Below are 143067 nucleotides of genomic sequence, written 5' to 3'. Positions count from 1 at the left end.
TCATCTCTGTGTTTTTAACTACATGCTTGTTAATGAAATGTCATTTTAATACAGAAATGAACATTTTTTTCTGAAAAAAAATGTAAAAAGGAAAGAAGCTGAGGAGTATTTAGAGGGAGAAATACTGTGTTAGAGTTTTAAACCAGTAGGATTCAATAAAACTGTTAAGTGTATGTGTGTACCCAAACTCATGGGTTTTGTGCAAAGAAAAGGTTCAAGTCAAAACTTCTCTCCAGCCCAGCAGATGCTTTGTTAATAGGAGGGGTGTTCTGCATGCCTGGCTGGAAGTTATGAAAGGGACTCACAGGGCACAGGATGGAAACTGGAGGGAGGTTTCTCAACAGCCCATTGAGAGCAGTGACCCAACACAGGCTGGAGAAGGATGCAAACAGGTGACAACAATACAGCTGAGGATTAGGATCTTTTGGCCCTTGTGTTTCCTGTAGGTGAATACAAGAACTGAGCAGCTCTGCTCAGTGCTAGCCACCTGTTTACTCAGCATTGCGGAGGGCAGCCAGCTTTTCATCATTCATGAGATAACCAAAAATGTGGCCAACACCTAACTGTGTGCTAATGCCATGCTGCTAGGGTGCAGCACAGGACTCCTCCCACAAAAGGGTCACTGCTGGTAATGATGCCCCATGTTCCCATGTGAAATGTTCCTCCATCCCTCCCTGCAGTCTCTCAGCTCCAGGTCACAGATCACTCCATGTGTTCTTAGTTCAGGGTGGACATTTCCTTCTGCTTTTCTAATCACTGTCTCTCTGCCCAACACGGTTTCTAAGGACTTCCTCTTTGTCAACAGTGGTCTGTTCATCACCACATTGTGAGAAGGTATGAGTGGGGTTACCTTGTCTTTTTGAAAGCCACTGCCTCCTTGTGCTTTCTGCTCAGGAGAGATGAAATTCCCTTCCTGGACTGAAAGCCAAAGCTTCAGGGGAAAGGGCTGCTCTGGTTTTACCCATGCCAGCCGTGCTGCTGGCAGTAAAGAAGCAAGAGGTATCATTATATACTAAAAAACTCTCTGGCTTGTATTTGTACATTCATCCATGGGGGCTTTCATTCCTTTATTGTATTTATAGGTCCCCAGGCCTGGGAATAATGGTTTAAATGAGGGAAATGGTAACAGTTGAAGCTAAATCCCAACACCTGCTTTCATAATCTGTAGCTGTCATCCCTTTTCAGCTGTTTTCCCATCTCCTTTACAATAAGCCTGCCCATTGTAATCAACAGGCAAATTCTCATTGGCTTCATTGGCCAGGTCCAATCTCCCTAGAAAAGCTCGGGGTTAGGAAATCTGCACCACTGACCATAGAGGCATGGATAGAACACGAATATCTGTGCATGGTTGTTGGGCATCAGTGCACAGTGTTTGCATTCTTCTCTTTTTTTGTTTGACTGCAGGTGGAGGCGTGGCAAACATATTTTGAAAGAGGGCCATGTGAAATTTAATATTTTACTTGAGCCTCTTATATCCATAGAAGAGAATGACCTTTTAACTATGTCTCTCGTCTAGTTTCATTCTCATGGTTCATGAATCACACCAAAAGCTTTGATTGACCAAGTGTGAAAATTACACCATAAGGTCATCTGTCCCTTTGAAAAAGCAGCTGTTCCATTTTTTCTGTCTAATTGAGTTTGTCCTGCTGAGAAGAACACAAAGTTTCTTTCATATTTCAAAGTGATGAGTTCTTTGCATAATTTCAGTGAATTTGGAGTAGGAGAGGGACTGCTTCTGCTTATTGCTACTTCATTCTCAGAGGAAATGTAGGAGGTTGATTTCATTATCGATGAAATGTAACTCGCACAGGCTGCTTAATGGCATTCCTGCACCAGTGTGATGTGTGGTGATGAGGGCCTTCTAGATTTCACCTATTGCTGTCAGGTTGGCATTAGCTTGGACTGCTGCAGAGGCTATGTTTGAATTCCCCTGGAGTAAAGAGCACCTGTGAAAGAGACAATGCTCCCATTCCTCTTCGGCTGACTAAATGGCAAAATGGTGCCTCATTATCACATTTCCCTGCAGTACTGTTCAAGGGAGAATGGAGGACAAAGAAATATAAACAGACTCAAAACAAAAACATAACCAAAAAAAAGAAAAGAAAATCCACCCCCTTCAAAAATCAAAGAGCTGCTGGAAGGCTCTCTCCTTCCCTGTTACTGTTAAGTACAGCCCTGAGCATCCAGCTTCTAGCAGGAAATAATCAAAGCTGAATCACAGTAACTTCTTACTGCTCAGCCTATACTTAAGCAAGCTCACGGGTGCAAGTGGTTTCAAGGCAAGGCTAAGACTGTGACTCAAGCCATTTTGAGATAAGGAAGCAAAACTGTTTCTCCTAGAGTCATAAAAGCAAGACAAGGTCAAAACCATGAAACCTTTATTTAGCTCATTAAATGAAAGAAATATAGGCTGTGTAAAACACAGTCTGCAGTTTCTTTACAAAAGCGAAGTTTTCTTGTGCTGAAGCTGATCAGCCTCAGTTCCAGTGATTTTATGCAGGGTTTCAGCCAGCTTTGTGGACTAGAAAGTGAACATCCTCCTGAGTAGAAAAGTACAGGTTTATGTCTATGTGTGAAATAGCATTGTGCCTTTCCAGAAAAAGTCCTGTTGCTATTCAGAGAAATGTTTCCACAGTCAGTACAGTCACTATTCTGATCAGCACAGTGGTTTATCAGCAAGGACATGAGGGAGATCACTGGGGAGCCAGCCTTACCATAAGGAGGGGCAACGGGTATTTACCAAGGGTCCCTCTAGCCTTATTCTGCCTCCAGTAGTGTTCAGGTCCAAAAAGCAAAAAGTCCTGGGAAGAAGCTTAAGCAACTGGATAAATGATCTTTTCCTTGTGATATCACTCATTTACTTTTTCCTCTTTTCTTTTCTTTTCTTTTCTTTTCTTTTCTTTTCTTTTCTTTTCTTTTCTTTTCTTTTCTTTTCTTTTCTTTTCTTTTCTTTTCTTTTCTTTTCTTTTCATAATTCCTTTACAGCCACATTTTTTCTATTAGCAACTTTTTGTGAAAATAATTTAGCTCCTGATCCCTCCCTTGCTGCTTATTCCAGCATATGTCCCAACTGCAGTGAGGAGACAGCTCAGGGCCCAAGCTACACAGAGACCATCAGAAATGAAGAGCACCAGATCCTGTTATGCTTTTATGTTGTCATAATAAACCTGTACCGTTTTATTATTGTTCTTATCTTAGATTTTTCATCTGTATTCAGTTGTAATGCAAGTGGAAAGCTGAATCAGGGATGTGGAATAGGCTACTAATTTCACCTTGATGCCTTTAGCCACAACATCACTATTGAATTCTCTAGAAGTTTAATAGAAGGACTGAATGCTGCTGGAATATTTTTTCCTAAAATAATGTGAACTTTCTTCCAAGGTCACCACATTCTTGGTGGTGACAAGCTTTGATGCTCATTAATAGCTAAAACAAGCCCAAGCTTTAATCAAAGGTGCATTAACTCACATCCTGTTGTTTGGCTCTATGATTGCAAAACTAAAATGACTGAGCACAATGTGGCAACATACATGCTTTAGTAAGCACTGCTGCCAACTGTTCTTGGCACAAAATGAGTTGACTCATCTTGAAAATAGGCCTCTGTTCCTTGAAACAGGGGCAGAATGCAAATGCCTGCCATGCTGACCATCAGCCACATCATTACCAGTGCTACTTGTGGAGCACCAACGCACACTCTCAGAAGGGATCTGCAAAAGATGTGTCCTGTTAAACTGCTCTATGGCAGTAAGATGAAATCACTTGATTGATCAGATAAACCTGGAGACTACGAGTAAACCTAATGCAGACTATGAGTGTTTTGGGAGGTCTGTCTGTGTAAACAATCTGTCTGAGCTGAGGTCCTTCTTTCTGGAAAGTAAAATACTGTGTACTCATTTCATTGCTTCCTTGGGGATGTGCACTCCATTATCCTAACCTTGAAACTAACAGGTGTCAGGAGACAGAAAGCATGTAAAGGAGAAGAGCAGTTTGTGAGGAAGGATTACTAATGAATGGTGTTCTCCTGAAAAGGCTTGCTCTAGACATTGGATACATTGCTTTTCATTTCTTTGTAATCTTAGCTAAGTTATACTATGTGAGAGAATAGATTTACATTTTCCCACTCGGTTTTATGCAAAGGGGATGGCAACTATTCAATTTTTGACTGATTTTCCTTCATTATTTCATGTCACAAGAGGCTACAAATGTAAGATGATAATGTGGAAGGTCTGTAACTGCACCTGTGCTAAGAGCTGGATCTGGCACACATTATCTCCCCAGGCATGGAAGTCCTGTAAAGCTATTCTGGAGCTGTACAACATCCCTTTCTTCAACACCTTAATACGTGTAATTGTTCTGAATAATACAATCCTAACTGAGAAGCAAGAGAGCTAGAAATGACCCTCTGTTGTTCTGTAGACTTGCACCCAAATCCCTGTCTTAAACATCAGAAGAGATGTGATCTTCATTCTAGCCAGATCCTGCTGTCACTCCGTGAAAAATCTGCTTAAGAATAATGACTGTACTAATCATATATAAATTTCTAGTAGATTAGAGACATTAAAGAAAGGGGGGGGGGAAAGGGAAAAAAAAAAGAAGAAAAGGAAAAAATTAAAAAGAAAATGAAAGAGGGAAAAAAAAAAGAAGAAAAAGAAAGAAAAGAAAAAAGAAAGAAGAAAAAAGAAGAAAGAAGAAAAAAAAAGAAAAAGAAAAAGAAAAAAAAATAGGGAAAAAGGACCAGGTAAGGGTCCAAATGTAATTTGGTTAAAATGAGAATTGCCTTTCTCACCCTAGACCCTTCTTGGATCCAGGGCAGCCTTTTTCCACAACCTGGACTAAGATGACTCAGTAAACCTTTGCTAACCTTTCCTCCCGTTCCCCCTCTGCTCCATCATCCCAGTAGGTGGAAGTCTTAGAATCACAGGCTTGGTGCAAACAGTTTTTCACATAAAAGATCTGAGGCTGGGAAGTGGCAAATAGCTGGGCACTCATCCCACTGCCTGGAGCAGTGTTGTGCTGCAGATATCAGATAACGAGTGACTGCCTTTAAAGGTACTAGGTTCCTAGACAGTTTTTGGTTAGTGCTCCTTATTCAGCTGGCAGTACAGGGAGAGACTCTTGGATGAGTCTCACAGGAGTTGGAGTGTTACTCACCCCTGCTCTTTCTGGCAAATCTGGTCGTTGGGCCTTTGAGCTCATTGTTTGCACTGCAATGTGTTTTTGAACCCGTATGTGGAACTTTTGAACGATGACATGGGCAGGCTGAGCTTAGTAGGTCAGGAGAATCTTTTCAGACTTCCCTTTCTCCCAGGTAAAAGTAACAGCAGCAGCAAACAAGAAAATGGATGGAGAACAAAAAAGAGGACGGCAGGCACTGGGATGCCTTTATGGCAATTTATAGAAATTTGTGGCAATTTACACAAAAAGTTCGTAGCTAGTGAGGTTGAGCATGATTTTTTTAAAAAAACTGAATGCTGTACTCTGTTTTTCCACTCATGGCATACCAATGCCTGGAGATTTGGTAAGAGTAGGCTCTGCAGCACTGACCCAGGACAGGCAAATATTGCTTGTTTAATAAAGTCTTGAACATGGGTACTTATCCTGCATGCCATCACACACATTCTGGGCAGTGTGAGCATAGTTATATAAACTCCTGGAGAATTTTCTCTAATTCAGGCAAGAGTCCAAGCAGCTTTAAACCAGGTCCACAGAATGGCCCACCTCAGCCTCCTTGTCTAGGCCAGTGCCAGTCTGGCCCCTCCAGGCCTCCCACCAGAAATGCACACCAAGGCTTGTATGGGTCTCCTGGAGAGGGCTCCTGCACTGTGGTTGGGTGATTTCTGAAGGGTGCAGAATGCTCTGTCCCTGGCAAAAGTGCAGAGTCAACCTGCTGGTGCAGAAGTGTTTGAGGAGGGCAAGTGCAGCTTCCTGGATGACTCAGAGGTGTTGATACACCATGGTGGCATGTTAGGATTGATCTCCATAGCTGCTTTCCCTGTCTTCCTTCAGAGGGGCATGTCCCTGAAGCAGGGGTGACAGGAAGGCTCATGAGTCAGCTCCTAAACCACCAGAGCCCTCGGTGCAGTGTGTTGTGGAAGTGCCGTTGACCTGGGGTCACGCTGTGAAGCTCCACTGTAAACTGCAGCTGCGTAGGAGGTGATTCACTTCCCTTTCTTCTCTTTCTGATGAAACTTTCAGGAACGATTTTTGTGTCTTTCCTTCATATTCCATTGCTTTTGGGTCAACCTGAAATCAGGAATCAAATGCTCCTGCAGAGGCAGAACAGGATACTCCAGTACACCTGCTTGAGCAAAGGTGTTTCTTTTCCTTGTTCTAATTGTCCTTGTGTCAGTCTGGCTGCTGGGTTATGACCCAAAATGGGCCTGGTGGATGAGCTTCAAAGGACTTCTCTGTGCATTAGAGAGAGTCCTTCTATTAAATAGAAACAGATGTCCAATCCATTCTTTGACATTTCAGTCTAAGACTTGTTTTTGTTGGGCATTTCTCTGGGCCTTGGGGGATGGACATAGCAAAGAGAAGTGGCCTGATTCTCTCCAAACACAATAAATTTCCAGAAACTGTGGTGTAGCGGTGAGAACAAAACAGTTTTTCTTTAAACTTGATTTTACTTTTTTATTTGAGGTACTCAAAGACCTCAGCTGACAAAAACCACTTCACAAGTACATAGTGGAAAACCATCTCTCATACAAAGAATTTCAAGCTGATGGTCAGTTGGAGCATTAATACTTCATACTGATGAATTTCTGCAGGGGGAAGGAACCAAAACCACACAGAGGAAGGAATTAGCTTATTTCATATGAGCTACCTAGTTTGGGTAGTCAAAGAAATTAGCTCTTTTTGATCGTGATTTACCTTACTTTTAGATCAATCTTGAAAACCAGTGTCTGTGCCTCTCCACTGACAGGAGGAAAGCCTGCTTGACTTGCACAGGCCAGGTCAAATGGCCTAATTTTTAGGTGGATAAATTCAAGTGAAATGAAACAGCCTTTTTTTCATTTTCACTGCAACAGGGCTAAGAGCTCTAATTGAAGACTCTCAGAGAACAATATGTACTCTTGCACTGTTAGCACTTGGTTCCTTTAGTAGCCTTTGTATCATGTTCAGATCCTTCCAAGAGAACACTTTTTGTCCTCTCCATCAAAAGCAACATCAGAAAATTTTAATCATGTCAGTAAGGCTTTGACACAGTCTTACATCACAGGCCACTGAAATACTGTTGAGATGAATCTGTGGTAAGATGGGCACCAGCATACCTTAGAAAAGTGAAGTCAGATGGTAGTCACCAGTAGTTTGCTGTCTAATTGAAGACTACATTATGTGAGATTTGACAAGCGGCCATCCATCCTAGGGATGATGAAATAGACTATATTTATTTAGTCAGGGGCTGAGGGTCTGGAAGGGACTGGCCAGATGAATGAGATTTCAAGGGATTATGACAAATCAGAGCACTAGTTTTAAATATCCAGTGTGGAGCCAAGTGAGGTCACAGGCTTAGGAAGAATCAGTTGCAGGTATGGAAATGAACATGTAAGAATCAATTCTGATGAAATACATGTGAGGGAGTTGATAATGCATCAAAACCTGAATTAAGTGCCATCCTGATGAGAAAAAACTAAATCAAATCATCAGGTGAGGACACTTAAATGGGAAGTGTTTAATGTAAACCAGCTAATACAGCTGTTCACTTCACTTAAAGAGGGGTGGAAGGAGCCTAAAGGAAAGTAACAAAGATACTCCAGAAAATATAACCCATTTAAAAAACAAATTGAAAGAGCAGGCACTGCACATCCCAGATGAGGAAAATCTGAAGAAAATGTAGGCTGCAGTCTTCAAATATGTGAAAGATCATCATAAAGATGGTGGTGATTGATTTCCTGCCCTACCCATATTCTACCTTGGGTGAACAAGGAGCAAGAAGATGAGCTTACAGTAGAGGAAATAGAGCACAGATGTTTGAGCTGCAGAGTACTTCAAGAGACCTAGGAGCTTTAATCACTGGCAATTCTTAAGAATGAGATCTTTCCAACCTTATATCCTAGGAATCTGTGATATCATCCACTTCATGGTGAACAAGCACAAATGACCAAGTGCCTGGAATAATTTTCAGAAAAGAGCAATTTTTCAGCAAAGGTAACTCTTCTTGCTGGTTGCTCTAATCTTTGCCAGAACTGACATCTCTATCCCTTCCACTCAAACATTTCTCTAGTTGCCAGAAAGAGTGATTTGCCCTAGCTTGAAGCCTGCATTTTAACTTAGAGAGGTCAAACACTGCTCATACTGTCCATGTGCAAATGGTGGCCTTTGAGACTTTTTGGCAGAGCACTTGGCAGGCAGTGCAGACCCTCTCCATCTTGGGGCTCAAGCTCTCCAGAATCATTTCATCATCTCTTAAGCAAAATAAAAGCAATTCTGGGGGTGGGGCTGAGGAGTGGTTGTTAAAATCTCTCTTTCCTCAGTGTAAGCAGCATCTTTATGAGGACAGCGAAGTACTACCAGCTGGAGAATTAATTTAGAAATTTCCTTTTATGGAAGAAGTCTTTTTCTAACACTACCAAAGAGAAGCTTTTAAAGAACAGCTCTAATTTGAAAAGCTTACTGTTTCCTTTTAGGCTGTAGATTCAGTCTAAATAAAGAGCATCTTCCCATTGCAGTGCAGACATTTTCAAGTGCACTGACAGCAACAGGGGGATTTTGGTTATCAGTGAATCTGTCTGTGTTTTATTCGCCTAACAAAATAATTTTGTTGTTCAACATTAAACATCCGTATCAGATGGGAGTAATCTAATTCTCCTCACTGGGGACAGATCCATCTGTGCCGGTGGATGGAGGAAAGGGGGGAGGGAGAAACAGGGTGAGCTGTGTAATTGAATGGCCACAGCTACTCCGTGCAGCTGAGGGGGCTGTGCAGGATGCAGCAGTGATGCTAATGCAAGGAGGGGAGACTCCAACCACCTTCACTCCCTCCCTCCTCAGTACATCTATACCTGGCTGGGAGCCTTCAGGAAACCCACCTGCTACTCACATGTGGAAATGCTGCTTGTTCTGTGCAGTCCTGTGCTGATGTAGGAATCCTGTTTCTAAAGACAACACACTAGATTTTTGGTTTGGATTCTCATTTTGCCAAGAATGGGTGGATTGCTTTTGATTTTTCTACAGGTCACTTATGCCTGACTGTCTCAGCCTGCATTTTGCCTTTATTTGCCATTAGGCTAGTGTTTTCACAACCTTTGCTGGTTTGGGACCTACTGACAAATCTAAGATGTGTCTATCTCCCAGAACTCCAAGTGACATCAGCTGTGACTGAGTGGAACAGAAACTGGGGCTAATCCACACAAGAAGCTTACAGACTATGTCAGGTCTTATCCTTGCTGTATCCTTAAGATCCTGTATCTCTCCAGCCCTAGGTGATGCTGTTGTCTCCTTCCTAATTCATGGAAGACCTGGATTCAGACAGCCAAAACATTTCCTTTGGATTGATCTGGAATGATTTCTTGTGGGCTGGCACAGACACAGCTTTCTGCTATGCCTTAGCCTGATGTTGTAGACATTTTCAACTAAAGCAACAACCTGTTTCAGAGGAGTTCTAGTCATTTAATCCATGCAGAAGATCACTGTCCAATTTCCATTGTCCTAAGGAGGGTTTTTTTGCTCTTTTCACTCTGTCAACAAACCATGAACTTGTCAAATTCCACTGCTTCACTGTAATTACAACATGGGCATGAGAAATTATTCACAGAGTCAAAGGCAGAGATGTGGCTCCATAAATACATTTGTCAAACTGACCTCAAGCTGGCAGACAGGCAGTACCACTGCCAAAAAATATTTAGCAGGTGCAAGCATGCCAGCCACTTCTGGTATGCAGCATGTTTCTTTAGCTAAAGTAGATGGCTCTATGTGCTGTTTCAATATCTGTGGACAATTCTCTCATGTGCTTCTATTTTTTTGCCGTGGTATTTTGACTGATGCTAAGCAGAGCTGCACTGGACAGTCAAGCACCTCACAAACCAATTCTCTCTTCTCTTTTTCACTTGCTCCCCAACTGCAAAGTTGGTACTTTTTTTTTTTTCCCATGTGTTTGGAATCCACTCTAACTTCAGAGAATTGAACATTTGATGTAAGGAGGACTGAGCGCATGTTAAAAGGCAGAGTACCAGCAAGAGAGCAAATAGACCCACTGGACAGACCCAGTGGAGGCAGGGATGGGGAGAAAAAAAAAGCAATGAAGAGTCAGGACAAGAAATAGATGAAACAGAATTGATTGCAGCAATACATTCTCTACAATGTAAAACAAAAATCACTCTTGATAGTGGGGGGAAAGCTTGATAAAATGGCCACAGGGAAAAAATAAAAAAGGAAATAACATTAAGACAAGTCAACAAGAAGCTTAAAGCCATGTATATGAGACTTGCTTATCAGTATTCTTTATATATCAATACATTTATTTAAGCAGGTTGGTTGTGCTTCACTCTTTTTTCAACCTGGAAAGAGAAGGACAGAGGGCTATTAAAACGCAAGACAGGCTAAGAAATGGGTGTGGAGCCTGCAGAGCACAGGCTTTGAGCATATTCCAGCCTCTGGAGGCTTCACACACATATAATGAGATAATGAGATGCATGTGAAAGGTTTTGTTTTGATTTGTTTTGGTTTGGGTTTTTGCTGTTAATACCAGTGATTTGCTTTGTCTTCTTGCAAGCCCAAGGGATTTTTGACACCCATATGCCAGGTTTGTGGCTAGTGTGAAGACGATAAGGGGCAGGAAACCCAGGAAACAATGGCAGAGAGCCAGACATAGAGCCAAAGCACAGGAAGTAGCATTAGAAGCCGTAAAAGTGGGATGTGACTGTAGATAGCACCACATCCAGCTTGTCTGAATCCAAACCAAGCTCATCTGAAATGTTCACAAAATGCTTCCTAGCACTTTAATGCCTGGAGTCGCTAAGGCTGAAATTCACTGGGCACTTTAACATGGTATAAGATTACTTGCTTTCTAAAAGAAACTGATACTGTGCTTTTTGGCAGGTGAAGTTTCCTTTCTCACATGGAGCTAGCAGGAACAGAAAAGTGGGAACAGAAGAGGAATATTTGGAAAACATGAAAAGGACTTTGTTCAAATCCTGATCCAATTCTGACCAGTTTGTGAATGAGACATTCACTTCTACGTGTCTCTCATCTAATAAAATTGGAGCATAATGCCTGGCTTGACAATTTTTAAAAATTTTTTATTATAATATTGGTTGAAAGAAGCTCTGCTTGCACTTTCCCTTGGTGAAAAAAGGACAAGACTGACATGCAGCCTTGTGACACTGGATCTAAACCCAGAGTCAACGGTCCTCACAGAAATAAACTGAAAGCATGAATGAATAAACAGGATTGAAACAAACTAGGGAATAATGGAAGAGCAGAGTTCCTGTCGTCACTTAGGCCAGACTGCAGAAGCCTGGCTAATGTCAGCTCTTCGCTCCTGACTGCACCTTGCTCACCTTCTCCCCCTGCTGCAGCAGTAAAACCATCTTGGAAGCCTAGAGTACAGCACATTATGGGGACATCTGTCAGAAACTGCCCCCAAGCTGTTGTGGATGAATGCCAGATGGGTAAGGTTGGTCACAGTCAATAAAAATGAGTAGAAGGTAATTTAATCATTCCATGAAAAGAAGTGCAGAACAAAGCTTTCCTTCCTGCACATGGGGTCTGTAAAAAGCCTTTAGAGCCAGGCATCCCCATTCCCCGCTGCAGCATGTAGACTCAGGGGCAAGATTCCCCTTCTCCCCCTTCCACCTTCAGGCTCATTCCTGTCAGTCTGTCATTCCTTCTGTTCAGCAGCCCGGCGCTGATGGAGTTAGGAGGGGGCGAGCACCCAGCCTTGGGAGTGGGGAGCTGCACATCAGTGCTCACAAGAGAACCTGAAATTTGGCTTCCCATTTCCTGCCCAAATCCCCTCACCAGCAAGATGCTGTACAGAACTTGACCATGAGTCCTTCTGCCCATAGCTTGCTGGGAGGAAAACCAGAAACACTCCTGGTGTCTTAGGCAGAGAAGCTCATTGGGGGGATTTTTACAGGCTGCTGTTGTTATACTCAGATACCTGTAACCCACCTAACTGACATGCAAGTGCTTTTTCAATCCTTTTCTTGTTATCTGTGTGGCTTTGATAACATCAGTGGGTTTATGCCCACCTAACTTTTCCTTTTATGAACACATAAGATGCAGAAGACATTTTTACAGAGTGCAATTAATGTCATCCATGCCAGAAACTGCAGTGGCATAATTACTGTAATAAAAACCCCATACTTGTTTCTAATTTTAATATTGCCTAATCTCTGTCTGTAAAATTGCATATGGTGATGTTTGGAGCACATATCACTTTTTAAAAATTATGCTGGTGTTCACCATTAACATTTATAATTTCTTTCTACACAATCACTATTCTTTCATCTTACTCTGAAGGCTGCCTAAGAGCTACACATTCCTTTGTCAACATTTCTGGAGCAAATGTGCTCCTCTATTTCTAAAGACCATGGCAATGCCTGCTTCAGAAAGTTTGTATGTGGAATCTGGTGAATATTTCACAGATGTGGAGCAGGACCTCCCTATCAGCCATCGGATCTGACCAGATGAAATTTATAACATCTGCTGTTCCCAGTCAGGCACAGATTTCTGTTATTCCAGCTGTTGCTGAGCATGCATTAAGCACTTCCAATTAGTTCAACCTCCTCCTAATGTTACAGCAGCTTGTTTTTTTGCTGCCAGAGAAATATTTTTCAGACCTAAAAGATTTATTTGTAGCTGTGATGTTGATACACCCTGTAATGGGCTTTCAGATTTTAGGCCAAAATACCAGAAGCCCCAACTGTCAATAACAGTAACAGATTGCATGGCATCACCCTTCTCCAGAATACAGCGTGCTATAAATGGGTAGTGAATTCCCTCTTCTGCACTTAGGAAGAATGAATAATGGAAAGGATTAAGCCTGGAAACAGCCTGCTGTAAATGAAGACAGAGAGACCCAAAACTTTTGCCCTGGGATTTACTAGACAATGCTGCTTAATATCAGCTACTTTTAGCTGATGTATGTTTTTCTTCAGCTCCATGGAGTTCCTGCTGTTGTTCGTTGCTGCAGCACACATGCAGGGCTCATTTTACTGTGGTACTTCAGTTCGGAGGGCTGTGGAGTGGGTTTAAAGCAAAAACAAGGGCTGGTACAGACCTTTCAGCAATGTTCCCCATCTCTAATTCAGTGTGACACTCCCTCCCAGTGCTTCACAGCATCACATCTCCCAGAGGTTTTGCTGGTTAGGACCTGTGGCCAGAGGCACTGTGAAAACTGTGCCTTTGATTTAGAGGGACATGAAGACTTTTAATAAGGTCATTTTTTCTTGTTAGTGTCTCTGTCAAGAGAATGAGGCATCATATTTTAATGGCCAATATATTTTGTTAATTATGGCATTTCATTATTTTTCCCTGACCTTGTCAACAGCCAACATTTTGATCATGTATATACATTAAATGCATTAATGCCTCTCTTTCTAATAATCCAAACTGTCAAGCAGGGGTTCAATAGTCAGGCAGCGACTCTGTGGAATAATGAAAAGATCAAAGCAGTGCCATGAACCTCCCCAGTCTGTGCAGCATACAAGGCAATCACTTTGCAGTATTTCATTTCTGTGACAACAGCTGGAGGAGGGCACCAGCCACCTCTCTGCATAGAGACCTGCACAAAGAGCAGCAGAGTAAGCTTAAGCAGTTGTCACTGGCACTGTGGCAAACAAAAGCAGCCAGCAGTAAGTGGCACAAGGTCAGAGGATATGGCCTTCTGTGCATTGTCAGGGAAATGGGAACACTCTCCCTGATGTGGGAGAATGGAGTTCTGTGCAGCGAGCTTCTTACAACACAGCTGCACATCTAAAATAATTTTTCTTCAATTAATTACTTTGTGTCCTTTTTGTCCTTTTCCCTCCCTGTGTCCAGATCCTCTTCTCTTTTTTCAAAACCTGAAGCAAAGAAAATCCCTGAAAAGTCTCAAAAATTATTGTCCTTTGTTTAGTAGTACTTCCCTGAAAGTGCACTGATTTGTTCACTTTTTGCCTGAGAATATTTTCTCCTGATATTCTTCTTCATTTTCCTTTGTTTTTATTTTGTCTCTTATGCTGGGGAAATCAGTGCCACTTTGATAAAGTGTGGAGTTGTGGTGGGTTGTCAATAATTCATCATTTGATCCTTTGGTCAGTGTGGCTCATTATCTGTGTGGGAGAGGTAGTATCTTCTTCCTTGTGTGAGTTTCTTGTGGGAAAAAAGCCAAACACATCTAGCATCTGTTTTGTTTTCCTTCCCAGTTTTTGGGATTATAAATAGCTATTTGCACATGTTTTTTCTGCATTTTTTTACTAAGTACAAACAGGCAAACACATAGACCTGACTGTTGGTCTCACTCACTGCAGTCTTACTGGACTAATTGAAAATGAAGATATGGAATGATAATGTTAAGGTTATAATTAAGCCAGAATCTATAAATCAATGGATTCAAATTATCCAGCCAGTAAATTCATCATGCATGTAATAAAATCATATTGTGGAGTTAACACTAGAAGCAATGGGGCTGTATTAGTTTGTCTTCAGAGGGTTTATGGTGGATTCAGCTTCCTTCCAGTGTCAGCCCACCAGCAGTGATGGCTTCTATGGTGGATGCCCTGAGTCTACTGACAGAGAAGAACCATTGACATGAAAAACCCAAAGCAACACAGCACCAGTTTCAGTTCAGTTTGCAACCATTTCCTTAGAGCCTGGTCAAGGGATGGTGCCTGGTTGGTGAAAGTCCTGCATGGCTTTGCACAGTCAACAATTCCACTTCCACTGTCTCTGTTAAGGTATTTTTGCTCCAGTTTCTCCATTACCATAGAACAATACAAATTTTCCCCTGCAACGAAGCAATCAATCCTTGTAGTAGCTTTTGTACAATGGTACCTTTTAATCCAGAAGCTAATGACTAGCATGATGGCACCTAGGTGTTTATTTCTGGGAACAAATCCTCTTGTAATGCACACACACTTGCACACTTAATGAAGGTATCTCTTCATTAAACAAAGGCAAAGGGATGAGTCTGTGTTCCTTCTGCTCAGAGGCTCAAGGTTTGTGAGCTCTCCCATGGCAGTCACTGACTGCTGTCTGGAACTGGGAGACAGAGGCTCTGCTGAGTTGAATTCCACAAAGAACTGGCTACACCAGAGGACACTGATAACTATTTCTCTTCTGCTCCGCCTTTGCTTTTATAGGGATTGACTCTTGTTACATTGAGCCCATTTTTAGAGATGCTTCCAATCTTCAGTGCTCTGCCCTTTGTGTAAGTCATGCCTGCTTACAGGTTCTTCTCAGATGTTACTCATCGTTGTGGTCCTCTCTCCTCATCTCACCTGAAGTCAAAAGCAGAGATTTCCTGGCTGGTGGAGCACTGCAGTGACTGCACCAGCGTAAGTCCCCAGTGTTAGTGTGGCCTCTCCATCTAAGGTGGCTCTGCCACTGCCCCATGGCTGGGATTAGTGGAACAGCAGCAGCTCCATGGAAACAGAAGAGCCAGCAGCAGGCAGGTATGGGGCTGAGGCCTCACGGGGAGGTGATGAGGAGTAAGGGGTTGTGTGTGGGCATGAGTGGGTAGCAGATCAAAAGCAGAGTCTGGAGGAGGTTTATCCTGCCCATGTTTCAGTGGCCAGGTCATGATCTGGACTGAGCAGCTTCCAGGAGACAGAGAAATGTGAGTGGAGCTAGAGAAAGTCCCTCCTAGCCTGCTTCTAATTCTGAGGTTGTGGTGGAAGTTCTGTCCAGGAATGCAGGGAAGAAGCTCTTCTGGGGCTATCAGAGCCTTCACAGCACCTCTCCACACAGGATAAACAGCCTTTTGTCCAAAATCCTGCACCACCTGTCCTGTCCCTCAGTATGCTCTGAGTCACATTTTATACCCAGTGACTATGCTTTAGTTCCCTCTATTATTAGTTTGGTTTATTTTGGTTTGAACCATGATGCAGAAGTCATATTTGCCTTGGGAGTGTCCTCTTTCCACCCCATCATCACCACTCCCCCAACAGCTGTTTCTAATCTCCTTGTTTTGTTTTTAATCTCCTTTTGGGGGTAGAGTGATACTATTTACCACCCTCTCAACAAGGGAGCTATTGCCAGTGCAGGGTTAAGTGTTACTTGCATTCAACATGAGGAGGAGCTATGCAGAGCCAAATACAGGCTTGGGAGAGGCAAAAATCATTCCAGCCCAGCATATGAGTCAGGTTATTGCGAGGGAAAGTGGCACTTTGTTGATGACAACAGCACATGAGCAGTACTGTAGAAACACAGCTAAAGTATCCCCTTGAGTGTACTGGTAAAAATCTGGGGGACTGTAAGCAAAAGTAACAACTTCAATAAGCAAAAATGCCAAGTCCTGCAGATTGGGAGAAATAACATCCCCATGCACCAATATGTGCTGATGGTGGGCCAGCTGGAAAGCTGCTTTTCTGAGAAGAACCCTGGGGTCCTGCTGAATGGCAGGAACACTCAGCTTGTCCTCACAGCAAAAAAAAAAGCCCGTCTTACGCTGGACTGCATTAGGAGAGAAGCGATCCTTCCCCTTTGCTTAGTGGTGGTGAAGCCTCTCCTGGAATGTTTTGTCCAGTTCAGGGCTCCCCAGTACAAGAGAGGCATGGTCATACTGGAGACAGTCCAGTGGAGGGCCACTAAGATCACTGTTATCCTGGAACACCTCTCCTGTGAGGAGAGGCTGTGAGAGCTGGAACTGTTCAGCTTAGAGAAGAGGAAGCTCGGGAAAGGAGATCTCATCAATGTGAACCTGATGCAGCTGATGAGAGAGAATGAAGGGAGACAAACTCTTAGTAGTGCCCAAGGACAGGGGAAGAGGCAATGGCACAAATTATAAAGGAAATGCCATTTGAACAAAAGAAAACACTTTTTTACAGTGAAGGTGGTCAACACTGACACAGTTTATCCATGGGAGTTGTGGAGTCTCTATCCTTGCAAAATTTCAAAACCCAACTGGACATTCCCTGAAGCAGACCAGTGGTTTCTGCATGGTTAGAGGGGCTCAGACCCAGATGACTTCCAGAGGCCCCTTCCAACTTCAACCTCTCTCTGATGCTATGATTCTACCTGCTTGCCAGAAGGGGCTTTTGGCACAGGCCACAGAAGGAGGTTTCACTGTTTTAGAAAAATTATTTCTGTCCTTATGTTCCTGAAATCACTTTCTTCATTTATGCTTTTTCTAATTTTGGCATCTAATTTTGGCTGTTAGAAAGGTGCCTAAAGGTCTCCACTGATAGAGGCAAAAAAATACATATCTCATTTCTCAGACAAGATAACGAAAATGCCAGGCTCTGAGGGCATGCTTGGAAAATGTGAGGCCAGAAAGCACTATTGCAAAAGTTACACAGAGTATACCTGCCTGACAGCTAGAACATCCACTCTGCAGAGCTTATTCAGGCAAGGACCATATCCAAATCAGCAGCATTTTGCCAGAAAAAGGAGTAGATCCTTGTAGTCATTTTCCAGCATAGTCTGACATTAAAGCTTCTTCAGATAATCTGGGTTGCGATGTCACTAGACATTTTGAACCAAAAAGTGATTTTCATGCAATAAAATCCCATTGACTTGGATGACTCAGGGAAGAAAAACCCCAAACTTGTTTCAGGGGCTTTAAATTCTTTTTCAGCCTGAAAGAACATAAACATTGATGTTTGCTCTACTTAAAGAATGTGCAGTAAATCTACATTGAAAATGTCATTTCTCCTTACCCAGATGAAACACAGCAAGCAGCAAAAGCAACTTCAATTGTGTGTGCTGGCGTTCCCTTCACCCTCTACACAACTTAGTTACTTGATTTGCAGAAGAAATTACACATAAGTAAATGTAAAAGCAAAAATTTTGACAACAGGTACAGAGCTTGGTTTTAGAAAGAAAAGTGGGAAGAGATGGCAGAGGCACGGAGAGGAAGGATGGGAGGGGGAATGAAAGAGATGGAAGGGAGGGAGTGGAGTAACAGTTGGATTTTTTTAAAGCAACAAAATAAGGGCTTTAACGCTAACCTAAGAATTCGTTTAGTGCAGGTAATTTCCACTACACAGAACATGGTTTTGAAGATGTGGTAAGGTTGCAGTAGTGATATTCAAGTGGTACATTCATGCCATCTAAAGTGCCAAACATCTCCTCCTCCAGCTGATGGGACAGAGCATAAAATCTGCCACCACCACCAGTTCTGCTTGTATTCATATAAACTAAAAGCAGGGAAAAATTTAAAACAGAATGACCTGAACCTCAGAAGAACAGGAAAATAGAAGAAGTCTTAAATAAGTAGTAGAATAAGCTAAGGCAGATTCACAGTCAAAATTAATCTTGTTCTGTGATGAAAAAATTGTCACTAGAAAAGACAGCCTATGGCTACTACTGGATCTTGTCCAGGGTTTATTTCCAAATGTGTCAAATCGATCAGCTCATACATTTAGTAAAGCCTTTGAATTAAAAAACAATCAATATTTCAGTTTCTTCTCAAAGTTAAACAGTGTACTCTACTGATAAAGAAAAATAAATGTGTACATTAGATATGTCTGGTCTGTCTGAGGTTGGGGAAAATGTAAAATTTTCTATGCTAGAGTCATTAAGGAGGGATATTTTTAAATTAAATGTTAATATAGTTACTCTTTTAGAGGAATATTTCTTCTAGGGGAATAATCTCCTCTGGCACCCTTATTCTGTCTCTTAGAATAGAAGAAAAATGGGTATATGTACAAGCTAACAGCTTTGTTAGTCAGTGTAAACATCCAGAAATCTGAATATTTACCAGACTCTCCTAAAACTGGGAAGAGGGACAAGAATCTCTAGAAGAAATATTTTCCAGACTCTGTAATTAAATCACCCTTTTTGACAAGAGCTGTGGCTATTACTTGCTGCTGTGTAGAAAGAAGCTCATCGCGTCCCTGATACCAAGGCTTGCTGTCAGAGATGTGAATGCACCATTTATTAAAGAAGGTAAAGCCAGAGAAAAGAGGTTGAGCTAAATCAGCAACACTTCTCCTGGAGTCTGATTTATGTTAGTGACTGGAAGCTCCTGCTGCTTGTGTCAAACCTCTTGCCACACTGCCTTTGCAAGATGCAGGATTTGTTTCCAGATGGACAGGATGATTTCAGGGAGGTGGGTCAGAGGTCAGCTGTGCTTCAAGCCATGAGGGACAGGAAATCCTCTTTTTCAGTGTGTGCAATGCATTTGCTCCTGTTTTCTAAAAGTTATAAAGTATGAATAATCACAGTACCTCTATTAAAAGAAGCTCAAAGACAGCACACTGTGATCCATTAATTCCACTGTCTGTAGCTATATTAAATCAGCAGGCATCCCCCCTGTTTGCCCCTGTGGCTGGTGACATGCAGCCTCCGCTGCAGTGGTTGCTAATGGTGACTGCTGTAGCTCAGGAAGATCAAGGCACCTCGAAGAGCTCTTTCACTGCTGCACCCGCTCACCTGCTTCAGGGCTCACAGTCTACTAGATACTGGCTTTGAGGTCATTGGGAGAAATATTTGCTTTTCTTTTTTTGTTCTATCAAGATTATCTTCTGGCTCTTCCAAATGATCATCGTGTCTTATGGTGGAAAGAACAAAATAAACCTGTGGCTCCAAGCAACCGTGGAGTGATCTGTATTTTTCAAGGGTGATTTAATAAGGGGTAGGAGCTAAAAATAACATGCAAACCCCTCATTTCTGAGGCACAGGGAAAGGCTGATGGTGGTGTTCCAGGGCAGTCCTACTTGCATGGGAAAAAGGTTTTTACTCAGTCCTGTCACTAGTTCCTTGCTTGATTATTGTCCTGTATCCAGAGCTGCTATGAGACTAATTCTCATAAAATTGCTTTGGGTCCTAAAACTTATTCCAGAACTATAAGGTAATATTGTTCTGTGTGATATTAATGAAAGAAGCACATGGATTTTGCATCCAGCAGCACAAATGCCTTACTGTGTTTGACTTAGCACACCCTCAGCTCTGTGTTAATTATTTTAGTGGGTTTCTAAATGCTAATAATAAAAAAAAATTCTCTCATCACTTTTTTTGCGGTTGCAGGGCAAAATTCAAGATACACTTTAACTCAGCCTTCCCTTCTGTCACACAGACAGACAGGCATAGCCAGAGCCTATAGTGTTTGCTATTAATTGAAGGTGTTATGTTGCACAGTGTTGGCACTGTCTAAGAACCAGTACAGGTGTGCTCTATTGGCAGGAGAGATTTTTCTTACTTTGCAGCAAAGACATTTACACTGGGGCATATGGAAGGATTTAAGAGGGTTACGTGCCCAAATCCCACTGCAGCTTAGGTGGAATTGGGGGCCTTGCTGCCTCTGGTTCAGCTGCATAAAATCGTACATGCATGAATGCACTTCACTGATGTCACCAGCCATAATGTGTCCCCAGATCAGTGACAACGCTTGAAATAGTGGGTTGACCTCTTCCTGATCCAGAGCCTTTTTGCTCTGGTGAATTCTTCTGATGCACTCAGCCTGACATAAATCATCTGTAGGGCCTTTGCACTGCTTCTTTCCACTTTTTTTTTTTTTTTTGGTGTGCACATGTGTGAGGGAGGAGGAGAGACAAAGAGACTGAAGGATTCAGGAAGAGCAGGGAATGCTTGGGAGAAGGATAGACCAGACAAAAAGGAACTCTGCAGGGCAGATCTGGGAAGGCCAGGGCAAAGCATGATTTCAGAGCCAGGTAAATGAATATTTTATGAAAGCAGTGGTCCTTCCTCTGCAGGGCTATGGATATCATAACATGTTAGGTACAGTTTGCTATCCATACACTGGCAGGCTCCTGGGTAAGAGAGCAACACTCTTAACTGTGCTTCATAAGTTATAGGAGGCTTCAGAGAGTGAATGAAGAATATTTTCAAACTGATACCATCTGAAGTATGTGTCCAGCTGATGGTAATTTATGCATCTTCTACCTCAAATTGCTTAACACATTGTAAAGGAAAGGCAGAAGTGGAAGGCCAAAGTGTGGAGGGAATGTGATTAAGGGAGGTGAAGTGTTGTGTCCATGAGGTTGTGTGATGCCCCTTTCTCTGCCAGGACCTTCATGCCAAATTAATGTTCTCAGGCTCGTGTTCAGCTATAACAGAGCTAAACAGTGCCTGGGGCATTCCATCAGTCTCTAGAGATTACAAATACTGTACCTTCAGTGTGGCTTTGCATCTTCTTCGGCCTTCACATGCTCACTTCTGCATGCACAGCACTTGTTTATCTATTGCTTTGCAGGTTGAACGTCATCTGAGGAGCTGCCTGAGGGCTCAGACCTCTAAACATACCCCCAAGCTACATTTGCCCTTGTACAACCTTATTCATGAACTTACTCTTGGCAGAGCTTTTAACTACATCTTATATGGACTCGTATATATGTGTAAAATTGAATTACAAAAAATTCACAGTTTTCAGACGAATTCACATCAGCCTGGAATGCCTCTCAGTCAGTATCTGAGGTTAAACACTCCTTTCTAATTGCAGGGGCTAATTCCAGCAGGAGAGCAACCGTCCCTCCCCAGAGGACTCCAACTCCTGCTTCTTATTCTCTTTCCCCAAATTAGGATACTTCACCTAGATCCCATTACAAACTATCAGGCATGCCCAGAGCACGGCAAGAAGCTGGGGATGGAACTGGTACTCCAAGTGCTTGTGGGGAGGGATGTCCCTACTTGCTGTCCACAGAGCTCCTGGAGAAGTCCAAAATGTTGGTCTGTCCCTAACAGTACTTTTAATTGGACACAACAGGAGTGCTGATGCCTTGCAAAGCAGGCTGGTGGCCAAACACCTCCAAGGGCAGAGACCTGGTGTCTAAGTGGCCCTCAGACCAGTGGGGACCACAGCTCTGCAACTGGACAACTGTGGCTTCACTGGGTGATATGTTAAGAATGGGACAGTGGGAATAGGAAGGACACCACAGGGGAAAGACTCCAGTGATCTCTGTTTACAACCTGCTTTATGTAATCTGTGCTTTATAGTATATTCTTGACATCAAATACAGCCTGACTAAGAAGCTACACAAGAACTCTACAAGCACAGATCAACACCTATGCTTCTGCTTCATACTTTACTGTTTGTGTATAATAATGACATGACTGATCCTGAGTGCTAAGCCAGACAGTTTAGACCAGCTGTACTAAATCTCTCCTGGTTTTTTATTGCTCTTCCCTGGCCTTTTGCCCCGATATGCAAAATCTCTCTATCGGGACAGTTACAGACACTGGAATAGATTCTGTTACCTGTGCCAACCCACACCCCAACTGCTTATTCATTCTCTCTGCCACAAACAGTGTTTTTGCATTACAAAGTAGACCTTTCATTTGAAAATGTGTAGTCTTCCACATCTGCAGATGTAGAAGGTATATCTTCATGAATAATTCAAGCCAACAATGAGGCTGAAGGGAATACACTATAGTAATGTGTATAAGCATAGAGCCCTGAGGCACCCTGAACTTCATTTTTGGTATCAGAAAAGAAAAGCATCAACTTATTTGACTTTGATTTGATATTAAGGGAACATTTTATTTGTTCAAATACTTTGGCAATTCAAAATTTGCAGGAGAAAAGTGCTTCGCTGTGTTAAGGACTTTGAGCATAAGCCTCCCCAGGTGCACAGAGCTAATGCCATGCTCTCACACTGCTGAGAGGGATTTCTGAGACTCAGCACCAGGAGAAATGGCTGGATGCAAACACTCCTGGCTGGATGGATGTTTGTATCCTTAACAGAGGGTGCTGGTTGTTCAGAAGACTTCCTTTTGAAGAATATTTTGGCCTCACAAACATGTGCTGTGTTCAATAACGGTGAAGTTGCACTTTTCCAGATGAATATTTCCAAAACCACATTCTAATTCTTGTTTGCTGTCACAGAATCACAGAATAGGTAAGGTTGAGAGGGACTACTGGAAGTCACCTGGTTCCATCACCCTGCTAAAGCAGGGTCCCCTATGGCACACTGCTCAGGGCTGTGTCCAGATGGCTTTTGAGTATCTCCAGGGAAGCAGACTCCACAGCCTCTCTGGGCAACCTGTGCTGGTGCTTCGTCACCCACACAATAAAGAAGTTGTTCCACATGTTCAGATGGAAGTCCCTGGAACTTCAGGTGGGACTTTTAAAGCTACAGGTCATTCTAACTCCTTTTGCTGAGCTGTCAGACTGACATGTACACCCCTGCTCTTCTTGTTTGCAGGAAGACACACCAGATGACTGTCATGACTGCCATGGCTAGAGGGAAAACAAGAATATATCCCATCTTAGAGAGCTTTTTTAGCCACTGTGATTCTGCAATTTTGTGCAGAGAAAGCTTTTTTGTTGATTACAAATCCTTCAGTTCACTTCCTAATACACTTGCCATTTGTTGGAGTTTTGCCTTTTGTGTTCCATATTTTGTGCTATTTTGGAAACCTTTTTACACTCTAAACCATAAGAAATGCTTTGAAAGCCAGTTATTTTTGCAGAAATGTAGGTCTTGCAGCTCTTTCCTCCCAACCTTCTGATTTTGCAGCATCACCAGTTTGGGTATGTTAAGCATTTTCTCACCTCTTAAACACACGTAAGATTTGCATGTTGTGTGCCATAGTTTGGTAAAATTAGGCTACTGTTTTTTGTAGGTGTCTGCTTAGGTGATCTCACAAGCATCTGAAAGCAGACTTTCCAATTTCCCTTGGGTTTATTTGTCCTGACCACCAAGACTTCTCATCAGGAAGCAGAAGACTGGCACAGAGCTCATGTTGTCTCATTTTGAACAATTTGTAAATACTGCAGGACAAAATTCAAGAGATAAAAATTTTATTTTTCTTTATTAGCATGAGTCTAGCTTACCATTTTTTTATTTGCTTGCTACTCCCTCAAATATGAATTATAAAACATTTTAGCAATGCAGAAATATTCATTTTCTCCAGGGCCAGAACATTGAAATCAATGAGCAGAACAGTAGAAATCATGCCTTCATGAGCATAATACATCACCATGTAAACAGCTTGGAGAATACTTTTCAGTTTTGACACTAAATTTAACCATGTCTTATCAAGAGAGTAATATCTAGAAAATCCTATTTACATAACATAAAAATCAGTCATTACTCAAAATTGTGCATGAATGCTTGCATCAGAAATCACTTGCTTCTCTAGACACAATATCCGACTGCATATTTACACAGTTAAATTGGATTTCTTACCCTTCTTGTTGAACTGAGTGTTTGTTTAGATACTTACAAACATACCTAAAACTGTGTACACAGCCAGTCCGTGGAAACCATGCAAGCCTCCCTCTGCTTCTTCATGTCAGTCATGTTTCCCAACTCTTATTTCTCAGTGTAATCTGAAATTGTGTTATTGTAGGCAGGTGGCTGCCTTTAACACCCACTGCTTGTAGCACGGTACTCCTGGCACAATTTGAGTCATTAGGAAGATAACAGCACATTTAAACATTTAAAGAATAACACCTGCTGAGAGATTAGGAGTGCTAGCAAATTATTTCCTGAGAGATTACGAGTGCTAGGGAATTATTTCCCTCCTCAAAGATAACTACAGAAAGAAGTAGAAGGGGCTGGTTTTCCCTGGCTGATCTACCCTTAAAGAAAAGTCTTCCAGGACTGGAGAGTATTGAGTCTGCTTTGTCTGGCACTTTTCTGCTGAGGACAGCATTTCCAGTGGCCTGGGAGAAGCAGCTGGTCCCAGGCAGGACCAAGCTCAGGATAACCAGTCTTGACATGCTGAGCACAATTGCAATTTGTTAAGATGAGGCTCAGTGTAGCTCTTTCATGTCGCCCAAGAAGAATGACATCTTTGGAGAACCTACGTTAAGAACCTAAACAAGTGTGTGATCTTCAAGGACGCAGGTTGTCTGCCACTCAGATTAAATTTAGACAGTATTAGGCAAGACTCACCATGTCTGAAAATTAAATCTGAGCTCAAAGAAGTCCTTTAGGGAACTGAAAGGAGGTTCCCTGGCTTAGAAATGTCATCTTCTCCTCCCTAATGGTGATTTATGGAGTCGTTTCCATGAACCCACCAAAATGAAAGACTTCTAACCAGAACAATCATATTTTTTGTTTGCAAGTGATTTTTTGGCTTTTTATTTTAAAGCCTTTTTCCTTACATCCATCCACAGTATCAAATTGAAGTCCACCGTTATTGGACAGCAACTCCAAAATCTGCAAGGTGGTATGAGCTGTGTAACAGGTCCAAACCTTGCTGATGTCCCTTTGTATGGAGCACAGGGCGTCTGAAGCTGGGGAGAGTCCCTTCCCCTGCTGAGTCCTCACACGGTGTTGGCTTATGGGAATGGAGTGCACTGGGAAGCAAGGGGAGATCAGACTGCTCCACAGATGTGCCTCTGCATTTCTTGGCTGAGCCAGTGGGCAGCAAGGGGATGTACTCAGTTCAGCCAGCAAACATAACACCTCCAGAGACTTTCCACTATCTTTTCCCAATGTAATATATATATGCACTTTGAGGCTTTTGCGGACACACATGTATAAGAACTCCTTTAAGAAAGTATACATGTTATTTGTCTGGCTCCCTGGACTGCAGTAGCAATTAGGTCATGCTAAGTTTCATTGCTTATCTCTGAGTTGTGGGAAGGTGCAGTAGAAGCCAGATATTACTTGCATGCAGGGATTAAAGACATGACCCCAAACGAACCCCATTTACTTGCTCAGCAACTCAAATGTCATCAGTCTTAAAAATCAATGAACATTGAATTATGAATAGTCTTCATAAGGAAAGTTTGAGAAATATTGATGTGACTGTTGAGCAGTTGGTTCCACAATATTAATATGAGTTGTGAATCTAATTAGAGTTACACACTCAGCAGAATATGGACAAAGACAAGGTTAAAGTATCACCTTCTGCCTTTCAGAAAGAATTGAGTGGCTTGCTTGAAATGTCATATTTGATATTCCCTAAGTAGGTTAAAAATGCAATTACAAAATAAAGTAAAAAATCCAAAGCTAAAAACCTGTTTGCAAAGTAGGTGCCCTTTTCTTGTCCACAAGGACAAAATTTATATGACTAAATTTGATCTATCTTTTCTTTTGACAACCTCCATGTGCTCCCATCAATGAAAGTAACTTGTTTTTCCTCTCTCTATTCAGACTTCATCTCTTCCCCAATTATATTTTCTTTTTCTTTCAGTCCTGAGTGCATTTTTACTTTCCTAGTCTTTCAATATCTCTATCATGACCACATGTATATAGCCCCTCTGTTAAAGAATACATAGCATGCCTCTCTACCCCCTTCTAATAGAGTAGAAGAGTTTCTTGTTTGAAACATTTTTCAACAAAATAGTAAATGAAGAGTAATTGTTGTACTTGGTCCTTTCTGTTGCTGGTGGACAGTGGGAGAGGCTTTTCCTGGGAGGCACAATTACTGGCACAACATAGCACAAGTCTTACCAGCTGTGGTGTGGCCCTGCTGCCTTGGGAGGACAAAGATGTAAGCATTCACTGTACATGTCCCAGCCCATGAATACCTAAGGTTGTTACAGCAAATGGGATAGGAGGAAATTGAATTATAAATGGTGACTTGTTTTCTTACCGTTGCCCACAATAAACATATTTACAATTCAGTGGTGTAAGAAATTATGGATGCTCAAGAAAAGCCTGTTTGCATCTCAAGCATGGTGAACAATGGGTGAAATTCAGCCCCATGTTGAACTCCTTTAGAATCAATGGAGTTTCTTCTTCTTTGGGCTATAATTAAAGGCCAGTTGTCTCATCTTTACCTCCAGATTGCTGCTGTGGAGCAGCCGCAGTGGGTGCGCTGTCAGCTTGGTGGCTGTGCTGATGCTGCTTTGCCTCAAGGGGCACATCAAGCAGCACCCATGGAATCAGGGAGGGACATTCCTGGGACCCCAAATAGCATTTTTCTGCATGGTACCTGCTCCCTCCAAGGGCTCACCTTCAGTTGAACCAAGAAGATGCCAAATATCACCTGAAGGTTCATGCACGTGGAAGCCAAGTCCTGTTTTCTGCAGTGCCTTTGCAGAGCTGGTTTGTTTGGAGCCAGGTTGTGTTTGTGGCCTTCAGGGACCAGAGGGATAAAAAGTCCCTTCTCTGGATCAAACTGTCATCTATGCTGCTTTCAGTGCTGAAGCTCCCTCTGCTCTGGCTGCTTCAGCCCAGGGGCTGAGCTCTGTCAGAGCTACAAATCACGGTGCAGCCATTGTAGGGATGTCCTGCTTCTCTTCACAGGAATACCCAGACGGGCACACATCCTAACACTGTCTAAAGTTCCTGCAGTTCTACTGTTAGGGCCCCATCCTCATGCTCCATCACACTGGAGGTACTGCATCCCCCTGAAGGATTGTGGTTCCAGCTGATACCCAGTTGGCAATGCTCAGATATTTTCTTTGTAACAGTCCTCCATGCCATCCTGTGCAATTTAACCTGATTGTCTTTTGCCTCACACAGACACTCTGCCTCCTTTGTTGTCTGCTTACTCACTCAAATGCTGGACACCAGGAGTCCAGGAGCCATCAGAGAAGACAACCCAACATTTTCAATTAGATTTTGTTGCTTGCTATTCAAAACACTAATCTCAGCATTGGAGCCAGTAAGGTTTTGGGGTTTTTTTTCCTTTATTTCTCTGCAACAGAACACAATAGATGTCAGCACATGCAATGCCCACTTTCGTGGCCATGAAATAACAAAAGGCCATAACTCTGGGTTTTCAGTTTTACAGACAGTGCACCTGAGAATTCATAGCTAGCCGCAGTTTGAGCGAGTGCAGACAGCTACAGTGCAAGTCACTACTGAGACAGAAGTATTTTAACAAGGTAGCAACACAGCTTTAAAGTCCAACAGCAAATATGAATAGCTCTGGAGAGAACACAGGGGGAAAATCAAACAATGACTTCATGAATAGACTTATGTGTCTGTTGCATTCCCCAGTTTATGTTTACCCAAAATGCGATGAAACATTCAAAAAATCTTGCCTTTGAAAATAAATCCTGTATGATTTTCCCCAAGCCAAGCAACATGAAATGATCTTCACTGCTCAGGCATGCAGTTTTGCTGAGGTTATTACTGAGTTCACAACACAGATGGACAGTCTCATTACATAGAACAAATGGGAATTGTCTTTATTACAGTATTTAATTGGCTATCTCCAGACAACACAAGAGAGGACAAGGCATGTTCCTCCATAATGATGCTAGAGAATGATAGCCAAGCTTTCCACGAGCTTCCCTTCTGCCTGATGACTGACTTTTTTTGGTGGAACAGGCTCCACTCTCAATCTCTGCCTCCTCAGGGGGAGCAGCTTCCCCTCTTCTCCCTGTTACCCTCACACACTTTCACCTATGTTTTCTATCAGTGACCCCTAATGTTGAGTGCAGAAGCTGTCAGAACTGCAAATACTCAACATGCCAGTACATCAAAGAAGGAACAGCTTTCACCCAGTTCCCCACAACACTGTGGTTTTATGATCCTTCTCTTCTTTATTTGGCTGAACGCACAGGGGGGAGCCCTGTGTTTCCAACCTGTCCATTGCTAATCTCCCAGTGTAGGTTGTGCTCAGACCCTATCGTGTCCTCAGTCCCAGATCACTCCTTCCTTGAGAGGTGCTTTCACTGAGAGGACAAGGATGCCCTATGTCTCCCCTCAGGATATTGTGGTGGTTCAAGCAGTCAGGTGGGAAGCAGGAGGAGGTTTTGGTGCTCCCAAGGGAGAGGAGGGAGCTCAGCACACACACTTCAGGATGGAGGCTGACTGCCTTGCATCATCCAGCCCTGATAGTTCCCAGCACAGCAGCAGCTCCTTTGCAAAGAAAAAAAGCCAAATGTTCAGAGATGCTGGCACTGCCAAAACTAGGCAGCAGCTGCAATCTGGCATCGCATTTTTGGACTTCTGTGTTTGGCACTCCCTTTTAGCCCTCAGCTGAGTGCTATAGCTGGGTTTTTGGTTGTTTTCACACAGTTGTACCCTCCAAGCAACTCGGGATTGTCCTTTTAGATGTACTTGTGCTTTGCTGTGTGTGTCCTTGGCTGAAAGAGCGTGCATAGGGACAAGAGGTAGCCACTGGCTCAGGGAGATACTGCTGCTCATAGCCTGCCACTGCTGAGTACTGGAGTGCAGCCCAGCAGAATTAACCTAAAAGATCACAAATTATGCACATTGCAGCTAGAAGTATAATTGCTCTGCTATTATGTACCCGATTTCTGTAAAATACCATTATTTTACTGTTTAGAAATGTGTCTTTACCAGCAGTTATAAAAACACTTGCATTCCACAGTGGGTTAATTAAACATCAATTAAAATATTTATTGAATAACTTATTAATTGACATAACTACCATGTTACATGAAAAATTGTTTGAGGATGTGAAATTATATCTTAGACTTATGCAGTTACAGCTGATGAAACTGTAATTTTTCATGGTACATTTGAGAATAAGCACTTGTACACTTTTTGAACCCTCTGTTTTTTAAGCCCTTCTACTTCATGAAAGTTGATTTGTTTAGACAGTATTCTAAAATATAGATGACAAATTAAAATGCTACTTGATGGTTTTCCAGGTAAGCTTTAGAAGAAGGAGAGGTGCAGCAGGAGGTGCTGTATCTCAGTCTCTGCAGCATTCAAGCTTTTGCGGGGGAAGCGTTTGGTATGCACAACGCACGAAGGAGAAAATTACAAGGAGGAATCTCCAGCAGCAGGACTCATAAATTATGTTGACAAAGCCCTCCTCTCAGTGACATCCTCACAATCAAGCTGGCACAGCTTTCATTGTGGAGGTGGGAAGCATCCTCAAGGTTACATGGCCTTTGGCTCCCAGCCTCTCCTTCCCCTCCTCTCCTCTCACCTCAGCATTACTCCAACACACCCTTCCCTACACTCCTCTCTCCTGACTTTCACCCTCTCCCATTTTTTTATCTGCCATACCACTCTCTTAACCAAACTTATCTCATCAGTGGGGATGATAAAAATGAAAGTAGCAGAAAAATATACCACTCTCCTGCCAAAACAGTTGGCAGGTAGTTGAGCCATATTCCTCTAATGAAGGGGATAGGGGCTCAATAGGAGGAGTTGAGCTACTTCTACTCTTTTCCCTGCTTCATTTGGCAGGACTCTATTTTCAGATGTATTACCCACAGGCTATTTGTGAAACGAAATACACAGGCCATGAAATCAGTGAATGTTGCGACACAACAGCCATCTGATAATAACTTGTCAAGGGTTAGACCTTTTCCTTTCCACCTTAAAGCACAGGATCACTCTGCTTTTGATGCTGGTCCAGGTTTCTAGTGTTTATTTTGAAAGCATTACTGGGACTTATCTAGTGTAAACGTTGCTGTTTATCAGCTGCCACACTTTTAATTGTGAGGGCTGTCCACAGGAATTAACACCATTTGCACAGAAGAAACGTGGGCACAGTGCTTGCAGCTTGCCAAGCTGCACCAGATTGCATGTGAGCAGTGGTGTTCTCCAGACACACACACACACACACACACACACACACACACACACACACACACTCTTTGTCCTGTAAAAGATGTCAGCATGTCTCTGCAATACTCAAACCAGAGCATGTTGCTTGCCTCTGGCTCAGGATTCCCCTCCTGCCCCTCCCAACTGCACCAAGACAAACTATAAAATGACCTTTATAATGAGAGAAAAAAATGGCAGGCAATTAGTATGCTATAAGGGAAAATATGATGCTATATGGTTTCTTTCTTGCTACACTTAATAGATTAACTATGCCTGCAATTTAATAAAAGGCTGTTTGTGGAGGGCATGTGACAGAGAACAGATGCAGTGAATACTGTTTTTAAATTTTCTTCTTTATTCAGTTATTGAGACTGAGACTCTGAAAGAGATTTCCCCTCAGACCTGAATACTGCATTCACATCCTTTAGGCTGTAGTTATGCTGCTGTGTAGATTTTGGTGAAAATACCCCTTTTAATTAAACTTTTTCTGTTACTCATTATAAAGGTCTCTTTCCTGTAATGCACTGTCACAAAATGGGGGCAGACACTGATTTCCTCATGTTTGACTCACACTTCTGTGAATGCCTCCAGATTACATAGAAATTGAATATAGATAAGTGAGCATCAAAAAGATGAACTTTTATTGAAAACTAGGCACCTCTGAGATCAGTGCAAACCCCCTCATTCAGCAGGGCCAAATTTTTGTGCTTAGATCTTTCTAGCTATTGAAAACTATGAGGTTGGCTGTCAGCAGCTCTGGGTTTTTCAATATTTATTTGTTGTATGTGTTATTCTCTGAAGGTTGCTGCCACTCTAATCCCATGGCACCGATTTCCAGTACAGTAGAATGGCTCTGACCCAAGCAGCTCTTCAAGAGGCTTCACTCCCCACCTGGTTCCATCCAAATTTAAAGGGAGGAAGGTATCAGCATGTTTCTGGCTAGATGGGAGAGACATTTGGTGGGAAAGAAGTGGAAAGTACTGAGAGCCCCTGATAAGTAACTTGATCTTCTTTGCACCAGAGCAGGAGAGGAGGAAGGGAATCATTAGGACTGTGAGTAAGTGCCTTTGGTTTAGGCAGTTATTACATGCTACTTGAGCCCTGTGAGAAGGAAAGTGTGTCTGCTTTCCATGCACACATGCAGAATGGCTTGTGAGGGTCTCCACACAGCTGTGACTTTGCTTGTGCAGTGTCATGGTCAGTGAGCAGGAACTAGGTATCCCATTCCTGGGATGAGCAGCACCCTTGGGAGCAGCTAGGAAAGAGAAAACTCATCTGGGCTACTACCAGAATTATGATCCGTGTGTGTGACAGTTTTCTGGAGCCTGGCTGCAGTGTTGCAGCAGCTGTGGGAAGAAAATCAGACAAATAAACATTAACCCCTTTTCTCTTCAGATGCTTTGTCAGACCAGTCCTGGTCTGAAGCAGGCCCTCTGCCATGGTCTGAGAGCACTGGTAACTTGGGGGTGCCTTGGGGGATGTGGAGGTCACAGCCTACCCACCTGCCAAAGGCGTGGCGACCATCAAGGGCCAGGATGCAGCATTTGTGCCTATGGCTGGCCTGACTTCCACCGCTGACCAGGACACAAGCAGCAGGGCCGTGCTGAGTACCCTTGTGTGTTTGTAGGATTGTCCTTCTCTTCTCAGCCTTGGAGAGGAAATTAAGAGGCACAAGTAGCCTGAGAAACAAGCCCTTCAGCTGCACTGTAGGGACTGAAAGCTTTTGTGTCCTCCTTACCCAAAGGAGCAGTGAAACTGGAGACTCTCAGGTGTGGAAGCCAGGCAGCAATGCCGTGGCACAGCTGCCTGGCTCCTGAGGAGTCTGTCATTGTTGGGGTTCTGGAAGGCAAGAGAAGCTGCCTGTTTTTCTAGCTCCAGCTTAAGGTCAACTGGGGTTCTGATTGCAGGTGAGGAAAGTTAGAAAGAGAAAAGAGCACCTGTCTGCAAAAAGGTGAACCTCAGGTTTCTTCTGGCTGCCTTGCAGCACCACATTTCCAGGCCCCCTTTCAGTAAGGCTCACCAGCACGGGCACACCTAGGGTAGACACAGCTCAGCCCGATAGTGGGTGCGTCTGGATTCCTTCAGAAGCGAGGACAGCACATCAGCACTTGAAGAAATCTGCCAACCTAGTTTTTATTTCAGTACAGCTTTCCTGAGATGGACAGTATGCCCACCTCTGGTTTGTGGGGTCTGTGGCACCAGCTCATGCAGCATCTCTGTTCTCCTGACCACAGCTTCTGCACTCGAAGCTTCCTCTCACATTTTCCTGAGAGATGCAGTAAATAGTGAAGCTCTGTCTTTTAGTCTTCTGTTGTATCACTTGAAGGACTGAAAGACCAGCATCTGCAGGTCCTGAGGTGTGCAGTTACCAGCAGAGTGCACCCTACTCACAAGCCCTTCATTGTCTTGGGCTCTGTACCAGAGCCTCCAGTGAAATTCCAGGTGTGAGAGGAAGGGGCAGAAGTTGAAGCCAGGCTTGGGGAGAGGTGGGGAAAGGATGAGGGGACAGCAGCAGGAGTTTGGCAGTGCCAGGAAAAGGCGAAGAGGATTAAGAAGCCCAGAACAAGGCTTCCCCTGTGCTTCAGCTTGCTGCACTAAGCATGTCACAGTTTATGCTGGTGGGGTAATTCCAGTTCATTTACCAGATCTGCTGACTGGAGGATTCTGCATGTGTATCTGTCTATCTATATCAATATATGTATATATAGCTTTTGGCTTCTGAGGTGTTTTTTCCCAAATAGCTGAACAGACAGAACAGCCCTTACAGCAGCAGGGTATTTGCACATTCAGATGTGCCCACTGATGGTTTCCTCATCATAATCTGGCACTCTGCACATTTGTGGGATATTTATGGAGAGGAATCAGTTATATTTTGGGAAAAGGAAGCTACTAGAGCAGGAAAAATAACCATGAAAGGGAAAACATGACAGAGGGGGTAGGAAATAGAGGGAAAATTCTCACTGTATTACCACAGGAGCAAAGAGCTTTCTCACACATGATGGTAATCAGAGTTTACAATGCAATGCAACCCTAGTGCCAGGGTGATCTGCATTCCTGGTTTGGCTGGGACAGGGCTAGAACACAAGCCTGAAAATAACAAGAGGCTGTTTTGTCTCAGATCTCTGTCTTATGCTCATGTCAGGTCACACCACATCACCCAGCAGAAACATGTTCCTGCCACATCCTTCCTCTCTGGTTGCCCCTTCTTACACTTTCATCTACATTTCCTTTTTCAATGAGCAGGTAATACTTGGTCTTCATATCCCGCAGGAATTAATTTTATCCCAGCTCAGGAAAAGGAGCATACATCCTTAAGTAAAGAGATATTGTGCTTAAATAATATTGGTATGCTTTAAAAGAAAATTCCAGATGCCAGTCTTGCTCCTCCTATCCACGTCTTATCTACATCCTGCATGAATCACACAGAGCACAAAAGACTCCCTGTCTGATTTTCCTTGGCTGTGTCATAATGGAAGGTTAATGACAGTGCAAAACATAAACTTAAAACTCCTGCTAGCTAATGCCATTAAAGTATTTAGCTCAGAAAACCAGCAATGTACCTTTTCAAGCAAATGCAAATAAGCTTGATTAAAAAATCCTGCAGAAGTCTGGCACATTTGCTCAGGCCAATGAAATTCGAAGTATTGCCATAATACCTGCCTTATAAAAATGCATGTATTTCTTCAGCTGTGTGTATTTAAACATTTTAGCAGTTCTAATGAGCTTTCAGAATGAAGCTACTACAGCAATCAGCTTCTGTGTAACAAGCAACATTTAAATATTAAAAACGTAAATTAGCGAAGCTGGTTAATTACAATTTTCCAAATACTGCAAAAGTGAAAGTAAGACTATTAACTGCTTTGAAATTCAGATATCAGTTCCTCCCACTCAGGGAACATCTAGTTCAGTAGCGAAGATGAAGTTACAGAACAGTCTTCTGAGCTAGCCAAAACAGTATCTGCTTACCAGAACTAAACCCCCTGCATTTCAGATGCAACTGAGAGATTTTAAAACTGCACAAAAGGTACAGGAAATTCCTTTTTTTTTTTTTTTTTTATGAGATAATATCAACTTCTGCAAATGAAATTATCACCCAGGAAACAGAATTTCTGATGAAACACAGGCTTTACCTCTGATGCTGGGCACTGTGGTCAGCCGTGCTGGGAGCAGGGAACGCTGAGTCTCACCTCCACAGCCTTCCAGGCATGTGAGGACGTTTCCCTCACTGAGCACACAGAGAAGCATTTGTGTCAAGTTCACCCACTGCCAAGAGTGTACAGGCAAGTGTCTGAGCTACAGCTCCTCTGTCCCAACTTCCTCATAAAAATTATCTCGGCTGCAAATATAATATCAGCAGAGTATTTACAAAAGCCAGCTGATGAGGACATTATCTTAATTTTCTCCTAGAAAGAACAGGTTGGCATATGCTGGCATTCAAACCCATCCTGTGAACCCATTTCCTTTAGAGGGAAAAAGTAGATGGAATCCTCTTTGAAGTCACCCACTAGAGTGTCCCAGATCCCCATTCAGCCATTACATACACCTCCATTTACTGACATGGGTGCAGGCACGGAGTAAATTGCCCAGTAGAAAGATGACAAATGGCTCTAAAATTGTAAATGTCTTGAGTGTACCATCTGCCTGTACTGCTTCATGCTGCAGAACAAAGAAGGCGAGCAGAAAATTCCTCCTTCTCAGTCTTCACTGGAACTGCTTGAAACCACAAGGAAGTCCTCCCTCTTCAATGAGCTCTGGAAGTTTTTAATTTCAATACTGAAAAAACCCATATTATTTTCTCATTTTTTACTTTATACATTGCTGCAATTCAAAACCTTATGAGACAATGTCTTGTGAAAGTGAGGAAAATGTTTTATTATACTTCCTCACAGGAGTAAATGTTTTTGTTTTTGCTCAAGGAAATTGGATTTCATTGCCAGCTCTGCTGTGTTTTATGTTTCTAAAGTGTCTCAAAATTATGCACGTTGCCTTTGTTTTCTTTTAAGTTAGTTTTAATTTTCCATCTTTCTCTGACCCACCCTGGTTTTGCCTAAAATGCCATCTGGCCTGTTCATCTAAGGTGGAAATGAAGTTCCAAACTATTTCTGGAAGACACTGTGTATTAGAAGGATCAACACTTGGTGGCATCTTCACTTGCAATCCCCTAGCTTGCTTAGTTTGGGGTTGTCTTCAGGCAAATATCTCCCAAAAAGAAGTGAGAAAATGAAAAAGGTTTACTCAACTGACTTTTGACTGCTTAATAAGAATTGAACTAAACACTTGTGTCACTCAAGCATACGGTAAACTAGGACAACTGTTACCATTAACAGATAGAAAACCCTGTAATACTTCAGATCAGTAAACAGAATAGCTGCTGTATACCAGCCTGAGTAACCTTTCAGCTGAATTAATGGCAAGTTTGGTTTTGCAATGGTAATTTCTTGCTTATATTAGCTTAGAGTCTGTGAGTTCCCAGTTCTGGAAGATCCCTGAGTCTTGGCCTTGGACATAGTGTAAAAGACTGTCTTCCCAATAGAGGTTATAAACATGGTTTGGTGGTTTGGTTTTTTGTTTTTTTTTTTTTTTTTTTTTTTTTTTTTTTTTTACTCTTGGGAGATTGAGAAAAGAACATGGTGATTGTAAAATACCACTGTTGAGACACTGGATCAGATCTTATTTCACTGATTTAGAAAAAGGTTATTTAAGCCAGTAGAAGGGAATTTAGTGTCTCTCAGCTGCATGGAAGTGATTTTTAAAGACTGCTTTTGCGGTTGCTTCAGACTGTGTTCAAGAAGGCCTATTACTGAAATACAGTTCAAAACAACTAGGCTCAGAAGGGAAAAAAATGGATCTATAAAAGCAAAAGCTGCAACAATTGTATAGATTTCTCTGCAGAACAGATTTTATCTAGTTTTCCCAGTTAGTTCGTTTTGAAAGGATAACTTCAAAGATGTTCTCTGCAATGAGTGTTTCACTGCAGAACCACAGCAGCAAAGAGATATCAACAAGTTCTCTAAGTGAAGTCCCTTAAAAAAAGGTCTCCACCTTATTCTGTTCATGCTCAAATTCTAACATCTTAATGGTGATCTTTGTGCTGTAAGATTTAGAAACAAGCATAAAATCAACAAAACCTTACACAAGCCCATCAATGCGAGAGAGAAATCTAGAGGTGGACCCCACTGCATTCTTTGAGGCATTTACCAAGCAAACTCCACTGCTGACTGGTGTTAGTTAAAATCATTGTGGTTCTCCTTCCTTTTTCTCAACCAATTTCTTTCACTGACTTGCCTATGACTGCTTCTCCTAGGATAGAAATCTGAGTGAATCCACAGCTACTTGCCGTAAGGCTCATGCTCATGATTCTTGGCCAGTTGTGGCTTCATCCAAAATATCCCTGGGTTTCCTTACAGGAATATTAGGCCAGATTCTCTTTTACTTTCCGTTTCCAGCTGAGGGAAGTGTTTTGTGTCTGGAAAATTACAAACCAACACGAAGATCTTTTGGACAATTCCTACATGATTATCAGCAGTGAGCACTTCAATTTCTTTTGGAGATGGAAAGGGCAGAGGCAGTAATTGCTGCTCCAGACACAGACACTTGCTGTGGATGCATGTTTACAGCAAAGTGTGTGGTTTCTCTGCCCAGTTCAGGGCAAGCTTCTGCTTAGGGAAGTTACCCTTCAACACGGGCACGCAGCATTTCACTGTGCTGGCAGAGCAGCCACTTTTGAAGGACCTTTTCTTTTTGAGAGGTGACTGTGTGTAATTAATAACAGCTTCTCCAACAACAGGCCTGATGACCCAAGCACAAACACTTCAAAACCTATTTGTTTCCATTTTTTTTCCTCTGGTAGTAATTCTAAGTCATCTGTCTCCAAGGATGAACCTTTATTTTCCTGAGCTTGACTAAAGGCCCACCATCAGTGGGGTGTTTACATTTTGTTTGATGTTTAGGTCTTTTTACATAAAGAAAGGTATGGGCCTACTGCAAAGCCCCTTGCCTGATGCTTTACTAAGCCCATGCTTAAGGTACTTGGGCTATCATTTTTCTCTCTGCTGAAAGGACAGTAGGACCAGTTGAGGCCTTACTGAGATATTTAAATTACTTTGAATGGGATCAAGAAAAGTGTGTGGGATTCATTCCCTACACCCCAAAAGGAAGAAACCACCCAGCCATGTGGATGGAAGAGATGTCCCCAGCATAAGGCTGGCAGAGGACACAGTTTAGGGACTCTCAGAAAAAATTATTTCCTCTCTCTGTTGAAAACTTGGAAAACATGGAAGACCCCTGCAAGACAGCTGCTTTATTCTCTCTGAGAGAGAGCCTGGAGGTTCCTAGTTTGCAAGAAGAGTGGAGGGAGAGCACTGGAGATCTTCATCCTCACTGGCACCCTGGGGACCTCAATGTCAGTGCCCATGTGCCCCTTGCAGCCACATTGTGAAGCTGAGCCACAGTCTGCAGCAGGTGTCCAGCACCGTGCTGTGGGCATGGGTCAGCCTTGCTGCTCTTGTCTCCCTCCACTGTGACTCTGTCATTGTACAGATTCACAGGGGGAAAAAACCCATGGATTTGTTTAAGTAAGGGCTGGAAATGGAAGTTTGAGTTTGCTGATGGTTTCTCCCTTTTCCCCATGCATCCTGGTATCAGAGGAATAATAATAATAATAAAAGATACTCCAGTATTAATTTCTGTAACTACATAAACCAGCAAGTTAATGCCAGAATCCTTTTTTCTATTTTTAGTTTCTTCTGCAGAAGACATGAGTTTATTATGTTACAGTGTGAGGAATGTTTATGTTGGTAGCAGTTCTCTGATGAAGGAAAAATATTAGCTCTGTTAGAGCCCAGGTAATAAGGGAAATCTGAATCTGACCTATGCTTGGATAAACATCAATCCCGTCAAAATAAAATCTCTTCAAATTTTAACTCAACAAATTTTAAAAATAAAAGCAAGGGAAATGTCTTGACAGTGTCCTTTTAAATAACCTTTAGAACTGAAAGCACCATTTCTGAAAGTCTATTTAAATTCCTGTAAGCATCTAAATGACTCGGGGGAGAGCAGGCAGAGGAACAGATAACAAAAATCAATACATGCTTTTAGTAAAGGACAGTGGCAAAGGAGAAAGAATGTAAACAATTATGAGAACAGAAGATTGCTGTAGGTCTAGTAGTACTTCAGTCCCTTTCATCTTGTTCAACCTGCTGTTCAGTTTCCCCTATTTTAGAGATGGGGGTTGTTAAAGCTCTTTCCAGCCAAGGAATGGAAGAAAGCAGCCTGCTTTCTTCTATGTGCTTTTTAAAAAGCAGAGAATAACTACATTAAAACACTTCCTGGCCTTTTCAGGTTTTGAACAGAGGCTTATTGGGAGTGTCCATGACTCTTTTGCAGGTGCAGGCCAGCTGTGCTAAAAAATAGCGTTTATTCAGAGCAATGCATTCACCTTTGAGGGAAAAAAAAATCACTAGGGGCTCCCTGGCACCCTTCACACTGTCTCTAACTGGAGCAGCTCTTCTGGTCTGGGACTCCCTGGGGATTGATGTCAGAGCTTATGATGAAGGAGCCCTGCAGTATTGCACCATTATCACTTGAATAAGAATGAATCTGCTCTATAATGCAGTTTCACAGCTACTTAAGTATTTTAAATATTAATAATTCAGGATTCTCAGGGATGGCAGCAAGAATTATGAGATGTAGAGGTATATGTGTATTAAATAGGGTTGCCCCAGGAGAGTTTGTGCATTTAGTAGCTGACCTCTGTAGGGAATATGAAGTGCAAGAGATGACAACTGGAAAGTTCCAGAGGGGCTTGGCTGACACACTGGTCTCTTCAATCCTCGCCAGGGCTGTTCACAGTAGCATGTGCTCAGATGCTTTGTTCAGCCCTGTTTTTATGTAACCAACTTCAGCCCTACTACGCCACAATCAGTTAATTTTTCCTTTGTTTTCCCTTCTTTTTTTCATGAGAGATGGCACACAGCCGATGAATCCCGGATTCAATGTTACTGCCGTTCTGTGTCACAGTATGGACATGGACCAAACAGGACCAGAAACGGGGAAGATGCAAATGTCTTGATTTCGGAAAGCCCCTACAGGTTTCAACCTCTGCACCATTGGCTTCTCCAGCCGAGTTGCTGAAGCCCAGCCACGCCCAGGTGGTGCCCAAGGAGAAGACTGCAACTTGCACTTATGTCACTTTAACTTTCTTCTTAGCTTGGCATCAGCTGGATATGATCTTAATCTTGATGCAGCCATGAAGAGAGGCCTCTGGACTGCCCAGATGTGACCACTACAGAGGTGTGGTACCATGGAGCTCCCCACAGAGCAGCCCTCCACCCTGGGGTGGGACTGACCATGGGCAGTCACACAGCCTACCTAAATCTCCCTTGTGGTTTGAGTTAAATTTCTGTTCCTTCTTCTCTCACCATGTTGGATGAATAGCCTAGCAGCTGCCTCCTGCTCTGCTTACCCAGGCTGTGCAGGGCTACAGCTGCTTCACTTCCTGTGGCTGCAGAGATTTGAGTCCACCTCTGGAGTCTGCTTCCATGTCATGCTCAGCACCAGAGCCCCGGTGGATCTTTGAGCATCTTCTCTGGGTCCTGGGCTGGGTTGTTTTCCACTGTAGCTTGAAATGAGATGCACTTTTTCCCAAGGAATCAGTCGTTGAAAAAACAGTATAAAATGATGGGGGAAGGGGTGCAGGGGGGTGGGAAGGCAGAGATGGGGGTAGAGCAGGAGGGGTGGACTCCAGGGATTTTATCTACATGTGCAAAGAAAAGCCTTTTGCTCCATTAGTCATCACGTAATGGAACGTCTGGCCTCCGCAGGTGTCAGGGTTGTCATGATCTCATTGCAGTTGCAAGGTGCGTTCCTCCAAAGACAGTTAATAGGATCAGTTAATGCTTTTAAACCAGCACCAGCTGGAAAAATCCTGCTGTACAGCAGCTTGCCAGAGTGATGTCAGGTGCCCAGGGGCTAGGAAGGGGCAGAGCAAAGGCACCACGGGGATACAACGCACCACTGCTGCCTAAACATGATACAAATTGCCCCTAGCACTAGACAGCCCTTCTGCTCACTGTCAGTCAGACAAACAGGAAAAGAAACAATTGACTCTGGGTGCAGCTGCTCAATGTGCTGATGGAGCTGCCCTCTGCCCATGGCTAGCTGGGTGAAGCGAGATTCCCCCTTGTGTTTCTAATGCACATTCTGGGAGCAAGGTCCTGCCGGCTTGTGTGTCCTGCCCACGCTGCTGTGGGTCCTGTGTCCTGCCTGTAAGTGCCAGGCAAGTTTCAGCAAAGACTCCCTTTTGGCATGTGCCACAGTGAGCCCTGCTTTTCTTATCACTGCTATTGAGTTATTTTCACCGGCTGTACTGAGAGCTGCAGTCCACTGGGTTCATCCCACTCCATAAGTCTTCTCTTGCCTCCAGCTGGAGGGGCAGCGGGGTGCCAACCTTCAGGCATCCTGTCTTTGGAGAACGTGGCAGAGGGCATGGGTGGCAGTGGCATGACAGCATGGTGGCACAGAGTGAGCCAGCTCTGGGTCCTGGCTGGGAGAGGTGACAGTCGTCCCCCCTGGTTTCTGCCATGCCTGCTGCAAGAGCTCTGTGACAGCAGGGCTGGGCAGTGCTGTCCTGGGCAGTGTGGCAGTTGCAGGCTGGTACCAAGCTGACTGGCGAATTTCTGGTGGGATTTAGAAGGGTACTGCAGTTTGGTGCCAGCATGGATGTGATTCGTAGGTCTGCAGTGAGCAGGCATACTTGAGTGGAATTACAGAATCTGCGGGCAAATGACAAGTTTCAAACTGTCCTTTGAAGTTTGGAAAGTTACATTTATTAAGCTTATGGAACAATGCCAGCAGGATAAGAAGAAACCAGAAGAAAGTTATTATTAATAAGCACATACAGTCTCATGCGCTGCATTCACACTGAGGGGCTGCAACAGTATGTCCCCATGAAATGTCAAGAAGTGGTAAACATCCCTTGAGAAGTAAAGCAGTGTGGTGTTTTTATGAATTAATTTCCCAGCCAGTGACTGTTAGACACTTCTTTGTGATTAAGCATTCTCATTAATTAGAATATGTCATTTGCAGAACTAAAATTAATCTGTATGTAACCTGGTGCATTTGCTTATTGCCATTTGGTGACAGTATATAATTCAGTGCCAATGGACCTGCAGTTAGAGATAAAACTGGGAGAGACGAGATCCTGAACACAGAGTCTGTGCTTGTGCCCGTGACAGAAATATGTTCCCTTGCTTTGAAGGAACATGAAATAGATCTTAAAGTTTTGTCATCTTCCTGAAGGTTGACAGTGACGTACTGATAGAAGAAACAGCAATTGAGGTACAGACAGGGCTGTGGCATACAACAGACTGCATGACCTGGTAGTCTGTTAGTCTGGTTGCTGTTAAAATACATGCACTTAGAAAACGCAGCCAAGCTCAAATCCAGACACCCGGAGAGATAGTGCAGAGCATCCTTCTAGGGAAAGGGCAGTGCTTCCTCCAAGGAAACTATGACAAAGTGGAAAAGAGCTGGAGACCAGGACAAATACGAGCTGCTAAGCCAGCCCTTCTGCCAAATGATTAAAGACATGGGAATACTGAGTGGGAGTGAGTAGAATATATTACCTCCATGTTTGGCACCAGCACATTGGCAAAATGAGTCTGTTTCTGGTGTCAGCAATTCAAGGAGGATATTGGAAACTGGAGAGTATTCAAGTAAGAACTACCAGAATGTTAAGAAAAAAAAAAAAAAAAAAAAAAAAGAGGCAGTCTCAAGGAGAGAAGTATGTTTATCTTATCAAAAGCAAGGCTAGTGCACCCTGTGAATATCTATAGAGGAAAGAAAAATTTATTAGCAGATAACTCTTCAGCCCAACAAATACAGAGCACTGTCCATCAAGAGGAGTCAAAGATAGAAACACTTCAGATTAAAAATAAGGTGTGTGTTTAACAAAAAGAATAATTAACAACTAAGCTAGTTAATAGCTACCATAGATTTTATCATTTTCCTGCTGAAAGAGATGCTCTGGATGCAACAGGGGTTAACAGAGAAATCTGAGTTTGATGTTCTGCAAAATCTCAAACCAAATGATCTCAGCTGTCTCTTCCAGCTTTGCCTTTGAATTCTGTAATATATTCTGTTCCTAATTCAATATGGGAAAAAGGTTTCACTCCAGTATCTATGATTTCTACCAAATGGTTTTTGCATTTGTCTTCCAGCGTTTTTTATTTCCTGTAATGACATTTTTGCTGATCTTTAGCTCTGTGTGCATAAACATTGCTGGCAGATAACAATTGGACTTCAATATCCAAAGCTTCATAAGAGCATTCCATAACATAGCAGCCAGTTATGAAAATAAATTATTAGATTCTGATTCTGATTCTTCGTTCTGAGGCAATTTCAGTGAAAATCCAATATATATATATATTTTTAAATAGAACAGTCAGGGCTTTTACCAAGGGCTTGCAAAGTGGAGACTGAAAGAAAACCCTGGTTGAACCCTAGGTATTTCCTATAACTGTATTTTAGTGTACTTGTGTATTGTATATAAGTATTCAGGAGTAGAAAATTTAAGAAAATAAATCTTGCTTTGCTAGTTTGTGTGAGACCTGGTGACATTTTTTGACATGATGTGACACCTTGTTTAAATGCAGTGCTTGCTGAAATAAATCTCTCTAATGTGGTTTTGCCTAGCCTTGTATGCTGCAAAGCCCAAACCAGGTGGGTGTTAGAAGATACTGAGCTATAGGATGAATATTTCATGTTTGTTTTCTGGGGGTCAGAGGAGCAGGACAAGTACCTGAGCTCAGTATTGTGCTGCTTGCAACACTTTGCCTGTACCTTGTGTTTAAGAGAACGAAGGTTTACTTCTGTGAGGGATTTCTGGGTTAGATCATCCAGTGGTCTTAGCATATCATTGTCACAATTTTATTACAATGACACTTTCATAATTTTATTGTTGGTATTACCCAAAGAGTTTACAAAGCCATGGCATATGGACACAACACAAGTCGCATTTTTATCACAATTCATTTAGGATTAGCCATATGCATATTCTAGAAAATAAAAAAAAAAAAGAAAAGAAAAAGAAAAGCAGCAATGTTTAAGGAGAAAACGTTGCCAGACGCTGCAGGCAACATCTGAGGAATGGAATATTTTTATTAGGGTTAGTTTTATGTGTTCTCTTAGTTTGTCTGTTTGAATAGCTTGTGCAACTCACTTTTCTGCTCTTGATGCAGAGCAGTCCAAAGCTCTTTTAGTTTCATTTTTAACTAGTCTGGTATGCGCAACACAGAGTAATAACCCAGACCAGGTGGATTGGTTGGGGCACTGAACTCAAATGAACACATTTTCTCCATGAATATGGATGGGGCAAGCTTACATGTTTGACCAGCTAACTTTTAAATTGTATTTTTACCAGAATGGAGAAAGCAAAGGGGAAAATCCAATGCAAACAGCATGGATTACTGCATGGATTTGGTGGGCACCCACAAAAGGATTTGCTATTTACAAAGTTTTAGATTCAGTGTTTCAGTGCTATCAACTCCATTATTAAAGTCAAACTCTGTTTTCAGATTTACCATGTACAAACATGCAGTTAATTCAAACCCTCTGCGTATAAATAACAATAGCTTGAAGCACCAGAAAGCACAGACAAATCCAGCTAAGAAACCTTCAGATCCTGTCTCCATGCTTGCTTTAGAAATCACTCCAAAGCCTTGACTCATACTTCATTTCTGTTCATATGTGAAGCCTAAAGCCTCACGTGTTCAAAACACACACATCCTAGAGTCAGAATTTGAGGCAAATTTGGTCTACAGACATGTGGGTGTTGAGACGGAGTCTTCTGCCAGAAAAAAGGCAGAGAATCAACTTTGTTTTATTAGGTCAGTACATTGTCCAGCTTGGGATCTTTAGTCCTATCACAGGAAAACAGATGTGGTTTTGGTAATGCTTCTGTTTCCTTGCTTTTGTTTCTTTTTCTTCTTCCCTTTCTGTAAGAGAAGCCTTGTCCTTGTCTGTATTTCAAAGCAACACTCCCCACTACAGGTCATCAGTGGGAAAGAGGAGAAAGTCATGGCTGCCCTGTGAGGAAGGCAAATAAAGATCTGGAGGTTTTCATCAGATCCTCTTTCCTCTGAAATAAATGACCCATTGGGAACTTATTAAAAAAAACAAAACAAACAAAAAAAACCCCCCCAACAACAAAAACCACAAAAAAACCCCCCCAAAACCCCAAAAACCCTCAGAAAAAACACAAACAAAAAACAAAAACAAAAACCCAACAAAACAAAACAAAAACAACTTGTATTTAAATAAATTAAATATAGATAAAAAGAGAATTCTGTGCTCATGCACTCATAAGCAAGCCAATCTACTAGCAAATTTGTTCTAGCCTAGCCACTCAAATGCTTTTGAATTTTTGACACTAAATTAGTGCTAAGCTTTGGATGAGCAAGGCTGCACTGCAGAATTAACAAGGATAAGGGATAAAGTAAATAGGTGCCTGTGTTCATTCTGTAATTTATCAGCTTTTAAATTCTGAGCTCTGAATGAGAAGCTGTTCATATTTCTGGATACAAAACCTATGGAGGTGTGATTTCATTCTCAGCCTGCCTTCCAGCTGGTCTCTTTGCTTCTGGCCCGGTAGTCAGTAGCCCTTTCTGAGTCCCTGTTGCAGCAGGCAGCTTTATGTCAAGCACTCTTATAAAATCTTCATAATGCACTGATAGTCCCTGCTTTGAGCTTCAATGTGTGTGAGTCATTAGTCCCAAGCAAACATGCACTAGGCCCCTCGCATTCAGGGGAAGAAAAAAATGCCAGGATGGTTTTTGGTATGTTCCAGCCACTGAAATGTGAAAGCAGGAAGAACAGCAGAGGCAAACAAAAATACCATCCCAAGAAAGTCTGTTCTGAAAAGCCCTAAGAGACAAAAGGGGGAGTATTGCTGAATGTATTTTTGAGGTATGACTTTGCACAGGACTGAGTTATGCAGGTGTGCAAGTCACTCAAGATTCTTCTCATCAAACTTTCTGTTGGAGACACTTTAATGTACTGTGAGGGTACTTGTGGGAAATAAGAATCTTAGACCCTTTTATTCATCTTTATCTTTCTCAGACTTGTTAATATTTCATTTGGAGTTACATGCGTACATGATGAAGGTGGAATTATTTCATCAGGACATCCACCCAATTAAATGTCCTCTAGGAATCATGACAAGTGAATTTAATGCTTCTTCATGCTTCACAAAACAGTGTAGCAGCATAAGAACGAAAGTAAGGATGTAATTGAGCATCTGTGTCTGTAAAGACATGGTTAAGCTCTAAGAGGGTTTTATCTGTTAAAAACAGACAGAATTCAAAACGACAGCTTTGCTCTGTGTTCTTCCTGCATTGAAGGAGGCTGAGGTAATTCAAAAGGAGGCTTTATTTATGCAGTACTGACTCAAGATAAAAAAAAAAAAATAGATCTTTTAATTACACCCCAGTGACAGGAAAGTATGAAAGCACTATTCATGGTACCCTGGAGATCACACGATATTTTGGTGGCAGTTGTTCTGTCCAAACAAAATTACAAGAAGGAAACTATCTACATTTTGTTTAAATACATTCCCCTGAGGATTAATACTTATGGGAGATTTGGGAAAATTGGTTTCAAATCAACACCGATTATTGCAGTGAGAAACTAGACATTAAATAAGGGATGAAAGATTCCAGAAGAATATAAGATCAGTGATTCCGTTTTCTAGGACAGAGAAATACAGGTGCTGGGAGCCAGTCTGTAAACCTGGATTTTAGAAACTGGGTTTTAACTGATGCTGGCCCCACTGAGGGTGCAGATGTGGCATAAGCAAAGGTGGAGCTGTATCTCTGGGGAGACAAGCGACCATACCTACCCACTTTGAAGGAGGATGGTGTTGAGGTTTGTGGAGTTTTGCCTCATTCTTTTGTTCAGAGAAACAAACATATTTTCAATGTGTATACCTGAAATCCTGCTGCTCAGCATTGCTAGCCTGACTGGCAGAGAGATGCAGCAGCCCATAGACATGGGCATTTGCTTTGTCACAGGCAGTTTTGGTAACAGAGAATGTTGATTTTCATATAAAAAAAGGGGAAAATATTACTTGTGCTATCTTTTATATTCCTTATTAGGTTTGCATCCTTCCCTCTGGAGGGTTTGCACCTTTATTTGAAGTGATGCTGGGACTGGTGAGCTATTTTAGTCATTCTCCATATTTAAAATTTACAGCTTTTTGATGTGATTTTTTTTTCTAAAGCTAGGGGGAAGGGGAGAAAGACAATTACAGCCTTTCAAGGAAGGAGGGAAGGCCAATGGGGATTTTTGGTGTGCTCCCAAGTCATTAATTAGTATCAGCTGATGAGTCAGAAAAATGTGGCTGTCTGCTGACTTGTAATGTGTCCTAGTAACAAAACAGGTTCCTGTAGTGGCAGTTCACCGTTACTAATCCAGAGACAAGCCCTCTGTCAGCCCCACATCCAAATAAAGGGCTGCCTTTTGCTTCCCGGGTGCTTGTCCAATCTCCTGGTCCCCCCTACTGACCTCTGCAGGCAGCCTGAAATAGGGTTTCTACAACCTTCTGCAACTCTCTGTGAGGATATATATATATATATATATATATATATATATATATATATATATATATATATATATATATATATATTTTTAAATTGAATCAATAAGGATACTAGATTGTACAATATTTAATAAAACAACAATCTCCATTGTTAAGACTGTTGAAAACTGCAAAGCAGGTTCAGGTCATTCTTGTGGTGAGTGACTGAGGAGGTGGCTGAATGCAATCTTTCACCCCCACCACATGTCGTGCTCCCCAGCAGCCCAGCACTGCTCCTCACTGCCCAGGGAAGTAAGTAGCAGCCCCAGCTGGGACACACCGCTACAGAGACCTGGCTGCATTTGCTGCAAGACAGTCCCCAGGGTCAGCTGGGATGGAGCAGGACTAGGGAAAGGCAAAGGCAGTTGGCAAATGGCAAATGGGTTCCTCCTGCTCTGAGTGGGAGGATGGCTACATGCACAACCTGCTGAGGTCCCATCCTATCTGAGACACCCTGTGACCTTCTAGTCCACACCAGAGCCACTCAGGACCAGAAGCCCTTGCACCCACTTGCCTGAGTCAAATATTTTGCTCTCTGGCCTGCTTCCAGCCTTTTGGCCACACATTTGTATCTATGTCATCGTTTTGTGGTTTGAAAATCTGGCCCCTGCTCTCCATCTTCAGGATGTGCACAAACAGAGGACATAGCATTTTATGTTACGGAAATTATCCAAACCTGTGTTTTCTGGTAGATTTTCATGGTTTGAGATGCAGACTTGCTATCTGCTACCAAAGCTGAGAGACAGGACTGTCGAAAGAAACCTTAAGAACTGTGACGAAAGGCATTCAGGGAGGCTGAGCTGGCACCACTGGGGTATTTGTCCTCTATGATACTGTATGACATACTTTGCCCAAGACACAGACTGTCATCCTTTCCTGGCCAGAACAATGCTGTGGCAATGTCAAGATAAGAGGTAAGACACATTGGGAACCCAGCAGAGTTCCCAGACAGCTTGGGGTGCCACAGCATTGCACCCTTCCCTCTGCAGTGGCTGGGAAGCTGTGCTGCCTGTTTGGCAGGATACACCTTCTCTTTGATCCAAGCTCTTCCTGCCTGTCCTGCACAGTTGTGTCACATGTCTTCATTCCTCTACAGATGCTGAAAGAAACACACATAATCAGGCAGGCAAAACTAAGAGAGACCACACGTGCAAGTTTTGAAGGACCACAGCACCCACAGAAAGGAAAGGAAAGAGGAGGCTGGCCTCTTCTCTTGAAGGGCTGGGATCAGGGGAGCACAAGGCAGGAGCCAAATCCATCACTTTTTCTCCCATGTTTAGTAAAAAAAGCCAATGATCTCTGCTTTGGGACTGCTCTCAGTGGTCAAATTTCAAAATCACACTGGTGTCTGGTGGCAAAGAGGGACTGAAAGGGCCTTGGGAAGATGCATACAGGCACATGGATTCCTTGCAGCTGCTGGATTCCTTCTCTGCTCTTCCTCCACCAGTACCAGGATAGACCTTGTTGTGCAGGTCGGCTCGTGCATCTTGTGAGCCATTCCCCAACCCCAAAATTCAACAATGTTTGAGCAGCTTGGAGGCTGAGCCCTGCTGCCCATCTCTGGACAAATGTAGTTGTTCCTGGCTCAGACATGTCCCCACTAGTGACACAGGCTGCAAACAGCTCATTGCCCATTGCACCACATGCCCACATTGTACCCTATTCCAGCTACCAGCCCACGGCAAACACAGGTTTGTGTTGGATGCGGAAGGCTCATCTCTCTTAACCCCATGAACCCATCTCCTCATGGAACCACCTTGATCACAGTGTGACAGAGGGAAAAAGGGCATTTTAAATCTCTGCCCATGTGGTATGACCAGCAGCCCATAACATCTGTATTTTACACTGGAATTTGGAACTGGAGTGTCCCCAGTCAAACCTAGGTGCTGTGGATCTTTTCACTCCCTTATACAGGGTAGCGACTGCTTGTGAATTATCTAAATTAGTTAATAGCACTGATCAAATGTGGTTATTTGCTAATATAGTAAATAATTGCAGGGCCATAGCACCATGTAAGAGATTGCTTAGGAAGGGCAGCTTGGTCCCAGGCATCTGCCAGTCATTGCTCATAGGGTTTGAGACCTCTATGGCAAATGAGTTGGGGTTTTAATGTGAACTTTTTTCTTTCTTTTCTGACTAGTCTTACTTTCCTCCTGGTGAAGTTCTTGCTAGATGAAAATCATTTAAGCTAAAAATTAGCTTATGAGGCTGTTCTGTATAGCTTCATGGGCTTCTATGTTGGTTTTTCCAGCCAACTGCCTATTTCTAATCACTTTTGTTTGACAAGCTCAGAGGTAAGGTGTTAACTGCCCTTTATTCATGTTCAGCAGAAATTCAGGCACATCTCAGTTTAATAATGATCACTGGATCTGATTTTGAGGAAAAAATGATGCTCAGAACATGGGGAGTCATGGTCCGTGCAATGTTTCCTGTAAATACAGAGCAAACTAGGAAGCAGAGTGGGAAGGACACAAATATTTTGACACAAATAGACAAAACAAGAATTTTTTTTCTAGTAGTTAATTTTCAGAATAGAAATTCTGTAGGATTTCAGAATAGAAATCACTTTTGCATCATTAAATCTTTTGAGAGGTTCATCTTCCTGCTTGTCCCTACTGTGGGACGGCAGTTTTGCTGTCCATTAACAGGCACAGATCGTCCCCCTGTAGCATCCCAGCGAATCTGTGGTGTGATCAGCAGGTCTCAATGTGTTTGTGGGGCATGTGGTCTCAGTTCCAAGCCTGGGAGCGGAAGGGCTTTAGAGAGGCCCAGCTAAAATAAAGAGAGAAATTAGCACAGCCCCCCGGGTCAGATTTTCAAAGATAAGCATACAAGCACTGTTTCCAGTAGTGTTCTTCAGGTAGCCAGTATTGTCCACGCAGTTTTTACATTTGGAAATATGTTATCTAAATGCAAAGCAAATGGAAATGATGAGATATTACAGACCTTTCTCCCCTGTTCTCCATCAACTCAAGGTGTGGGGAAAAAATGTGTCTGCAAACATTAGTAGTACTCTGCACCAAAAATAACTGGGTAGTTTCTGAGCAGGCTGCTTTTGCATGTGGGTGTCTCCCTTTCTGTTTCGTCATTAGGCTTCACAGATTTCTCTGCAGAGCAGAAAACAACAGCCTGTAATCTTTTGGGGTGCCTCTGTGTTTAAGACCTCAGCTGCAGGTATCTTGGGTATAAATAATCCCAACCACACCATGCCCGAGTGTGCAGAAACAATGCACCACTGCTCAGCCAAGCAGTCAGCATCAGGGTGATGTGGGAAGGCATTTGCTCCCAAGGTAAATCCTGGCAGGCAGCCCTCATTCCCCATGGTAGGGAGATGCTTGTGGAGGGCTGACAGAACCTGACAAACACATCCTGTGCACTTGGAGATGGATTCTGCTTGCAGGGGGGTGGGGGGGAGGGAAGCAGCCCCCTTGGCCAGGATGCTGTCCTGAATCACCCTCAGACCCGGGGTGAGGTGCTGTAGTGGGAATGGTTGCCTTATGCACACAAAAACACACAAAGCTCTTCACAGTGTGCTGCACATGGAACCTTCCTGGGTATAGGAGGACCCCGGTGCCACCAAAGCACTGATGTATGCCAGTGCTGTGGGGGAGGCAAGCATCTGACAACCATGGTGGTGGAAAGCTCCAGGAGGCTTTCCACTGTGGGGATACCCCCAACAGTCCAAGCACCCCAAGGTGCCTTTCCCTGTGGTGACACCAGTGAGGCAAAGTGTCACCAATGCCACCACATGCTGGCTTTGCCTGCTGCCCTCACGGGTGGGAAGGAACTGCCCAAGGAGCATCTTGTGTCAGAGCAGGGCTGATTTTCACTGGTACCTTTTACATGCTCCAGGAACTCAGAGGTAACAGATGGCAGCGTTTATTGCATTGCAGTGGCGTTCCCTGCCAGCTTTGCATTGATCCAAGTCTGGCAGCACAAGATAATCCCTCCCATTCATAAAATCCTGGGATTTTCATTGTTTCCTTTGACACTGGTTTTTTGAATGATACTGATTTATACTCATGAACGGCTTAGCAATCTTGTGACAAATAAGACGGTGGCATGGGGTCAGGGGCAGGGAGGCAAAACCATTTTTCTTTTTGCTCCAGTTCTCTCCCAAGCTGGGTGTGAATTATGGTCTGCAGTTAATGATGAAGTGCTGAGGCTGCCGGAACATTCTGCTTACGCAACAAAAGGAACAAAGCACATCTTTTAGCAAAAAGCAATACTTTTTTTTTTATTTGAAAGCCCAACGGTGTTCAGAAAGCACTGAGAATTTGAAGCTGGTGTTTGGGGGGAGGCTGAGTGAATGCAGCAGTAAAGGTGACAGTTTTAGAAGCAGAGGTACCTAAAAAACCTTCCCTAATAGAACAGTGATGCATATAAATTGACCTGGATGGGGTACAGGTCTAAATCCTGCCCATAGCTCTGGCTACAGCTGAGGCTAAATGACTGTCAGAATAAAATGCTGTTATGGCACAGTGCTTTCACAATCCCATATGCTGCTGCAGCACAGTTATAACCTAAGGAGCTGGTGAAGGGGGATTGTAAATGTTAGGAACAAATGGGTAATACAACAATATAATAAAATTTCTCAGTACTAAAGCTGTGAATCTGCCCTGGATTTCATAAATATATGAATTGGTATCTTCTGGCATGGAGATTCAGAGAAACCCTGGGCCATAAGGCTTCTCAGTGGGTAGCAGTAGCCTTGGATGCAGCTAGTATTTCCTGAAGTGCCCCAGCACTTTGCAGGATGGGAGAATCACTTCTCTGAAGCACCTCACTCCCTCTCCAGAAGTGGGACAACTGGGAAAACTGCCGCCCCCACAGTGTGATAAATACCCACACCCTACTCATTCAGCACCCTTCACATGGTCCCTATGTTTACTAAAACTGTGGATGCAGCTCTCTGCTAGCCAAGCCTGGTCCTCCTCCATTCTCTGAGCATGCTGGGTCACAAATTTCATTACACAGCTTCTGTCTGGTGCAGTGGAGGTACACAGCACTGTAATACCTACTGTAGAGGGATAACAAATGAAATTAAATATTATTTATTATTTGAACAAGTACAGCATATTCCTTACCAAATATTATTAAATAGAAATTTAAATTTATATGGACCAATTCACATATTATTTTAAACCTGGCTTTTCTTTCTCCTTGAAGTAATGATATAGTTGATAATTAATTCAGAATCATGATGGTCCATTTTAAGGTTATCATAAGGTATTAAAATAGCTTGAACTGAATAAACACAGATAGATAATATTCAAACACTACTTGTTTGTTCTCAAAGTCCTTGAGACAGTTGGAGCTCTAGGACAGGACCTGATCATGTTGAATCAGAGTTTCACCAAGGAGATGTACCAGCTCTCAGCAGCAGCAGCAGCAGTCACTTCTACAGGTACAGAAGGAATATGCACTTTGTTTTGCTTTCATTGTTTAAAATCCATGATATGGATAAGTCTTTCAGTAATCAAGCTATTAATTTGCAGTGAAAAATGTAGTTTGAGAAGAGTAACTGAAACATATGAAATCAATTTACTATAGTTTTAAATTTCTGTACTTTTATTAAATCCCACTTTCCATCCAGAAACAGTACGATGCAAAAAAGAGTTAGTTTTTTCAGTTTTCAGTTGCTGTTTTCTGTTATACAGAACGAAGAACCTAAGCAGGATATGTTAAGTTATGCAATGGCTTAAACATGTTCACCAAGTTTCCCTCTGGATAACAAAAAAAAAAAAAAACCAAACCAAACCAAACAAAACAAAAAAGCCAAATTCTGTGCAAAGACAGCGTACAAGTTCAAATCAACACATCTTTGTGGCTAGTAACCAGCAAGGTCTACCTCTCCCTTTCAAAAGAATTAAGAAGAAGAAATGTCACAAGATTAAAAGTATTTAAAGCAAAGTGTCTTGCTGCTAATTTATACTGTAATTAAATATACTGATTATAACCACTTTGGTTGAGATTAGTCCATTCACACGCACTGTTCTCTGAAGATGCCTTCACTCTTCAACTAGAAATCATTGATCTTGGTGGAGAGAAACTTTGAGGAAAAAGAATTACCCTCTGATGGTTAGGCAAGGCAGCCAAACTGAGTGTCATGAGAGGAAATGTTCTTGCAGTAGAAGTGGGCAAGCATAGTCATGCTCTCTTCTCTCTGCTTAACGACCTGGTATGAAAGTGTTCCTGAATTAAATATTGTCTTGTTGCAATGTATGCCCTGACTTTCCTTCTCCAAGGCAGAGCTAAGTGCTATGGTCCCTCTGGAAGGCATGATTGAAGAGATATGTGAAATGTTCTTGCTGGTCTTTTTCATGTGCTACAGGAATTATTCATGAGGTGGTATCTGCTCTAAGGTTCCTCATTCCCCAGAGAGATGTCACAGACTGGCTGTTACCAAACACAGTCTCATGAGTTTCACAGAGAGAAATTTCCTCCTGTATGAAAAGGAATAAATGATGCATTGTGGTATACAAAACATCAGAGGAGTCATTCTAACTATGAAGAGCATTGTCAAATGGGCAGGTGTTGCCTTGCTGAGATTTCATAAAATCCCTTCAGCAACTTGGTGTTCCATTTCCAACTGGCATTGCTGTATGCAGAAACCAGCCCCAACCTTCTTTTTTGTTCAACAAAGGCCAAGAGATGCTAAAGTACTCTGGAGGCTTTCAAGTGATTGCAGAATACTGCTGGCTCTCAAGAGCACAATTTCATCTGAGCTACCACTATTTCCCATGATGTTTATCCCTCTTGACTTTGCAGTCTCAATGGCTCCGGAGTCCCTGTGCATCACCCATGTCTGCTCTGAAACATGATGCATAAACATGAACATAAACAGCTCAAACTCTTTCACATCTGTGTCTCATTCCCATTTATTCTTTGGTATAAGACATTTAATATGCTTTGAGTAGTTTTTTATCCATGATGTAGACTTACTGTTTAGTCTATTATCTTTTGACCATCATTCAGTTATAGTGATGATTAGATTCCTGCAGGGTAGATTTAACTAAGTACATTTGACTATTCTCGTCTGAAAAACAACCTTCTATGTAATATTATCTTTCTTCCCCATTCTTTTTTTTTTTTTTTTTTTTTTTTTTTTTTTTAATAAGTGATGATGCAGTCTGTGGTATCAATGCAAATGCTGTGACATTTATAGCAGTTCAGCTGGGAACATACCGCCTGCATGTTCCTTTTATTCCTAATTTGCTGATGATTTCCAGCAGTGTAAGAGCACAAGCAAGCACTCTGTTTGATAGCAGTGTCTGCTGGTGCCCCTTTCTCTTTTTTTGTATCCCTTATCTAATTTTGGCTGGACCACAGTTCCTGCTCCTAGACCTGATAACAGGATCAGCACACAGCCCAAACCTACAGTAAAAGGCTTTGAGAACATTTAGGCAGGATTCTCAGTCAAGCACATGCTGAATTCTGGCCACCTGACCCACGAGACAGGGTATCCTTTGGCTCCAGTGAGCTTGTTGGGTACCCACAACCCTAATAATCCTAGCACTGGGTACTGCAAATGGCATGTCTCATGTGTCTTGCTGACTCCCTTTGTTCCCTCTCTCCTGATTTGTAAATGGTCTCAAATACTCAGTAAGAACTGCTGCTTAACCATGGTGTTCCGCAAGCTTTTACATTTTCTAATTTATTTGTGGTTTCCATAGTGCAAACCTTAATGTGCAGAACAATGTGGGGAGAGAACTGGGAGAGTCACCAATCTTAAGGCAGGAAAGAATAATGAAATTTAGCACAATCACATGCAAGGAAGAGAAAATTTAATTTTGAGTGTTCATATATTGAGATCAATACCTTGTGTTACACTAAAACATGTCACCCAGAAAGGCAACAAATCATCAGCTGATGCCATCAAGAAGTGGAGAAACAATCTACATCTCAGCCCCTTTTTAACCACACTTGTGTACAAATGTGCTTGTGTAAAAAATGCATTTCTTATTTCTGCTGCCTAAACCTGATAACTGTTATCTGTTGATAATTTAAATATTACCACTGAATCATTTATCTGAAATATTAATACCTTCTTAATACTAGGCATTTTAAGACGCTATAGAAGCATTGTCTACAGATTTTAACAAACAAATGATATTTTCTCACAGAGCTCTTGGCAATTTTCCTGTGCTCCAGTTCTTTGGTAGGCCTCTTCTGCAAGTTATTTTAATTTTGTAAGAAATGTAGTCACTAGCTTGACACAGGTGCTCAGGATCACTTCTCCAATGCTGTATATTTAAGCATTTACATCACTGTGTTGCTCACTATTTTCTTGACCATATATCTTTTTTATTTTTTTTCACAGCATTGTTCTGTGCACTTCAATTGCTTGACCTCTTTTAATTCACAAACTTACAGAGTAATTTCTTTCTGGCATCCTATTTCCCTCCACATAGATCCAGCACTCCTCATCCCTAGATGTGTGGTATTGCATTGCCTGGTGTTAAAATCGTTCTTGTTCGGGCTACTTGAGCTGAGCAAGTGCTCCAGCTCACTCTGCATGACTGCCACGTCATAACAGATTTCCTTTGCTGCCTCGGCATCTTCCACACACTGGCTTTGCAGGGCTCTTGAATGAGTCTCAGGTGCTGAACAAAACCATTGCCTTGGTCCTACGCTGCCTGACTCAGAAACATGGCAGTCCATTTCATGACAGTTCCTCACTGTTAATCACCGAGGGCTTAATCCATTGGGTCCTGTATTATGCAGTGAGGAGTTTTTGTTGGTACTGGTGGGGATTTTCTGAGATAACACTCAGCTAGTTTGTTACAACAAGTATGGATTAGCAGTCTGGCATGTCCACAATTGCCTTTTTCAGACAAACTTATAAACCAGAAAAGTAAGAGGTATATTAAACAAAGTCAGCTTGTTCTTATGAAACAATGGTTTCAGTGATTAAATGTACATCTTCTTGATCACTGAATTGCACGTCAAGCTTTTTCATAGTTTCGCTCAGGATGAAAATCTTTCAACCAGTGACTTTCTACTTGTCCTGTTTAATTAGCACATCACAATCTTGTTTCAAATTTTCTATAATGCCTCCAGTACTCAAGAAGCTACTGAAAAAATCATTCCCTTATCTTTAGGGACATTTGGGATGTGCAAGACATGCTCTGCTCCTGTTACAGGAGTCAGCATTCTACATCTTCCAAAAATCGTGAAAAAGCACTTTACTGAATGTTTCTGTCCTTTTTTGTCTCATTTGAAATGTATTTTAATCTTCAGCTATTGGAGGCCTTGAGTAATTTTATGTTCTTGTTTTGAGTATATCTACCTTTCCTCCATCAAATGGTAGATTGCCACAGTAAGAAGATGCATCTATCCAGCCTTGTTCATGAGACACAAGTACCAGGGCCTACCATGATGGACATTCTCTGAGTTCGGGAACATCCTAGCACATAACTCACGCAGCTCTGAAATGATGGGATGAACGTTGAGATGAGTGCAGCTGTGATGCTCCTTACGGGAAGCTGTGTAAGGTTCCCTCTTCCCTAATACCTAGTGGTTGTGCTAAAGGAAGGCAGGAGCCTGGCACCCGCTGCCTGCCCAACCATTGTCAGCCCATTCTACTTCTACTTTCCTTCAGAGGCTGCAGCAGCAACTCTGTGCTTTCCAAATGTGAGTTCACTTGAGAGAATTCCAAAGCACCCTGCAGCTTTCCCAACCTGCTCAGACTTGGAGTCTCCTTGTATGACAGCCTTTTGAATCGGCCACAAATATGTTTTCTCGTTACCCATTCATGTATTAAATACTCATCTCGATGAAATGCTTGCCTGGGTCTCTCTTAATGAACAAGTGTCAGATGTTTAGCACCAGTAGACTTTATTGCTCAAAGGCACAGGCTTCTTGGAGTTCCTCTCAGTCACTTCCAGCTCTGTCTGACTCAAAATAACGAGGAGGGGGGAAAGGGAAAGGAAGAGGCTGTTCCTGTCAATGGGATTCCAGCTGGTTTGTATATAAAATCTTTCCAGGACACCCAAAATGCTTTATTCACCAGTTGGATGTCATATTCTAAGTAAAACCAATTATTTGGTTGACATCTACAGCCCTGCTGAGGTATGTGATAATGGTGCCCCTTGTCTGCTAGGACAAACACAGGCATTCTCCCCGCAGCGAGCAGCCAAGCGGCCCTCGCCAGCCCCGGCAGCAGAAGAATGCACCCCTATTCCATGCCTCTTTCCCTCTCTGCCTGCCCGCCTGGCGAGCCAAGCCCGTGAGAATACCCTGGCATAACTTCCTGGCAAGAACTATCATTTTTATGTTGCTTTTGGGCAAACGTCAATGACTCATCTTGTATTCATGCTCATCTATGGTTGGCTTTTCTAAATTTTTTTTTTCTTCTAGTGTTCTGATCTGCCAAGCTGCGAGTAGTTTGCTTAACAATGTGCAGTGCCTGGAGAACAGATGGGCTCTTTTCTTCCACCCGGTGGCATGCAAAAATGAAATTTTATCCATCAAAGTTTGGTCTGTGACATTTTTTTTTGGAATGGTGGTTATAACAGCTACTTTGCCACCCAGCAGCTTCATTGTATTTCCTTCCGCACTGGATATAACTTAATGACAAACTCAGCACTGAGCAGCCAGCAGCCTGCATTGTGGTGGTACCTCACACAGGATGATCTCAAATTGCCCTCCTGCACAAATGCATACTTAGAAAAAGTTTGTGTCCTTGAAAATTTACGGTGTAGGCAAGGAAAATGGTTTTCCAAGTGTAGCATCAGCTTTCAAAATAGATGCCCAGGTTCTCAGGCACACTGTAGGGCTGACTACACTGATGGATTCTCCGTTTTCAGGACTGGTGCAAACTCACTCTTATCCAACCCAAAAATTCTGCTTTAACACAGAAAAACACATTTTTGAGAAGTAACATTATGTCTTTCCATGTGCTATTTCAAGAAAAGCTAAGGAAAAGGATAAGAAGGAATGCTTCATGCTCTGCTGCTCCACTTGTTCAGTAGAATCATTTTTTTCACTGAAACTTTGCTTGCTACCTTTAGAAGCCAAATGGAACTTTGCTCAAATACACACTGCTCACTTCCATGAAATACCAAGGGGAATGGCTGAAATCACAGCTAGCCTAGGACTACTGAGCGAGTCACATCTAGGACTGCTGCATTCCATACACTCAGTCCAAAGTGCTCTGGAAGCCCTTTTGGCCATCTGTGCAAAGAAGGAAATGTTTGTTCTTTAGTTGACTGACATATTTATTTCCCTGTAGGTAAAAGAAAATGGATGTGATAGCTTAGACATTCCCATACGTTGCTGGCAAATCTCAGCTTCTTGAAGCTGCTAACTAGTGCAATCTTGCCTAGAGCAAGAGCAGCACACAGACATGATAGGCTTTTGTGAGTTTTAAAGATGGATTAAAGCAGCATATTCACAAAGGCTAATTAAGAAACAGCAGCTGCTCAACACAGGTCGGTCTGCAGGCAGTGGGCAGAGGGAAGCTCCCCTCAAAGTGACTCAGAGCACATCCCTACATTAAACTCTTGTTCTGAATCACCTCCTGGGAGAGCCTCTGCTCCCCTAGCAGATGCCCATCTCCACCATTTCACATCATTCATCTTTCCAGCTGTGTCCCCTGGGCTCCTCTGCTGTCACTGTGGACACAGACCAGGGGAAATTGCTGTGAAATCTATTGCAGGTGGAAGGATAAGCGTGTTGTAAATGGCTTCACAGACTGAAAGGTTTGATCTTTCCAGTGATGAAACACAGCTTGCTAAATTCTGTGTTTTGAAACTCACTGCTAATATTTTAAAGTGAAAAACAATAACCATATGGGATTTAGCAATTTGCATGCCAGGTTATGATGAGCTGCTTGGTTTGTCAGTTCCCAGCTGCTCCTTTTGAAAAATCACCAGGGGATTTCCTCACTGACTGGGCTGCCAGCTATCCTGGGGTGAATACAGGGAACAAGAAGTTTTGTATTAGATTTTATGGGCCAGAGCCTTCAGCATGCCCCAATCCCTCTGAACCACATGAATGTGAACCAAGGACAAACTGACTCTCATGAATCCCTGAATTTATGGGGAAAGAGCTCTCCATGGACACAAAACCGGTGGTTGAGGCAATGTTCCAGCTCCATATTTCAGACACATGTCCTATGGCACAGAGAGGTAGGAGGATGGAAGATATGTGGGAATAAGGCTTTTCTGTGGCTCATCCTCTGCCTGCTGGTTTCCTTTCAGCCTGAGTTACAGCTGCAGCAGATCACTGCTTTTACACCTTCTAGGGACAGCTGTCCATCACCTACAGCTACACATACACACATTTACTGATACATAGATCCAACAAGGATGAGAACTGAGATTTTATGTGCTCTGTGGCACAGAAAGTGTGAGAATGTCCAGGGTGAGCCAGTGGGTTGTTGTCATGCCCTTCACCCACAACAGCCTTATCAGACTTTGCCCCCTGTAGAGTCTGGCACCAACAGCAGCAGTCAACTGGCCCACACAGCCTGGCCCAGCTCAGTGCAAGAAGAAGCAGTGTGGTTGGCTGTAGAAAGCTCTGTATCTCAAAATTAATTTGCCTGTGGTTCTGCTGACACCTTCTGATTATGCTGCTCTCCCAGTAAAAGAAAGGGTGCACTGAAATCAATTTCCCACCCCCTATTCCACTGCAGATAGAAGACAGAAGATATATTGCTAATTAAAATGTTCTAATCTGCTGGGAAGCAGTTTTGTAGGATTGATTTGAATAAAACTGATGATGCAGCCCACTCAGATCACTGGGAAACGACCTCTCTATTATGAAGTCCCAGAATAACATAGCCAAGCAATCTTGATTTCCTAATATCTGTCAAAGGAAGAACTTCTTAGTTAGTAATAGCATATAATACGGATATTCCTGAAATGTCCTCTGCTTAATGAACAGCTGATATTGGCTAACCTCATAGAAATAAGAGAGAATTAGTACCAGCTGCAAAATGCATTCACTGGATAGTGGAACTGGCAGTTGGTATTATGCCTGCTATAAATATTTTTAATTAAAAATTGTTTTCTGTCTCTTCAATTGGTATAATAGCGATAATGCTTACTGAGAGTTACTGAAGATGTAATAGGATTCCCCTTCGTGTATAGCAGAGCTATTTATTCTGCTGTAATATTGCTATAGTAGAAATCTGCATAATAATGTCCAGATTCTAGTGCAAGAGAAAAATAGACTGTGGGAGTGCTTCAGAATAAGGCACATGAACAGGCAAATTCCTAAATAAAAACCATGCTCAGACTGTGTTTTCTCAGGTAAGACTTTAAAATTATATTAAAAACTTTTCTGGGGTGGCGGGGGGGAATTTTCAGCTTCAACCCACAGCCCTGGGGTACTGTATGCCTCTAAGAATGGGTTTGCACTTTGCATACTTACAGAGAGCTGTACAGAAGATTTTTCTTGTGCTGCTCTGGCTGGGCTCTGGCACAGCTCTCTGTCAGGGAGGATGGGGGCTTGGGGGTGCTTCTCCCGCCCTCATTCAGAAAGGATCATCCCCTTTCCCCATGTGGAGGGGCTGGGAGAGGCACTGGGAGAGGGGACCCTTCAGTGCTGCAGCAGACCCAAGCCTCTGGGCACCTGGTCTCCACTTGGTGCTCTTCTGCCATGACCATCCACAGGTGATGAAGGACACCTCCTCCTTTGGGGAGTCAAGAGGCATTAGACCAGCAACGCCCTGGCAGGCACAGCCCATGTGAGGCATTACCTAAATAGGATGGATACTACAACAGCTGGAGAAATCTGTTAGCTGTCCCTGCTGGGCCCTTGGGAACTTGTGGTTGCTCTCCACACTGTGAGGGAGACTTCCTAAAGCTGATGGCACCAATTGTTTTCCCACCCCCACTTGACTCTCTTCCCCAGGGAGGCTTTGGACCAGTATAATGATTTAGGCATTTTCTTCCACTGCCCTCCTTAGGCTGCTGCCTTTGTCCTCCCCAGCTTCTGATACACCTACCCCTGACCAGCACTCACCTTCACTCTCATTTTCACTCTCCTGTGTATATCTCAGAGGTCATGGTGTGGCTTGCCTTGATCTGGTGTTTGCTTTCTGGCAATTCCCGGAGGCTCAAGTCAAGACAAAGGCCTCATTCTGTCAGTCACTGCATGAATACATGATTAGGCCCATTCCCTGCTCCAAAGACCTTTTGATCTAAACCTGCTGGTTTGATTTCATGACAGTAAATTCCTTTCCCAGTTTGGCTCTCATCCTTTTCTTGCCCCTAAACCGACAGCAATTTCATTGCAAGCAAGAAATTTCCCAGACAAAGCTATGGTCTCTTTTACCCATAGGTTCTTCCTTCTTATTCTGGGTTATTCTTTCTGCCACAAATTATCTTTGCTTTGCTATTCCAGCCAGACCTTTAAGATGAATTTATGGTTTACAGTCCTCTCATTTTCCAGCTCCTTGTTACTCCTAGGGTTCAGCAGGTACTGTCCTCTCTGCTCTCTTTCAAAAGGAAAGATGAACTCTGCTTGCAGGGGCATTTCCCAAGATCTCCACAGAGAAGGCAGCAGCCCCACTGCGATGTTGTTCTTGCCTGGCCAGGTTTGCAATGGACACCAGTGCCATCATCTGTAAGCACCTCTGCAGATCAATGGATTCCGAAGCAAAGACAAGAACCAAACAAAACCTTGTGAGAGGTGACTCACACCAGTGCCCAGAGAGATAAAGAGAGAGAGAGGGAGGCAGAGAAATGACACCACGACCTCATCTGCCTGAGGGCACAGAGGTCATGACAGCCAGGGAATGAAATAAAATGGACTTTTCTGAGGGTGGCTGGGCAGGGGGAGTTTCTGTTTGATTATTTTAATTCTTCCAGGCTACCTCCTAGGGTCAGATCACCCAATTTTATTGCAATAATGAATAATGAATAATGAAAAAGGATGACACATGATTATTTTTTCTTCATCCAATCCAATGAATTGGTTTTGGTGGCCACTTTGAATGCTATTTTGACCACTTGACGGGTTTTATATGAAATACCTGATAATTTAAGAGCCTGTTACACCAGGAGAAAATCTTGCTCATCCATGTGCCTGTTTCCTTCCCTGTTGTAAACTAAAAGAATTAAGAATACCCAAAGCCAAGATAAATTTGAAATGCAATTCTCCAGTTATTTGAATCAAAAGGCAGTATTGATTATTTAATCACATAGAAATGATCCAGATGTATTAGTATTTACTACAGATTAATGACTGTCCCAGAGTAGTTAATGGCCCTTCTTGCTGCCATCAACAAAAGCTGCCTATTAATCCCTGGAAAATGGCTTGCATAACAATCAGAACCTGCTGTTAAAAGTTTATAAATAGATAAAAGTGTCACATGGATTTATGAGTGCTGAGGCTGAATGGGATCTGTGTGGTGTTTCTAGCAAACGAATGCCATGTGCATGAGCTCATCTGATTGCTTGAATTATCACAAAATACCAAGTTGCTCTTTTGGATTGGAAAATGGCACATAAGAAAGTGCCAAGTGGCTGGAGTCCTATCTACTGACTGGGAAATAATTACTTTGCTGCATAATAAAGAGGCACCTTCCTTCTAACAGCAGTGCTCTGTCCTTCTTATTGTATCATATGAAGCATGCGTAAGGGAGGCTGTGCTGTTTCATTCCTTCACTTCATTTTTAAGAGGAAAAAACACTTGCACATACACACAGATACACACACACACACACACACACACACAGAGTTGAGCCAGGTCCTCCCAAGAACAGCAATGGCTCCAGCAGGTGTAGGGGTCTTGCTAGACTAGGATCTGTACTATTAAGACAAAGGTTTTCAAAGGAGCCCTTTGGGTCTCTCCATCCCACACTGGGCTGGGTAGAACACTGAACATGGTATGTGCTGCCAGTGAAAAGTGCTTTCAGAAAACATGTTGTTCCTGCAAGAGCTGGGAGGGCATGCAGACCCTGGGGGAAGGGGTGGTGGAGGGCAGGGATTTACAGCAGCACTGCATCCCCATATGTGGTAACTGCACCCCACCCCTGTAGTGGCACTCACACTGTCCCTCCTGCCTGAGAGCTCAGCTTCAAACCAGTGTGCAGAGGACCCTGCTCCTGTGGGGTTGCAGAATACCTGTCCCAGTCATCTGGACAGCAGCGTCAGTCCCTGTCCCTTCAACAGCCATTGTCCCTGTAGCTAGCTGTCCTCAGCTTCCTAACCCCACCTGATGAGCAGTAGCTGGTTATTGCATTTGAGCTGCGAATAGTAGAAATTTATATGCACATGCCATTGTCTGGAGAAGCAGAGCAGGTGTGTGGGAGCATCCTGATCCTATTAGGAATTTAGGAAAGTGGCTTCCTTGTATACAGCCAGAATGTAGATATTGAGGTAAGAGGTAAGATGTGAAATTACTGTCTTCTTCAAAGAATCAGACAGGAGGGGACCCGACGGCCTTCTCAAATCACACCTTCCAAGCCTGTTAGCCTTACTGTCTATATATTCTGTTATTCTCAGTGTATTTGTCTTGATCAAACAGACACACTTCAGTGCAGCACTGGACCACAGAGGGCTGCCCAACATTAGAAAAAAGTGACAAGGCCCCAGTCCCTCACTCCTTACCCCATGCACCGTTCACTTCTCCTTCAGCACACAGGCTCAGGGGCTCATTGACCCCCTGAAGCAGCAGCTGGCCAAGGGGCTGGGATGCAGGAGAGGTGAGGGCACATGAGTAGGCTGTCACTGCCACTCTGAGGTGTGGGATTTACACGTGGAGCAAGCGCACTACTCAGGAGGTTGGCAGGTCGGAGGCTACAGCCTGTAATTCTTCTTCACACGCTCAACACTCTGTGGACTGCAGCGTCTCTACCTCTCTCCTCTCATCCCATCCGGAGGCTTACTCCCACTGCCAAGCGCTGAGGGCATGCCCCTTCCACAGCCCTCTCTCGTGATTTTTTTGGTGGACTGCATCACAGGAGTCATCAGACATTAACCAAGAGCAGAATTAAACTAATTATCCTCCTTCAAACTCTTTCCAAACCTGCTGTGCTGCGCTGTCACAACACGTGGCCAGGTTTCAGGTGAGAGAGACGCGCACTGTGCGCTTCATGCATATCCCCGCGCCGCCTCCCCAGGACTGCCAGCCCTTCCTTCGCATCGACCGGGTGCCTGCAGCCGGGCAGGACCCCCGTCCTGTGCTCAAAGACTTTGCAGCGCTGAGGAATACCAGCCCGGCAAGCAGCCCCAGAAAGCTTCTGTGTTCAAGAGCTGAGAGAGACAAATTTGCCTCCCTGTGCTTGTCCAGGGGCACGGAACAATGCCAATGGCATTCGGCAAGCAAAGCCCCGTGCCGGGCGGGGCAGGGCTGTGTGGGCGGAGGGGGAGCACATTCCCCACCGCCTCCATCCCTCCCTCCCTCCCTCCCGCGGAAGCCACAGGGCGGGCGGCAGCTCCGTTCGGGATGCTGCGCTTAGCGCGGCGGCCGGTGCCATCTAGCGGGATCGGGAATGCATAACCAACCTCCCCAAAGCGCCCCAAACACCGCCAGCACCCCCTGCCAAAGGCCTCCCTTCTTGGGGAACCGCTCCTGCTCCCTGTTAGAAGGATTTTGACAGACAGAAATTAAAATAAATGGCTAAAAGCTTGCATCAACTCGATGTCAAGCTTGCAGACAGAAAGGACATTGGAAGCCCTGTCCGCTGGCAGATAGACCGGGCGAGGAAAACCAGCACCCAGGTCCGAAGGAAAGGTTTTGGGAGGGTCAAAACTGATTTTTAAATTAGTATTTTACTTGAGGATAGATCAGGTGGTAGAAATCTCTTTCTCATCATTTAAGTAATTAAACATTGTAGCGTGCAGGTTTTTATGAACAGATACGGTGAACACCTGCCAAAGACAACAGCGTCCTGCCTCAGAGTGTTATTGCTCTTAAAGGTCTCCTCCAGTTTTCCACCCCGTGGGCTTTTCATGGTCTCCATGAAAGACAGCGGAGGAGGCACCTTCTTGCTCGTTCACTGAAGGAATTGCTCGGTTACAGGTACAGCAAGGGGCAGGGAGGAGGATGCAGAGCATCCCCCAGAAATTATTTATATTGCTTATTGATTATCCAGCTTCATCAACTGAATAGTAAGTTACTCAGCTGAAAAATCAGGTCTCACCAGGAATGCCTTTTCTTTAGTACGAGCACCGAAGTACTCGGGGTGTTTATTTCTGCGCGTTCCGGGGCGCACACTCCGCCCGGGCCGTCCCACACCAGCGCCGGGGTGAGTTCCGCTCGGCCCGGCGGCCCCGCCCCTTCCGGCGCGCGCGCGGACATGGCGGCCGTGCCCGTGGAGGAGGCCGGGCCCGGGCCGGGCCCCAAGCAGAGAGAGAAGCACAAGAACAAGAACAAGAAGAAAGCGGCACCAGGTGGGGGTGGCACGCGGGGCTGGCGGCTCGCCGGGAGGGCCTCGGGTCCCTCCGTGGGGCGCTGCGGAGGGTAGAACGGCTGGCGGGTGCTTGGGGCCGGCAGCGGCGGTGCCGTGTAGTGGTGTGCCTGCCCTCGAGGAACTCGGCTTCCTCGCCTCAGTCTGTGCCTTGTTCCTGTATAATATACTTGCATAATCGTCTTGAATATACCCGATCAACAGCGCATATCTCAGCTGCGGATTTCTTCTTCTCTTTCTTTTTTTAAAATTTAATATAAATAGTTTAAAGCAGTGTCTTTTCTAAGGTCAGCAAAGATGCATACTGCACTCAATAGTATATTAAATCAATCTTCTTGTAACAATAGCTTTTTTTTTCTTTTTTTAATAGCAGTTGATGAATCTGAACTTCTCACTGTGCCAGATGGGTGGAAAGAGCCAGCCTTTACAAGAGAGGATAATCCCAAAGGGCTGCTGGAAGAAAGCAGTTTCGCAACATTGTTCCCGAAGTATAGAGAGGCATACTTGAAAGAGTGCTGGCCACTTGTCCAGAAAGCATTGGGCGAACATGTATGAACTCTTAATAATTGTCATCCTGCACTTTGCATTTGGGGACATACAGGTCTTACTTAAGCTAATACAGATAGTGCAAGTTGCTTTTTTCATACTGTATTTGTAAATTTCTCCTGTGTTTGCATTTTGAATTCGCAGTGTGGTTTTTTGTCATCAAAATTGGTGAAGAACTGTGTACCAGTCTTGCAGTTCTTTACAAAAGTTGTCAGCAAAATACTTGCAGCAGCAAATATCTCTTCTTCCAAGCACTGACAGCTTTGTTGTGCTTGAATTCAGGGAGATGAGAGAGGTCGTGCTTTGGGCCTTAAGGTGCATATTCAGTCTGGGGTTTGTGTCTGTGTGTGTGAATTTTCTTAAGCTGGAAGTCACATAGGAAATTTGGGAAAACTAGGTCTACATTCTGTTAGTTAACTGCTTGCTGCCAAAGCTGATGTATGATATTGATGTGGTGTTTCATTTCAAATACTGCAGTATGTGAACGCAGCGCTGGATCTAATTGAAGGAAGCATGACTGTCACTACCACTAAGAAGACTTTTGATCCATATGCAATCATTCGGGCTAGAGACTTAATAAAACTTCTGGCCAGAAGTGTTCCATTTGAGCAGGTCTGTAATAAATCCTGAAAGCTTTTATCCATCACAATTCTTACATTTTGTCTTTAATTCTATCATAATATTATACTTAAATTCTATAATAATACTTATAAATAATACTATGTTTTAAGAATGCGGGAATTTCAAGTGAGTCAAGTAAAATAAAATATATATTTAAAGTAAACATATCTGAAAGCAAAGGGAGAAGAATAAACTGAAGTATTCTCTTGACTCTTATGAGAAATACATTTGAATTCAGATGACATTTCCTGCATCTTTTTAGGCAGTTCGTATCCTTCAGGATGATGTTGCATGTGACATCATTAAGATAGGCTCTCTGCTGAGGAAGAGAGATACTTTTATAAAAAGAAGAGCACGGCTTCTTGGGCCAAAAGGATCTACTCTGAAGGTATTTCCTATGGGTGTAGTAACCAGACAATACTGAGGCCCAAATTTGTGTGAGCTCTTCATATTATACTAATTTGTTTTCTTTTTTTTTGGTGTAGGCCCTGGAACTGTTAACAAACTGTTATATTATGGTGCAAGGCAACACTGTTTCAGCTCTTGGACCCTTTAGTGGGCTAAAAGAGGTAAGATGAGGTAATGAGCTGTTTCCGTAGCCAACACAAACTTCCCTGCCCTGCTCCAGGGTGGGCAATACACAAAATCTGGCAACCTCAGCAGTATCTCACTGAATCTTCAGCTTTGTGTTAGTAAGCTACATTTATATGACTATCCATAGTATTATCGTCTTAGCTGCTGAATTTTAAGATCTTTCTGTCTTGGAAGAAAAAACATCTGTATATGTTTTAATAACTATGTGGGAGAAGGATGCTTGTCAAAAGCAAGTTCCTCATGACACCATAAGATCCATGGTAACATGAAAATAATGTTTGTGGGGCCTGCTAGAGTCTATTAGAAGCTTGACAATATTGGCATTTTTGAACTGCTGTTCCTTCCAGTTAACCCTGTGCTGTAGCTTTTTAAAGGCTGGAATCAATGATCTTGGAGGTCTTCTCCAACCTTAATGTTTCAGTAATTTTAAGGCTTACCACTTTGGGGTGGCAGAGGCAGCGAGAGGAAGCACGATAGTTAATGGCTGCTATTTTAATTGATCAGCATGTGAAATACTTGCTGAGCTTTCTGTTCTTTCTCTTTTGTATTCAATACAGGTTAGAAAAGTTGTTCTGGACACAATGAAGAATATCCATCCCATATATAACATCAAGGTTAGTGTGGACCACTGTGTATCTTTGTTTACAAGAGAATAATATTTCTTCCCAGAGGGTTGTATGTTAATAACTTACATGTTTCTGTGTGGTAATCTACTTTTGAGAATTTCTGTAGTGTGCTGCTTTTTAAAAACCACTGCCTTTGATAGCCTCCATTTTACTAGGATATATTACTATAACACCATTATGGCAGTATCTGCAAAATCAAAGGAAAAAGTGTGTATAAACTTTCTCCTTTGCTTATTGGCTTGATACTTGCTCACTTAAATAGAAGCGTCTTTTCCAGTGCATTCTGTCCCTGTTTTGAGACATCTTTCTGGTTCTGCTGTTCATAATTAAGCCTCTCTGCTCTTATTGAAGTGAGATGTGGAAGGTTTGGATGTATCATATTCCATATAAGAAAGTCTAGTGAAACTTCTGTTTCAGATCTCTTGGCTTCTACTGTAATACTCTTTTTTTTTAATAACTTCTTTGTGACGTTTTGAAACTATTGAAGACTTTGATGATCAAAAGGGAATTAGCAAAAGATCCTGAACTGAGGACGCAAAGTTGGGAAAGATTTTTGCCTAAATTCAAGCGGAAGAACTTGAAAAAGCGCAAGGAGCCCAAGAAGAAAAATACTAAGAAGGAGTACACACCGTTCCCACCTCCTCAGCCAGAAAGCCAGGTCTGTTGAAACTTTATTTGGTTATGCAGGAATGTAGCACACCTGAAATTGTGTTCTTAGAAAGAGGTGGGGAGGCTTTTTCTGTCATGTTCTGATTCCCTGATATTACACATCTGGCTTATAATGCATAATTAACTAAGGCTTCTTGTTACTTGCTCAGATTGATAAAGAATTGGCAAGTGGTGAATACTTCTTGAAAGAAAGACAGAAGAAACGCAAGCGAATGGAAGAGATAAAGGTAAAATTGTACTAATCCAGGGTCCAGTTAAAAAGCATTTGATTGCTGCCTTGGAATCTGACTTTTTTTTTTTTTTTTGTCCTTTTGGCTTGCTCTATTACTACTTGACCTTTTTATTGGTAACTTCAGGCAAAGCAAGCCGATGCAGTCAAGAGAAGACAAGAAGAAAGAAATAAAGCTTTTATCCCACCAAAGGAAAAGGCAGTTGTGAAAACAAAGAAAGGTAACCATTCTTTTTCCTGTTTTAAAACATTTTGTTGTCCATTTCTAGGCTGAGTGATTTTGCAAATACAGCCTAGGAAAAAGAAAGGTCATACAAAAAAAAAAATCCTGGGGGTAAGATCCATGCCTAGAATTGCCAGGGACAGCAGAAAGATCATCTAGCCAATAAGTCTATACCTGTAAAATGGCAATTCTCTGTTGAAGAGTCAATCTCAGTTGGTTGTTCTAGCTTCATCAGTTTCTGCCTTTGAGTTTTACAGTGAAGCTGCCAGGACTTTTACATTCAAGTAAACAGAAAGCAGTACTTGAAAAACTTATATCACAACTTGAGCACAGGATAGGATAAATATCTTTTCTAAAGGTTAAAATAAAACCACACTATGTGCAGAGTAAGAGCTTGTATTCTCAAGTGATTTATTTTTTAATGCACTAGAGAAGTAAGTCTTTAGTTCTCACTGATTATGCTTCATATTAATAGTATTAGATATACTATTAGCGATATACCTACATATTATTACACTATATATTACACAGTCTTATGAACTTTAAAGTTTGTGTTTCTTGAAAAGCATGTGTTTTGTAGCATTGATACAGTACTTTTTTTGTTGTGATAGCAGTAAATTTCCAGTGATTTAGAAACTATTGTTGTTTGCACTATGTCTCAAATATGGTGCTTTTCTAGCTGCTGTGTGTTTTGAGCTGAAATCCTTCAGTCTTCCAAGAACAGATGACAGGAATAGTTTGTATGGTACCCATCATTAGATTTAGGAATTAACTGTGAGATAGGAAAGTTAGATCCAAACTCATGGCTTGTGTTCAAAAGAGAAAATACCATCACCTGTGAACGTAAGAGTAGGTTATTCATGTTGCTCAGCACTATGTGTTTAACTTCAGCATTCTGGCACTCCCTGTAGAAGTTTTTAATAAAGGTTTTCATGCAGGGGTCAAAGATCTACATCATCTTCCCCTAACCCACCCTTCCTCATCCTTTGTCTGACAGTGGCCATTAACGGATGGCCATGGAAAGAGTATATGGATGGGATAGGCATGTTTGGGATCTTAGCACTTTAGTTATTTACAGAGAGACAAATTGCCATGAAAGCTTGTCTGCATGTAAGCACTCAGCAGTTAATTTCTTCAGCGAGATCAGTCAAGCCTGTGTGTAAGACAGTGTGTATGTACTACTTTCAGAGGAGTACATCTGTGTTCTGAGGAGTGGATGATAATAGTTTGTATGTCTCTTGGGTGTGGCATCTGTGTTCAAATTATGGGATTTTTATATGATTGTTCTTCAAATTCTGCTGAATAGGATTTGTAGATAATACTAGTTTCAACAAAAATTATTAACAGAATAATCTATAAAATCATTAGTGAACATAATATGAGTCCTAACCAATGCCACAGGATGCAGTTTACTGTGTTTATATATAAAGTCTTCTTGTAGCCTGTTAACATTTTTCAGGAGTAAAACTCATGTCTGTTACCTTTGTATTTTGTACTGTGTAGCCTCCACTGAGAAAAAGATTGATATTGAAGCCATCAAAGAAAAGGTAAAGAATGCAAAGAAGAAGAAATTAGGAGCACTCCCTGAGGAAGAAGTAAAGTTAAAAATGGCAGCAGATGAAAAGAAAAAAAAGAAAAAGAAGTAATTCACCACCATGTTTACTTGTCACCTCTGATAATGAACATTTGTATACTCAGAAGATGGGAGATTTTTGCTGTTGGTATAATGTAAACCAGAAAAGACTAAGTAGAAAGATCATCCTCTTTTCTCCCGAGTACAGTTTAATTAGTGGATCTACAATAGCTGTACAGACTTGGCGAGGTTGGTGAAGAAAATCCGCGTTCTGTGTTGTTTGAGAAGGTAAGAGAATGTACTTGGGTAATACCCATCTGTGTAAAGGGAAGGTTTCACAATAGAAACATTGAGGAGTTTGATGTGGAGTGTTAAACATTTGAGTCAGAAAACTCTGGGAGGGTGAAAGCTTAAGGTAATGGTTTGGTGATGACTTTTGCTAAATGGGCAAGATTTATTACTATGTTGTGCTTTTATTTTTGTAAAAGCTGATTATTTTTGTGTGTCTTGTCTCAATGTTAATAAACTATTTTAATACAATGTTCTTAAATCTTTAGTTAATGTACTGCACAACCTCAGTTGTGTTTCCTGGACACCGAACTCACAGTTTGAACTGAAAATCAGACAAACCATAATCTTCATTGCATACCATTAATAAACTGTTATTTATTAGCATTATCCTGATAGGTTTTTTTACACAGAATATGGTACAAAGTGTCTTTACATAGGGATTGTGCTGCAGGGAAAGCAAAAAGTTGTGTTATTTACCTTTAAATATATTCTTAGTTTATTTCCTTCTTGCAAGACTGTCTTAAAAATTGTGCTTCTCTTTTTTTTTTTTTTTTTTTTTTTAAACACTTCCCCTATTTTAAAGGAAGTTAAGAGGTTTTTCAGGTTCCTGGAACTGTGAAATGTGATGAAATAAAGTGCATCAGAAGAGCAGCTGTGCTTATTTCATACATCTAAGATTACAGAAACAAATGTAATGAGGAGGTGATAGAGCCATACTAATTTCATAACTGACTGCTGGGTTTTGGAATTTTGATCACTGCACATGCAATGGAAATGATTCTTCTAGAAGGATGCAGATCAATGCCTTTTAGTTAATGACCTTTTACTTGAAACCTAGGTGAAAACACAGCCTTTTTTTCTTTTTTTTTTACACAAATAAATAAGAATTTAGAATATGTTTGGTTAGAGAGCCAGTACATGAGCATTGGGACATGGCTGTGGTGCTTGCCCTCTAAGCAAGTGGACCTTTCAATTATGTGAGCAGTTCTTGGCACTTAATTGTTAAGAAAAAAATACTCCCCATCTTCTTAGGGACTGCATTGTTCGTAAGAGGCAGTTTCTTTTGGAATCAGTCAGGAAAATACTATTTAAACATCTTTCACTGAGAACACGATGCATAAGTCACAAGCCACCCATCTCAGAAACTAGTGATTCAATGGGTTGAGTGATACCAGCACTACAACAAGCTTTTTAGAAACACCACTGGTGTTTGGCAGTTGACAGAGTAAAGGGGCAACCAAAGTTCAGGGCTTGGTGGGTAGTTCAGACTTCTCATGTAGTGAAAGGACTGATTTCAACAGGAGACACTGCAAGGCTTGAGTTTAAATTTCTGCTCTCACAAACGTGCTTCAGCAGAAGTGCAGAGTGAGGACCTATTAAGGAGGAGTTTGACAAGCCAGGGAAGGAGCATGAGAGTGTATTAGGAGAGTCCTTGGTTCTGATCTGAACTGCATCAGCCCTTTTCATGACAGAGGAGTGGCACACATTCCCCTGCCTGTTTAAAGAGTTGAAAACAAGTGTAATGCTGTTTGTCTCACACTGGTCTTTTAGACTGGGGTATCATTCCAGGAATCTGGCTGTGAAAGTATCCTGTAAAAAGGGAGTTTTCAGCTGCATCAGCTGACTTCTTGGGTGCCTGATTTGCAGTGCAGGAAAATGTAGCTCATCTTGGGGCAGCCTGGCTTTATGTTTACTTCCATGGAAGTGTGTTTTTTTTTAAATTAGGACCCCCAGCTGAGTCATTTATGCAGCTTTTACATGACATCTTTCTCTCCAGTAAAATTCTTACTACGCTTCAGGAAATCTTGTCCTGTTGTTCTGGGGTGGAAAGGTATGACATGGTGTTTATTATTTCTTGGTTGTTACTATTGACAAGTTTCAAGGATTGTTGGTAGGACCTGAATTACTTAAACTGGAAAATCAAGAAAGCTTATTCATATTCCTGTAGGCAAGCCAAAGGATTTGTCTGCCCAAGAGTCCATAGCTGAATGGCAAGGGGCTGCATGGTGTCACTTGATGGTGCTTTGTGCATCTGTTTTCTGACAGAGTATGGCAGTTGTGTAAAACGTAAATAATAGATAATAAAGTGGGCTTGGAAGAGTGAAGGGGTTTTTTTTGTATTTTCAGAACAGCTTGAACTACTGCAAAATTATGTTCTTAAACTGATTTGAGAGTTTACAGAGTTGCAAAAATGTACCTGAAGTCTATTTCCATATCAGTGTTTTGCATTTATCATATGGAATTCATGGGAATATGCTGTGTGGGCAATTCAAAGTGGTTTGACATACCAGAGCTAAATACCTGGATTTTTGTGTATCCTTAAATGACAAAGCTGCTTTTTCCTGACTTCTTGATTTTCAAGCTTTTTGGTTTTTTGTTTGTTTGTTTGAAAGATGCCACATTGTAAAGTTTGGTGGTTTAATCCCCCCTAAGCCCACAGTTTTTTTTAAGGAAGGTCTTTCTTAGGATTTCCTAAGAGCTGCTTAAGTATATAGTGAAATGAAAGTGTTAACATTTTGAACTTTAAGGTCTCTGTGTTGCTTCTGTTTCCTCACCTGGAGACCACTCATTAATTAAACTAAGCAGGGGAGAATTCCTGCTGAGCTCATTTTAAGCTCCCTGGACACAGCAGTGTATCTGATTTCCTTCCCTGCATTCCTCTTTCCAGTTGAAGGGTATTACCCACATGGGGGCAGAGATCCTGCTGGGCAGTCTGCTGTGGAGCCCTGAGCAGGAGAGTGCCCACACATTAACTCCTGCTGCCCACGTGCCACTTGCCAGCCGATTTTTAGACGGGGCTTTGCAGTACCTGGAGCTTGAGGCTTGGGTTTCACACAAGAGTGTCTGTGAGTGTGGCTGTCTTGGCTGTGGAGGCTCCAGCAGTCAACAAACTAAGATGTATAAAGATATATCAAGCATGAAATTCATAATTTTGTCCCCAGCCATATTTACATTTTGAGAAATCATTTATTCAAGGAATGCTGCAATATTGAAATGATTCTAGTACCAGCAGTACTAGCAGATAACTATCTGGAAGTGTAATGTGAGAAATGCTGGGCCCCAGTTCAGCATTTTCAGTTAAAATCCATGCCAGTAGTAAGAGCAGGAGTCAGGGTCAGGAGTTGGCATGCAGAAACACTGACAGGTTTTGTGGTGACAATACCACAGAAACGTAGGGGTGAGGGGAGCCTCCCGGCTTCCTCTACAGCAGTGTGTGCAGAGAGACACGGTGCTGAAGCTTCTAAAAGTATAGATAGGGACTGCTGTGGTCCAGCTGTGAGTTTGTGCAGCTCTGCTGCTTCCAGACTCTGCTTGAGCTGAGCATGGTTGGTAGAGGACACACCAAGCTGAACACAGCAGCTGTCCCTGCAGCCTTCTGCTTGCTCCAGATGTGCAGGTTCCAGGAGATTTGTTCTTTGGTGGCTGTTGAACCAAAGTTGTAACTATGGGCACAGTGTGATGTTATTTGGACTTCTATCTTTCCCATCATTTTTTCTAGTGTTGTGCAAGTTGTAGCTGAATCTGGGGTTATTTTGTGCACCAGCAGTTAAACTTTAGCTCATGTTGCAAATTCATGAGTGCCATACACAGGAAGCAGGAAATAACAATTTATTGTTTGAAACAGCAGTAAAAACCCCTATGCTCAAAAAACCCCAAAACCACAACAGGAAAAATTGAAGTGATACACAACCATGTAAACACAGGTGAAACTGTTTAGGCACAGATGCCATGAGTTTAAAAACAAGTTCTAGGCAAAGTGAAGTACCAATGACAAGTGCTTTGTGAGACTGGGAAATGCTGCCACAGGATGTAAATGCCAGAGCTCACAGGGATCAAAAAAATCCTTAAAATCCTTAAAAAATAAATTATGCAGGCCACTCTGCATCTTGCTGTAGGAGTGCCCAAGGTAAGAGTGCAATAGGAATGAGACAGGTGCATGCTCAGCCTGTACCTTGGCTGTGGGCTGGGGCCTGGCTCCTGGGCTGGACACTCTCCAGCCCTTCCTAAAGTGTGTTGGGCAGCTGCCTGCACCTTAGTGTGCTGCCTGGACAATGTGCCCTTGTACCCACCAGATCACATGCACACTGCTCCACTTTAAAAATACTTTCACTTTTAAAGCAATTTTAACATCTAAATTCATTTTAACTTTTAAATGGTTTTGCGCAATGAAAAAGCTGCTATCAGTGCTTGTAACTACAACTTGCAATGAAGATGTTATTTTTGTACTTCTAAATCACCTGTGGATGCAAACAACGTCTGTAGAGACAATGTTGATGTTGCCTGTAACTTATGTGAATGGAAGAGATGAGTTAAACCAAGTGCTCTTGTGGTCTTTTACATGGGTGTTACCCACTGGCAGATACTAGAGACCAATATTTTGGTAAGAGCCAGGTGGCCACAAATGTCACTACAAGGAGTAGTGATCTTAACACAATAATGGAGATGCAGAACTCATCACATGCAGGTCTGTCCCAGTCTGGATGCCACTTGGAATCCTCTGTGAAAAAAAAAAAAAACAATTCACTTGTTTTCAAGTACAACTGCAAAAATGGCAACAAAAGGAAGCAGTAATTCCAGTGGTACTTACCAATGACTTTGTCACGCTCTGCATTTTCTGGAGAGAGAAAAGAAGTAAACATAAGCACACTTATAATTTAGAAACAGTTTGACTCTAACCAAAAGGGAATGAAATGTGACCATCACAATGGGCTTATAAATACAGCTGATGTCTTTCTTCTCAGGAAGAAGCAAAGACGTGCTGACTCTGGAAGAGCCCTGCAGTGACTCTCAGGACTCTGCTGAGGAGTGGTTTATCACACTTTTTTGACTTCTACCACCAGTGGCTGGTGTAGAGAGGACTCCCCCCACGGATGTGCTTCCCAAGACCACTTTGGCTTTTGCCCTGTGCCGTGTGTTTTGAGAGCTGGCAACTAACATTAAACAGCCCTGTGAATCCAGCACTCCCTTACATTCCTTAGGTTCTGGTCTTTTAACACCATCTCCCCACTCCTTTAGTTCACCAGTGGTTGAGTGCTGGGGAAATGTGTGACCATACCCTCAGCTTCCCATAGGCCAATGGCCACAGCACAGTGCCTTGCCTTTATGGAAATTTCAGGTCTCCTCCCCTCCTGACTCCATGCAGCCATTACAAAGCCAAGTGCAGGCATATCAGGAAGGCTGCCAGACTTGGGTTGAGCACTGCATCTCCAGGAAGGCTCTTGCATGCCAGCCTTGTTCTCTCCCAGTGCTTAGGGGAAAGCAGATGGCCTGGCTGATGCTCACTGGAGTGAGCAGCTTTGGCAGTGCCATGGCTGCTCTCCCCACCTGCAGTGGCATGGCAGGGGCAAAGCTTGCTTGGACCTGCACCAGCTCAAGCCACAGCTCACACATCAGGTAATAACCGGGAGTCCCCAGGACAGGACAGGTATCCCATTCTCTGCTTTCTGTTTCTGCAAGCAGTAACTTCTGGCAGGGGTAATAACACCTTAAACTGCAGCCACCATATCTCCTGTAATACACCCTTCAGCACCTGAAGAGCAGACCCCATCCCATCACTCCCCAGGGTAGAAAACAGGCTCCTTCTGCCCTCCTCTCCTCACTTTGTGCATCACTAGCCACTTGGCTTCTGACTGCAGTTTTCCAGCCTGTATTTAGGAACAGGAGAGTGCTGTGCCTGCCTCCTGCTGGTATCTTTTGTGTGCTTTTTCCCTTTCTACATGTGCTTGGGGAGGACGTCTGGTTGTCTTCTACTTACTACACAGCAGGTTGACACACTGCTCACCACCGCATGCGCTGCACGCGTCTCCCGGCTTGTATGGCTGCACTGGGTAATTCCCACTGTGAAGGAAAATAACACTGCTCTCAAACAGCCCTTGGGAAGACATTCCTACCTACTGCTAAACAGGTTTTAACCTGAGTTTTGCTTCACTTGTGTTGATAGAGTGACGGTTTTTTCAAGAGTCCTGTCTGAGTGCCCTGTGCCCAAGACATGCAGTGAAACAGAAGAGATTAAGTGTAATGGGACACCCTGTTGTTTAGGAACCTGGAGACAGCAGTATTGCAAACCTGGGAATTGAAACAATCTCTGAGTTGGGTAATTTGTGTGCAGGGAGACACTGGACTCTCATAGCTGGCTCTGGCTATGGAAACGAGCAGGTTCAATTACTGTGTGTATGTGTGTATTCAACTTTGAAGAGGAATGCTCTGGTGTTGGAGAATCTCTCATAGTGGTGATTTCATCCATTTGATGGTTAGTATTTTAGGAGTGATGTAGGTCTCTCTCCTGCTCCCTCCCTCTGCCAGTGGCATGAGTGGGACCAGCTACCTCTGCCCAGGCTGATACTGCACCAAACACAGCTGAGTGCTTTGCTCAAAGCATGGCCAAAGCAAAACTTACAGCATGCCTCAAACTGCCCATGAGCACAGAGAGGGATTTTGTAAGCATGAAATCTCAGCAGTGAGATGAAACTTCATGGTAAAACCTCATTACTTTCAGCAAGGTGAGGCTTTCATTGCTTGGTCTAAGCTGAAGAGTACATTCACTTGAGGAAACTATATATGCATCTTGCCTGGGGTCTTGGTAGAGCTGAAACAAAGCAATGAAGCTGCTGCTTCTCAAAATCAACAGCTGGATGGGACATTACTCTTCTTGTTAGCATGCAACTGACCATCTGTGATGTCCTCACACAGCAGGGAAGGGCCCAGCTTTAAAGCCCTCTCTAGAGTCCCTTGCCTCTCCAGAGAGACCCCTGCCTGCTTTGCTGGGTGCTGGGGAAGGTGCCACTCCTCTTCCCGGTGCCAACACAGGGCAAGAAATCCAGTGGGATTTTGGCCTTCTGCACATTTGCATGTGGGGCTTCTGGGGAGAGCAGCAGCTGAGTCATTTCAAGGTATCTAGTCAGGGGTACATATTCTTCCAAGGATGAGGCATTGGCAAAAGGAATGCCAAATTTGCTTGAGTTCAAGAGCTGCCTGACCTTGGCCCAACATGGTAAGTATGTAAGGCTTTTAAAGCTGCATTTATACCGTGGTGGTATTTATTAGCTGGAGAAGAGAATAATACATCCATCTTTGCTGGATATCCTACTGGCTAAGCATATGAAGGAACTCTGGATCAAATTTGTATTGAGCAGCCCCAGCCTCCTACGCAGCTCTCAGTTGCTAAGACTGCAGGCTGCCAGCACTGCACACTTCAATGTTTATCCAAGCCATTGACTTAGGGGCTTAACTCTTCAGGCATACGTGGGAATATCTTCAGACTTTGTGTTTGCACTTTGGCAACTGTCTGGGGCCATCTTGGCAATCAGGAGCAAGGGATTAACTTTCAGATGATCACTTCAGTATTTTCATGTCAACATCTTGTATTTAATCCTTTCTTCCAGTCCCATTGCTTTTTGTCTCCAATATATAGCCCTCATCTAGCAAATAGAAAAAAAAAAAAAGCTGGTTGGACAAAGGTGTACCTCTTTCTCTATTTTGGAGATTATTTCCTCCCACAAAACACAGGACTAAATGGACTAATCTAATAAACTTGCATGTGGAAGGGAAGGGGTAGGACGCGAACCCTGTGAAATATTCATAACAAAAAACCTTACGACGGCCCATAGTTGCAGACGAAGTGTGCTGCGTTGGGTATGGAGATGTATTTCACCTCGGGACAGAAGTGGACTGCACAACCGACCTTGTAGCTTGTAGCCCAAACTACCTGCAAAGACAGATGGATATGCTGGTGACAAAGGCTTTGATTCAGCACCTGGAAAGTTAGGAGAAGACCTGCTCTCCTCGCTTTTATCACATACAATGGGATGAGGAGGACTCCTCTGGCAGGCTTCACAGGGAAAAGCAGCAGTAATGGATCTCAAAATCATAGTTTGTTCCGAAAAAAGACTGATTATTTTACCCAATTCATGACGTATTTGTTAAAACTATGCAGAAAGAAGACACAACTGGCTGTAACATGTTGTTTTCCTTTCTTGCGAAGGAGAAAGATGAAGTTCATCTCCTTTGTTTCAACCTAATCGATCAGCTTTCTCTTTCCTGCTGCAGGAGCTGAGTTCACACCCATGCAGAAAAGGCTGCATGATCTGCTCTGCAACGGCTCTTATGAGGGCTGGCTGCCCCTTTACTAAATCCTGTGAGGACATACAGCAAATTGCCAGAAGGCACTGGTGCTTTGGGAGGAGGATTGTGTCTGGGCTGCAGTCCTGCCTGAAAAAGTAACTCCCATGACAGCAGCAGAGGGGAGACAAGGGCACAGCAGTATTTGAGGGTGATAAAACAACAGCGATGACTGACTACATGAGTAATATGGAAGGATCCTGGCAATTTGGAACATAAATACATTTGTGCTTCCACTGACTTAAAGGGGAGGTCTGGCCATTTCTGTTTATGCCTGTTTGGTACCAGCTCTGGGGCAAGGGGACAATCCTCAGGCTCCTGAGGGTCTTCTCAGTGCAGTGGCAGAGCAGAGGTTGCTCCTGGCACCAGCTGTAGATAACCTAATTCCTGAGGACTGTGAAGGACTGAATAAAAGGACCTTCCCTATCCCACGAGGGCACTGACTGAGCAGTGATTTGTGGTAACTGCAGTAATTGTGCCCAGGGAAAATTCTCTTCTCCACAGTTGGGGAGAAGAGAATTATCACTATCACTGCTAACTCCAAGTGAGAATAATATTATTTTTTTATTCTACCCCCATGAAACTGCATGGGCCGCTCTTCTACAAACACCATGGTCAACAGCACTGTGCTTTAGTGCCAGGTAAGGTGTGCTTCTGTGCAGTTTCCAGGTGCTGACTCTTGCTATGTCCTTGAGAGCAAGCTCAAAGAACAGCAGTCACCTCTCACAGCTCCTGCATCCAAGTATTTTCTCTGCACACAAGTTCGGAAAGCCCACCAGCTTTACGTCATCTACTCAAGTCCTAAATGAACATATGTATCCCTGCAAAAAATAGTAAATAGCCTCAGTTCACAGTTTAACCCTAGAGCTGCTTGTTGGAAGCTGTCCTGCTTTCCTATAGCTGTGGGTAGTGATAGCAGTAGTATCATGGCAGTGGCAGTCTTCTTCCTCACTTTTCCCACTTCCTTTGGGAATAGCAGTTGGACAAAGTGCACATATGATGTTTGCAGAACTGCAGACATCTCTTTTCATGAGGGTACTTCTCCAGCCCGTGGCATTTGAAGTCTGCCTGACAGAGCTGAGACGTCATTCCACTCATGCACTGCAGCTCAGAGCCACTGCCATTTCCTGTTTTTTGGCCACTGCTTGTCTAATCTGACTGCTTGATGGCTGCGCTATTTTCTTCCAAAAAACCCCCTGAACTGCCACATTTAAAGTAATAATACAGTGGCTCTTTTCCTCCCATAAATGGGAACATAAGAACATCTTGTGCACAGACATATAGTAAGACTACAGAACCTGGAAAAGTTCACTAAATCTTCAACAGAAATGTACAGGTTTTGCATAAAAATGGCAAAGCTGGTTCATGGTTTAGATGGAGAAATGCAATGCCTACCTGTGTATAGTGGCCACATACTCTACTGCACCTATTGGTGTCGAAAGTGTAGGATTCAACCTCGCGGTACCAAGAGGCCAAGGCTCCTTTCACGGTAAAGGCAGAAATTGAGCCAGTCCAGATGTTTTCTCCAACAGAACTAAATCTGGGGTGAGTCTTCCCTTGCTCTTTAAGGTATATATTATGTTTAAACATGCATTTCTGTGCCCAAGCTTTTGCAGTCTTTGCCAAATCTGGATCCCAACTCTGCAAAATAAAGACAGTTAAAAATCACTTTGTTATATTGGCAGTGCAGTAATTCAGAGCAGCTCTCAGGAAAAGCTGGGTCTCAATAGTGTAGATGCTTTTGGTTCATTCATTTTTACTTCTGTTGAGACTTACAGAGCTACATGGTAGATTGGCTTGCAGGTTTGTTTCTGATTTGAACTTAAATTGTTGATTAAGCTTGAGGAAATTTTTGGGATGGTATATGATCTTGGCTGACTGGCTTGTTGGACACCAAGAGCTGTACATCAGGCAAATACAGTGTTTGTGGCACAATGAGCATTTCAAGGCTGTGCTGACCATGACAGAACATTAATGTAAACTGAAGTGAATTTACATGGAATCTGGAAAATGAGGGTTATGCTTACCATATCAATAACGCAAGAGTCTTGTGTAGCCTTGTATTTGCTTAAGGCCATGGCTTGCAGGTCAGTTGACAAGCACACTGGGATTTTGGAGACAGTTTAAACTCAACCCTTTGGTGAGCATCATTGTGTTTGGTGGCTTGAAACATTAGTGCTGAATTCATATTTGTGGAATGACTCATTCACTTGCTATTCCATTTTAGAGGAAGTGGTTATTTAAGCAATTGAGTTATGTAAATGTCTTTTGTTTGCACTGGAGGTAGTGTCTGCTCTTGCTGGGTTTTCTTGTGCACACACCTTGACTGAGTGATTACAGCATTGTACCTCCTGGTAGATACAGTACCACAAGTGTATGCTTGTAGTCCTAGTTACACTTTGTGTTATGTAAATTAGATTGTCCAGCACTAAACTATTTCGTACTGAAGTTTTTTAAAAAATAAACTTTTTATTCCTCTTCTGAATTAATTAAAATAGCTTACTTGCTTCTGCAAATGATGGAAACTCTAAAGAAATTGTTTTGAATCCATCAGAAATGATGAAGGAAAAGGTGTATTTTACAATCTACCTTTTTGTAGATTTTTGTAGGTAGGTTATTAGATTTTGTCTATGTTTTCCTACATAAGCTTTTTTGGTACCATAGCTAAGTCTGAAACAATGTGTATTGTTTATGCTACCAATTAGTAATTAAAAATCACAAGATCATGCCAAAATGCATCTACAGAGAGTTGAAAATATTTTTTAACCTATGTCTTCCACTTCTTCCTTTGCCTAACATTTGTGGAGGGTGTATTTTCCCACTGTGGTGGGGTGGACACTGGCCAGGTGCCCAGCAAAGCCACTCCTCAGCTGGGGAGGGGAAGAGAAAATGCCGCCAAAGGCTCCTGGATTGCAAAAGACAGGGAGACATCATTCATCAGTTACTAACATGGGTGAAACAGATTCAGCTTGGGGAAATTAATTGTATTTATTACAATTTGAAACACCTTCCTCCACCTCTGCCTTCTTCCAGGACATAACTTCAGTCCTGATTTTCCACTCCCTTCTCCCCCCCAGCAGCACATGGGGGACACGAATTGGGGGTTATGCTCTGTTCATCAAACACTGTCTCTGCTGCTCCCTCCTCCTCAGGGGAAGAACTCCTCACACTCTTCTCCTGCACCACTGTGGGGTCTCTCCAACAGGACACAGTCCTTCACAAACTTCTCTTCCTCCTCATGGGGTGTAGTCCTTCACACACTGCTCCAGCATGGTCCCTCCCTCAGGGTGCAGTCCTTCAGGAACACACTGCTCCGGAGTGGGTCCTCCATGGGGTCACCTGTTCTGTCGGCAAACCTGCTCACTGCGGGCTCCTCTCTCCACGGGGCCACAGGTCCTGCCAGGGCCCTGCTCCAGCACAGGTTTCCCAGAGGGTCACAGCCCCCTTCAGGCCTCCACCTGTTCCAGTGTGGGGTCCTCAGAGGCTGCAGTTGGATCTCTGTTCCTCCATGGACCTCCACGGACTGAAGGGTCCCATCCTGCCTCACCATGGGCTGCACCACGGGCTGCAGGGGAATCTCTGCTCCAGTGCCTGGAGCGCTTCCTGCCCCTCCTTCTGCACCAAGATTGGTGTCTGCAGGGCTGTTCCTTTCACAGGTTCTTGGTCTTCTCTGGCTGCAATTGCTTGTGCACAACCTTTCCCCTTCTTAAATGTATTATCCTAGAGGCACCACCACTGTGGCTGACAGACTAGGCCTTGGCCAGCAGCAGGGAAATGGCCCTGTGGGACATGCAGGGAGCTTCTGGCAGCTTCTCACAGAAACCAGCCCTGTATGCCCCTTCCGCTTCCAAAACCTGTCTGTGCAAACCAAATACACCCACTAGGACACAAATAATTTAGATAGCAACTCAGCACATCAAGTATTAAATTTGGGGTAGGGAGTCTTACTTCAAGTGTGCAGTATTTCCTTAGACACTTTTAAGAACAATGGATACAATCTGGCATTGTACAGAACTTATCTTCTAGTCCTGGAAGACAACTCTGCCAGTTAAGACAGAAGCTTCATTTCACATCTTGTCAAGGCTCTGAGATGATCATGATGAAAGATACATGACAGTGGGGGATGCACCTTAGTGCTTCATGGTCTCTTTTTTCCCACATTCTGCTTTTTAAGAGTCCATGCACCTCCTCTCCTTCATCCTATAGTAGTAATAGGTTTTAAGTTTGATAAAGGTATGCATAATACTAAGTTTAAAGGTGCACAGTAAATTGAAATACGCTTTCCATTTTGTGTGAAAGCTTAAACTGGCTGACAGATGAAAAGCAGTGTACAGAAATGTTCACAATCATCTTTAGTTAAACTGCAGTTACACTTCTTATTTGCTTATAATACTGCACTTAAACATCAAGGTTGGACTAAATGGCATGGGAAGAAAATGCACAGGAGAGGAAGATTTGCTTATAGAAATCACTGCTGTTTAAGGAAACAATACTTACATTTTTCCCCCCTCATGAACTGCTTCTCAGTTTTCATTTTATAACAAGTTTCTTGCTGACTTAAGGAGGAAAAATTTAATGTGTAATATGTGAAAAGTGATGGAAGGCAGCACTAATTTAAAGGAGATTGTTGTGACGCCCCAATGAAACTGGTGAGACTATGCTGTTTTTGAGGAGCCTTAGAACATAACTAAGCAATGTCTGGTTGGCAGAGAATGGGCTCACATTTGTCAGGTAAAAAAAAAAATTAGATCAACATTCTCATTTTATAATACATGTTTTACAAATATCAATGGTTGAACTTTGTTACGTGCAATTCAAGGAATTTCAATTTTGTATTTTCTTTTAAAAACCCCTTTTCCAAAATACGGGAATGCTCTGAATTCAATCTTATTTTTTTTTACAATCTAGGTGGACAGTTATCTCCAGAAAAAAAGGAGTTCCCTGTGAAATAAAAGCACCATCATCTTTTCTGCCTTTTTGAAGTGCCAAAGGCCACTCAAAATACCGTTTTCAATTCCAATGTTTTTACTTTCATAACAGATTTTATCATGCATTGCACTTCTATCTCCACATTAAATAGTTCCTGGAAGAGGTCATATTTAAGACTAGGGGTTTTGCAGTGTTTTGAAAGAAACTTACCATGATTCAGTTTCGGGTTTAGATGCAATCTATTTGTCTCTTTCTTATGCTTCTTTTTTTTTTTTTTTTTTCCCCCAGATTTCAGGGTTTATTTTCAAAAGAAGAAATTAAGCACAATCTAAAAATATGAATATTGCACTTTTAACACATCCTAACAATATTTTATTTTCTACATTGCCAGTAAAGCAATGTAGAAAATAAAGAGTCCAAAGCAACAGGTTCGGAAAGTCAGGATGCACAGCTGAGGAGAGCTGATGTAAAAGATTCATCTAGAAGAGAAACTAAGTAAGTTTCCTGTCATGTTTGCAATTCAAGTTTGATTATTGCGCAGTTAGCCCTCCAAAATGGGGAACTTCTCTTTTAGTGTCTGACAACCGGAAATGGCAAATGAAGCTTTTTTTCCCCCTAATTTCAGTTGGGGTGTTGCTAATTACAGCTGTGGCTATGTCCTCTTCTGGTGGTGATCATGCGTAAGATCATGGTGATCATAGTAAGAAAGCGGGGCAAAAAGAAAGAGCTCAGAATTAGGACAATGGTTGTGGTCCACTGAAAGACAGGTTGTGTTTTGCATGGTAGCTGCAGATGTTACTCCTGAGGTGCCCGGGGAGCAGGTAGGGGCAGAGCAGTGGGGGACACGATTGTCTCCAGCACTCGGTCATGCAGCACTTGGTGCTTTTGGGCTTTCCCTGCAGGCCCAGCCCCTCAGAACAGCCGCTCTGCCGGCTCAGTCCGTGAGAGCCTTGCCGAGAATGCTCGGAGAATGCTCAGAGAAAGCTCTGCTGCATGTTTGGCAACAGGATCTGCCCTCGCCGACTAGAGCATGAAGACTGTGCTTAGATGCGCAAAAGCCCCACACCTCCGGCTGCCCAGCTGCCTGCGGTGCCTCGCAACAAGGAGCTTCTCACACAGCACGACAGCGCTCGGCTGAGGGCTGGGCTCTCGGGCTTCCAGTGAGGAATTTCAGCCAGAGCAAAACTGTGCACATATCCAACTGCACAAAGCCACCTGATAATTAGGGCCTTCTTCTCTGCTTCAAAAAGCGGTCAGTCCTATGACCCCAGGTTTTTGTGGGGTTGTTTTCTGATTTTTTTGCATTTGACCACGAAAGCAATCTTTGAAAATCATCAACAGCATCGCAATGCTACAAATTTGTATATAAGTCATGAAGATTCCCTTACCATGTAGAGCATGTTGCTGGCTGGTGGATCCACTCTCGACCGCAATGTGTTATGGGTTTGCACACATTCCTCAATAAACTTTGGATCCCGAGGATCAGGCAGTGTTGATGGTTCATAAGAATCAGAGGAATAACAAAAGAGTAGTAAAGCCAGCACACAAGTTGAAAATCTGCTTGTCATCGGGAAAGGGAGAAGAGAGACGGTGCAAGCAGAAAGTCACCACAGTGGCTCTAGGGGCATGCCAGGGGACACCCAGGGCCCGGAGCGGTGGCGCTGAAGCCCGCCAGGCTCCCTGCCCGCCGGGCTGACCTTCGAGGAGCCCCTCACCGGCCGCAGGGCAGCTGGGCGTGGCCCGGCCCGCCCCAGCGGGCGGCGCGAGGGCGGGCGCGGGGCCGGTGCTGCGCGCGGCCGGGGGCGCCGGGGAGCGGGGAGCGGGCGGGGCAGCTCCCGCAGAGTCTGCTGTCCTGCTCCAGAGCGGGCGGCGGCCGCTCGGGGGCCAGGCAGGGCAGCACCCCCGAAGTCCAGTGTCCTGTTTGAGACCCGCTGCCTGTGCTTGTGCAGTTATTCACTCGCTGTATAACACACCGCAATGGAACGCCGCCGGGAAAAGTATCAGTGTCGGTCCTGCCCCCGCAGGGCCAGCGTTGAAAATCAGTTCATTTCTGTGGTTTGTGCCCAGGCACCAGGGAAGTTTTCTTCAGCCGGTTCCGTCACCGAGCACTTGCTTAAGGCATACACAATGGCCAAATGCCATTGGCCCTTTCCTTATAGTCATGCTTCTCAAGATCTGGTCTTCCAGCTTTATAAGCAGAGTGTTTCAGCTGTACAAAGCAGTTTTAGCTCCACCAGCAGCATTTTGCTTGGAAGATTTGTGGGCTGGACTTACTTTAGCAATGGTAATTGAATACAAAGTTAGTCACAGGAAACGAGTCATATTTCAAGAACACTGTGATGAGACTAAGGAAATTAAGCTACAAGTTCACATTAGAGCCGTAGCAGTCTTGTCTCTTTCTTTTTTTCTTCTTTCTTTAACTGTGCGAGGCAAGTGTATCTCCTGTACTTTAGGCTTCTTTGTTACTATTTGTTTGGCCCCTGTAATCCTATTCATAGTAATCATAATGTATTGCAGAAAAGTTTGGGATAAATTTTCTTTTCTTGATGAAACTAGATACTCTTACGGCTGTTGCTTTTTCTCTTTCTTTTTCTTATAGATTTTCTTCCTTTCAACTACAACCAAATTGTTATAAACTAAAGCTGCTCTATTTATTTATTTATTTACTGGTCATTCAGTGCCATTTCACTCTAATCTCCCACAAGGGATCTATTAACAAGAACTTTGGCTGGGGCCCATTTTTATTCTGTGGGATGATGTGCTGCAATGTGGCTCAGAATTTGAGTCACTGTGTTCTTAAAACATCAGCACAAAGACAAAGGAGGGAAAAAACAGCTTTAAATATTGATAGCACAGTCATGCATTGCTAATATCAGTCAGTATCTCCTGACTTGAAAGATTCCCCTCACCAACAAACATATGTTGGATCAATGGGGGTCAGGTTGAGTCTCTCAAAACAAACTGAATCCATCAGAGGTTTGGACTTTTTAAATGAAATTGAGATATTCCATTTCTAAACCAGAATCTGTCCTGAGCCCATTTCATCTTCTATTTCCTGCTATCTGAAAGGTCACAATGGCTGCCATCTACTCTGTGTTTTGGATATTTTCACCATCTCACATCCTAAAATTAACCTTTCCCCATTGACACTTCACCTTTATCCATACTCTGTCAACTTTCCCTGGTATTCTTCTACTTAGGGAGAACAAGGATTACTGAGAGAAGAACTGAATAGTTCAACTGACAATAGAGTAATGGACACCAAAACACATAGGCTAAATATAGCAAAGGGCAAGCTTTATTCCTGTTCATAAAAAGTAATATATGCAGTTAAATCTCCATTATTTGGGGAAAATTGTGTCTGGGATAACTGAAGGTTAATGAAGATGAATTACTGCTTCTTTTGCATACAGTGTGCCACTTCAGACATGTCTTTGTGATGCCCCAGGCTTCCAGGAGGATTGTTAGTTAGCACATGGAGTAATATCTAGTCTCTGTGGTCCCTCTAGCAACTTACCCCTAGAGCTAAGAGGCTCGTACAGACATAGGAGCATGTAGCAGCTACTGCCAATAAATAATATTACCTCTATGCATAGCCACTTATATCTTGCCTTGAGTGAAGAAGCAGTCTTTTCTATAGATAAACATTGGCTGGATAAACATTGCAGGGATACTGAGAGATGAGCAAATGTTTTTTTTAAATGTATGCCAATTGTGTGAGAGTAATACAGAAGTAGAATCATAATCAGTATCTTAATTGACCATTACTCATAAAAAAAAGTGTGTGGAAAGTGCTGTTGTACTAGAAATACAGCACCAGCACTCAATACGAGAAAGAGTGGCCTTAAAATTAAAATACTAATACAGTACTGGTCACAAGAGGGGTGTGGATGCTCAGCAGGTGGCACCTGTGATGGCACAGGAGGCCTGGGGGGACGGGGCTGTGGTGGCTGGGGCTGTGTATCCCAGTCTGGATACCAGTTGGCATAACCTAAAAATCAGTGAAGAAACAGGTGTTAAGACCTAGTCTTACCCTTACAGGAAATACTTACAGGAAAGCCATTAAGAAGAATTTGATACGTACTTATCAGCTTCTCACGTTCTGCATTTTCTGCAAAGAGATCAGAAGGGAAAGTAATGTGAGTACCATTCAATGGTGGTTCTTAATGTAAAGAGGTAAGCCTTTGCTGGTGCCTGGCTGATTGCACTGATGATGCCAATTAATACCTAAAACATCCTTCAAGAGGGAAGCAGGCCAGCAAAAGAGGCTCCCAGCTGGTGTGGAGTTCATATTTTTTATTGAATTGAAAGAGAAGCAGAAAAAACCAGCTGTATCAGGAAGAATTTGTGTCATGGAGATAAGGGAATAAAAAATAACAACAAAACATGGATTTTTTTTTATTGTTACAGATAGCAAATTTAAGTAGTTACAGACAGACAAATATAACTACTAATTTATCACAGAAATACACCTTTACTAAAAGTTTTGATGCATTTGCAGGATTGCCTGTGTGCGTCCTATTGAAATTCCTCATTTGGCCTATAGGAGAAAATGTTGAAAGTGGGTGGTAGGATCTAGCACTTAACTTTTAAATACTTTGTTTCTCCTGTTCTTCCCCCTAGTCTTTGAGATATTTCTAGTTTTCCTGTGATGCATCAGTCTGAGACTTTCAGATGAGTCAGCCAGGATATTACAGAAGGAAATAAGAGTACCAAATGCTCAATAATTTCTACAGCTGTCGCTGTCTAGAGCCTGGCTAGTAAAGACCATCCCCATTAAACCTCTCTATAAAATTCATATTTGATTTAGGTCATTGCTGCACCTCCTTTAATCTCTGTTTATTTAAAGCATTGCCCAGTTTGGGACTAGGTGAATTGACATAAAGGTTTATGCTGTTTGGAGCAGACTCAGAGTGGTGGGGTACGGGCTGTGTGTGTCCCTGCTGTGCCCACACCCTGACACTGAAGAGACAGACCCAGCACAGAGTCACTCTGGCTCATTAGAGGGGAGGCAAAGAGAAGGGAGCAGGCTGAGCCCCTCGCCATTGCCCACTTCTCTCTCAGGCCCAGGCAGCACGTTTGCAGGGAGCACCTCCACCCCAGAGAGGTTTTTACTTCAACCACACTCCTTTCATTGTTGCATCCTTGCAGGGTTTGGGAGTGGGCTGTGCCAGCTCACACTGGCTCCCAGCACCAGCCAGACAGCCCACAGCTGCCACAGGCCTGCTCCAAAGGTTTTTTTAATTATTAATTGTTCCTCAAGATTTGATTAAAATCCCCTCATCCCCTGAGCATTCTGACCTCTGTTACAACTATTCGTTTAATTATTTTCCACCAGCACTCTGATAACACTGAGCATAGTAGGGAAAAGATTTACAAACAAGCTCTCACTGCTGTTTTTCAGAAAATTGTGGAAGCTAGAAATAACTGTGCTTTTTGGTACAGTCTTAGTATTAGTTCAGAAATACAGTTGTCTGGAAAATGTGTTAGGACATGCTAAACAAGCCAAAAAACCAGAAGGTAAATTTCCTGTTTCTGCTGGGAGAGAAGAACTAGACAGTGAATATTTGTTGGGGCTAAAATTTTGGATTTGACTTCCTGACCAGATAAAAGGGAGAAAATAGTCTAACTGATACTTCCTTGCATCAGAAACTCTGGCGTCTTCTTTTGAGAGCCTTCAACAGCCAAGTATTTCAATTATTTCCTTCCTTCTCTATTCCTCCCAGAGTTTGGTACTGTTGCTGCGTGGTTTATTACAGACCCACTATGCATAGTGCAACTAGTGCAAATTGACTTGTTGTTGTCTTTCCAGTGCTAATTATGCCACTTTTATTGCTATGCAATTTTCTTACTGATCACTTTGGTCTTACCACAGAGCTTGTCTACACACGTCTCATTAATGCATCTACGGCATGGCTGTCCATCTTTATATGGTTTTCTTGGATAATTCCCCCTGCAAAACAGGAACAGTATTTTGGTAGCTGTCGTTGAAAAGCTACCAAGGGGAGGGAATACCCTAATCAAAAAAGCTTGTTATTGCAATTGTTTGAAATTCTTTTTAGATCAGATTAAAGCTCTCACTGGCACGGGGAGCAGCTGACTCCTGCCACTGGAAATTATTGTGACTTCTCAGGCAATCCTGTATTATTGTAAGCATACAAGAATTTGCCTCTAGTCCTTCATTACCCACCCAGATTATAAAAAACAAACCTGTAAAAAGTAGGTAGAAATACTGCAGGGTACCTGTCCTGGGTTGAAGTATATTCTATCACCATCTTCATGAACTGTTGAAACCAGGTGAGGCAGTGCTCCCTGCCTCCTCCACTCTGGCTTATCTTCTGTTAATGGGCCCATCAGCACCTTTGCTACACAGCTCACAGATAACCCCCTCCTGGACTACCTCCTGTTAATGGGCCCATCAGGCCTTATCACATGACTCACCATCCCATTGTGAGATGCTCCGCCCAGAGGGAGGAACCAAGCATTCCAACCTGGATATAAGCTGAGACTCTGAACACCAGAGGGGCACTTACCCACTGGATTCCCAGAGGACCCGAGCTACCAGACCTTTCTACAAGATCACTGCTTCAGGAAGACCATCTCATCTGGACTGCTTCCATCACTCCGCTCAGGTTGTATTCTGACTCTGTCAGTGATCTTTTGTATTATTGCATCTATTTTATTTTACTTTCTTGCCTTTTTTTCCTTTTAAATTGTATCTCTGACTTGGAGCCTCTCATTTGTTTTGCTTTCAAACCCCTACAGTACCAGATAAACTAGAGGACTGTCTTCCTTTTATTTCTTAAATTACAATGTGTTGTTTGAAATTTGTGTAGGGCCAGAGAAAGATGTAATCTTTCTGAAACGGGAAGATTACACCTTTCCCACTTTTCCTGCAGAGACTGAAGTCAAAACAATTTTTTTTCTACCATCTGCATTATGGTGAGTGGTCTCAGCTCTGATCTCCTCTCATGATTTTTTTTTGAATGGAATTTTCTGCAGTTCCAGCTATGTCCAATAGGTTCTGTTCCCAATGGCCAGGGGAAGTTTCCCTTGGACAAGTGACATGAGGTTGTAGCTTATCCTGAAATTTGTTATAACTGCACCCATCATTGTTGGCATCTGATACCAGATCAGCTGGGGTATTTAAAAAACAACAAAAAACCACCCAAATGCCACAATTAACTTACGCTGGTCCATAGTTACAAACAAAATGTGCAGCATTTAACAGTCCAGGAAAATTTTCAACTGTATTGCAGAAGTGAACTGCACAGCCAACTTTGTAACTCTCTGCCCAGACGACCTGCAGGACAAAGGGAAGTAATGCACTGTTCAAATACTGCCAAAGCAAGAGCATTTAAGGAAGAAGGAGAAGGGAAGTATCTCAGAGAAATTTAAATCAGCTGACACAGGAGCAACTTAACCCAAAGGGCAGCTGGGACAAATGATGGACTGAGCCATTTTTGCACTTATTATCTGTCTCCCCTGTGAATGTGAAATTTCCAGGGGATAATCCCTTTCCACCATTACTGGAAGTAGAACTTGACAACCCTGGGGCTCATTATATTTATTTCCAATCTCATGCAACAATAAACTAGGGGGTGCAAAGCCCTGCTGTAATTCATGTTCCAAAGCAATCTGTTCCTAGTCTGTACTCAGATCTTTGGTGAAATTAGACTATATACATATTAGACTATGCATATGTTAGACTATAAAGCACTGGACATGTAAGACTCACCTGAGTGTAGTGGCCACATATGTGAGTACATCTATTAGTGCTGAAATCATAGCTGCTGACTTCATTAAACCAGGACCTGAGAGCTGCATCCACAGAGAAGATGCGGGCTGTGCCAGTCCAGATGTTTTCTCCAACAAGTGGGAAGGTGGGGTGCATTTTTCCTGGCATTTTAAGGTAGGTATTGTGGTCAAATATGCACTTCTTTGCCCATACTTTGGCAGTCTTAGCTAAAGCAGCATCCCAGGACTGTAGAAAAGTAAGAAAAATGTACTATAACCTGCACTGCAGTGACTTAGCTGAATTCAGACATTTTTAAACAGAAACTTGTTAAAAGTTCTTTTCCCCTTTTCTGCTTCCCATCCCTGCCTTCAGTTTCTTCCTCTTACTTGACATCTCTACTCCCATAACAAATTTTTGTCTTCTTTCTCCCTTAGCTATTGCAGGACATGCAGGATCTATCCACTGTCCTGTTGTATCTGACTTGTTAATATATTTAGAACTGCAGTGCAGTCTTTAAGATGCTTCACCTGGAGATGATAACTGTGTGAAACTTCCAGGTGTAGAGGGGCTCGGGGGACTTTGTGCCTAGCTGTCCAAGGATTTGCATTTGGCAACTATTACCAGGCCAGATAGGAATTCTGTTCTGCTGGCCAGGACAGAAGGGAGAGTCACAGCTGCTCCCTTCCACAGCTCCTTCTGCCTCTTTTCTCTTCTCCCTCCTCTGCAGATGAACAAAGCAAATAAAAGACTCACTCATCTCTGCTGGGCTGAGAAGGAAACACTCCCATCCAAAGAGGCACAAGTGAAAATTTAACAAACCAGTCTGGCAGACTTGCAGATTTTACGCTGACAGGTAAAGTGCAGTACAGGGAAATTCAAGTTAAGGGATGTGAGAAAAAATCGAGTTCCTGTTCCTAATAACAGGTTTGGAGATGGTTATTACCACTTGAAAGTAGTAGACTGTAAAGCAAACAAAGTATTCACAACTCTTTGCAGAGGAATGGAGAATAAAACCACATATATCATCACATTTCTGTAGAAGTCCTGTTAAATGCTGTGTGCAGCACAGCACCCCACCTTAGGAAAGGTACACTAGAACTAGAAAGGCCAGAGAGAACCTGAAGTAGGATGCTCATCTTCAAGATGCTTTCTTATAGCAACAGCGAGTGCTCTGCAGCTTCAGTCAGAGACATCTGAACATCTTGTGTGAAATAGATAAATAAGCAGCATTAACTTGCATCTTCCAATACGAAGACCAGACACTATTAAATGAAGCTAGGCCCAAATCAAACACAAGGAAATAGCTTCACACAACCTGTGGTTAGACTGTGCAGCCCTTTGCCATGAGATGCTAGAAATGATAAAAAAACTTTTATGACCTCAAGGCTGGAAAAAAAAAATCCATTAAGAGTTTGTAAGTACCATGATTGGACACCTTGTAAGTACACCTTCGGTTCAAGAGGTTTAAATATATTCCTCCTGCTGTTATTCCAGAATTGCTGGGTCTTTGGTCTGAGCAGGTAAGTTTGCTTTCCTAATTAAACATAATTTTTAATGTGGCAAGAACTTGAAGTCACTGGTACTGTCATCCCTTTACTGTGAGCTTCCACTTGTAGAAACGATTCATACTCTGCATGTGGTAATGCTTTTAACTTCCTTCCCAGCTATGCAGCACTGCTATAGGGTGCAGAGAAGTGACATGCACTGACTGGGGTTACCTCCCTTACCTAGCTATACACATTTTTCCTTATGTATTCCACTGAACAACGTGTGACCTACCTATAACCTGTTCTGATATCCACTGTATTTGTTGAAAGCTCTGCTTTTCACCCTAGATATCACTATCCCTACTCTTCAGACCCTGCTACAGCAAATGAAGATTAGGTATCTAAATGGATGTTCTGGAAAATCCCTTTATTCAACACATATTCTAGATTAGAAGAAACAACAGGAGATGATAGATTTTCAACAAATCCTGTTGCAGACTGCCTAGTCAGAAACTTTTTAAAAGCCAAACAGCTTCCATGTATGAAACCTGACCTGATATAAAACAGATTACTATCTTTCTTAGAAAGAGGTAGATGACATACTGACACTATTTTTTGCAATACAGTCCTTTGCTGTGGCTGAAGTTGACAGTAGCTAAATCTTGTGCTAAAAAAGAAATTCCCTTCAAATTATTAAAATTGAACAATACTGTGAAAATGAATGTATTTTCTATTTCATACAAAGAACCAATATATATGTTACAGAAATCATTAACTGAAATGGAAAAAAACCATGGTACAAATGAAGAATAAGATGGGCTAAATCATCAGGCCAGTCCATAATAATTTCAAAAAGATCACAAACACCACCTTACCATCCGAAACATATTGCTGGCTGGTGGATTCACTTTGGATCGAAATGTGTTGTGAGCTCTCACACAATCCTCAATGAACTTTGCATCTTCTATGTCAGGCAAGGGATATTGCAGATAAGCATGAAAGGAAATGAAGAAATCCAGCGAGGACAATGCAGCAAAGAAAAATGTGATTTTCATAATCCTCCAGTGTTTTTTCTTAAGTTTTAAAATGACGAATCTCTTAGGTGGAGATTATACCGGCAAGCAGCTTTTCAGAGGTTGTCCCCTGGGTGTGGCAGCACTTGAAAGTGTCAAACAGGAAGTGAAGAGCATTGCTTAATCAGGTACAAATCTATCTGACATCACAGCTGGCAGTCAAAGGGTAAGGCATGAAACAGGCAGCTGCCATACCTATCAGCAAGGAGCAACACTCCACGTATACTTCTGTCTTTTCTTTGAGTGTGCTCCATCTTGGGCGACTGCCAAACCACTCTGTGATTCTTGGTCTTATCTGAAGAGGTGATGCCGAACACGTTTCTTAAAACCTGCATCAATCATAAAAAATGCAGCTTTGACAAAACAGAAATCTGCTATTCAGCTCATTTTCCAATAGTACTCCTTAGTCATACCAGTTACAATTACGTTTCAGGACATTGCTTCCATATCAGAAGTACTCAAGAAATAAACCGAATTAGCAAATCTGTGCTTCAGCAGGAGGAAAAAAACCATACCTGAACAGCACCTTGCTGCAGAACAGACATTCTAGCCTAGCTGGTGTGTAACAAGGATAATTTAGAAATCCCAAGCTTGAGAATGTGTTGATTCTCTCCTCCTTAGTTATTTGCTGTTACCTGCTAGCCTGAAATCACTGGAGCAGCTTCTTGTGCTCCTGGAGAGCAGCTACACGATTAGCACTCCTGGTATAACCTTCCAAGTCTGATCACTTCTCAGGGCAATAGGATGGTATGTATTGGCATTTGTATTGTCTCTCCAAATGTTCTACAAGCTGATTGAATTTTTTTTTTTTCAAACCTATACCAAATCGTACAAATATGCAAGAGCATAAGAAGAACCATATGTTTTAAGAGCTAAGGTCTTGTAACCCAGTTTTAGGTACGTTTACAGGGAAAATTTGTGGCAAATAGATTGTAAAATATGTTAATGGGTCTCATTCCTTGCTGAGTTTTGCTGGTCAGACAATGTAAACTCATGATTACATTACAACTACATGCAGTTTGCAGGAAAAAAATCATCACACTAAAACTGCACAATTAATTTAACTATACAGTGGCCTTGCACTTATATATGCATGCTGTTGAAAATCTGTGTTTGCAAAAAGGAACTGAGATTTTTATTCAGTAGGAAATTTTGATGGGTTCAGGATAGTCCAGGTTATAAAATGCTTTCTTGCATTCCTGGCTCCATCTAGTGACTCTAAAGCAGAAGTTCAGCCTGCCCTCGAGGATCTATGATATTTTCCCAAGAAGAGAGTTTTAGACTTTTGCCAGCATTAAGAAGTGGATATCAACAATTAAGTTTTGGGATTTGGTCATCACATTATATAGTCTGGACAATAAAAGCCATTGCCTAGCCTTCCACAGATCTCAAGTGAAATTTAGCACTGTGAGCTGGGTACATGCAAGAAGCTTTACAGCCTCATGATTTTGAAAAATTCCCTATGTTTACATCCCACTTTCACACTTCTGGCCTGCTTTTAGTTCAAAATGGCTGGAAAAACAAAACCTCACATTTATAATTTTTTCCTAATGTTCTATTTAGTCAGAGGACTAAAAACTGGTTAAAACTGGCCTATTACAGATATCCATGATGCCTGGGAATTTGTGAAATTACTTTTACTTTTGTTCTCAGATCAACTTGCCCACATAGTATTGTTCCTTGTGTTGGGGAGAGAAGGTCTGACCTTGACTTACTAGGTTCAGTTGAACAAATGGGGTGGATCTGCTGGGTTTTCTTATTCTGTCCACAGGATTAGGCAGCTGCAAGATCACTTGGCCTTCCAGACCTATGAATAAACTGATATTCTGAAATGCATTGCTGCTGCTATTACACAATGGCACCTCAGCAGAAAACAGATTACGGGACAGGATGGTGGTGATATTGAATTTCCACAAGAATTATTCCATAAGAAAACATTTTGTTTTCATTAAAAGCTAAAAAATCCTAAAATTATTTTGTAATAATGAGGCTGTAAACAGTTTCACAATTAACAGAGAAGGCCATTAGTATGGGACTGGACTGCAGATATTTTACTGTAATTTTGAAGTGATCTGGATGATTACTCCTGTAAACTTAGGTGCAAAAACTTGGGCACTGCATATTTTTAGACCAAAGAGTGTTACCCGCCAAACTTAAGAGAAGATGGGCATTACAGTTTAGGCATCTGCTTTTTCTGAGGAAATTCTTCTAATACCTTCTGCACATGACTAACCAAACTGTAAACAATTCAGGTAAAAATGTTTAATTCTGTACCTAGAACATCTGGATGATCATACATTCCATTTCTGGAAGACATGCAGACATAGTAGCTTTACTCAGTAATGGAGTATCACCCGAGTAGGAAGAGTACAGGCCTCAGACTGACAAACTGCCTTAAACATTCCCAAAAGTTTCAACTCTTTGGCTATAAATGAAGGAAGCAATTGTGTTCATCAAACATAACCTTTTTTTTTTTTTTTTTTTTTTTTTTTTTTTTTTTTTTTTTTTTTTTTTGAAAAGGATCTTAATGTTTAAATGGTGTTACCTCAATACTGGGTTAAGGACTAAGCATTTCAGGGGCCTTTATGTAACAGCCTCACATACATTTTTGAGATTTCCACCATTTTGAAATTCCAGTGTTGTGGCTCTCTCAATGGGTCTACACAGCCCATCCATTTATTATTCATAAATTTCACTCATTTTCAATTTTGTGTTGGAGCCTTCAAGAACACAATTGTTCCTGGATCATGCATGGTCTTTGATTATCAATTCTGATGACACTTTAACATGTTCACACTGTATAATCCTTGTGCCCTGCTTTTTTTTCCCGGCGATTAGTTTCCTTTGGGATTTTCCCTGGAACGTTGCCTGAAATGCATCAACATTTTGAAATTACTTAACTGTGTATAACAGGAAAGGAGCAAACAATCAAGGGAAAGAAAGTTTAGATGTGAACATCACTCTAAGTGAAATGTGCAAAACCCTCCAGAATTCTATGCAGACAAGGTTGAATTGCAATTATTAAAATGCAAAAACTACTTTGCTAGGTAATGTTTCATAATTTATTGTGCCACAGAAAAAATGAAAAATACTTTCCTATGATTCTGTCTGGTTCTAGCTTTCTAAAAAATCTACTGTCAAATAAACAGCAAAACTTAAATCCTCCAGCTTTGCTTTTGGTTTTGTTATAGTCAGAACCAGGGGCAGAAAACAAGAATTAACACTTGAAGAGAAATAAGTGAGAAAAGACAAAAAGAGCTGAAAGGAAAATGCTCCAAAAATGATTCTGGTAACTTTTGGTATGTTCATTTCACAGTCCAAAGCTTACTAAAAAAGAATCTCATAGATACCATTGTGTCTGGTAACAGTTTCTCTGTAAATAAACTGCACAGTATTTTCATCTGTAATTTACAGAGAGAGTAGTCTAAGCACCTTTGAACACTGAGATAAGAAATTTAATAGCTGCTTTTACTAGATAAGATCTACTTGACATTAAAATTATCATGTTTGAGATCAGTGAAATATCATGTATTTGCTCATAGATGAAACTGATTCTACTGCAAAGCTTATTCTTTCAAAATGAGAATAAATAAATAAACTTAAAATATTAAGTGTTCAAAAGAAAACTTTACTTTCTCAGCAGCATTAAGTTTCTAAGAATTACCACTGAAAAATCAGAAATATATCACAAATTTTGTTGTTGATTTTTTTCTATTCTTTTTTATGAGATTTGTAAAGAATAAAATTTACTTAGGCTAGGTTTTATCCTTCTATCAACATTTTTTACTAAGGAATACCCACAGACATTCTGCAGTTACTGTGATAGCTTTGAACAGCATCTTCAGACTTAAAGAATTCCGAACTGTGTGGCTTGGTAACTAGAGAACTGGAAATTAATATTTTGTGAAGTTCATGTAGTAATCATGCAGTGAAATGAGAAGTGAGGCTTTCAGTGAGGTCGATATCGTGGACAAGAAGAGTGAATTATAGTACAAGGTACTGAGATGAACCAGTGCAGGGGTAATGCAGTACAGTCATTGCTTGATATTAAAAAAGACAGTGAGCTTCCAGTTGCTACCATATGTACACCTCTGTGTTATTTACACATGGTACTGATTTATATGCTAGGCACTAACCAGGACATTTTACCAAAGAAAACTCTGACTTGAATATAACAACCACAAACCTTAGTACAGTTCTGCACTACGAAAATTAAAAATCTGACCTCACCATACCAATTTAATGGCATCAGCAACATCAAAAACTTTATGACCTCCAATCCAAATAGTCTCTCCAACAGATGTGAAATTAGGGTGGTACAGATGTTTCTTACTTAAGTATATGTTCAAAAATGCATTTGTCTATACCCTTGCAGTCTGTGCCAAAGCTGGATCCCAAGTCTACAAAGCATGAAAGGTGAAATAGTTGTGCAATGTTGAGTTACAACAGAATCTTAAACAATCAGATAAAACCAGTCAGCAATAAGCAGATAAATATCAAACGCTGGAGTTTCATAAACAGATACTTCCCCTTACTTAGGTAAGTAACTGTGTTTTATTTGAATTGACTTTTTCTATTGCAGCACAGAAATAGAAACTAATTTCATTAGACAAGTTTTTTCTCCCTTCAGTGTTGAAAATTAACTTTTTAAGAGCACTTGCTGGCAACTGAAAAGATATTTGAAATGCAGTTTTGTCTTCAGGCAAGTAATCGCTGGCACATTAATTAAACATGAAACTTTTTGGGTTTTATTGTTGAACAGGCCTTAAAGGATTTTGATTTGATACATAAAAATTAATTCGAACTAAAAATACACAGATACTGTAGATTCAATAGTACAAATATTCAAAATACTTTTAAGAGAGCCTCTGGAAACAAATATTTACTCTTCCTATGGTATAGCTTTAAATACACATCAGGGCATTTTACAAAGACAGCTTCATGAGTAAATGTGCCAATTCTTGTCCAGTAACACATTCTAGTACGTCTTACTTCTCTGCAGCTGATTCCTGAACATGAATGATCTTCTGTATTTGTCTTTCAGCCATGACTGTTTTCCAGAGAGTTTACCATTAAAGTACCAAATTTTAAATCTTAATAGAAGATGCTGTGATTTATTGCTTAGGTTTACTGGTGCCATACATTTCAGTTCACTCTTAGTTTCTCTTTGGGCTTTACAATTAACTCCACTGGCTGCTGATACTTTTCCCTCCCTAAGGCCTTTGTTTTTCTTTCAAGCCATTCTTTCAGTCATAACTTTTCCTGGTTTTCCTATTCCTGACCATTTAAAACTGCGTGTGGTGTCTTTTGCAAACTTCATCACTTCCAAGATCACCACTCCTCCCTTTATCTGCCAATCCAGCTTAAAACCCACCCACGAGAAGAACATTCATTGCAGAATAAATTCGTGCTCCCAAGTGTGTTCAGGGTGCTCATCACTTAGCTGCCCACTGCTAACATGTTCCTCTTGCGGCACTAAGCGGACTGAACATCAAACATCTGCTTTTTTCTGCATCTTCTTCACTCTTGTTTAACCCTTTCCAGCACAAATTTACATTTGCCGCCGGAGAGGCCCTTTAGCCGCGGCAGTGCAACGCTCACGTTCGGCCCTGAAGGCGGGCGCGGCGGCCGGGGGGCGTGGGCGGGGCCGTGCCGCGGGGCGGGGCCGTGCCGCGGGGCGGGGCCGTGCCGCGGGGCGGGGCCGTGCCGCGGGGCGGGGCCGTGCCGCGGGGCGGGGCCGTGCCGCGGGGCGCCGCCGGGGGCGCTGTGGCGGCGCCGCGGGAAGGAGGGGCGGGCGGCGGCCATGGCGCTGTCGGCCGTGCAGCAGGTGCTGGTCTCGGCCGTGCTGGTTCTCTGCGTCTTCGTCGTCATGCCCAGGATGTTCGGGGGAGGAGGCGGCGGGCGGCCCGGCCGGTCTCCGCGGGGCGGCAAGGCCGGCCCCGGCCATTACGATCCCCGTCAGCACGGCAGAGGTAGTAGCCGAGGCGATGCCGCGGCCGGCGTTCCGTGCGGGAGCCGCCGCGGATTCGGGCGGGCTCGAAGGGAACGCCAGGATTCGAGAGGGATGTGCCTCGTCCGGGGAGAGGCGCCGGGTGTACACGGGCTGTGGAACAGAGAGGCCTGGTCAGACCGCTTCGAGCTGGCCTGTGTGCGCCTTAAACACCCCCACCTCCGGCGGGGTTGTGCCGTTCTGGTTCGGCAGCGCTTTGTGTTTTGTCTCTGTTATCTTACCAGATCTATTCTTAAGTGCAGGAAACACCCGGTAATTGGAAGTGCGGGGCGGTGTGACGAGCAGTGCCCGCAGGGGCACAGTGGAACAGACAAGCTGAGAGGTGTCACAGGGAAAAATCAATGGCGATAAGAAAGCCGAGTGTTACTGTTAGTAAATATACGCACTGAGTCATACAAAATCTGTGCGGCAATATATTAAAAAAGAGTCCAAGATGCTTGTTTAGAAAAGGCATCAATGAAGGGGTTGCAGAGTTTACTACTTGTAGGAGCTGTAGAGTGGTATCCATGTATGTTAAGCCATGTCAGTGCATGTCACGGTTTAGCTCAATGTCGAAGGGTACACCTTTGTTTCTGACAATCACAAAAAACCTGCTTTTGTGAGGTAGCTCTGTGATTCATTGATGATGCCTTCCAAGGTGTTTCAAACCAAGAGATAGCTAGTTGCTGCAATCCTCTACATCTGGCTCCACTTTTCCCTGCTGGCAGAAAAATGGAGGCTTGAGCTGCTACTGTGTTCTTCCCACCTGATGTCAAACTTCCTGTGCTTCATAAGAAGGCCTGTTTCGCCTGATTATTTTTTATTTATAAGGTAGCTGTATATTCCCTATAGATCAAATTATTTTTAAACCAAATCCTTTAAAAGAAGAAGCACTTCACATATCTGTGATTCTACTGAAAAACTGGCCCAGCACTGAGTAAAACAAATTTCAGACAAATCTCCTCACCTCTCTGGGTGGTTCTTTTTTCCTGGTTGGCTAGTAACTCACTTTGCCATTTCTTCTGTGGGATAACCTTGGTGCAGGACACTGGACTCCACTAGGATTCAGCATTCCTTCTCTCCACCCTGAAGATGTTTCCCTTGCCACATTCTTATTTGTATGATCTGTAGAAATCTTTTTCTTCTGTGATAGTAACTATTTGAATAAAACTTCTCATTTACTTTAAAAACAAATAGAACTTAAAACAGGGAGAAACGTGAGTGTAAATGTAAAACTAGGAATCAATATGAAACATTCTGAAAGGTGGAAAAATGCATATAATATAAAATGTGACTTCCAGATTAGTTAGTGCAGTTTTAGCAAGTCTAAACCTACTAGTCCTGAAAGGACAACGCCTGCCTGAATTTGCATTGAATAATGGAGGTAGCTTGAGTTCTGATTGTATCAGCTAGAACATTTAAGTTTTGTGTAACATTATTTTTTTCTCTATCTGATTGTGGCTGTACTTTGGACACTTGAGATATGTTACTGTGAGTTCCTGAAATGCCACTGTTACCGTATTCGTTGATAAGTAGTGATTTGAATAATGGTCTTTTGTTTGGGAGTTTTTTTAGAGTGTGTACCTTGCCATACCTGTACTCAATTCTGAGACGTTAAGTTTGAAATTGTAAGTCTAGGCACTCAGTTGAGACATGGGTGTAAAACTTCACAATCCCCAATCCCCTGCTGTCTCTGTAAGCATCTGCATTCTTTAGCTGATGGTACTGTTCCATTGGTGCCTGCCCCATGAGCCCTTGATTTAACTACCAAATAACCTGTTTCCTAAGTTGAACAATGACATTGACTGCTTTCTCATCTGCTCCCTGTTCTGGCAGACAAATTACATGCAAAAATACTTCTGACTTCCAAGGTTGCATCTCTTGGCTATTGTATAATCTTCTCTTGCTAAATATTTGATTTGCAAAGGTACAGTACTTCTAAGTCTGTGGGAATGTCCATGTAAAACTGAGTTTACTGTCAAAGTAATGAAAGCAACAGCACAGTGTATTCCAAGAAAACTTTTTTTTTTTTTCCCTGGGACCAGACAATTCAATTTTTAATTAACTCAGTTCCTTTGGTGCAAAGGAAGAAGATATTAAATACTGTTATTAGCATTATCAATAGTTTCTTTGAGTATGCTTTAATTTCAAGATTTAAATTGTTTCTTGTTACATCTATCTTTCTGTGATTTGCTGAGGGTTTGCCAGTGTTGCTGTGAAGAAGCTTAAAAATAGTACATTAAAGAAACCAAGCTTGGCTTGAGAGTTTTTGCTGCCTAGTTTAAACTGTTCATCCTATTAATGTAAGAATAATTTTTAATTTTTAAGTGCATACAAGGCTGCCCACACGATCTTAGAATTGTGATGAACAAAGATGATTACACAAGAAGAAAACAATTTAATTCCAGTTGTGGCCTCCTGATTTTATTTCTTACTTTGTTGTCTCTCCCTCAATTTCATTTTTAAGGTGGTCCTCAGACAGTTAATCAAGTTCACCGGAATCCAGGAAATTCTGACAGTAATACTTACCAGAGTTTTCAGCAGATGAGAAATGCAATGGAAAAAGAGATAAAAAGCGAGAGAACGAGAGGAAATGGTCGAGAGTTAGCGTTCACCCTCATGCCCTTGTATGCTCTTGGAGTGGGAATGTTTGCAGCATACAAACTTCTTAAGGTAAACCATAGGAAAAGCATTAAATTATTGTAGTTAGGAGGAAATGTAACTGTTTGGCTTGCTTGTTTGTTTTTCTAATTCTGAGCCTGTGTATATAGTTGTCCAAAAGCCATTTCTTGCTCTGTTCAACTTTGCATATGAAGTCCAAAATCAAAATTTTATTGTATCTGATTCTTACGTATGAAGGTTTCTGGCTTACTTATTTTTAGACGCTTGTAGAAGTGAGAATCTTACTCACCCTGCAGCCTCAAATGAGAATCTGAGAACCTAAACAGTGCTGCTATCTGAGTCTGTAACCTAAGTCCCACCAGTGTTTTGCTTCCTTTTCATTCTTCAGAATGAGATTGAGTATGGGAAGGAGGCAGACAATTCCTGCAGAGCAATGGTCTTAGATTAGCAGTTAGATAGAGCAGCAAGTAGACTTGACCTTTTGTTTGGACCTCTCATTTGATCATGCTGTTGCAATATGCAGGTTTATTCATGTTATGGGATACCTTTTCTACCATTTGTAAATTCAAAAAGGAGAACACATGATCGGTTGTTTTTTAAAAGGAATCAGTCTTGAAATGTATTATTTATAGTAAGAGATACGACAGGACTTACAAAGCTGAGTGCACCTGGAATATTGTTGCTTGCCCTCAGGGAAAATGAAAATGAACAGGAGTAAGACTGGGTACAACATCCTCATTTCTGGAGTCAGTTCATGTTAAGCGTGTGTATGAGAAAAATATCACAGCTTGGCAAAATGAGTATAGAGGCTGCCCAGTTTAGTATAAGATTTAAAAATCATGAAAACCATACTTTGTGTGTTACAGTTCTTTACACTTGGGCTTGTGGGATTAAAATGTAAATATTTTTATGATAGTATCTTTATTACTTTAAGGAATAAATTCTGTATTGTAATTAATGATAGGAGACTGGATCCAGTAACCTAGAAGGCTTCTTCTGCTCCTTTTTGAAATAGCAATTGCTTTCTTTTACAGCTTTTGCCAGTCATGTTGTGTTTGCGTAAGATCAGAAGAGTTAGCTTAAGACAGGAAGGAGGAGTCACAGAAGAAAAGTTTCATTAATGCAGCACATTTTCATGGTTGCTGTTTACTTTCACTAAACAGTTTTGTTTTTAGTACACAAATAGTGATGAAGTTGTTTAACTCGATTATATTTTTTAAAGATGAAGTCACATGAAGAAAGTGACTCCAAAAAGGAAAAAAGTACAGAAGACAAAGCAAAGGAAACAGGTAAGATACCTATTCACCCATATGTTCAACAAAAATGCTTATTTTCTACTGGAATAAAACATGTTTTCATTCATCCAGTCTAGCTTAATGAAGGCAATCTTTCAAGTTACTGAAAGCAGTTAGGAATCTGCAAAAACCCACTTTGTTGTTATTAATGTTTGAAATGCTTGTTTGAGGTTTGTTTAAGTTCTCCAGATGTAATGCTTTTTAAAGCAGCTGTAGTAATGCAGTATGATTCTCTGCTTTTAAAATGTTTGATGTTTTTCTCACTTAAGATCTGTTCAGTTTTCTACAGTTTAAGTGGGATATAATTAAATAAATAGGGTATTTAAAATAATATAATGATCTGGTTTAGAACTGAACTGAATTCATAGTGGAACAGTGTACCTAAACAATTATAGAGACCATTTATGAGAAACCTGTCACAAACATTCAAAGCTGATGCTGTTTTCATACCTTTTCCTCCCCTGTATTGACACAGTTTTAGTGAATTAAAGAACTAGCAGCATCTTCTGGTGTCTGTGTATACCAGGTCTGTAATGAGGTTCAGCAGTGATTTGTTACACTGCCTACTCATCATCCTTGTGTGTTGCATTCTTTTTTCTTCAAAGTTTAATTGTATTTTAGGAGGAGTGACTCCTCTTGATTAAGTGCATTAAGCATTAAATATATTTGTAAGGTGTGAATAGACAAGTACATGAAAGCATGTTGAGTGTAAGTAGGGCACTTACATTTCAGGAAGTCTTGCAGCTGCATAGTTTTTGAGATTGGGAAGGTGAGCTCCACATTCTTGCTCAGTTTCTACAAAGATGTCCTCTGTTTGGGCACTATTGGAGATAGGTTACGGGGTGGAAAGGACTTCTGTTCACACATAATAAGGCTTCTGTTCTTACCCTCACCACTCCCTTTTCATATTGTAGAATTCTATAGATGAAAGAAGCTTTCTGGTTTTGAATCTGTCCAACACAAAGTATAAATTAATATCCTAATGATATTGTAAAGACATTTTTTACAATCCTGCTCTCCCTCTCCTCCTGCCTCCTTCTTTTTTTCTTTTTTGTTGTATTGTTTTTCTTTGTGTTTGTTTTTGCTAGAGCATCAGCTTTTAGAACTAGAGCAACATCTAGCACAAACCGAGAAAATGTTGAATTCTTTATTGACTCAGTTGGATCCACTTTCAAACTGGTGAGTGTTCCTAGAAGATCTCAGTGTTGTTTCCTGTATGTTGAGATTCGCCAAAATGTTAACAAAGAGTTCTTAAAATTATCCTTATATATAGGTAAGGAACAGTTTTAGGAACCTTCTTTGATTACTTATTGTTTTGGTAGGCTTTTGCAGTTAATGCCAATTCTGCCATTTGTGAACTTTTTCACAGATACCTTCCATCTCTTGTTCACCAAACATAAATGCAGAAGACATATGATCATGTTACTGTGGCTTAACAAGGTGAACTTTAATATTGACCAAGGAGAGTAATAGTGAAAATAAACTCTAGCATTTGAAAGCCCTTGTGGGAATTAGATGTTGGTAGCAAAGTGAGTTTCTTCTTTTAGATGTAACTATAAGAAAAAGTAGTTATCAAGGTATAGCTGCTTATTTTTGTGTTTTGAAATGGATCTGTGGAGTGTGTGTTTCAGTGAAATAGAACTTGCCTATTTTAGTGTGACAAGCGAATCAGTAGGATAAAAACTCCTTGTAGTTTTAGAGAAGTTCTGTTCTTAAGAAGTTAGAGCTTTACTTATCTACTAGAAGTAAAAGTATCCCTGCGGTTGATTTTCTAGACTGACATCCTTCATGAAACACAGGTTAAAATATGCAGAATTTCCTGACCCTTTCTTCAGTGTACTTGTGAACTTGATGTGTGCTGACCACTATTAAGCATCAAATTCACTGGCCTGTTTGTCTAACAACTTTTTAGTAGTGACGGGGAGGAAAGTAAAAAAACCTTGAATGAGAAAGGCCTTCAAACCCTCAAGTTCTGTAATTAGGCATTGTTGTACTAGTAACAGTACTTTGGATAGTTGTTACTTTCAGTAGGCATTACTTGGCCTTGGCCATTGGGGCTCCAGTGTTAGAGTTCAGCGACATTCAGTAGTTGTATGATGTCGTGGCCTCCCTGCTTCTCTAGAGACAGTACTCAAAGGAAAGCTTGACCCAAACATTTCACAAACTTAACTATGGAATTTATGCACAGAAAGAAATATTGCAATAAATGTATTATTATCAAGCACACCCTTCCAACATAATCTTTCAGCTGTAAACAGTTGTCTTTTTATTCTAGTGTCAATGCTTTAGCATGTGAGCAGAAAGATGAAATTATGACACAGCTCCAATCAATTAGACGACTGATGAAAGAAAGTGGATTGGATAAGTCAGAAAACAAGATGAAAGGTAATTTAATTTTCAGACAGATAGGTAATTAAGTAGTTTATATTTTAAAAGAATAAATAGATCTTACTATAATAATGTTCAGCTTCTGCACCTTAGGTAATTTGTGTGAAATTAGTTTTATCCTGGAGGAATAGATTCTAGCATTCTTCCTATTTGAGTTGTATCCAAATTTAAATTTTTGATACATCATGATTTAAGAACAGGTGCTCAAGACATTGAACTGGGATGGACCACACAGTCACATTCTGTTTTGATAAAACAAGTTTTTGGAACATAAATTGCTGAGCAGTCTGTTAGTACTGGACTAACTTTAGGCAAAGGATTTCCAAATGGGGACCTCTGAGGCTGTGAGTAATGTTTGCATAAAACACTAAACAGTAAATTGTATGTTAGTTTCAACTGGAGACTTCCAAGAGCAGCACAGTAGTCAGAAGAAATCTTAAATGTTAAGAATGGTCCATTAGAAATTTGGGGAATTTTTGCATTATTTGAGTCTTAATAAAAGAGTAAAAAAAAAAAAAACCTTATTAAAAAATACTCTACTTCTAAACTGATCCTGAAATTCAGAGCCTTACCAGTAAACTTTAATTTTGATTATTTTTGGGAAATTTAAGATATTGGACACATCTGTAATGAGAAGCTTGAAGATCTCATTCAGTCATTTGCTGAACATTCTCAAGAGAAAGAAATGGACAACAGTGAAGATGACTGTAATGAAGATTTGCTTGAGGATATTGATAATGATTACAAAATAGAAGAGCATGAATTACACAGTGAATGTGAAGTACATCAGTTGGAGCCAGATGTTGAAGATGAAGACATGATAAACAAAGATGCCATCGAATCAGAAGAGATGGGACTGAGGAGACGCAATAGATATGAATGGAATCTGAATATGTAAAACTTCCAAAAGCTTATGAATTCTTTTTATAATGTTGTATGCACTTTAAACTGAAATGAAGTTATGTGCACTGCTAAATGCTTTAAAAAGAGGGGTGAAATACTGCCTTTGCTTGTATCTATGACAATTCTGTAACTGACTTCAGTGGCAACAGAATTCTACTCAGGATGTTTACATATTTTTTCTATTTATTTTTTCCCTATAAAAATATTTCTGTACTTTGTATATAATGCACTGTAATTATATCTGATGCTTCACTAAAATATTAAAAACTTCTAATTGTGACTATAAAGAATAAGTATTTCATAATTGTAACTAGAAAGCATTATGCCACTTGAACTGAGACTTTCTTGAGTTCATTAAAGAGCATGCACTGATGAATTCAGCTCTTTGTGGAAAAATTTTCTCTAGGCGTGTGAAAAGCAGTATGGGTTAAGTCCTTGATACTCATTAATAGTTAACTTTCTTTATTTGGAGAGAGGAATTTAGCCATGGACACTATATGAAAATAATGATGTCTGAATTTTCAGTCTTCTGAGTAATGATGTTTAGTTTTGTATGTCAACTTAATCCCTAATGTATTACACTGGATCACTTATTTTCTTCCCTACTTGTCAATTACTTCCCTACTTGTTTAACCTACTGGTTAAACTCAGCAGCTGTCTAAGAACTGATTGATACCCACTAGTTCTGTATCTGTTTCCTTTCACATTTATTTTAATACCATAGAACCTGACCTTTTGGTTCCTTTTTTTTCTTTTACATCAGAATTAACAGATGTGTTACTATGTACCATTCAAGAACTGTGGGGCATGGGATCTTTTTTCAATACATTATGCCAACTTGATGGTGGTCTTTTTAGGTCAGTATGAGGAAAAGCATTTATTTTCCTTTGCCAGAATAATTTTTGTCCATGCTTTCATTATTTACTCTTTTTTTTTTTTGTTCACTTAATGCATACACCTATGGTACTGCCAGCCTTTAATGACAGGAATTGCCTTAGAGGTAGGTCTGACAGTACAGCACTGTTACATTTTCTGTTTTATAATTGCATAGCTTTTAAATAGGCCAGTTATGATGCCTGAACTCTTCTGGCATCATTATTCTTACAGGAAAATAGCACGTGAATTTGTTTTTAATGGAGGAAATGTACTGTACTTAAAGGGACTAAATTTATTATCATGTCACTCACTGAAATGGAATGAATTGTTCATTCTGGTGTAGAAAAATGGTATGTATTTGGTTCTAAAACTGGATCACACAGGCTTGGAAGTAGCAGCATCCAGAAATACATCCATCAGTGTGTTAGTAGGTTTGCACCAAGTGAGATTTTGCCTAACTTTGGAAAACTGATCGACTACAGAGCCAGGGTTTCTCAAGAAACAGATTTTTTCCCCATGACAGAATGGCTGAATTAGAACTCGCACTTGGATACAATTTAATTTAAAAAAATAACTGATGTTGCTCTGGTCATTCTGGACAACTGAAACTGTTTGAAAAAATTAGTTTCACTGAGGCTTTTCTTTGAAATATCCAAAAATTGAAGTGAACTAATGTCAAAATCTGAGGGAGCGATGGAGTGGGAGCCAGGTGTGCTGCGCTGCCGAGGTGTGTGCAGGGTGCAGGTCAGTCCTGCTCCCTCCAGGTACTGGTGCCGGGGATGATTCAAACGCCTGGGGCAGGGTTTGAATCGTAACTGCTGTGCCTTTCACCTCCGCCAGTCTTCGGATGCTGCTGACACTTGAAGCCTTGTCCGAAAGGCTCTGAGCTACCTCGGGGTGATGGCTGTATCTCTGACCCAGGCTACAGACACTCTGCGCGCTCTCGCCGCGGTTTCGAGGTCTCCGTTTCCAGCTGCCGGGGTTTGCTGGGGGTAGAGCCCGTGTGATGTGTAATCCCCCGCCTGTCCTGGCCGGGCTGCGGGGAGGGAGAGAAGGAGGGACGGCCGGGCCCCGGGCAGAGTATTTCCGCAGGAGCCATGGGGGATTGCGCTTCCCCGCTCGGCCGGGGCGCACCTTGCGCAGCTCTGGTGCGGGGCCTGGCTGGGATTGGCCCCTCCGCGCTGCTGTACCGGGCCCCGCCGGCGCAGGTGGGGCGCGGGCACCGTGGAGACCGTGCGGGGCTGCGGGGACGGGCCCGGGCCGGCGGCCGTGCGCCCTGCGACCGCTGCGGTGAGACACGGCCCCTGCCCGCCGCCGTCCTGCGCCTCTCTTGGGAAAAGGCATCATTTCCGTGGAGCTGCGGAGCTCATAATGTTTATTCCGCTTTTTACAGCAGTGCTGTTTGATAAAAGTAATCTCAGCATGTGAACCATTAAGTACAACGACGCTGTCTCCCCTCTGCGCCCTGAGGTGGGAGGATGCGCCGAGTCAGGAGAGTGCCCTGGGGAAGGGGCTCGGCGCGAGGGCTGTGCGGGTGCCCTGCAGCCCTGCTCCTGCTCGGGAAAGGAAAGGGTGCTTGGCAGTGGGAACTGCTCAGTGCCGTCAGCCTTTCCTTTGAAAATGGAGCGTCTGATCGATGGGAACCAAACGGTGGGCTTTTGGTTCAAAGCTGGCTGCGTGGAAGGAGAAGTCAGCAGAGCAGGAATGCTTGGTGGAATGTCACCCTGGAGCTCTCAGAGCCTGGCAGTGTGCCGGGACGGTCTTCCTGAAATGTTCCCAGGGCATCGAGCGGTGGAGAGCCGCCAGGCAGCAGTTTAAGTGGAGAGTACAAAAGGCTTGATGTTGCCAAGGGGTAAGAAATTAGTAATACCGGAATGAGAAGGTATCAATAAGTGTAAGGGAAAGACGGAGTTAAGCCTGAGGCAAAAGACATAAATTTGAACAGGAATCTGCTTAAGCATTAGTAATACAAGACTGAAATTAAGAGGCGGTGAAAAAGAGAAACCAACAGCGCTTCATAGCTTGCTGAAGACAATACCAACATTCTTTCTAATGCAGTAGCTTTTTTTTTTTTTCTCCCCAGAAGTACTTAGATAAAAATAAATACATGTTTTTCTCAATAGTATTTTCTGGTTTTCAGTTTTTTTTTTTTTTTTCTGAAAGCTGTCACTGAATTCATGGCATGGATTTGGAAGTTAAAGGAGTTGCTGCATCCCCTCGAAGGAAGGCTGAGTTGTCACCGAGAGAGAAGAAATGTCAGATAGTCAACGGAAGGCTTGTGATTGTTTTTTATCCTTAGTTTGACATTCTAAAAATATTTTAATCATACTTCAGAAGTAGTTTGAGGTTAAAATCCATTCTATAGAGAAGACACCTTTTAAAGAAATTATTTTTGTCAGAAAGGGATGGTTTAGAACGACAGCTTCTCAAATGAAGGCGAGGAATTCCAATATAAACAGCTATCCTAGAACAACTGCTACTCTGAGTACTTAATTGGAATGTGGGGAATTTAAGAATGAACTAGTACTTGCAGTTAAGAGCAAAAGAGGCTTCAACATGTACTACGTGCTGTCTCAGACTGTTGATGAAGCTAGAAACAGGTGTGTCTGTGTTTTGGTTTTGCAAGATAACGATAAAGTAAAGCAGCCCCCAAAATATAATTTGAAAAGGCATGCTTTTAGGTCGACATGAAAAATGAATCTCTGTGTTCAGTATGAAGGGATATTACGTTTTCCAGGTATTCCTAATAGTCTACGTTTTGAGATAGAGTAAGTGTGCAACCCTTACAGTTTCAGTGTAGTAGGAACTTTTGGGCTAGCTTTTCACAGTCCCTACGAATATGATCTTGGATTCTGAGGGCCATTATTTTCCTTACTGCTAAGGTAAATATTAATATTGTCATTAACAGTTGATTTTTCTCACAGATACTGTGTGCTTTTTGTCCCTGAACTAAAGTTAATTGCTAATCCTCCCTCAGCCCCCAAGCACCCATTTCACTTCCTTATTTGTTGTGTGACCCCATTAGGAATTCTTGGAGTTTTACTGCCAAGTTGCTGGTCTTCTTTTCAGTTTGATATGGAATGAAAAAAGACCTTTTGTAAATGATAACAAGACAATGTTATAATGTTACTGTAAATGTTTTAACCAGGTTTTTGAAAATTAAATACCTGTGGACAGCAAGAACATCTGGGGCATTTAGTATATGTTGTACAAGAAAAGAAATGTCATTTTTCTCTAATCTCCCATCCTTTTTTTTTTCTTCTTCCTTGTGCAACTACTTTTCCAAATTTAGACTCTCTAGTCCACGTGATTCTTGGTTGTTTGAAAAAATAAATCTTTAATTAACATTATGCTGAAACATCATGTGTTTCACCCCAGTGTTCATAATGTTTTTTGTTTGCTTTCTTCCTGATTTGTTGACCTCTAGAAAAGGAATTATATTAAGGCCTTAACATCTAGAATTAGCTGTGTTCTTTACCTCACCACAGTTGAAATGGTGCAGAAAAAAAAGATAAATGTGAGATGTAATGCCTAGTTTTTGATGCCTTGGCGGTCTTACGTAGGTGACCACACGGTGGCGGTGCTCATTACGTGCGGAGAGCTTTCAAACCGCGGTGCCCGGGCTCGTCCTGGAATCACTAGAGGGTAGTGTTGCCGAACTTCTGGCTCGAGAGCAGCTACAAGGCTGTATGGCAAGAAAGGAGTTACAGTTTTGTGCTTGCTCTCAGATCGTGAAGGATGTTCGGCCACTGCTGGAAATAAGATTTTGCTCAGTTTAGGCTGTGATGCTGAGATTTATGAGTTGAAAATTGTGAAAACAAAAAATGTTAACCCTGGTTCTGAATGTTCTCGAACCACTTTTTAAAATTTTATTTATTTATTTTTTAAATTTTTTTTTTCGAACTGGGAGGCCAGTTAGGTGAACTGTTGCTTTGTGCTTGCTCCAAGCAACATTCCCTAGTTGGCTGCTAGCTGTTCTCAAAACGCATAGGGGGATGGGTGATGCATTGGCTCGAGTCTTTTTTTCTTGCTATGTTCTTGCTCAGTTGAGTTTGGAGATCTGTGTGGAATGCAGCTTTGCAAAATAAATCAAGTGAACTGCCTAAGCACCATCACGACAGCTACAGTAAAGCTGAGATGAAGCAGTTACACCAAATATCAGGGGTTCTTTGGGGTCTGAGCTAGCTTCTTGTGAGCCAGATGACTGTGACTCTTGTGGTTTTGGTTTAAGGGTTGGTTCCCAACCAGTAAGGACAATGTGACCTAAAGCCTTGTGAGTAGTGACGATACAAAGCCTCAGGAACATGGATTATTTTTAATGTATTATTAATAGCTGATGTAGATGCTGTCTAGCTTCTGAATGGCTGGAAATCTTTCTGTTATGATGAATATTCAGTCCTGTAGTCTCATGATGTGTAAGAATTAGCTTTCAATAAGAAGCTTTTACAAAGACCCTTGTTAGTAGTGTCTTAGTTATGTTGGACAGATACTTTGTGTCACTAATTTTAAATATTACAGGGGAAATTGAAAAGGAGAACTATGTATTTTAATCTGGATCCCCTAGGTATGTAATAATGTGTCATTCTTTTAGGGCTGGAGACCAAATAGACAGGCTACACACAGTCCTTGCCCACCAGAGTAAGTCTGCTTCTATTTCTGATCAGCTTGTTTAATTGTGTGTATTACTAACACAATGCATTTGCATTTGTAGTGACATGCAACTTAGTGTTCCATTAAATTTATCATCATAGGTTTGTTTTCTGTGATTTATATATGGAGTAGAATATTTGATGCATTATTTCCTTTGGAATTAAGTTGATTTACATTTGGTTGAGTGGAGGTATAATTACAGAATGGGTAAAGATGGAAGAGACCACAATGGGTCTAACCCACTGGTCCACTTGGTCCAACCTCCCTGCTCAAGCAGGGTCATCCCAGAGCACATTGCTCAGGATTGCATCCAGATTTTCCAACTGAGTATTTTCGATGAGGGAGACTCCATAACCTCCCTGGGCAACCTGTTCCAGTGCTCAGTCGCCTGCGGTGAAGAAGTGGTGAAGAAGTTTTTTTTGTGTGGAACTTCCTGTGCATCGGTTTCTGCCCATTGCCTCTTGTCCTATTGCTGGGCACCAGCAAGAAGAACCTGGCTCCTTCATCTTCAGAGGCCATCACACAGAGCTTACGTATTTATACATTATTTTTCTTGAATATTTTTACGTTTCTGCAAAAGGAGAAAAAGGGCTATTGACCGCTTTTACAAGTATTACAGTAAAAAATATGGAGAAACTCTTGTGAAGGGTTTTTACAAGCAATGGGAAATTTTGTTTATGCTTTTAAAATTTAAAACCTTATAGTGACTTTGGCACATAAGAGATATCTACTCTTCCAAGGACCATGATTGATAGTTTAGCCAGTTTTGTTTACTGAAATGCCTTAAAGCCAATGTATGTAATTATTTTATAAGTGTGTGACTATGACCTTTGATTCTTCCAACTAAAGTCAAAAAGTTCCGATTTCTGTGTACTGTCTGTCATTATCTAATAAAAAAGACTGTAAAGTAAGGAACTCTCTTATTCCAAGAAGTTTTAATAGAGTTTCTTGGAAATATTTGTGGTAAAATATAAAAAAATACATATTCCTGGTGCTCTGCAATATGCCTGGAGTAAAGGCAGAAGGCACGGAGATGCTTTGATGAATTGAGATGTTTTCATTTCTTTAAGCAGAAAAAAATGCTGAGGTATGGTTGTCTTCTACTGTGTTAATCTCTAATGGAAAGTTCAGAAAATTTGCTTCCTAAGTAGCGATCGCTTCCCAACTGCCTCTGTTGACTGATCATAGGGGAATGTTGACAGGGATGTGAAAGACAAGAGTAAGGTAACCCTGATTTGTGATTTTGCAGTAGCTCCTGTTGGGGAGTGAAGAGAAGCCAATGTGGGAGTAAAGAAGGGTCCTTTTTGGCTGCCAGGGTGCTCTGCTACTGGGGAAGAGAAACTCAGTGGCCACTTGCTGAGCTGAAGCAGGAGGGGCTAAAAGAGATTTGCTGAATGGGCCATATCCAGTTGCAGGGAAATTTTTGTGAAGAACCTAATAATAACTAATAGGCAGTGCTTTTATTGTTGTTAAAAATAAGGGAATGTATTGCTGTTAAAACTGTTTTAACTCCCTGCAGGTTGCCATGCCTAGATCTAGGGAGGCTGGGAGATTCTGATGAAGAGGTAATCGTAAAATAATTTTATTCTCAAAAAGCTTTTAGAATTCGCATTTTTCAGGAATTTATAAAAGTATCAATCTGAATATAAAACAATTATGATTGCTTGTCCTTTTTTTTTTCCTGTGATTTTAGGATGGGGACTCTTACATACTGTACACTGGAAGTTCTTCTCATAGGTGCCAACTAGATTCATCTTCAGAGTGGAGAATGTCATTACAAACTCCATATGCACAGCATCAACATGTCAGTCTGTCACTACAAATATCTTTATAATATACCCCTTTAGCAGCAATTTAGAAAAGCATGCATATATTTTCTTATGTAAGTTCTTTTTTTTTTCTTTTGGTTAAGCTCATGTCTCCAAGTGCTGTTGGTCCAAAATATTTTTAGCAAAGTCCTTTTGCTGAGATGCTTTAGAATATTTAGAAAAAACGATTTTATTACATAGCTTAGCTCTTTTGTTGTACTTATTTTTTAAGAGATATATTAATAGTGGTAATAACAAAGATTAGTAATAGTAAATGTATGATTGAAGACAAAATCCATGTTTACAAACACTAAGTATTATTTCTATGGAACAGCAGTTACTTCTGGTGAAAAGAAAACTTTTGGAGTTACTTGCAGCCATTATATGGTTTTTCCTTAGGCCTTAAAAACAGAGCTTTGTCTTTAAAACAGAGCTGTGACAAACTTTGGAATTTTGTCTAATTTGTTGGCACTCTTTTTATTGTTAAAATTTCCTCATCATGTTAGCTTTTTTACCCCTGGATGACTAAGAAACTTAATCACCACTAGTCTTAGGTGCCTTTTAGGGAAAATCAGTAGCCCAGATGCTAATATTCTGGTTTATAGTGCGACATTGTTTAGGATCAATATCCATTATAAAAGTTTTAAGAGTTAATTTAATTACTCAGGTTATTTAATTACACTTCCCTGAATGCAGGAAAAGAGTTCTTTTGAACTCTTTTATCTGAATTAAGTGTGAACAAAATAAATGTGACAATTTTTTATTTGATCATGATATATCTTATTTCCCGTTTTCCTTTAAACATGTGTCTAGAAAATTGCATCAGAACAAAATGGAGGTAAAGAAGTTGAAAAAATACAGACTGACAAAAAAATCTTATCAGTTCAGTACTATGGTATATGGTCTGAAAATGTAATATGTTTTAATTTCTTTTATGTGACAGGAACTAGCTTATTGGTGAAACTATTAAAAATACACTGATTAAAAGTCCATTATTTCAAAAATATTTAACTTACGTAAACTTAAGAAATATCCAAATAAGTATTTAAAAAAAAAATCCCCAGGATTTTAACTAGAAGGAAAACCAATTTTAAATTATTTTGTATATAACCTGTGCTCCTTGAAACAAATAATATAGTAACTGGAAGGGCAGAACTCCAGATTGGCTGGACTTCAAGATGAATCTGCCAAGATCACTATTTTGTATGTTTCCCTATATAAGCAATTGGATTCTCTACTTGAAAAACAATTTCATTTAAGTAAAAGCTGAAATGGTAAGTGGGTTTTTTTTGTCTTTTTAAAATAATGTGCTAAGAATGTACTAGTTTTTAGAATATGTGCCCAACATAGGTATTTATACATGTCTCAAGATGTAACTGTGAACATGTAACTACAGATAGGTTGTTTTCCTTTCTACTGCCTTGGAAATGTGCAGTGCAGGCATGCTTCAGCTGTTACAGCCTTTTTGGGTCTGAATGCTTATAATTACACTGCTTGCTTTATCTTTTTTTTAAACAAAGTTCATATTTATAACTCTGTCAGGCTGCTGGAGTGCTAATGGAAGGTTGGTGTGGCTTTGTTTCTCAGGGTCTTTCTCCTTTTCTTTTCTGCTTATTTTATCTCTCTTTTCTGCTGTCTTTTATTTCTTATTGCTTCCTTTCTGCCTTCATTATGTTTTAAATACTGAGCATTCAATGTATTGGAATGTATCTTCTGTTTGCTTACCCTTTCTCTCTCTGTCTCTCTCTGTCTCTCTTTCTCCCTCTTCCTCTCTCCCTTTTATGCCTGAATTGCTCCCCATGTCCTTTTTTTTTTTTTTTTTTTTTTTTTTTTTTTTTTTAAATGGAGAAAGTTTTCAAGCTGTTTTAAAATATTTTAATGTATTCCTCTGAGCAGCCTTTATTTCTGCATTTCTTGCTTTGGGGCTCTGACCAAACTTTCCTTAAGCCAGATAGATTCCAGTTTCTTCAGTAACAGTGTAAGTAAATCTTCTTAAAATAGGTCACTTTTGGAAGAAAAATTTAAATATACTATTATAATTCAGGAATTAACCAGGAAAGGGATGTGAATCCTCTTTTGAAGGAGAAAGTTGGCTCTTCAAAAACATAAAACTTTTTGGGTTTTGAGAGATGGTTTTCTAGAGCAGGACTGTAACACTTGTTGCAGTGTGAGTTGCAAGTGTTGAGTAGAGATGCTAGAGGAGACCACCTTACTTTTGTTACCACTGAAGGAGTATAACTTAAATATTGAAGATTTTAGTTACTCAGGGAGACAGAAGAGAATGGAATCTTGGCCTTCTGTCATTGCTGCCCTTTCTACTGATCCTAGCCTCTGTTGTGCAGAGCCCTGAAATGGCTGTAAGGTTAGAAAGGTACTTAGCTGTGCAGCTGATGTTTTTCTAAGGAACAGTGTCCCATTTCTCATCTGCCACACAAGCGTATTGGAACTTCTGACCAAAAAACATCCATCCATCTATTTTCAGCCATCCAAAAACCAAATTTCAGTATTTCCATTTTAGTGATAAAAGGCAGAACCACCAAATCTGACTTTTTTCTTTAAACGTGATGTAAAGCCACTTGAATGTGTATTTTTTAGATTTAAAAGTGGTAGAATTTGAAGAACTCAATGAAAATTAAGCCTGAATATGCAGTCCTGTTTGCATTTTTTCTTGATTTGAAGCATCATGTCAAGAAGTTTCAGACATTATACTGTATAGGAACTGAAAAAAAAAAGCTGTTCTCATTCAATAGACCAGCCAGAGGCTTTTATATTGATTACTCATTGTTTTAACATTCTGTTTGGGAGCAGAAGACAAGACCAGAAAATCTGCCATCCCCCACAGACAGATCCAAACTGAAGCATGGTCAGTATGAAGCAGGTACAAAGGAAAAATATAAGCAGCATCCTCAGAGAATTGCAGGAAAGAAAAAAGACCACCTCCAGTGTCCAAACACTTCAATAAAGATAGCTGGCTAAGTAGAAATTGCATTTTTGAATTGCAAATGTACATTTTTAATTACGCTGTTTGGAAAGGTTTGCACATGTATGTCATTAATTTCATGGTTTTACTGTAAAGAAATAAAACCATGTCATTTAAACATCTAATGTTGAGGAGGAAGGTTGGAAGGAAGGTTGGAAGGTTGTTTCAGTTGTTGCAGAGCAAGAAACAAGTGCTCTGAGAATTTATGTATGGTTGTGTTCTATGGTAAGGAGAGTAACACTGGCCTTCCTAGTGCACCTCTAGCCTGAGTCTGAAGATTAGCAGATTGATAAGGAAGAACTTACAGCCTATTAAAAAAAGGAGAGACAGCAGGAAGATCTTGGTAAGTGTTATTTCCAAAACCAGAAATTCACCCAAGCTGTTTTATTTTTTAGATCTAGAAGTATTTTAATTACTATTCTGTAAATTGGGACTGTATACAGGACTTAAAAAAGGAGAAATGAATGATTTAATCTGTTCCTTAGAGAGCTATTAACACTGAAAATACAAAGGAATATGGGCTTAAACCAATGAAAGATATTATCTGTACTTTTTGCTTTGATGCTCTATGAGATTCAATACAGTTGGACTGCAAGCTGTACTAATTCTACCAGGTTTCTTTTGAGTTTTTAAATTAAGGTGCAAAGAAGCGAAGATCAGTGGAGAGGAACTGGAAAACAAAGGGGTGAAAAAACCCAGCTTTCATCTTGTTTGGAAGAGATAGCAGAGGAGAGTGGTTGAACAGGGAAAGATGCATCATTGTAAGTATAAGGAGGCAGGAAACCTAAGTAAGCAACAGCTGTGAGGACTGGTTGAATGCTAGGTTCTGCTGAGGGTAGATGACAATTTAAGAATCTTAGTGGAAAGATAAGTATGCAAATGTTGATGGAACATATTGTGCCCATTGCTTTTCAGAGAAAAGCTTTGTGATGAATAACAAGGAGTTTACTGAATTTACTTTGTTAACATAGAGTAGAATGAAAAGGGAAGATTTTCCAAAAGAAAGATTGTTTCACTTATTGTAGATAGCTTTAAAAGAGCTTTGTCCTCATAGTTGTGCTTCTAGTAATCAGATAAAGGAGAACATGAAAAAAATCTATTAATAAACATTCTGTGAATAAGAGGTGAATGAAAAGAAAGTTGAGGAATTTTGTGGTTTAATTTTATGTTTGGTGGCAGATAAAATTTTCTGTTCTGGAGATTTTTATAGTTTTAAGGTTTGTTTGTTTGTTTGTTTGTTCGTTTGTTTCCTAATGATTTCACTCTCGTACTGGTCTGACACTCATATCATCTGTTTTTCAAGGAGTGACTCCTTTATATGCACTACTGCAAGCCCATCAAAAGGGTATTTACAGGAGGAGCCAAGTTAATTTGAAAATGAAGAAATAGATGGGAAATGTATGCTGGGAGAGAAAAAGCAGGGCTGGTTTTTTTATTCTGCTGATTTTGGGTTCCAGAATATTTGCTAAGCACTAGAAGCATGTGTGTTAATTCTTCTCACAGATTTTAATATAATGTCTATCAGAACAATTTTTTTATGTTAGATATTATCACTATCTGATTAGATGAAGGTATCAAAATACTTCAATACACTTGTTTTGATTTTAATATAATGTCTATCAGAACAATTTTTTTATGTTAGATATTATCACTACCTGATTAGATGAAGAGATCAAAATACTTCAATACACTTGTTTTGTTTGATTAGTGGAACTTGTAGCAACTTTTCTTTTCTGAAAAGAAGGTGCTCATGGAGGAGATTCCTAACAAAACCTACTCTTTTGATTTCTTTCCTATGCTACCTCCTTCCTGAGTTCTGTAAAAATTTCCTGTATCCTTTTTTTTTTTTCATATTGCCCATGTAGGAAATATTTCTGTAATACCCTGGGACTGGTTTATAAGTCTGTTAGAACCAGTAGCATGCTTTGGCTTTTCCCTGTCTAGGCTGCATTTAACTTCTTCACTGGTCACAAAACAGTATCTCTACTGTGAGCCTTGAGCTTTATACCTAAGAGTAAATCCTCTTCTTCCACTTGGCGGTTCCTGAGCAAAACAGCAAAAGGATGAGTTCCTGTCTTCTCCCCAGAGATACTAAAGTCTGCTTTCTCTGACTTGCTGCTGGTTTTTCACAAAGCTTGTAGGAACACAGTATTTTTGAGATTTTAAAATTTATTATTTATTTCAGTGTGAATGAAAACTAGTAAGTATTCAAAAGATACAAATCTTGCTCTCTAATCTTTCCTTGTAAGTTCAATTTCTGTAGAAATCTTGGCTTAAAAAAATTCTCTTTTAATTAGCATGAAGTGGAAGAAGTAGACACTTTAAAAGGTAAAGAAGAAAGAATGTAGTACTTTTAAATAAATTGCTGAGGAAAACGTGTGGGTTTTTTAGTTTGTTTTTATTACAGTTCATTACACTTGTGTTATAAAAAGAATGTATTTTTGTGTAGGGTACAGAGCTTGAAGATGGACATGATGATTTTGTAACGCTTGATAAGAAAGCTCTCCTGCAACACTGTTATACAAACAAGTCTTATAACATGCAGCACAACATAAGGAAGTCAGAAGCTGTAAGTATTTGGACTGGTGTTGTGCTGCTAACCACCTAGATGTGGACAATGGTTTCGCAGATGTTCGACAGAAGTTATGCCTTTGGGGATTTGGGTCTAGTATGTAATTGCAGCCATTGAAATTGTGAATTTAAACTTTTCTTTCAATGGGAGCTGAACTGAGCAATCCAGTGAGCATTTTAAAAATCTTATCTGCAGTGCTTGTATTTTATGCAGTAATCTATATAAATGAGAACACAAATTATGAGTTATATATACAGATACATTCATACAACTAAGAATAACTGAGGTAGTTGAGTGAATGTAAATACTACATTTGTGAACATAATGTTAGATTCAGTGTCAGAAGTTGGACTTTGATGATCCCTGTGGGTCTCTTCCAGGTCAGGATATTCTATGGTTCTATGATTTCCTCTTATATGTAGCTTTTAGCTGAGCCTGTATTCAATGCTCCATGGATTTCATAACTCCATCAACTATTATTAGACTGAGTCAGCAACAACTTTGGCTGTGTCTTCAAACAGCTAGGGATGGAGCTTCTGCAGTGTCTAGATCTAAGCAGCATCTTCAGGTGACATGCTATTCTCTGTGTGAAGTTCTTCCTATTGTCCACACCAATCCTCTCAAGGCTCAGTGTGTAACCTTCACCTCCTGTAATACTGTTGGCTTCTGTCAAAAAGAGTTTGGTTCTCTTTTCTTTGTGACTTCTCTTCAGAATGCCTCATAGCCGCTGGTTCTGCAAACTAAACAAACCCAAGCTCCCTTAGCCTTTTCTTTCAATTGCTTTTGCTCTGATCTTTTGTCACATCCTTTCTGAGGGAAGGAGGGAGCCCTGAAGCCTGGATACCAGCATGGACTCACTAGCATGCAGAGAGGGGAATTAAAACTTTACTCACGTGGATGTACCAAATATGCTTCTTTAATTTTTTGCATAGATGTGAATTTTACTCTTTTTGGGACTGAACAATAGAAGTCTTGCCCATCTGAGGCCAGGCCTTGAATTTAGAGTGATGAAGAACCTTGATTTGATATTGCATGATTCATTATTTGCATATGCAGAGTGAGGGCTTTTATAATTGGTTTTTGAAGGTATTGCTGAAAAGGGTTATTTTGAAATCATTCTGACTTTCTCATGGAATATTAAGCCATGAGAAAATTTATGATTTTTAAAGTAAATAGTAATTTTAATTCATTTTATTTGCTTGTCACTATGCACTGAATTTTGCATCATTGCAAGCATTTATTTGATTTCTAATCTTGTTGAAGTGAATGCAGATGTTGCTCTACTGAGGTCACTGTTAATTTTCATGATAAGAAAATCTTTTGAGAAAGTACTTAAGCTTTTATTTTTAGAATAAATCAAAAAATCTATACTATTGGCTAAAGATAATGGAAAAAAGTCTTGAAGTATCCCCAGAGTATCTACTTAATGCTAAAGCAAGTACGGTGAAAGCCCTGAGAAAAAGAGCAGTGCAGAACCACAAAATAGAAGATATTCTGTAGCTGCCATGCTTTAAAATAAAGCCAGCAGGTGTCTGAGCAAGGTGTTACTGGGACCTTCATAAGCCCTTTTGTTATTCATTAACACTCAGCACAGGCTGACTCTCTCTTTTGAGGACCATCTCAGGTTCTCCTAGGTCCAGCTTCTGATAGTGGTAGAACACTGGAAAAAACTGGTAGTAATAACTGCAGGTGTATTAATTCCATTTTGTATATGTTGCCTCAATTGTTGGCATTTCATGTTAAGGTACTTGAAAATTTTGCTCAAGAATACACAATGTTAACATGTCCTTTTACTGTAATCATTACCAAAAAGTCAAATGTTAAAGTAGAACTTCTCTTGGTTTTTCTGTAATTTGGGGTGAAAGTTCTCTAGTGGGGTTCTGCAGGGCTCCACCTTAGGCCCTGTGCTCTTCAATATCTTCATAAATAATTGGACACAGGACTGGAAGGGATACTGAGCAAGTTTGCAGATGATACAAAAGCTGCTGTCTCCCTTGAAGGCAGGGGGGCCCTGCAGAGAGACCTGGACAAATCAGAGGGCTGGGTAATCACCAACCACACAAAATTCAACAAGAGAAAGTGCCAAATTCTGCACCTGGTTCAGGACAACCATGGATGTATGGACAGACTGGGGAGTGAGATGCTGGAGAGCAGTGCCGTGGAAATGGACCTGTGGGTCCTGGTCTATGGCAAGTTGGACATGAGTCAGCAGTGCCCTGGCAGCCAGGGGGGCCAACCCTGTCCTGAGGGGCATCAGCCACAGCATTGCCAGATGGGCAGGGGAGGGGATTGTCCTTGTCCTGCTCTGCTCTGCACTGGGGCAGCCTTAACTTGAGTGTTGGGGGCAGGTTTGGTTGCCAAAATATCAAAAAGAAATGAAGCTCTTAGAGGGTGTCCAAAGGAGGGCAACAAAGATGGTGAAGGGTCTCGAGGGGCTGTATGAAGAGCAGATGATGTCAATTGATCTATTCAGCTAGAGGAGACTGAGGGGAGACCTCAGTGTGGTCTTCAGCATCCTCATGATGGGAAGAGGAGGAGCAGACTCTGATCTCTTCTCTGTTGTGACCAGGGACAAGACCCAAGGGAATGGCCTGAAGTTGTGTCGGGGCAGGTTTAGGCTGGATCAAGAAAAGGTTCTTCACCCAGCGTGTGGTTGGACAGCAGAACAGGCTCCCCATGGTGGTCACAGCACCAAACCTGACAGTTCAAGAAGTGTTTGGACAATGCTCTCATGCTCATGGTGTGACTCAGGGATGGTCCTGTGTTGTGTCAGGAGTTGGACTGGGTGTTCTTTGTACTTACAAAGAACATCCCTTCGAGTTCACTTTATTCTGTGATTTTGTGATTCACAGTCCATTGCCAGTAGATGTCATATATAACCTCTGAAGAAGGTTGGTTTTCTCTGAGTGCTCATATTTAGAGAGCAACAGTTACTACCTTTTTACCAGTGGGAGCTGCTGCAAGTTCAGTGTTTGCCTCTGCCCTCCGCATTTTTGTAATTTCATAGTAGAGCTTTTGTCTAAGAGCAGAATGGAATATGTTTCATGAAAGATTATTCAGTGACCTAATATTCAATTGAAATTTAAGGTGTAAGATTTTCTTTGGTGTTTTGTTTTGTTTTTTTTTAATCAGATTATTTTCAGCATGCTAACTGGTTTGGATCTATAAGCCAGGGCCCATGGAATATGTTATAACAAATGCTGCTCTATATAATCACTGTGTCCTCCTTTACATCATTCTTTTTAATACATCTGTTTCAACAGTTAATGGGTAAAGAATCAATAACTCAGAATATATCAGTTTGGAATAACCAACAGCTGGTCTGGTGTTGCATTAGTTATTTGGGATTTTTGATTTGACTTTTTTTTTTTACTAGTGCCGTTCAGTATTTATTTGAAGATTGTGAATTCTACCCATAACATCCCTGTAGAATTAGGAATTATGTCTTATAGGTACCTGGGAACTTTTCAGTTCTTCATCTACACAAATGCTAGATCTCTGTAGAATTTTCTTTGCACACAAGACCAATTAGAAAAATATCTTAATTCTTTAGTTTCAGAATACCTAAAAACTGTAAGGTAGTATAAGCCCCCTCAGTAACAATAATCTCTATTTTCTCACATATAAAACTTTTTTTTTTTTAATAAAAGGCTAATGTAAATGCACTAAAAAAGTTCAGAAATGTGGAAGATAATGAGAAATGCTGAGGCCTAGTTATTGCTGGTGGTCTCCATACTATCCTGGGCCATCCTCTTGCGCTCTGGTTTCTCTCTGTGTAACAGGTTATGATCAATGTCTTCACACTTTACAGTGAATGGCACAAGTATATGATTCAGTGTTATTCTAATAGAAATAATAAAATCATGTTCAATCCCCTTTCCCCTTTAGGATGATATTTCCTGAAAGGTTTTTCAGATTGACCTGTCTCAGCAGAAAATTATTGTGGCATGAAGGAAAGAAAAATCTGCAACTGAGACTAAGTCTTAAAAGAATTTTTTTGACTAAATATTGCTGGAGGTAAAGTTTTATTCTCTTAGTTGGAATCTGTGTCACCCGTAAAACCTGGAATAATGTGAGTCTCCTCAGGCTCTATTGTACTTACAGAATGCATGGGAAACAATTCAGAAATAAGGATTTTGTCTGTCAACTTAAATACTAGAATTCTGTATTTATTACAACTAATATTAGTAGACAAATCGAGTCTGTAGCAGAGAATATTGTATGTCTATTTTTTATGCAAATAGAACTCTATTAAAAATGTGAAAAAATTATTAATTGTGGCATGGGTAAGTTTGTGACCTCTGAATGCTGTCTTAAAGGGTAACTTATTATTCAAAGTGCCTGCTGTTATCTATTTCATTTGTTCTCAGCCAGTTTTTCATTGCAGGAGGATGTTGCTGCAGACAGGAGAAAACAGACTGTTGTAGAACAAGTTATGGTGGATCAATTATGTAGGTCAATGAATTTATAATGTAAAATTTCAGTTTTCCCTACAGAAGAATTTAGATCTGTTAGTGTTTGGCTTTTCTTGCTTAAGAGCAAGAAAGTTTTGGTCATCCTGTTCCAAGTCTTATGAAGTCTTATGTAGTAGTATTATTTGCAAAAATCCTTTAAGTGAGAAGTTTTTTTAATGCAGCTTAAAATATCAGTTTAAATTGCCATGAGTATGTTATTTTTTTTCTGGAAATAATTTTTAATTTTATACTTGAACCTATTTTAAGCTCTTTACAATAGCACTTGCTCTCAAAAATAACCCTCTCTCACCTCAATAAAATATATGGATGCCTGATGTTATAAATTACAAGTTCTCAATATTTATTGTTCCTTCTAAAAATCTTAACTCTATTAATATTTATGAATAGTTTATTAATACTAACACAACAACTTTCAGTCATAAAGAAGCATTATACCAATGCTGGGCATGTAGGAAAAAAAGGCAGTATTATAAATTGAATTGATCCAGGTTGTACAGTAAGATCTCCTGCCTTCATTGCTATCCCTTTAGTTTCAAGAAAGCATTGCTTCTGTGCCGAAAGATCCCTCTATTTTAAGCATGCTTTAATAATTCAGGGCTTTATGCAAGCTGTCTGGTTATGACAATATAAGAAGATGCAAGCTAGTTTAATATAGTTTCGTGTTACTTTACACTTACTAAAAAATTATGTGTGGGTATGTCTAGATTATTTTTCATTCTGTGCATAGTTTACAATCTCTAGAGTTATCTGCACTGGTGTTCCAGCCCATCAAATCCTAAAATTTTGAGGTTGAAACGTTGTTGCACTTCATTATTTTAGTTTTCCCTTGTTTCTGTCACAATGGCAGTTTAAATGACCTATACTGTTTGAAAGTCTATTAACACTTTTACACTATTTAAAAGCTGAAATGTCAAGAAGATGGCTTGAGGGAAACAAGACTGTCATGAAACACAATGTTAAATTCCAATTTTAATCCTCATTTAGCAGGATTAAAATTATGGAACTATACAGGATAGAAACCCCCACTTTTCAGATAAGTGCTTGGCCTGTGTCATATCCCTTTAAAGCTTATTACAGAGGTGATCTTAAAAATATGCTGGTTATGTTGGAGTGTTTCTGTACTACTGATGTTGCATTAAGCATACAGCTTTGTGCATCTTGGATCATGGATGTCCATTCTGTGTTTAACCTCCTTCTCTTGCTTTGCCTTATTTTTTCCATGTATTCCTTCTCCTACTTTGAACCCTTCTGTTGACAATGTCAAAACACTATTCAGTAGTGCTGCAGCTGCATCAGGATGAAGTTTTAATTTAAAAAATCTCTCTGTTTATGTTCCAAATATAACTCTGCCAGTACTTCTAAACAAATTGGTATCAGATATCAGGATGTTAATCATAAAATATTAGTTCAAAACTGTTGCATAAATAAAGCTGTTAAAGGAAATACAAAAGTGTTTTGAATATTTTTTTTAGTAGATCAAATCTTGCAGTTAAATCAGTGTAACTGATGTGTACAATGATTTATCTGTATAGATCAGAGAGCAAGTTTAGAAAATTTTAATAGCCATGCAAAATTATTTTTTCCCTTCTCATAACCATTTCAATAGCATAACAAGAATCTCTTTTATTTGTAAAGGGTGTCTTCTTTTGCTTATTTGTTGAACTGATACAGAGAATATCAAAATGTTCAAAATACAGAGAATATCAAAATGAATCCAGTTCATCTGTTTCTTTTCTGCTTGTTGGGACTTTGAGATCCTCTCAGCTGTGTAGTTAGCACTTTGAGGGAGGAAGTGCCAATGTTTTTGTTGGATGACAGATTGGATGGGGCTCTGAGAAACCTGGTCTAATGAAAGGTGTCCTGCCCACAGCATGGGGGTTGGAACTAGATGATCTTTAAGGTCTCTTCCAACCCAAACTATTCTGAGGTGATGCCACTGGCCAGTGCTAGTAACTGATATCACTGATATTGGAAGGAGCCATGGTTAAAGAATATCACTGATGGAATATTTATGGAAATAGTAGAAATGATGAAAAACACCACAAGCCTTCTTAATACTAAGATTTATTTTATATAAAGATATATAAAATATATTTTAAATAATATGTATCTGCATGTAACATTACTGCATAGCAGTGCACTTCCAGAATATTATTGCATATATTTGATTTTGAGAAATAGACCTAATAATTTGTAAAAACAAACAAAAAATTAGGCCCACAAATTCATGCAAGGTTAATGGATAACTCCAAGATTGTATTACTGTATTAGTCTTGGGTGTTTTCTTTCCTGCATAAAAATATGTAAGACCTGAAATTCAGCCATACTAATAGTCAAAGGGCTTCTCCCTGCTCTTTGTGGTCAGGGCTGTTATAAGTGATCCAGAGCAGTCTACACGTTCTGATGCTTGCATGGCAGCCCAAGGACTTCTGGGAGTTGGGACAGCACCAATGAGTGTTAGAAAAAGGACACTCCACGAAACGAAGCAAGTTTATAAAAATAAATTTTCTGCTGTATATATATATATATATATATTTTAGCTCTGTGAATTCTGTTTGCCTTTCCAGATATTCTGGTTTTGGCTTGGATCCACCAGCTTCATATGAGGCCTTTTTTGTAGCTTTCCTGTCCTTGTTATTGCCTAAGGGGATAATAGGGATCTTCTTATGTGAATTCTCTGTGTATTATGATTGATTAATAGACTTTATAAAACCTGAGAGAACATTGTTAAGTTCATATTGATACTATTCATCACAAGGATTTGCCAGCCTTTTCCAAGTGGTTGGATGCTTCAATCCTGTCAATATCCTTTTAGAGATTCCTATCCTTTGGTGTATAAATTGCATAAATATGCATCTGTAAATGCTAATGTAGAGCTTCACAATATAATCATACTTTTCTTTCGTGTTTTGATTTCTGCTGCAATAATTAACCCTATTGGCATTTAAATGACATTCCTGGACTGTCAGCATTGAACTAGTCACTCCAAGGACTTAAATAAACCTGAGGAAACACTGTGATCCATAAAATCAAATGAATCTGCAGGTCTGAGTTTTGTTCTGTTAATTTTTCTTAACATTCAGCCAAGTATTTCTGCTTTGTGCATTTTAATATCCTGCTATAAAGTCTTTCTGATCAAATGTCATCTTTGTATTCTTATAAAGAGGAAGAAAGACAACAAAACCAGTCTCAATTTCTTACATCCATCACATAGACAAATCTCCATTTCTGGAACTAGTAATAGGGCCAATATGAAATACTTAGGTGGGTAAAAAAGCGCCAACCTGAGTATTTTTGCAAGAGAACGCATTGGTTCATGGAAGTGTGGTGAGTGGTAGAGGTAAAGGTTAATTCTTTATATAAGTGCATGTAAACAAAATTTCCCATTCATATCTATGTTCTCTGTGAATGTACTCTCATATTATATAACAGAACACTTTACAGCTCTGAGTTGCTTTCTAATGCAACTACAAAGGATCATCTCCTCAGCCAGTTGCCAAGGATACCGTATTTCATGGTTTTTGCTGTTTGGAAATGGTTGAGTTTTATGTAACATTTATCTGTGGGTATATAGGTATCATTAACATGCTGCATTATTTTCACAGAATAAGGACAAAATCAGGACTAACTGAGAACATGCTCTCCAACAAGCTATGCTTTGATAGTAGGATTATATCTAGGTAATCACAAATTTTGTGAAGCTTTTCAATGCTCTGAATTTGTGAATGAGGATTTCTCTCTCGAACTGATTAATTGCACTGAATGTTTCTGCTCCCTATGTTGAAGAAAAAAAAGTATGTGTGGCTGTCCATGTGTAGTACAATTTTTGACATGGCTAATGGATAGTGGCTTTACAATGCCATTGTACAATGTTAAGATCTGTAAGCAGTGTTATGTTACCATCATACCCATAGCTCTATTCAGGACAGTAACCACAGGGGCTGTGTAAAATAGTGCTTTTAGCTGCTGCATCTTATCTTTGATGTTGCAACTACTATAAGTAGTAATGGCATAGCAACATGTTTGTAGCTCCTTATGTATTAAATTTTAGAATATCTTTGAAACTGTTCTGATTTGAGTAGTGGTAGCATAAACATATTTTTCAGTTTTGAAAGTGATGCTTTTCTGCAGCTGTGAGCTGTATACTTGTTAGACATAGCTGAGTATTCAGCAACATACTTCAATATACCTCAATGAATGCAGTAGTCCTTGTGTACATAATCCTTTGGTTAATCAGTGAAAATTATACTGGTACACTAAAACATGAAGCCTTGAGATGTGTTTTTAGCATTATGGAGAATGGAATATTGAATTAAAATATGTGACTGGATCCACAAGTTGAATTTCATGGTGGGTTAGAGAAAATAGTCAAAGAGCTCTTTAAAAAAATAAATTTCACAGCATGCAACATTGGAAATAAAATGGATATGGAGAGCAGCCTGGAGGAGAAGAACTTGGGGGTGCTGATGGATGAGAAGCTCAGCATGATCTGGCAGTGTGTGCTTGCATCCAGGAAGCCAAGCATATCCTGGGCTGCACCAAAATAAACATGGCCAGCAGGGCTCGGGAGGGGATTCTGCTGCTCTGCTTCTTTCTTGCCAGGCCCCACCTACAGTGCTGGGTCCACTTTTGGGGTCTTCAGCATGAGAAGGAGCTGTTGGAATGATCCACAGGAAGATCACAAAAGATAATCAGATGGAGCACCTCTCTTATGAAGATAGGTTGAAAGAGTTGAATTGTCCAGTCAGGAGAAGGGAAGGCTCCAGGAAGACCTTCCTGCAGCCTTCTGGTGCCTACAGGGAGGCTGCAGGAAAGTTGGAGAGGGACTTTTTAAAGCATGCGTTCAAACTAAAAGCAGGCAGGTTTAGGTTAGATATTAGGAAGAAAGTCATTGCTGTGAGGGCGGTGAGGCACTGGAACAGATTGCACAGAGAAGCCGTGGGTGCCCCCTGTCTGCAAGTGTTCAAGGCCACACTGGATGGAGCTCTGAGCGCAGTGGTCTGGTGAAGGGGTTTTGGAACCAGATGATCTTTAAGGTCCCTTCTAACTCGAACCATTCTGTTTCCAAAATAAATGTTACTTATGTTTGGGTTGAATTGTATTTATATAGGTGAAAAACATAACGGCGCTTTTCAATTTCTCTTCTAGTAATGGTCACGATGCTTGTAGGGAGCTGATTGGATTTTTTTTTTTTTGCATGTGACAAATCCCTTACTGTGTATAAATTTCGACAGCTTGGAAAAAACAGGTAGGATGAATTACTTTTTAAAAAGGATTTAGAAAACATATTTCACTGTATCTAAGAATCTTAAATAAATTCAATTGTTTTAGTGCCAGTTTTGAATTATTTCACAGGACGACTGCCTTGCCTTTTATTCAGAAGGGAGTTTGTCAACATCAGCGTGGACAAAGAAAGGGAAAAACTTATGATTTTAGTGACTTCTACATGGTAAGTATTCTGCTGAATGTAAAACAATTTTTTTTGGGGGGGGGTAATATTTGGATGTTTGAATTGTAAATTGTGATCTAGCCTTCCGGGAAGACCAAAAGTCTTCCCCGTTTAAGTGAAATTTTTGAATAAAAGGTTTTCAGGAGTCTGGATTGTTTTGTTGCCCTACGTTTTAGAGGTTCCAAATTTAGGTTTCAGATTAAGCTGTAGTTTGTAGTTTTCCCTCTAGAGGGCACAAGACTGCTGATAGTGTGGACCTTTTGTGGACGAAATAATCCACTCGGGAAGAGGAGTCCTGAAGAGGAAGTGGACCAAACACCTTTGCAAGGTCTGGCAAAGGCTTTGCTGGTATTTTTAAGTCGAAGCAAGGATTAATTTTTTTTTTTTTGGCTGGCATTTTTAGCTCGAAGCAATGATTATATATCTTTTAAACATGAAGAAATTGCAGGTTAATTGTTTTTTAACCTACAGTTTGAAATGTAAACAACCAGCTGTTTAGAGCAAGTGTATGAAACAATGTTAAACTTTGTCTACCAGCTAATCTGATGACTGATTAAAAATCTTATTTCACCTTCTGTACTGCTGTACTTCTGTACTGGGTAAAGTGTTCATGGTTTAGAAATACTTGAGCAAGTTTTAACCAAATTCTTCACATGCTCCTGCAAATCTGAAGTTTAGAGGAAAAACCTTGTTTGTGAGAAATGTAGAAAGTAAAAGAAGCTGACATTAGTTTTTAGTGTGTTTTGTCTAATCACATACCTATCCTAACTGCTTACAGAACCACCTAAAAATAGATGAAATAGATGAGTTTATAATATGGAAGATAAAGTTACTTGTTGGAATTTTCATATTTTATTGTCATGTGTATTTTTGCAGCCTGCAGATGGAAATGTGCTCTGAATAAAGATACATCATAAAGTCATCCAGAAAATGTATTGCATTGAGTTCAGTAGGTCTTAAGAATGATGCTGTGTCTGTGAATCTCCATATCTGCAATCATGCTTTCTGGGCTGACATTAAGTTATGCAGATCTGTCAAAGTCCAAGTGGTTGAGATCCTTGCAGAGTAACAGTGTCTCTGTCTCCTCCTTCTAAATTCATGAGTTTTGGAGACTTTATAAACCAAGCCTGCCCAGATATTACAGTTAGAGCTACTGCGTTTTTTTTATTCTTCTCAGCATTCTTTGCTTTTAGTTTGCTGCTTTTCTTTCTTTCCTCCTCCCCTCTATTTACCAAATACACGACCTATTTTTAAATCATTGTGTGCTTTACCAACAGGGAGCCAATCTGACTTTCCAAAGCGTTGATCATAATCTTCCAGAAAGTGTTAAGCAGAACCCTGTCTTCACCCTTCATGTGATAAGTATTGATGAAGCAGCTATGGATTATCTAATGTAAGTGCTGCTAACTAATTTTCAAATTACTTTTCCTTCCTTAAGCAAAAAAAAAAGAAAAAAAAAAAGAAAAAAAAAAAGAGCTCCTAATACCTTATTACTTATACTGCTGAAACTAGAATCCATATTTAGGCTGTTCTAAGGAGAAATTAGTAATAGAGGATTTTGCATAGTTCAGTAACTTCCTAGAATGATAAGGAGTAATTTTATAGTAAGACTTGAAATGTGAAGCTGTTCTATTTGCTTTAAGATCACATGTTTTTATATACAAATCATATACCTCCTGTGTTTCAGGTTGTGCCCATTGCCTCGTCTTGTCAACAGGCACCACTGAGCAGAGTCTGTCTCAGTTTTCTTTACTCCTTTCTGTCATGTATTTATACATACTTGAGGGTAAGATCCCTCAAGGCTTCTTTTCTCCAGGCTAAACAGTTTCAGCTCTCCCAGCCTCTCCTCATGTATCTTATACTTTGATCCCTTCCTGATTAGGAAGAAAATTATTTTAATCTCAATTTAATATGCTCAGTATCTAAAGAGTACTTTATTAGCGGAACTTGACTATTGTTTTCTTTCTGCAAGTGTTTATGCACATGAAGATATGGTAATATTACCTCAGATATGGTAATATTCACTTAAAGTCCCTCTAGACTGAAAGCTTTGCAAAGGAGCCATAGGAAGCTAACAGTGCATAGAACAGTAAATTCAAATTTAATTGGTTCTAGAAATGTATAGTTGTATGATGCTTAGTGCTAATTGTTCCCTCTCAGCAAGGTTTCAGTGAAATAAAGCACAATATATTTTAATTTCTGATGGTTTATTTAAGACATTTTACATCTCAGAATCCTATCAGTCAAATGAACAGCTTTTTCTTTCATTTGTTGCTAATCTTATATCTGTGAAATTTGGAGTCAAACCAGTGTTTTGTCTGAATAGAAGAACCAGAAAGAAGACCTGTTCACTGGGTTGTAATTTTGGATTTTGTGCTACCTGTGGTGGAATAGATTATTTCCTTTTTTATACTCTCTCTGTATCCTTTCCCTTAGTGACTATATTTTAGTCTGTCTTTTTCTTCTGTATGACGATGTTATTGAGCTCTCTATTCCCTGGTGAAAAACTCTTGAATTGAGTCCTCTTAACCTCATTACTCTACTGAGAGAAAATCCTGTTGAGCAACAGTCCAAAAGGTCTACTGCAGGTTCCCAGGAGCAGCTATGCCCTTCTGTCACAAACCATGAATCTTTTAGTTTATATGTGTTTTAGAGGGAGTACATTGTCCTCTGCAGGTGGTTGTTGACTTTCCAGTTTAGGTGATCTGATGTAGGTAAGCTTTTATGGACTTCATAATGGAAGGTACCCAAAGTGGAGATGAAAACTCCTACTAGATAGCAGAGAGATAAGTCTTTGGCCTCAGAAAGCAGGAGGAGGAGTACGCCATGGCAAAACACTGCTGAGCAAGCAGCTCAGAGTTGACAGTAATGCTTTTCCATAATTTTAATATTCTGATTCAAATTATTGTAGGACTTTGTTGGTTTGTTGTTTTTTTTTTTTTTTTTCTTCCAGTAGGTTCTTCCACAAATTTTTTAATCAACCTTTATAGGTATTTCTGATGAAGGCTTGTGGGAAGCCCTTCTCAGAAGGAAGCTTAGCAGAAAAAATCCCACAAAATTTAACCTTAATTTCTAGATATAGTTTTGGTCTACACCTTTGCTATTTGTGTTCTAAAGGGAGCTTTGAAAAGTACTTCATGTTATTTGCCTCTTGCTCATTAAATATGGTTGCTTTAACAAACACTTCCAGTGGTATGGGATAAAGATTGAACTAAAACTTTGGAGATTTTATGCATAGGAAGAATTATCCATGAATGAATTAGTAGAGGAGATGCCAGTTAATATCATTAGAAAATAATTTCTGCATATCTGCAGCTGGTCAGCAAGGACTTCTGTGAGTGCCCTCTAAAACCCAAGCAATTGGATATTGTGCTTATAAGGGTAGTATATGAATTAAATATAAAGTTGAGTATGTTGGGATTTTTTATTACATCTGTTTTGAATATAGTCACCTTACATGTAATTTCACCAACAACATTAATTTTGACTTCTTTAGAATTTCTTCTGTGGAACTCAAGGAAGAGTGCTCCAGGCAAGTGGTTGATGACAGCAAAGTTTTCAGGAAGATTCAAGGTTTGTATCTACCAGAACCCATTTAATTTTAATTTCCATATCTCTGTCTTTACAGCTCAGAGCAATGAGTAATAGTGATGTTATGAAGATTTTATTTGTGTAAATGAAATTAAACAAAAGTTATATATTTATCAGAATATTATTAGACTCTGATACCAGCACAAATCACTCATAAGAGAGCTTTCTTCTATCTCTTCAAATAAACAGCCTGGGTAAAGATTGTGCAGAATGTGCAGAGTAATTAAGAATGTAATCAATAAAGTGTTAATCTCTGTGTTGACATAATCTTTGAAAAAATTATGAAACATAACACTGATGCTATGTCACATTGGCATTAAATTTGTTATTGTCCAAGTGTACAAACACCATCTCATTTCTTCTAATTTTGTGCTAGATGCTTCTTTTGGCCATTTTTTCTACACATTGATAAGTTGCATTTTGATATTCTCTATTATTCTGCTTTTTATAGACCATGAGTATAATTGTCTAGTGCACTCTGGAATATGTAAATAAATTCTACCATGTTCCTATCTACAGTCTTTAGAGAAAGGCATGGCTTTTTGTTGAAGATTATGGAAAGATGTTTATACAGTGTTGTGTATTATTTTTGTAACCTCGTCAACAAAAATGGTTGATCTGAGCAGCTCACAGCTTGTATAATCGCCCCTGTTTACTGTCATTATCTAAACCTGCTTTAAGTAGGCAGTCTGGTCACTAGAAACTGCTTGGACATTTACTTTTAGAAGAAAATTGTTGGAATAATAATTAGTGTTATTTTTTAATCTTCTAGTTATTTCATTTTCCCCCTTGCACAATATACACAAGCTGACTTTTCAGTTATCTGACTACAGCTAAGGTTTTCTGGTGTGGCCTGGAAGAATGTTGTGTGTGTATATGTCAAGGCACCTTTTAACAAATGTCTGAGTTGCATCACTGGAAAAAAATTCCTTCTTTCACCTTGCCCCTATTTTTCTTTAAAATTGTAGATACAAGTAATTTGAAAGTAATAGCAGGTGACTTCTGTTAACAGAGTACGCTGAGAAACTCAGACATCCCTAAGTGATTATGCTAGCTGAAGACTTTCATAAGTTTTATCATAGAAATTGTGTATAATTTGGGAATGATTTTGCCAAATTAGTCATTTTTGTTTTCGTTTCCACATGTACTTAACAAGTTTTTAGTATAAAGAAGCAACTCTGTGTCTCATAATGGAAGTTTTGTATTGTTCTGAAGTAGTTGTTCCAAAGTTACTTTGTATTTAAATCATGGCATGCAATCAGTTCTCACAGAAGTAGGCAGTTTTACAGTCTGAACATATAGAGAGCAATAGCCATTCTTTCTTTCTTTATGTGGTCTCTTTGAAAAAAGTTTATTAGATATCACTTTTTAGACACACTTTATATGATTTTCACTCAAATGTTAAATAACTGATGGTTTCCTTTTGGGCTGGCATCTTTTCATCAAAGACGAGGGAGCCCTAATGCATGAGTATGTCTTTCTAACCAGCACCATTATATGTAGACGTAGTGTTCTTTACTCCTGTATTGTCTCCATAGCAAGTGGGCAGCTTTAGGTAAATTTTATGTTCCTAATTTCTCTAAATCCTCAGGTATATTCAGAGAAACACTAAGTGAAAGAGGAGTTTGGGTTATAACAGGCTTAGGAAAGTATTTCCGACAAATAGACAAGAACAGCAATGGTTTTCTGTCTCAGACAGCCTTGAAAGAAGCTCTGAAAGTATTCTGTTTGGAAATGCCTGAAGGGGTGAGTCTAGTTGAAACGGTAAACATGGATATTATCTTTCTTTATTTATGGAATTGATTCTTTTCTTTGCTTAAATCTATAGTTTTATATCTGGTTTGTGCATGTTTTCTTTTTTTTTCTTTTTCTTTTCTCCCTTAGGGTATGTTGGCATTTTGGCATTTCTGCATTCAGTTCTATGTGAAGTTCTTAAAAATAAAAAATAATATATTTAAAAACATGGAATCTTTTTACATTATGACATGAAGAAGCAGGTGTGATTGAAACCCATTTTTTTTTCTCTTTAGGCTTTAAAAAATAATTTAGTTTATGTTCTTTACTTAGGTTTTTTCTTCGTTTTATATATTATGTTGTAAAAGTAGCTCACAACTATCAGAACTGTGAATTATGGTCATCAGTGACCACCGATGACATGGGTTATTTCTACAAATCTTTGAGTGAGTTTGGATCTAGAAGTTTGGGGGGGTTTGTGAGAACACTGTAATTTCCCATTATAGTAATTGTTCTATTTCAGGATATAGTGAAGAACTTTGGCAAAATATTTTTAAATTGCAGGACTTTGAATCCTTATGGCTTATTCTTGATGACAGAAAGAGTGGTAAGGTTGACTATGGAGAATTTACTCATGCCATATTTGGAGAAATGAATGAATATAGGAAAGCATTTGTGAGAAAAGTGAGTTTTATTGCAGATATTTTAGTTGTGAATACTTCACAGTCTAACTTTGGAGTTAGTTACTCATCATATTCTAGTTTTGTTGTTATTTCTCTTAAGTTCGGTACCTGGAAATTGACTTCCTAAAGTTTCAGATGAGTTTATTAACAGAAAGGTAAATTAGTGGACTGCACGCTGTTCCATTGTTAAATTAGTTCATTTTAAATTCTAGGATTGATTCCTTCATTATTTTGAGTTTTCATGCATATGTGCTATTCTTATCGTTCAGTCCAGTGCCTAAAGTGTCTGGCACCCTGGAACTATCTCTTCCAGAGGCTTGTTTCCTTATTTTGGCAAATGACAAATTTTGGCAAATCTACATGTGTAGACTTTCTTCCCACAGTGCCTGAAAGAGGAGGCAGTAATGCTTGTCTCCTTTGAGACCTACAGGGTCATTCTATTTGCGAGACATGTTATATGTGAAATGCCACTTGCTATTTGTCTGTAATGTAATGTGGAGCTGTTTGCAGTATCAGACACTGATAACAAACCAGCCAAAGGAGTAGCAACTGGATATCAAGATAAATGACATATACTTTCATGCTTTCAATCATGGAGGATCCGACTCTCCTAGCCTCATGTATCAAGCACATGTATTTGAGTAAGGAATGGAAATGAAAAGGAAGCTGCTGTTAGCAGTGCTGGAGAGGCTGTGTGGAAGCTTCTGTCAGAATGATGTGGAATCTTAATAATTGGAGGAGGCAGAAGGGAAGCAGCTAAACTTCTGATTCTAAGGATGAGCTAGAAATTAGGGAGAGAAGAATTTTTTTGCATTGACTAGGGAACACACCTTTGATGTGAAAACTGTTGAGGTAAAATAGTCATGAAACTGCATAATCTAGAATGATTTTCTGGTATCTAGCAACCTTAAATAAAATAGGTAAATTGACATCATCCATTGGCACAAGATCTAAAAATATTTGCTAGGTAGTTAAGTGTATTTGATCTTTTCATCTTTCCACTTTTCCCCCCCCTGACATGCTTATATGAAACTTTTTTTTTCCCCATAGGCTTATATGAAACTAGCTTTCAACAAAACTGGGAGTGTGCCTATGGAAAATGTCAGAAAATGTTACTGTGCAAAGAAACATCCTCTAGTACTGGCACATAATTCACATGAACAAACAAACAAACCCAAATCTGTAACTATGGAAGTCATCTTGTTAGCAGAGACAGCAGATCCAGAAACTGTTTGGAAATACAAACTGTTTTCATATTTACTTAGACTTGAGCTGCTAAAGGGGAACTTTCTTTATCCGAGGACTTAAAATGAGTCTCTCCAGAACATGACTATAAGTAGTAATGGCGTTCATACACACAGTTTTAATATTTATCCTTTTTCAAGCTGCTAATACTGCTGGTAAGCAGAGTAGTTCTTTTCCCTACATCTGTAAGCAGTCATTTCCTAGCTTTCATCTGTAAGTTATCAGTGGCAAATATGATATTAATAATTTTCACTTAGTAGGATACTCTTATTTTCACATTACTCTTTTCCATCAAAATATGCAAGGATTCCAACCAACACGGAATGTGCTCAGCACTTGAATAATTTATTCAGAAGGAATTCAGAAGGAATTTATTTCTGGGACAGGTTTGTCATCCTTTACAGAGGAAATGCTGGAGTTTTTGTAATTTTTTCAGGATTCTCAAAACTGTTTAAAATCTGCCATTGAGAAAATAGAAGTTTAAATATTTGTATGTCAGTTTCAAAAAACAGTACCTCCATGTACCAAACTAGTCACTGTGAAAGTCTCCATGGTGTCATGAATCTTTCTTTTTCACCTGTAGAAGAGAGGATTTTTTTAATATTGCTAGTGATTTTAATGGTAACACATGAAGTCACATGGGGGCATAGGGATACAAGATGTGATTTTTTTTTTTCCAGTGCTGTATTGACCTCTTTTATGTACTTTTTTTCTCAATGCTATGAAATAATCTTATTATCTTTATAAAATTGCAAGGACACAGAAGTAAATTGCAGAACACTTTTCAAATGCCAATTTCCATCCTAAAGTTTTCCCAGAACTTTGAAGTTTTGTTACTGTAAACATATGCTTTCTTACAAGATAACTTCAGAATTTTAGTTTACAAATGCATTATGCAGCTTTTGCAGTCATTTGAAGGAAAACATTTTCCTGATCTCATAAATCATTGCAATTGGCTGACTCCATGTTTTCTGTAGATACTTAGTTCTATCATGATGTTAAAGTAAGGTAATTTCTACAGGTGGTAATAAGTGAGCCAATGACTTAATTCTGAAATCAGAATATTGATTTGTTCTGAAAAAAGATTTGCAAGCTAAAATTTGAAAGTTTCTTGCCTGAAGCATATCAAAGGCTACATATTCACTCTTCTTTAAAATGTATTTAATAGAAAAATATACTTTCATAGGCAAAACTGCAGAAGAAATTAAATTGTCATTTCTAGAAGCATTAGGAGAGTCCTGCAGCAACCCCAATGAAGTGTCCTACGCTGAGTTTGAAGATTACTGTGAAGAATTAAGTTTCAGAATCGTGGGTTATGATGATTTTGTTAATATCTTAAGGAATTCATGGAGAATTTAGAGTGGAAGATGGCAAAAAAGAAGGGACATTTTCTAAACAAGTAGTGACTAAATAAGAGAGGATTTAGTCTTGATGTGCATTACTTTATAATTACTGTCTTAAACTGATTTCAAGGACAGAAAACTTTAGATGCTTTTAGAATAATATGTGGCAAATTTCATGGAGTGTCTGTTGAGTTATGCTAGCCACTCTTCTAATAAAAATGCTGTTTTTATGTCTTTTCACCAGAAATTATTAAGGCTGTTTCCCATACCAAAAGCCATAATTTTTTAATATTAAAATAAAGTGTCCTATATTAAAATAAGAGGGAATTAGAATACTAAAATGCCTGAAAGGCATTTTATATTTGCCATATGTGCAAGAGAAAATTTTGTTTTATGATGCATTGTGAAAAGCTTCAGATTTGACTGCATAAATGTGCATGGTAGCTTTTCTTCAGAAATTTTCTTATTCTTGTCTCACTTATTTTTTCTTATGCTGGTACTTAGCTTGAAAGAGAGCAGGTCATTGTTTTCCAGTTTTGAGGATGTCTGCTGTACTGAAAGTGCAGAGAAGTTCACAGCATTTAGCCCCTTGTCCTGTGCACTGTCTTGACTGCTGATCTTGCTTTGTCATTTTGGTCAGGCATCCGAAGTTGACCATTGAATCTCAAAGGTTTTAGTAATCACACATCTATTGTGTAATGCAAATCTTCCTTTCCTGTATTTTGCTAAGTAGTTTTCACACCAAATAAGTTATATTTAAATATCTGTTTTCTTTATATTGCTGGAATTTTTTAACTAAAACATAGCAACTATATATTTTGTCAAACTGATATGTAGCATTTCCTATCTCCTCTGAAAGTATAAAACAGAAAAGTACAAAAAAAAAAAAGGCCCAAAACAGCCACCTCTGCCACCACAAAAATTAAATTAAAATATTCTTTGCTATTTCAAATGTTCTGACAGGTATGCTTTTCAATGTAATACATCTTGCTAATTCTGTAAAATTCTTTGTGTTAAGAAATAAAAATATATAGTTAATGAAAGAGAGACTTTGGTTTTGATAGACCTGTCACTGAAATTACCTGTATGTTGAACTGCCTTTCTTAGGCCAATGCAATTAAAATCTATAACTTTCCTCTAAGCTTGTCTGCCTGGTTTTAAATTAATAGTCTATAGTTAAAAGAATCTTTCTCTGTTACAGATTTTGTGTTTCACAGGAATTAAAGGGCAGTGCTGGAATGGATGCTGAAATGAGGAACTTTGGTCCACTGTGGCTGACTAGCAAAGTCTAGATATAGTACTTCCTTGTTCTAATAACTTGTGTGTTTTTATGTCGGGATTGTTTGACCGTGGCCTCAAATGTAACAAGTATTGGAGGTTCTACTCTAAATCCTCAAGTGAGGGATTTTGGGGGGGGTTCTTTTGGGGCTGGAAAAGTCTGCATGTGTTTTTTTACAGGGAAAGGCAGATTTTTGTCAATGTGTATTCTAAGAAATAATTCTGACTCAATATGATTTACTTGTTCCCCATTCCTGCTGGAATTTCTCTCACTGGAAAGCTTTTGTTAATTACTGTTCTTGGAACTGGTGATTCTGAGAAGGGCAGGTGATTTTGAGAAGGGCAGGTAATTCGGAGAAGGTGAGCTTTAGCTGATTGTAGGGGATTCTGCTCGTTAATGTGTCCATTCAAATAGCTGAAAAAATATCAAGTTGTATTTTTGTTAGTTTTTGAAAGAATCATGTGCGCCATGTAGACTTTTTCACGTAGGGGAATTGTACCAACAATTTAATGAACGAAAGTGATTGTGAAATGAGATATTGATATATTTCTTTATGCAATGTTTAATTTTATTGTGAAGCTTTTAGGAAAATTGTTCTACATTTTCCTATTGAATGGAAAAATTCAAGACAAATAGATGTAAACTAAGTGAGTCTGCTTGTCAGAAGCTGTATAGGTCATATCTGCCACAAATTTATTTTGTTGTTATCATGGAAATGAGGTGCTGTTATAAAAACATTGCTTTGGTAGTCCTGCATTTTTTTTTTTTAATCTGAAGACAGATCCCTAACAGGATAATCTAAGATAAATTCTAGAGGTCAAAATTTTCTTGAAAATGAAAGCAGTACTGTGATAATTACGTGAAACCTGCTGTCTATGTAATTTCTATTAACTACAAGGTCATTTACACAGGTCCTGCTTGACTAACTTGATCTCCTTTTATGATCAAGTGACTTGCCTTGTGGATGAGGGAAAGGCTTTGGGAGTTGTCTATCTGGACCTCACTAAAGCCTCTGACACCATTTCCCACAGCATTCTCCTGGAGAAACTGGCTGCTCATGGTTTGGACAGATGCACTGTTGTCTGGGTCCAGGAGGGTGGTGGTGAATGGAGCTACATCCAGCTGGTGACCGGTCACTGGTGGTTTCCCCTGGGGCTCAGTAGTAGGGATAGTCCTGATTAATACCTTTATTGATGATTTGTATGAGAGAATCAAGTGCCCCTTGGTAAGTTTGCAGACTGTGTGGGAGTATTGATCTGCTGGAGGGTAGGAAGGCTCTGCAGAGGGATCCGGGCTGGATCAGTAGGCTGAGGCCAATTGTATGAGGTCTTACATTTGGGCAACAAGGCCAAATGCCAAGTCCTACACTTGGGTCACAACAACTCCATGCAGCACTTCAAGCTGGGGACAGAGTGGCTGGAAAGTGGCCGGGTGGAAAAGGACCTGGGGAGCTTGATGGCAGCAACCAAACCTGAACCAGCGTGTGCTCAGGTGGCCAAGAAGGCCAGTGGCCTCATGGCCTGTGTCAGCAATAGTGTAGTCAGCAGGCCCTGAGCAGTGACTGTTCACCTGTACTGGGCACTGGTGAGGCCACACATCACCAGTTCTGGGCCCCTCTCTACAAGGACATTGAGGGGCTGGAGTTTGTCCAGAGATGGGAAACAGAGCTGCTGAAGGGTCTAGAGAGTCAGTTATATGAGGGGCAGCTGAGGGAGCTAGGGTTCTTTAGTGCAGAGAAAACGAGGCTCAGAAAAGACCTTATTGCTCTCTATAACCACATGAAAGGAGGCTGTAGCCAGGTGGGGATTGGCCTCTTCTCCCAGGTAACCAGTAACAAGAGGAAATGGCCTCAAGCTGCAATGAGGGAAGGTTAAGATTGGACATCAGAAAAAAAAAATCACTGAAAGGGTGATTAAGCATTGGAACAGGCTACCCAGAGAGTCTTCATCCCCAAGAAATGACTTAGTGCATGGTGGCATTTGGTCAAAAGTTGGACTCTGTGATCTTGAAGGTCTTTTCCAACCTTACTGATTCTGTCATCAGTTGTTGCCTCATCAGATCTTGATATCTATGGTGAATTTTTAATGGCATTCACAAAAGTCACTTTTATCTGCTCCCAGTTTCTCATTGTCTAAACTTCAGATGGTATAAAAGAATTCAAACCAAATTCTTCCTAAGGTTTGCCCACCATGCTTACTGTGAATAGAAAGACAGTAACTATTCGGACCAAGGTCTGTGGTATCTGATTTTTCATTAAGAGTTGTCTCAATGGCCTGATTAATTTTGCTCTGACATGCTCTTATTTACTTGTGAACATTTAATGAACGTGAATCCTTTTATTTCATCAATGCTTTGTAGCTTTAAAACCATCTGGAAATGTCTACTGGGTTTACTGCCTTTAAATGTATTTCAAACAAAACTTCCTACATTTGCTATCTTTTAAAGAATTGCCTATGTTTTGCAAATTAGAGTGTGTTCTTAGTTAAAGTGGAGTTCTCAAAGAAGATTCTTCACTGAAACTCACTGCTGAAAAAACTAGTTGTCTTCATGCCACCATAATTTACACTTATGCTAAAAAGTTTTAGGAATTTGCTGTAATTGAGAACATTAGAAGTGAATTATGGTGTGAATGTATTTTGTCCTATAAGATGTCCAGGCTCCCAGAGGACAAGTAGAAATTAGTTAAGTGATTTAACTCCTTATTCTTAAGGTCTGTACTTCATGAAATGAATGTGCACTGACACTGTAAGCTGGAATGTTTAAAAGTGCTTTGAAAAATTGAAGCACAGGCACACAGAGCAAACCTTCAGTAGCTTCACTTTGTCTGCCAATGGAAATAGAGCATCCTCACCAGGGATGGCTTTGTTGCTGAGAGGAGGCATTTTTAATGATTCACACTCAAAAACTCATTTCTGTAAGTTACTGCAAAGTGATCAAATTGTGTGCATCTTTGTGGCCAGAACAACAAAAAGATTAAAAATGT

General features: G+C 40.9%; 5 protein-coding genes and 2 long non-coding RNA genes across 8 annotated transcripts; 3 read left to right on the top strand and 4 right to left on the bottom strand.

The window, feature by feature from the left end:
- Positions 1-22501: 22501 nt before the first annotated feature.
- LOC136290207 (uncharacterized) lies at positions 22502-24439 on the bottom strand. Its single transcript, XR_010721045.1, has 2 exons — positions 24279-24439; positions 22502-23815 (listed from the first exon to the last, which is right to left on the bottom strand). It is a non-coding gene; the product is annotated as an uncharacterized lncRNA (long non-coding RNA).
- A 6429-nt stretch (positions 24440-30868) lies between these two features.
- On the bottom strand, positions 30869-32319 carry LOC136290206 (uncharacterized). Its single transcript, XR_010721044.1, has 3 exons — positions 32224-32319; positions 31988-32133; positions 30869-31831 (listed from the first exon to the last, which is right to left on the bottom strand). It is a non-coding gene; the product is annotated as an uncharacterized lncRNA (long non-coding RNA).
- A 33033-nt stretch (positions 32320-65352) lies between these two features.
- On the top strand, positions 65353-71505 carry KRR1 (KRR1 small subunit processome component homolog). 2 transcript variants are annotated; one of them, XM_066183274.1, is made up of 10 exons: positions 65353-65468; positions 65859-66034; positions 66509-66643; positions 66915-67040; positions 67138-67221; positions 67804-67860; positions 68360-68530; positions 68691-68768; positions 68898-68991; positions 70497-71505. In XM_066183274.1, the coding sequence occupies exons 1-10, from the start codon at positions 65375-65377 to the stop codon at positions 70637-70639; spliced, it is 1158 nt and encodes a 385-aa protein (XP_066039371.1). In that variant the 5' UTR covers positions 65353-65374; the 3' UTR covers positions 70640-71505. The 2 variants fall into 2 exon arrangements, with proteins under 2 accessions (XP_066039371.1, XP_066039370.1); XM_066183273.1 differs by having other exon boundaries at positions 65856-66034.
- A 2946-nt stretch (positions 71506-74451) lies between these two features.
- LOC136289455 (glioma pathogenesis-related protein 1-like) lies at positions 74452-85589 on the bottom strand. Its single transcript, XM_066183272.1, has 6 exons — positions 85293-85589; positions 80371-80616; positions 78453-78562; positions 76613-76695; positions 75446-75472; positions 74452-75355 (listed from the first exon to the last, which is right to left on the bottom strand). The coding sequence occupies exons 1-6, from the start codon at positions 85470-85472 to the stop codon at positions 75204-75206; spliced, it is 798 nt and encodes a 265-aa protein (XP_066039369.1). The 5' UTR covers positions 85473-85589; the 3' UTR covers positions 74452-75203.
- Positions 85590-87180: 1591 nt separating this feature from the next.
- Positions 87181-94270, bottom strand: LOC136289454 (glioma pathogenesis-related protein 1-like). Its single transcript, XM_066183271.1, has 6 exons — positions 94005-94270; positions 91643-91888; positions 91095-91207; positions 89775-89857; positions 87989-88015; positions 87181-87895 (listed from the first exon to the last, which is right to left on the bottom strand). The coding sequence occupies exons 1-6, from the start codon at positions 94182-94184 to the stop codon at positions 87669-87671; spliced, it is 876 nt and encodes a 291-aa protein (XP_066039368.1). The 5' UTR covers positions 94185-94270; the 3' UTR covers positions 87181-87668.
- A 5708-nt stretch (positions 94271-99978) lies between these two features.
- Positions 99979-107779, top strand: CCDC107 (coiled-coil domain containing 107). Its single transcript, XM_066183270.1, has 6 exons — positions 99979-100174; positions 102659-102864; positions 104036-104102; positions 105197-105287; positions 106384-106493; positions 107108-107779. Exons 1-6 carry the CDS (start codon positions 100006-100008, stop codon positions 107392-107394), a joined length of 930 nt encoding a protein of 309 aa, XP_066039367.1. The 5' UTR covers positions 99979-100005; the 3' UTR covers positions 107395-107779.
- A 2678-nt stretch (positions 107780-110457) lies between these two features.
- Positions 110458-138821, top strand: CAPS2 (calcyphosine 2). Its single transcript, XM_066184587.1, is given in 19 exon segments — positions 110458-110538; positions 112867-112913; positions 114445-114490; positions 114619-114736; positions 117522-117704; positions 120170-120282; positions 124673-124740; positions 127126-127245; positions 128366-128440; positions 129909-129945; positions 129947-130008; positions 130116-130209; positions 131487-131602; positions 133706-133782; positions 135392-135546; positions 136099-136218; positions 137268-137354; positions 138471-138483; positions 138649-138821. Coding segments are annotated over 19 exon segments (1785 nt in total).
- The last annotated feature ends 4246 nt before the right edge of the window (positions 138822-143067 follow it).

This window comes from Chamaea fasciata, unplaced genomic scaffold, assembly GCF_029207755.1.
Source record: "Chamaea fasciata isolate MVZ Bird 193981 ecotype frontalis unplaced genomic scaffold, bChaFas1.0.hap1 SCAF_5, whole genome shotgun sequence".
Taxonomy (NCBI): Eukaryota; Metazoa; Chordata; class Aves; order Passeriformes; family Sylviidae; genus Chamaea; species Chamaea fasciata.
This window is presented reverse-complemented; position numbering and strand designations above follow the sequence as displayed.

Coding starts and splice junctions, on each gene's coding strand:
- LOC136289455 (XM_066183272.1), bottom strand. CDS start 85,472: ATGACAAGCAGATTTTCAACTTGTGTGCTGGCTTTACTACTCTTTTGT. Junction 78,563..80,370: donor TATGTGGCCACTATACACAG/GTAGGCATTGCA, acceptor CTGTCTTTGCAG/GTAGTTTGGGCTACAAGCTA. Junction 76,696..78,452: donor GTCTGCAACTATGGGCCGTC/GTAAGGTTTTTT, acceptor TTTCCTTCACAG/TGGGAATTACCCAGTGCAGC.
- KRR1 (XM_066183273.1), top strand. CDS start 65,375: ATGGCGGCCGTGCCCGTGGAGGAGGCCGGGCCCGGGCCGGGCCCCAAG. Junction 68,531..68,690: donor CTCCTCAGCCAGAAAGCCAG/GTCTGTTGAAAC, acceptor TTACTTGCTCAG/ATTGATAAAGAATTGGCAAG. Junction 68,992..70,496: donor AGTTGTGAAAACAAAGAAAG/GTAACCATTCTT, acceptor TGTACTGTGTAG/CCTCCACTGAGAAAAAGATT.
- CCDC107 (XM_066183270.1), top strand. CDS start 100,006: ATGGCGCTGTCGGCCGTGCAGCAGGTGCTGGTCTCGGCCGTGCTGGTT. Junction 100,175..102,658: donor TCCCCGTCAGCACGGCAGAG/GTAGTAGCCGAG, acceptor TTCATTTTTAAG/GTGGTCCTCAGACAGTTAAT. Junction 105,288..106,383: donor TTGGATCCACTTTCAAACTG/GTGAGTGTTCCT, acceptor TTTTTATTCTAG/TGTCAATGCTTTAGCATGTG.
- LOC136289454 (XM_066183271.1), bottom strand. CDS start 94,184: ATGAAAATCACATTTTTCTTTGCTGCATTGTCCTCGCTGGATTTCTTC. Junction 91,889..94,004: donor CCAGCAATATGTTTCGGATG/GTAAGGTGGTGT, acceptor ACTTTTCTACAG/TCCTGGGATGCTGCTTTAGC. Junction 88,016..89,774: donor GTGTGTAGACAAGCTCTGTG/GTAAGACCAAAG, acceptor ATCTCTTTGCAG/AAAATGCAGAACGTGAGAAG.